Source organism: Lissotriton vulgaris, chromosome 4_1 (assembly GCF_964263255.1).
Source record: "Lissotriton vulgaris chromosome 4_1, aLisVul1.2, whole genome shotgun sequence".
Classification (NCBI taxonomy): domain Eukaryota; kingdom Metazoa; phylum Chordata; class Amphibia; order Caudata; family Salamandridae; genus Lissotriton; species Lissotriton vulgaris.
The window spans coordinates 497,276,505-497,420,683 of NC_141691.1; the positions used below are offsets into that span (position 1 = coordinate 497,276,505).

The 144,179-nt window shown below is 46.3% G+C and overlaps 1 pseudogene; it reads left to right on the forward strand.

The window, feature by feature from the left end:
- Positions 1 to 22,992: 22,992 nt before the first annotated feature.
- On the forward strand, positions 22,993 to 113,604 carry LOC147718886 (uncharacterized; annotated as a pseudogene).
- Positions 113,605 to 144,179: the final 30,575 nt, after the last annotated feature.

Here is a 144,179-nt window from a genome sequence, read left to right on the forward strand (position 1 = left end):
CCAGAATGCTCCTTGCTTCCTCAACAACTGCCAAGAGGGCGGTGTCTGTGCCCTGTCCTGGCCGAAAGCCGGTTTGAGAGTCTCTCAGAAAGCCATTGGATTCCAGAAAGACGGATAGTTTTCGATTAACCAGTCTTTCAGCGATCTTACCAAGACCCGGCAGCAGAGAGATGGGCCTGAAGTTAGCCAAATCTGACGAATCCAGGTTGGGTTTCTTCAGAAGAGCCTTTACAACCGCTCTTTTCCAGCTCGGCGGCACCACACCCTGGGTAAGTGATGCATTAATCAGGTTCGCTATGGGAGCTGCAACCACAGATGTTGCCTGTTTCAAAAATCTCATTGGAGCTGGATCCTCTGGTGAACCACTCTTCATGGATCTTAGCTCCTTTGCGACCTCAGCTATAGGGATTGGACCGAAGGTATCCAGGCGGGGACCTTCTCCTGCTATCTGATTGCCTATCTGTGCAACCTGTACGACTTGGGGCAGGGCAGCTATGATGTTTTCAATTTTTAGATGGAAAAATTCTGCTAGCTCTCTACACTTCTCAGGAGGATTATCCTGAGTTGGTGGGGGCTCTGGGATTTTGAGGAGTTCCTTTACCACCATAAAGGTCTCTCTCGAAGAATTAGAGGCACTCTTTATCCTGTCTTTAAAGAATTGCGCCTTAGCACTGCGAAGGGCGTTTTTATATGTTCTTATTGCAGTGCGATATTCATCCCGGCTTGCCACCTCCCAGTTTTTTCTCCAAGTTCTCTCCAGCCTCTTGCATCCTTTCCTAAGTATGCGTAAGTCCGGCGAATACCAAGGGGCGGAACCCAACCTTTTACCCCTCTTTGCTACTCTTTTTTTGGGGAGAATGACGTCCAGGGAGTTGGTTATCCACAGCTCAAAGTCTGTATCAGCTGTAACCGGATCCACTGCTACCGGGGGGCATGAGCTCTCAAGTCTCGCAATCCAGTTATCAACTGATAGCCTGGACCAGGCTCTCTCCAGAGTACAAACTCTCGGAGAGGGAGCCCCTCTCGGGTCAACCTGCAGACTGACCTGAACCAGAAAATGGTCAGTCCAAGGCAACGGACAGGCGGGCAGAGCTGTAAGATACGGAATATTTGAGAAAATAGGATCAAGAAGGCGACCCTTGGAGTGGGAGGGTCCCAGGTTTTTTAGGATAAGATTATAAGCTTTCAGATCACTCAGCAGATCCAACGCCACAGAATCCGTTGGATCGTTAAAATGGAGATTCAGATCTCCTAGCAACATAAAATTAGTTGTCGCGGAAGCCAGCTGCGTGACTGTTTCCATCAGAGAGCCAACAAAACTCCCTAGCACTCCCGGTGGGCGATAGATCAAGATGCCTGACACAGACACCGTAGGAGACACCTGTAAAGAGAACTGACAGCTCTCACAGTCCAGTACGTCACTGTTCTGCGCCTTACACACCAATGTGTCTCTGTATATAATGGCAATACCGCCACCCCGCCCCTTAGGTCTATCAAGATGGTATATCAGAAAACCAGGGGGAAGGGCTTGAACCATGTCTGCGCCTGAGCTGGCAACAATCCAAGTCTCCGTCAGGAACAGGATGTCCAGTTCATGATCTTGTATCAGGAAATTAATTTCCAAACCATGACATGGTAGAGATCTACAATTAAGCAGCACCATTAAAAGGGTGCTTTTGCCCTTATCTAGTTGCATAGTAAGGCAAGTCTTACAGGTGGTGTAGGGTGACGAATCCTTATAGATGTACTTACATGAAGGCTTTTTAGGGGCGCGCAGCGACATAATGTCCTCTCGGGAGTACGTTATCAGCGTCTCTGAAGGAAGAGCTAGAGGTTCAGGCCCTAGGCCCGTCTGGGCCCGGACGGGCACAGACGGGCTGGACTCTGGCGTGACTCCGGCGCGATTACGGCGCACCCGCTGCGTGTCACCGCTGCTCGTTTCCATGTAAGGATTAAGTAGGGAGCTTGTGTGTCCAGGCAAACACTAGACAACTAACTAGAAAGGCCAGTCACGTCCCAACCTCCACCCAAGATGGCCAACACGCTTTCCCCAAGACCATCAAGACCAGCAGCCTGCCAAACAGCGGTGCAATTCACCAAGTTAGAGTGCAGGTAGGCGCTCTAATAGCAGTGCGAAAATGGCGATTTAAGCAGCAAAAACGGCGCATTTAAAACTGGGGCAAATACAACTAAAATGCAAAACAGGGAAAAGCAATTAAAAAAAAGCGCGAACGCTTAGAATACAGTGGCTGTGATACTAATTAAAACGCTGGGCAGTGCAGGGCAGCGTCATGCAGGTAGCCTTGACCAAGGCCGATTCAAAGCACTCACTCGCCTTAAGTAGGGAGCTCGTGTGTCCAGGCAAACACTAGACAACTAACTAGAAAGGCCAGTCACGTCCCAACCTCCACCCAAGATGGCCGACACGCTTTCCCCAAGACCAGCAAGACCAGCAACCAGCTAATGGCCCGCCAAACAGCGGTGCAATTCACCAAGTTAGAGTGCAGGTAGGCGCTCTAATAGCAGGGCAAAAACTGCGATTTAAGCAGCAAAAACGGCGCATTTAAAACTGGGGCAAATACAACTAAAATACAAAACAGTGAAAAGTAATTTAAAAAAAGCGCAAACGCTTAGAATACAGTGGCTGTGATACTAATTAAAACGCTGGGCAGTGCAGGGCAGCGTCATGCAGGTAGCCTTGACCAAGGCCGATTCAAAGCACTCACTCGCCTTAAGTAGGGAGCTCGTGTGTCCAGGCAAACACTAGACAACTAACTAGAAAGGCCAGTCACGTCCCAACCTCCACCCAAGATGGCCGACACGCTTTCCCCAAGACCAGCAAGACCAGCAACCAAATAATGGCCTGCCAAACAGCTCCACATTGGTCAATAATGTATTCGTTAAATGCTTTTGTATTCAAAACATTTGGCTTTTTTCTTTGTATTATATTATACCGTGCTTGTAGTGAATAGAAAGGAAGGTTTGGTAGGAGGAATGGGAGTGGTTGGATGGGTGAGGGAAAGGGTAAAGGTGTTGTGACAGACACAATAGCAAGTATTTACAATAAAACCTTTACGGTCTCAGAAAGATCCACAAATTCTCTTCATTATCATAGCACATAGGACAAGTATAGTTCATTGATTAGGGTCCCACAAGTTTGATGATCTGTAGAAGTCTACGTTTCGGCCCCTTGGTTGTTACGGGCTGGTATAGCCTCATGTTGGGGTTTTCATCAGGACAGAAGGTGTTGAGGAGCACCGAGATAATGGATATGTTTGGTCATGAGCATAATGATGTGGTGGAATAGAGGATACATTGTAGGTAGCTCTATGATTGGGCCCTCCTATGGTGTCAGCGAAGACGTTCTGCACAATCTGAAAAGAGATAAGTAATCTCTTTAGGAAAATGTTAATTGGGAGTAGTTCTAAGTGGACTGTGGTGAGGGAGAAACTCACCCTGGGTACGTGGGTGCTGGTTCCCACAATGCGAAATAAAAAAGTCTGGGTCTATTAGTCACTGCGGACTAGGGTTGCAAATCTCCCTTGTGAGATCAGTGGCAGCAAGCGGAATATATCTATGGGCAAGAGAGAGAATGTGGTTGGAAGCGCATAGGTTGTGTCACGTAATCATGGCAGTCGTGACTGAACACACTACAGCTAATCTAAGATACTAATAAGTATGGATGGTGATGCCCAGATGGAGCTCATATTGCACGAACCACTGGAAAACCAAATGAATGGATCTAAAGGCGGTGCAAAAGGGGGGGAACAAAACGTTCTGAAACCCACTATTGGTAAAACTCAACTCCTCTTGGTTTGTCGGGTGTGTCTGTGACAAAACACTATTTGAATAAAAACGGCAAACAAATACCAGCACCAGTATCTGAAAACAAAACGTTGTCTTTTGGGTTCTCTGCTAGCCGGTTGATCACTCTGTGTGTGCTGTGGGGGATTGTCGTTTACGACGCAACTTTTAGCACGCAGTGCTATTACAACGCGGTTTTTAAATCACATTCTATTACAACGCATGACTCTGGGGGGCGCTCAAGGATAGGGAATACTTTTAATTTACTATCCAACACCTTCCCTAGTGTCAACGGGGACTGGTGTTGGAATAGTAAATTAAAATATTCACTATCCAACACCCCTTTGTATTATGCGTTGTAAAAGAATGCGTTATAAAAACCGCAATGTTACAGCATGCGTGCTAAAAGCATGCGTTGTAACAACGTACATCCGTGTGCTGTGCACTGCCAAATCAATCGGTAGTGTGTATATAAATCATGATGGCGAGTGTGCCCATTGCACGACAAAAAATGATTAGATAAATACATATAAACAGCACTAAGTGGTGGCACCAGCATTAAAAAGCAGCCGTTCGTATATGGTGCGAGCGCTGTGTTTGGAAATAAAAGCTTGCGTCTTGACATTGCTACTTTAGGTGGCGGCCCCGGCATTAAAAAGCAGCCGTTTGTATATGGTGCGAACGCTGTGTTTGGAAATAAAAGCTCGCGTCTAAGGGCATACAAACCACTGTTTACATATATTAAACCAAAACTTTGAGATGGCCAGGGCATCAAAATACAACCGTATTCTATGCGGGCAAAGGCTCGCATCTAGGGGCAGGAACATCGACTGAAGTTACATCAAAGACGGACGGCTCCTGGGGAGGAGGCCGGGCTCTTAAATGTAAATGTAAATGTATAGGCATTTATATAGCGCACTACTTACCCGTAGGGTCCCAAGGCGCTTCGACCGCTGCGAAACCCTTCCTGGCTTCCCTGAGAGATAGTCCCTTAATGGGTATCTCCAGGGTGAGACCAGGCATCCCCGGCGGTCTGGTGGGGCCGTTAGTGAAGATGAGGCAAGCTAATGCCCAGAGTTGCCGAGTGTGATCGCTGATCAGAGTGGGCACCGAGGCGAGAGAATTATCGAGTCCGCTGACCCTGGTCCAGAAACCTGCCGCGCCGGGAATCGAACCCTGGTCCCGGGCCGTCCTCTGCTCTCGGGTCTGCCGCCTCTAACCAGTGAGCCACACTACTTCTTACCTCGATGACAGCTGCCTGGAAACTATCAAGCCGGTTCAAAGGGGCCGCAGTAGCAATAAATGGAACGTTGCTGGGCGTGGCCACAGCACGCGGTGCAGCCGCAGCGTGCTTGCAGGGGGCTTGTCACTGGTGCAGCCAATGGAAGCCAAGTGTGGTTTCCATGGGGAGTTCTACTTAAGTCTGAATGGCATCTACGGCGATCTGGCTCGTTTTGCCGGTGAGATTTCTGGCGTTTAGCATTGCGGTTCAAAGTAATGCGATGGCAAGTTGACAAAACTTGTCATTGCCAAAGTATAAACAGAGCGTTAAATCAGAACGTTGACAACAAAGGCACAGGTTTCCATACCAGGGAATTGGAGCTGCCTAGTTATGTCGTCCGTGTGGACTTATAGTTGGGATATTATGACGTTCCCTCTAGTGTGTGAAAGAATACCGTCCTTCAGGGTGTGCATGTTTGCATGGCATGTAAAAAGCAGTTCGCATTAACAAGCACATAGTGAGCATGTTGACAAAGCTGATTACATTTGTTATATATGATGCCAGTAAGTAGGTCCGTGTACTATTGGATTATAGAAAGGTATGACTAAGCACAGGTATATTCACACCTTCTAGCGCCCTTAGTATTAGTAGAATGGTGCAACCTCAAATTGTTCTCAGGATTGCGGTATCTCAGGTAACAGCAGTAACCATACTGGGGGAGGTAGAGTATCAAGAATAAATTACATCCGTGATATACTGTTAAATTAGGCTCAAGATACGTTATCTCACAATTCTCATAACAGCGTGTAACCTTCATGCAGTCTCCTTAATGGAATACAGAGGAGGAAAAAAACTGCATATTTCATGGAAATACATCATAGTATGGTGAAATCAACCACATAGAGCAAGAATAGTAGATATGTAGTGTGTGTGCCTATTCTGTTTCTAAGTTCGCCATTTGAGCGTATGTGGCATCCATTTCATTAAGACCATTGTTTACAGTGTCCAATAAATACATCCATTTGCATTCTCTTGTATTCAAGATGGGGCTGATATCTCCTCCTCTGGGGCCAACGGATACCTTTTCCAACACGAGCCATTTTAAAGATTCCGGCATGTGGAAATTGGTATTAAAATGTTCAACCAAAGGTGCTCCGACGGTTTGGCACCGGATGCGACTACAATGTTGGAGGATCCGGTTTTTTACTTTCTGGATGGTCTGTCCTATGTACATCGATCCACATGGACATAGGATTGCATAAATCACTCCACTGGTGTTACAGTTCGTCTGTGACTTTAGATTGATAGTGTGATTATTGTAGATCAGGGTTTTGGTCTTGATGCACACAACACATGCCTTGCACTTGGTACATTTGTAGTGTCCCCCTATTTCAGGTAAGTGATCCCCGTTAAAACTCACCACATTGTGGAAAACCCCAGTGGCATTGTGGGACTCTTTAAATAGGTTGCACCTGGTTACCACCTGCTCAGACTTGGTGGTAATTGCGATTACCAAAATTGTGAATTTCAAGAAATCGAAAATTTCTATTTTTTCATGCATTTCATTTTGCGAATTCGCAATTTGAGAACTCCTTAATTGCGGTTTTTCGCAACTGGCGTGTCACAGATTGCGAGCTCGCAAATATATTTGCAGAATTATTGCCTCCCAAAATTGCTAATTGCAAATTTTGTGCTCAAGATTGCTCTCATACATATAGATTCTCTGCATTGCGATCGCATAGACCGTTTGTTTGCGATTTGCAGTGTTTGCAATCGTAAAACAGCTTCATACATATGGCCCCTAGTTATCTAGACTACTTTAATAGCATGTAAATGTAAATGTACAGGAATTTATATAGCGCAAATCACCAAGCGGTTTCTAAGCGCTTGCTTAGAGAACCCATCCTGGTATTGCCTTGTGAGATAACTCCGACGGGGTATCCGCAAGGTGAAAGCCAGGCATCCCGCCGCGAGGGGCCATTGTGGAGATCAAGCAAGCTATTGCCCAGAGTTGCAGAGTGTGAACCCGTGAATCGAGTAGGCACCGGAGCGAGAATTGTCAAGTCCATGGACATTTTAGGACTCAAGACCCCGCCGAGCCGGGAATTAAACTCCGGTGCCGGGCTGACCTCTGCTTCCAGGTCTGCCTCCTCTAACCAGTGAGCCACACTTCTCCACCTTCTGCAATGTAATGTGTGTGCCCCTGCACTTTCAAGCACTGGCAACTGAACAAAATAATCACAGCTGCTTAGAAGGCAAGTGTTTTTTTGTGGACGCCTATAACTTTTGCCCAACCAAAACATGTACACCACGTAGGTGGAGTAGAAGCTCCTATCCCAGTAGTGCACAATAAAGCCCTTTTTTAGTTGATTACTCCATGTCTGACGACATCAGCACCATCAAACCAGACCTAAAATGGGGATATGAATCAATCGTCCAGAATTTCAGAACTGATTTGAACTTGTTCTCTTTCAAATGCTATTTTGTGGTTGTTCCTCAGACACAGCCTTTGTGCAAAGTGATGGCTCTCACAACATTTAGAAATGGGGCTGACTCCAAGCAGAAATATCCAAACTACTGGCAAAATGAAATGAGAGATTTCAGCACCTGGCTGTCAATGGCCTTCCTGAAGCAGTCATTATTTAGAGAAAAAAGGGCAGGCCCTGTCTCCAGCATTGCTCACTTCGGTGTCTGGGTCTCCACCCTCTAGCCACAGGAATGCAGGCAGTTCGCTCTACAGTTAAGGGAAGCTGTCATCAACCTCCTTCTTCTGTTATTCTAAACTAGGGGCATCCAAAACGGATCCCACTGGCCCCAGCACTCATACTCATACAACAGAAAAATTTCAACAACCATACATTTGCTACACAGTCACTGAACATGCATGTACTCCACACAAACACAGAATTTGAGTGCAATGTTCTGTGTTTCAAGAACGTTACACTAGAGGAGACTGCAGTTTTTGCTTTGCTACATTTGTTTAGGATGTTTTCTATAGTCATATGTATATTTTGTTCAGAGGAGCCCTAAATAAAAAGGCTGAAACATATCGGCATTACATCAAATGAGGAGCTTGACGTGGAAAGATTAAGGAGCACATGGAGTTATCCTTTCTCACTGACATTGGGGCCTAAGAATTGTGGGGCAGAGTTATCAAAATGCCACACAATGCAGCACAGCTAGACACCTGCACTGCATTGCATGATAGGGAGAGGAGGGAAGGAATCCCTCATATTTAACATCAAAAAGTGCAATCCTCTCCTCCCCTTGTGCTGGTGAACAATGTGCTGCATAGAGTCAAAGCAGGCACTGTGTTGCAGGAAGAGACACCTTCTTGCACAAAAACAATCCTCTGAGGCTCAGAGGCACAATGCAGCACATTTAGGAAGAGGAAAAACAAGGAGAAATAAATATATTTCTCATTGTTATGTATTCCCTGTGAAGGCCTAGCAGTTTGACGCATTCTCAGGTCTACCACTAATGGTAAATCTGGAAATGCACCAAAATCCATGGGTAGATGGTTAGGAACACCCACGCTCCATCCATGGAACTCCTTCCTGGGGCAGAGTAATGCAAGGGAGCGGCATGTGCTGCCTTGTGTTACTCCAGATTTACCAAGCCACACCAGGCCACACAAGATGGCCTTGCATGGCTTTGCATATCTAATTCTAGCTTTTGAGAGCAGCAAGTGAAAAGCAAAACCTATGATAAATCTGGCCCAGTATTTGGCTGGACTATCTCACCAAAGAGCTACCTCAGAGTGGATGTACATTCTAATTTTGTGCTTCCACCCTGACTTAAAATGCTTACAACTGGCAGTGTTATGTTGTATTTGATGTCTGTACATATATATTGTGAACTTTGCACTTTGTAATGGGATGAGCAATAGTTGCTTAAGTGTAAAACATTGAGGCAATGAAAACATAATGTCTTCTATAAAATTAATGGTTGTTTTATGAGGAGAATGAAAAATGCATTTGAATATTTCCCCTAAAAGAAATGTTATTGTTTTTCCAGTAATAATACATGCATTACTGTGTTAAATCAAATGCTGTAAAACGGTATCTTTCCCTTAGGGAAGCACTATGTTGATCATAGTTACAAGCCTGGGTTCTGTAAGGGTATTTGGCGAGCTCTACACACTTGAGGAACATTCAGAAGCATACCGACTGCCATGTTTTGAACAGTTTCTAGTCTGTTGGTAAGTCTAAAGAGTAGACCAATGAAGGGAGCATTGCAGTTTTCCAAATTGTACAAATTCTCTACCTACAACATCCGTTTTTCTCTGGACCAAAGGCAAAAAAGGAGATTCCATAGTATTCAAAGATAAAATAGACTATGCAGACTGTATTTATCTGTTTAGCAAAATTTAGTCAGCTGTCAAATAACACTACTAAACTTTTAGCTGCCTCTGCTGGGACTAGAGTATCTCCTAGTTCTAGGAGTCACCAGCCTGCAGACTACACCAAAAGTGGTCTGTCACAGATAACTGCCTCTTTCTTGTCCCCATTCAACTTAAGGGAATTGTAGGACATTCAGAGAGTGTGTCTCGAGTGGTATTGTGGAAAGGGATCTACAACTGATTGAACGTTATCAGAAAAAGATAAAACAATGGGGCATATTTATAAGGGGATTGCATCACTAGAATGTCACCTTTACCGACGTTCCAGTGGTGAAATTCCATGCACCATATTTACAAAGCGGTAATAAGCCACTTTTTGTGAATATGGTACCCTTTCACATCGGTATCTGCGTGAAAAGTGCATGCAATGAGTGTTTCTGTGGGTGTTTTCACCACAACACCCATTTTGTTTTTACGCTGCCCCAGATCTACAAAGATGTGCAAGCCTGAGGTAGCACCAAAAACAAATGCCACGCAATAGCTTGCGTTAGAATGGTGAAATGCGCAGAAATTATTTTATTTTTCCCTGTTTTTGCTTTTCCTTTGTGTGCTGCATTCTGCAGCACACAGAGAATGAGCAAAGCACAATTGATGATTGTTTATGTGCAGGAGGGGTCCCTTCCTGCACAAAAACAATCATTAAATAATGATGATTCACTACTTCTATGTGGGCTGCTCAATGCAGCTCACATAGAAGTAGCAAATCACTGTTAATGAAGGTGTCACTCTCCGGACATAAACAATCATTCCCTGCAATACAGAACCCCTTGCACTATGGCACAAGGTTAACTAGGTTGGCACTAGGCATCTATTTGTAGTGCCAGCAATAGGGAAAACACAGGGGGTGACGTATTGTTGTAAATTCAGCGCACCCCTGCATTTTTTAAATGGAGGAGCGTGGCACTGCACAGCACAATTTGCCTCAGGTCCCTGTTACGCCATTTCCTTGTAAATATGCACCAATCTGAGTATTGTCAGCATATGAGATTAACGTAAAGATGAATGAACATATGAGTGGTGCCAAAGGGGATACATAAAGATTAAAAAAGCATTGGCTTTAGGAATGATCCCTGACTGAAAACTCTAGCCAGTAGCTGAGCAGTAGAGTAAAATTCACATAGCTTAACAGTCTGAGATCTAAAAGTTAAAATGGATTTTAGGCAGTCCACTAACGATCATGGAAATTGGATCAGATTCAAGCAATTCAAGAGTGTAGAGTGAGGCACAGTGTTGAAAGCAGTCAAAACAAATATGTGATTCATTTCAATGTGTGTGAGGAAAAGAGCATGTGATTGGTGTGGATGAAAAGTTAGATGAACAATGTGGTATGTCTGTGTTTTAGGCAGTAAACGATTATATAAATATGTAGCTTAAATTATATTTAAAAAACTGCCAACAGATAGTTTTGGCTTTTATAACAAGTTATATTCAAGAAGAATATGGTCATAAGTCTCTCTCATCTAGACCCGAAAAATACAAGGATGAGCTGTGCCGGGTGCCTCGTTTTATGGGATGTTCATCTTGACTTACAATGTTCTCCATTGAGCTTTCTGCTGTACCTTAGTGCCATGTCTGTGCTCTGTTAAATACCCAAAATAAAATACATAAGGACATACTTATTAAAAGGTCTCACAGTGCAGTGTAGCAGGCCACCTCACTGTGCTGCACTGCATGACAGGTAAAGGGCAGGAATATGCAGTGTTTAACAGCATACGGAGCATTCCTGTACTTTCTTTGCTCTGGCGCACAGTGTGCTGCCTAACACCAATGCAGGCCCCTTGCACCATGGTACAAGGGGGCCTGCTTTGTAAGCAGGATTGCTTTTGTGCACAATAACAATCCTCCACAAAAACAATCCTCTGGCATTTTCCTCTTTTGATGAGTGCGAGGATAAATAAAGATATTTCTTCTTGTTACACCTCCCATCGGGAGTGCTAGCATGTTCACACATTCCCAGGTCTACCAGTAATGGTAAATCTGGGACTGCGCCAAAATCCATGGGTTGATGCATGGGAACACCCATGTTCCATCCAATTTGAGCTGCCTTGCGTTACTCCAGATATATCAAGCCTCTCAGGGCCATGTAAGGGGGCCTTGTGTGGCTTGATAATCTAACTAAGAGCTGTGTGGCTCTTGCACCCCATTGCGTGGCGCAAGGGCGACACAACTCTTTGATACATTTTTTCCCATAATGCATACTATAACATAAAAGAACCAGAAAAGTTGAACTTTACTTTGTCCAGTGCACAGTTTACAGCCCTGCAGCTTTTGTGTCTAAAAGCTTTTATTCTTGACTGCTATTTTGGGGTAATCGATTTATCCCTTAGGGGGTTATCAGCACAAAAAGGGTATTATTGATTTTGAAAGTCCAGGTCTGATGCAACAATCGCAGACCAGTTTTATGGATAAATCGGCCAATACCTGTGACCGTTTTCATAATCCCGGGTCATACTGACACTCACACTTGCTCTCAGACTTTTTTTTTAAAACCAAGCTGCTGAAAAGTATCATTATTTTTTAAGTAAGTAAGTGTTTGATAATAACAGGAAATGTGTTTTATGCCAGGCTAAAAACACGCAGTGTTTGTTTTAATATAAACTGGGAATTCCGTCCACTTAGTTTCGAAAGAACATTTTTTTCACACCTTTTTGCAGCATATTAGACAAATTTGCTTACAAGAACTGAACTAACACGTTATATCCACATTTCATATATGAATAGACATGTTGAATTCGATAGAGAAGGCCAGATTTTGTAGAAGACGCTTTCACCGAAGGCTCATAATGAACCCTAGTTTAATCACTGTGACTGCAGAAGAAATAAAGATTAACACATTTGCTACATCTTCGACATAGTTCCACTAGTATTATTGAAGGATTATTTCTTTGCATGTGCAGTTTTACATTTACACACTAGATGGCAGTAACCCCATACCACTTGACTGTCCAATGCTTTCACTGAAGAGGTGAAAGTTGCCGCATTGTGAAAACAAATTGACCAAATCACAGAAAAGGACTTCATTAAAAATAGGAATACCTCCAGAAGTCGATCATTAACTATTTTAATAAAAGATAATTACGCCTGTTGCACCGTGGTTCAAACTAAAACTCTTTCTACGTGCAAACCTGTGTGGCGCAGACTTCCCTACTTTGGAGGAATGACATGGATACAGAACAAGAATGTGCGCACGTGCACCCAAACTCCCTTTTATTATGGTTACCTGAACTAGAGATAGGTGATACATGTGAATGACACGGGGACTGTGCTGTGACTTGTCTTATATGGATGGACCTGAAGGAGGGTCATCATCGCACGAGGTTATCGGCTGAGGTCCGCCAGGACATGCGGATATGGTTAGCATTCTTGGCGGACTTCAATGGCCGAGTCGTCTGGAACAAGCCAGCCGTGTCCTCAGAAGAGCTTGGGCTATGGACAGATTCAGCAGGAAGCATAGGTTTTGGCGCCATCTTCGGCACGAACTGGTCTGCTCAAAGATGGCCCCTATGGTGGCACGAGAATGGGCTAACGAGTAATATTGCTTTCCTTGAATTATTTCCCATTCTCGTGGCCCTGAGAACTTGGCCAGAAGGTTTCAGAGATCATTCTGTCATTTTTTGGTCCGACAATATGACCGTGGTAGAATGCATCAATAGTCAGTCAGCCCATTGTAAGTTGATTTTGAGGCTGCTCAAAGAAATTGTCCTACTATGTATGCAACTGAACGTGGTATTCAGAGCAAAACATGTCCCAGGGGTGATGAATCAGGCTGCTGACGCACTGTCTCGTTTTCACATGCAGGCTTTCTCGGGTTTCCTCCCTTCAGCGGACCCGGAGCCGGCACCCTTCCCCGAAGCTCTCTGGTCTCTCGGTGCCCCGAACTTCGTCACCTCGTGGGAGAGAGTCTAGCACCCAGGACAAGGAAGGCATATGAAGGGGCGTTCCAGGCCTATTTAGCCTTTTTAGGGGCAGAGAGAGGGGGTCTGTGGGGTCAGGAAGAGTGGGTAGTACTCTTTCTGATGTCTTTACATAGGACTGGGAAATCGGTGGCTACGGCCCAAAGGCATCGTGCCGCCATTTCCTTTGTTGCCAGGGCCCATGGCATCCTGGACCCAACAGCGTCTTTCACAGTACAGAAAGCGCTGCGTGGGTGGCAACGCCTAGAGGGTCGCAGAGTAGACGTGAGACGACCGATAGGTCTAGACAGGTTGTCCCAGTTACTGGACACACTCCCTAACACATGCTCGTCCCCTTTTGAGACCTGTTTGTTCCGGACTGCATTTACGCTGGCGTTTCACGGGGCTATGAGAGTTAGTGAGCTGGTTGCAAGGAACAAACAGGATGTGACGGGGGGCTTGTGCAGGGAACATGTTCAGATCAGGGGGGATGCGATGATTGTCTCCTTTCTCAGGTCTAAGACTGACCAAGATGGGAGAGGGGACTGCACGATCATTCGCAGGGACCCCGAGTCATCCATGTGTCCGGTACAGTGCTTAGAAGATTACCTAGCACAGAGAGTGGCATCATGGGGGGGGGACATTGTTGAGGCATGCAGACGCCACCCCGCTGACGAGGTTTCAGTTTCAACGGGTGCTTGCAATGGCCATTGCCGCAGCGGGCTTGGACCCGGGCGAATTTGGGACCCACTCCTTTCGTATAGGGGCTGCCACTGAAGCTACAGCCAGGGGTCTTAATGTAGAACAAGTGAAACGTGTGGGGCGCTGGTCCTCCAATTGTTATAAGAGGTACGTGCGATTGCACATGTTGTGAAGCTGTAATCATGTACTCACGCCTCTTGTCTTTTGTTTGTTTTCAGTTGCGCAAGCCTACGCGGCAGGGCAGACTGAGCAGTCGACCCAACACCAGGCCAGCGGTCGCACGTCACCGGCTGTGAGGAAGGAGGTGTGGGTCGTGGGCCACTCATACGTGAGACGGGCCGCAGACGTATTCAAAGCAGGTGACATGTTTCACATACCTGGGGAATACGGGTACAGAGTGTCCTTCTACGGAAGGGGCGGTCTCTGTATTGACCAGTTTCAGGAATTTTTTGAGGGCTTGTTAGAGCGGATGAGGTCACCGCCGTCCATAGTCATAGTGCATTTAGGGGGCAATGATTTAGTCACCACCGGTAGACGACTTCTCCTGGAGGCTATGCTTTCCACGGTAAGTTGGTTAGCGAGGAGAGTTCCGGGGTGCCTGATTGCGTGGTCTCATATGATCCCACGAAAAGTGTGGCGGGGGGCTATCTCGATCCCTGCTTTGAATCATTCGGTTAAAAAATTGAATAACAAAGTGAGTAGGTTGTTCCGTTCCAAGACATTGCATTCGATCTCGCATAATTGTATTAATGATGACAGTATGTATCTGGGGGATGGTGTGCATTTGTCAAGGGCGGGGAATGAGTTACTCATAGGAGACTTCCTAGCCTGGTTAAAAGCTTTACAACATGACCTTTAGGTAGGAGTTTTGTGGGGGGTCCGGATAGCCGGTCAACTATCCGGACCTGTGGCGGTAAGGTCATGATCGGTGAGCACTAATTGGTAGATCCCTATGAGTGGGCGTCACCCAACACGGATGGGAGCGCTCGGGAGAGGTGGCCATTGGCCCCTCAGTGGGGAGGCGGTCCCGTCTAAGGGCGGGACGCCGGAAGTAAAGGAAAGGCGGTCAAGGCCCCTTCCTTTGTAGGAGGGGTTACAGCCCCCTCCTGGGGAATTTCCCGGGGCCAGTGTCATCTGCGACGGCAGATGCGGTAAGTTGTGTGGGGTGGGGAGAGGTCAACGATACCTTCTAGATACCACACACAAGTGTTCGAACGACCTTTAAATGGCGTCGAGTCTTAAGTGCCCCCGTCAAGACAAGGGAAATTGTTAGTAGTTGCACGTGAGGTAAGCCTCTGTGCTGTCGCCCCTCCCAAGTGGGAGGGGTAAGTCTGGTTAGGGATCTTGACACCGGTTATGACCTTGCCCTTTGGACTTAAACGTTAGGATGTACAATTTCAGTGTTCTTAGAGAATGTTTTTGTAGGATGCTAGTTCGGCTAGGAGAACCTCTGTATTAGAGATTATGTTAAGGTTAGCCAAACTCGTAATGTGATAATGAAATTGTACATAACATGAAAACGTTTAATGTTTTAAATTTTTTGTTTTAATAAATACGGCCGGGATGGTCACTCCATCCCACATCCAAAAACTTTAAGAACTGTTTCCGGTTTCCCTCCTTTTGGGGATTGTGTTGAGAGGGGGTGGCGGGTATCTCAGCCATATGGAAAGGGGCGACCACTCGGTCCCCCCGAACGTATGGATGAGTGCCTCGATCCCCCCGGGAAGCCATTTTTGGGCGGGAGGCGCGTCTCGGCTGGTATGCCCGAAGCGGCGTAGCCGGGGCGCGCTTTTTCCCGCCCTAGAGTGGGCTGGCCTAGACACCGACGCAGCCAGCCACGCCCTCGGGGCAGGCAGGGGCGGGTTTTCGCCCGCCCTGAAGACGGATAAAAGAAGGCACAAGACCAGAAGACGTCCTCTTGTTCTTGTGCTCCGAAGCTGCACCTCCTCGCTACACGTGAGCTCGGGACGGAACGAAGAGCCAATTTTGACCCACCCACCAGCCCCTGAGGACAGCAAGTTGTTGTGCAATAAAGTGAATTTATAAGTTTGTTTTTCCATCTCGTTTACAGGCTGTGACAGTATCAGTTTGTGGTTAAATCATAATAAAGAATGGTGAATCTCGTCTAGGTTGTTACGATTAAAATGATTTGATGTAGTGTTACATTTCTAGCATGTTCTTTCGGTCGTAGCGACCAATGTTTTCATAGGTTTGAGTAAGAATTGTCGTATTTATTTTTGGTAGGCGGTAAGGTCATGATCGGTGAGCACTAATTGGTAGATCCCTATGAGTGGGCGTCACCCAACACGGATGGGAGCGCTCGGGAGAGGTGGCCATTGGCCCCTCAGTGGGGAGGCGGTCCCGTCTAAGGGCGGGACGCCGGAAGTAAAGGAAAGGCGGTCAAGGCCCCTTCCTTTGTAGGAGGGGTTACAGCCCCCTCCTGGGGAATTTCCCGGGGCCAGTGTCATCTGCGACGGCAGATGCGGTAAGTTGTGTGGGGTGGGGAGAGGTCAACGATACCTTCTAGATACCACACACAAGTGTTCGAACGACCTTTAAATGGCGTCGAGTCTTAAGTGCCCCCGTCAAGACAAGGGAAATTGTTAGTAGTTGCACGTGAGGTAAGCCTCTGTGCTGTCGCCCCTCCCAAGTGGGAGGGGTAAGTCTGGTTAGGGATCTTGACACCGGTTATGACCTTGCCGTTGGCCCTTAAACGTTAGGATGTACAATTTCAGTGATCTTAGAGAATGTTTTTGTAGGATGCTAGTTCGGCTAGGAGAACCTCTGTATTAGAGATTATGTTAAGGTTAGCCAAACTCGTAATGTGATAATGAAATTGTACATAACATGAAAACGTTTAATGTTTTAAAGGAGGGTCATCATCGCACGAGGTTATCGGCTGAGGTCCGCCAGGACATGCGGATATGGTTAGCATTCTTGGCGGACTTCAATGGCCGAGTCGTCTGGAACAAGCCAGCCGTGTCCTCAGAAGAGCTTGGGCTATGGACAGATTCAGCAGGAAGCATAGGTTTTGGCGCCATCTTCGGCACGAACTGGTCTGCTCAAAGATGGCCCCTATGGTGGCACGAGAATGGGCTAACGAGTAATATTGCTTTCCTTGAATTATTTCCCATTCTCGTGGCCCTGAGAACTTGGCCAGAAGGTTTCAGAGATCATTCTGTCATTTTTTGGTCCGACAATATGACCGTGGTAGAATGCATCAATAGTCAGTCAGCCCATTGTAAGTTGATTTTGAGGCTGCTCAAAGAAATTGTCCTACTATGTATGCAACTGAACGTGGTATTCAGAGCAAAACATGTCCCAGGGGTGATGAATCAGGCTGCTGACGCACTGTCTCGTTTTCACATGCAGGCTTTCTCGGGTTTCCTCCCTTCAGCGGACCCGGAGCCGGCACCCTTCCCCGAAGCTCTCTGGTCTCTCGGTGCCCCGAACTTCGTCACCTCGTGGGAGAGAGTCTAGCACCCAGGACAAGGAAGGCATATGAAGGGGCGTTCCAGGCCTATTTAGCCTTTTTAGGGGCAGAGAGAGGGGGTCTGTGGGGTCAGGAAGAGTGGGTAGTACTCTTTCTGATGTCTTTACATAGGACTGGGAAATCGGTGGCTACGGCCCAAAGGCATCGTGCCGCCATTTCCTTTGTTGCCAGGGCCCATGGCATCCTGGACCCAACAGCGTCTTTCACAGTACAGAAAGCGCTGCGTGGGTGGCAACGCCTAGAGGGTCGCAGAGTAGACGTGAGACGACCGATAGGTCTAGACAGGTTGTCCCAGTTACTGGACACACTCCCTAACACATGCTCGTCCCCTTTTGAGACCTGTTTGTTCCGGACTGCATTTACGCTGGCGTTTCACGGGGCTATGAGAGTTAGTGAGCTGGTTGCAAGGAACAAACAGGATGTGACGGGGGGCTTGTGCAGGGAACATGTTCAGATCAGGGGGGATGCGATGATTGTCTCCTTTCTCAGGTCTAAGACTGACCAAGATGGGAGAGGGGACTGCACGATCATTCGCAGGGACCCCGAGTCATCCATGTGTCCGGTACAGTGCTTAGAAGATTACCTAGCACAGAGAGTGGCATCATGGGGGGGGACATTGTTGAGGCATGCAGACGCCACCCCGCTGACGAGGTTTCAGTTTCAACGGGTGCTTGCAATGGCCATTGCCGCAGCGGGCTTGGACCCGGGCGAATTTGGGACCCACTCCTTTCGTATAGGGGCTGCCACTGAAGCTACAGCCAGGGGTCTTAATGTAGAACAAGTGAAACGTGTGGGGCGCTGGTCCTCCAATTGTTATAAGAGGTACGTGCGATTGCACATGTTGTGAAGCTGTAATCATGTACTCACGCCTCTTGTCTTTTGTTTGTTTTCAGTTGCGCAAGCCTACGCGGCAGGGCAGACTGAGCAGTCGACCCAACACCAGGCCAGCGGTCGCACGTCACCGGCTGTGAGGAAGGAGGTGTGGGTCGTGGGCCACTCATACGTGAGACGGGCCGCAGACGTATTCAAAGCAGGTGACATGTTTCACATACCTGGGGAATACGGGTACAGAGTGTCCTTCTACGGAAGGGGCGGTCTCTGTATTGACCAGTTTCAGGAATTTTTTGAGGGCTTGTTAGAGCGGATGAGGTCACCGCCGTCCATAGTCATAGTGCATTTAGGGGGCAATGATTTAGTCACCACCGGTAGACGACTTCTCCTGGAGGCTATGCTTTCCACGGTAAGTTGGTTAGCGAGGAGAGTTCCGGGGTGCCTGATTGCGTGGTCTCATATGATCCCACGAAAAGTGTGGCGGGGGGCTATCTCGATCCCTGCTTTGAATCATTCGGTTAAAAAATTGAATAACAAAGTGAGTAGGTTGTTCCGTTCCAAGACATTGCATTCGATCTCGCATAATTGTATTAATGATGACAGTATGTATCTGGGGGATGGTGTGCATTTGTCAAGGGCGGGGAATGAGTTACTCATAGGAGACTTCCTAGCCTGGTTAAAAGCTTTACAACATGACCTTTAGGTAGGAGTTTTGTGGGGGGTCCGGATAGCCGGTCAACTATCCGGACCTGTGGCGGTAAGGTCATGATCGGTGAGCACTAATTGGTAGATCCCTATGAGTGGGCGTCACCCAACACGGATGGGAGCGCTCGGGAGAGGTGGCCATTGGCCCCTCAGTGGGGAGGCGGTCCCGTCTAAGGGCGGGACGCCGGAAGTAAAGGAAAGGCGGTCAAGGCCCCTTCCTTTGTAGGAGGGGTTACAGCCCCCTCCTGGGGAATTTCCCGGGGCCAGTGTCATCTGCGACGGCAGATGCGGTAAGTTGTGTGGGGTGGGGAGAGGTCAACGATACCTTCTAGATACCACACACAAGTGTTCGAACGACCTTTAAATGGCGTCGAGTCTTAAGTGCCCCCGTCAAGACAAGGGAAATTGTTAGTAGTTGCACGTGAGGTAAGCCTCTGTGCTGTCGCCCCTCCCAAGTGGGAGGGGTAAGTCTGGTTAGGGATCTTGACACCGGTTATGACCTTGCCGTTGGCCCTTAAACGTTAGGATGTACAATTTCAGTGTTCTTAGAGAATGTTTTTGTAGGATGCTAGTTCGGCTAGGAGAACCTCTGTATTAGAGATTATGTTAAGGTTAGCCAAACTCGTAATGTGATAATGAAATTGTACATAACATGAAAACGTTTAATGTTTTAAATTTTTTGTTTTAATAAATACGGCCGGGATGGTCACTCCATCCCACATCCAAAAACTTTAAGAACTGTTTCCGGTTTCCCTCCTTTTGGGGATTGTGTTGAGAGGGGGTGGCGGGTATCTCAGCCATATGGAAAGGGGCGACCACTCGGTCCCCCCGAACGTATGGATGAGTGCCTCGATCCCCCCGGGAAGCCATTTTTGGGCGGGAGGCGCGTCTCGGCTGGTATGCCCGAAGCGGCGTAGCCGGGGCGCGCTTTTTCCCGCCCTAGAGTGGGCTGGCCTAGACACCGACGCAGCCAGCCACGCCCTCGGGGCAGGCAGGGGCGGGTTTTCGCCCGCCCTGAAGACGGATAAAAGAAGGCACAAGACCAGAAGACGTCCTCTTGTTCTTGTGCTCCGAAGCTGCACCTCCTCGCTACACGTGAGCTCGGGACGGAACGAAGAGCCAATTTTGACCCACCCACCAGCCCCTGAGGACAGCAAGTTGTTGTGCAATAAAGTGAATTTATAAGTTTGTTTTTCCATCTCGTTTACAGGCTGTGACAGTATCAGTTTGTGGTTAAATCATAATAAAGAATGGTGAATCTCGTCTAGGTTGTTACGATTAAAATGATTTGATGTAGTGTTACATTTCTAGCATGTTCTTTCGGTCGTAGCGACCAATGTTTTCATAGGTTTGAGTAAGAATTGTCGTATTTATTTTTGGTAGGCGGTAAGGTCATGATCGGTGAGCACTAATTGGTAGATCCCTATGAGTGGGCGTCACCCAACACGGATGGGAGCGCTCGGGAGAGGTGGCCATTGGCCCCTCAGTGGGGAGGCGGTCCCGTCTAAGGGCGGGACGCCGGAAGTAAAGGAAAGGCGGTCAAGGCCCCTTCCTTTGTAGGAGGGGTTACAGCCCCCTCCTGGGGAATTTCCCGGGGCCAGTGTCATCTGCGACGGCAGATGCGGTAAGTTGTGTGGGGTGGGGAGAGGTCAACGATACCTTCTAGATACCACACACAAGTGTTCGAACGACCTTTAAATGGCGTCGAGTCTTAAGTGCCCCCGTCAAGACAAGGGAAATTGTTAGTAGTTGCACGTGAGGTAAGCCTCTGTGCTGTCGCCCCTCCCAAGTGGGAGGGGTAAGTCTGGTTAGGGATCTTGACACCGGTTATGACCTTGCCGTTGGCCCTTAAACGTTAGGATGTACAATTTCAGTGTTCTTAGAGAATGTTTTTGTAGGATGCTAGTTCGGCTAGGAGAACCTCTGTATTAGAGATTATGTTAAGGTTAGCCAAACTCGTAATGTGATAATGAAATTGTACATAACATGAAAACGTTTAATGTTTTAAATTTTTTGTTTTAATAAATACGGCCGGGATGGTCACTCCATCCCACATCCAAAAACTTTAAGAACTGTTTCCGGTTTCCCTCCTTTTGGGGATTGTGTTGAGAGGGGGTGGCGGGTATCTCAGCCATAGGAGGAATGACATGGATACAGAACAAGAATGTGCGCACGTGCACCCAAACTCCCTTTTATTATGGTTACCTGAACTAGAGATAGGTGATACATGTGAATGACACGGGGACTGTGCTGTGACTTGTCTTATATGGATGGACCCTACATAATCCTCAGTTTACAGCTCGAGACACTTTCCAGATTCTGACCAAAAGAGAGCGCACGAGATAGAATAAGTATATTTAAAATGGATGCTGAGTTCGGGGACCCTGCTGACAGCCGCAGCTTGTAAAACTGCCCTGTGTGAGAGGTGCATCGTCCGAGCTTTGTGACTGTGGGCCAAGGGCGGCTGTGAGAATGAGGTGGATCATTACAGTTGTGTGAATGCTGATGAAGAACCACCCTGGGCAGGACTGCGAGCTATGGACCCGAGGGCCGCTCTATGGATGTGGTACATCCTCAGAAGTGAATAGGTGAGGTCTGAAGGCTGTCCAATGACAGAGGTACATTATCAGAGCACGGAAGTTATTGTGATTTGCTGATGAGGTGCATGCCAGAGCGGGAAGTGACAGTTAACAGAGAAAGAAAAAGAAAAAGAAAACATATTTGTATTTTTGATGTGGGAGTTAAAAAAAAAGTAAATATAAAAGATATGCCAATTTGAATTAAGTGCTTTTTTACAATATGATATTTAATTACAAAATAAACTGTTCTGACAAAGTAAAAATACTTCCAAACAGCACCATTAGAGGAAAAATAGCTCTGAGTGGCCCCTCCAATCTTGTTCTGAGCACAGCAACTCGCCAGAAAGGGAGTAGGTTTCTAATAAATACACAGCAGTACAAAATGGGGTGGTGATGGACGGAGCATCTGAACTAATCAAACACTCACACCCAGTCAACAGATCTGGGTTTAATCCATCACCGTTCTTTAGCCCACTTCGCCACCCCAGTTCAGACATGGCCATATGAAAATCAGTCTGACCCTGTGCCTCATTTTAATACTATGATTTCCCAAACAACCCTTATAAATTCGTACATCACCTATCTCTTTGACTATTCCCAAAACTCATTTTACTGCTATGATCTCACTTATCCACTTCTAGAGATTTTTCCATCCTCCATCTCACCTTATATTCATCCCAAACCTCATCTTACTGCTATGATCTCCCAAAAAACTCTTTCTAGGCTCTTCCCTCTTCTATCCCCCTACTATCATTTTCATCCAGCTAACAGACTCAAATTAACTAAATTTTCACTATACTAATCCACCATTAATCGTTTTTTGGTTTCCAGTGTAGCATGCTGCTCCCTGAAAAGCACTTCAATGACTTGTCAGGGGTAGTAAGCACTATATAAATACAATTACAATTACAAAAACAATTATCAACAGGTAAGTAAGCCTAGTTTTTCCGTACCTAATGCCACATATATCTTACCAACATGGTGCATATATCTTTAAGGGACATATAAGTGGAGTTAGGAATAGTAAATCTATACCCCCCAATATGCACTTACTTTTCAATATTTTGTCTCGATATTCTGTCCTCGATATTTTTGAACCATGATATTAGACATAATGTGTGACATAAATGAATGTGTAGGAGAGATGGGAGCAAGAGATTACCAGACCTTAAAGAGGTTCATGATTGCAGGGCAACTCAGAGAAGAGTGCTCTAACCCGCTTAAACAGTACTTATCTGATCTAACCCTGAGGGATGCAGAATAGCTTGCTATGTTGGGTGATAAGTACTTAGATAACAAGGTGACCAAGGGACTGGAGTAGCTTGGTTCGAAGCCAAAGGGAGAGATTAACACCAAACAAAATGGTTCCAGACGAGAAGGTAAGTGCCAGATTAGTTCCCAAGGCTCCTGAATGGGACAGTCTGTTTTTAGTCAGAAAGGGAATAGAGGAAAGGAGACCTCCCTACACCCCCGGAATAAGACCCCCCCCCCCTCCTCCCAATGTGGTAACCTGGGTTTAGGTGCCACAGGGAAGGGCATTACAGGGATGATTGTCCAATCAAGAACCCCGTTGCCAGCTGCAACTCTAGTATTCATGATGCTATCAGTAGAGATGGGCACCGGTGAAGGCCCGGTGCCACTCAACCTACTCACTTTGCACATCTGGGAAAGAGTTCCAGATATTTTTGAGCACATTCGCCCAGATATCTTGTTGTTTGTCACTAAATGTCAGATCAATGGGCGGAAGGTTTCTGTCCTGAGCAATACTAGTTCCTATTGGACTGTGGTTGAGAGGGATTATCTCAAGCCAAAAGATATTCTCCCCAGCAACATTGGTAATGGTCTAGTATCCAGTGGTCAAGATATGGAGGAACCACTTGCTAGAGATAATGTAGAGGTCAATGGCAAGATGGTCATTGTCAACACAGGAGTGCGAGTGGAGCAGGGTGCTGGGTGTCTGCTGGGCAATTACCTGATTTGACCTGAACTAGCAGCAGTATCAGAGGTCTGCATGGCCTAGACAACATTGCCTGTGTCGACCAGAGCACAAGCTGCATGCCAGTTGAAGGAGCAGGCTGGAGAAGCTACTCTGGAGGGGTTTTACAAGGCACAGGAAAAGTGTCAGATTCACATGGGTCTATGCAAGGTGGCCCTTGAGCAAGATACCACTAGAGCAGTTGGTAGAAATAGCGTGTTCTGGGAGGATGCTCTGCTGTATAGTGAGGCTGGTAGTCCTGCAAACAGTACTGTTGTTTTCCCATGAGGTACCTTTAGCAGGGCACATGGACAGAAAACCAAGAATTGGTTAGAGCATTTGGTCTACTGACCAGCGATGGGCCACAATATAGAGATGGTTTGCAGAATTTGCCAAGCTTCTCAAGTGAATGTCTACATGCCTGAGCAGGACACCGTTAGTACCACTACCAGTGGTCAGTGTGACCTTCAGGGAGTGAACATAGATATGGACATACTCAATTCGTATGAGAACCTTGCTGCTTTAACCTAAGTAGAAGAGAATCTGCACTATAAAGCATGTTGGGTTGCATGGCGGTCCAAAAGAGTATATACCATCAGTTTTTCTCAACTCTCTTCTAAAAACAAATTTAACGTAAGTTATTATTTACCTTTAATAATTCATATTCTCCATAAGGCTGACTAGATATTGTGTTTATTGTTTGCTATTTCGCTCTATTGTGGTTTATCTGAAATCCAAACTTCTTCCTCCTCCGAGAATAAGCCTTGAATCCAGTGCTTAATTGGTGCCGGTGCTTTCTGGTGCTTAGCACCTGCACTTAGTTCTCAGGGCCAGGTCTACACTCAATATTAACTCCCTTAAGTTCATGCAGGTCTTCTTGGTGAAATTGGACGCCGTCTGGATGCATGCTTTATTATGAGGCACATTGTGCCTCTCGGGCAGGGACTGCCCGAGAGCACACAGGGGAGCAGTGCCAGCCCATGCTCCTGCCAAAGGCAACATACATTGTTTTCTCCACTCCGCCTGTAATCACGTCCTGTCCCTCCTGCCTAAAAAAAGCAGCGCAGCCTCCAGGGAAGATCAGCTTTCTCGAAACTGCACCCCTCCCCCCACTCTCTAAATTCTGCTCGCCTCTCCGCTTCCGCTTCCTGCCCCTGCCATTGTTTTGACCTCACTTCAATAGCGGCAAACGGCGTGTATTTTCTTTTATGGAGGAAACATTTGAAAATATTAAAAATACAGTGTGCGCTGGCCTGCTCCTTTCACGATGCCACAGGACTGCCTTTACAAGCAACTGGAGCAACCACTGTAATAAGCAAAGGGTTGAGGAAGAGCAGTTGGCTTGGCTGCTTCTCTGGGTGGCTGAGGGGCCCCTGGGCTCTGTGTGTCTCACCACTGAGAGCAGCATGGCCCCACCACGCAGCACTCACCATCACTTATCGCAGGCATCCTCTGTTACTGATTGCTTCCGCTGCTCTTCCTGGCACTGGCCGGCCTCCGAGCTGAACATCCCCAAGCAAGGTGCTGCTTCCTTACCCTGCAGCCTGTGGTAAGAGAATCAGGTTCACGCTGGAGGCCTTTGAGGGCCGCTACCGATGGTGAGTGCTGAGGTTTCAGGGCAGAGAGGGTGAAGTATGTCGGGGTTCCCAAGGCCTACACGCTCCAGAGATTACCCAATTACACAAGAACTGTTGGCACGGAAACTGTAAAATGCAAAGAACAAGTTTATTAAAACCCCATGGGGTGGTGGTACACTCAAACAGCACCCTTCGGTAATGCAAGAGGTATCACACCGAACACCGGTGTGACCCCGTTTATATACAGTTTTGGGGCAATAAAAGTTTAGGCGGCACAAGTTAAGACACAGTTTTAGAGACATATATGGTCATGTTTTGGAATACTGCCAGCTCATTGGAGAGTTTCAAACCCACTGGTCAGTTAGCGGCACATTCCTGAAGGTTTACGGGTCAGTGAGAACTGCGCATGTGTGGCTTGACCAGTACTAAAAATAGCCTGTTGCTGGGCAGATGAGAGTGGTCAGTGGAACGGACAAAGGACTAAAGGGCACGTCGGCCACGAGGCCGCTCATGGTCTAAGATGGCCGCTGCAACATTCAAAATGGCGTTTATCGTATATAGCCAAGTTAAGGAGGACAACGTGTAGGTTCAGCTAATCGCTAATCCGAACGGGCCAATTACGACAGACGACCCTTTTAGCGTTTAGCTGAATCTACCTCATAATGAACATAGTCTGGATGTTCGTCCTCGATGTCTATTAACATAATTTGTGTCACCTCTTTGTGTAGCATCATTTTGTCATGGGCAAGAGCTCGCCTCGATGGTAAGCAAGCTGATAGACACATTGAACATAAGGCAGGGCCACATTGGATACACAAGCATATAAAGAACATTGCTCCCACAAGTATGCAGAGAATTGTCAACAGTTTCCAGCCCCAAGTTGCAATCATGGACCAGAACCATCCTGACAGTGTCCAAGTTCCATTGTCCGGGTGTATTTCGGCAGCTATTTTATGCAGCTTGGAAATCGCATCATACACAGATGGAGTATTATCAGGCACGTAAACACAACAGCTGCTTCCGATGATTCTACATGCCCCCCCACGATCAGCCAAGACAACGTCCAGCACCATCCGGTTTTGGAGGGTAACAATTCTGGAAATCTGCAGTTCTTCGGTAATATTCCCCAGGGCAATAGCAGTGTCATTCGCAACAGCCTCGACAACGCGAGTCAGCCGTCTGATTTTCCGGCTGTTCAATGCAGCCCCCACAAAGGAGAATAGTCCCAGATTGAAATCCACATACTGTTGTAATGCAGTATCCGTTTGATCAATGTCCTCTAGAGCAACAGTTCGCTTAACTCTGTTCAAAACAAAATCGTGGTACAGAGTGTAGTCGTTGTGGTACATCGGAGGGGCAATGAATACAGGAGGTAGCACAAATGATACATAACATGTGCCCAACCACCCCACTGGAAGCTGATGGTACCCCTTCGTTCCGCAGATGAAGTAGGTGTTTCGAGATGCAACAAATAAAATGCCATTCGGGCTATCAAACGTGAGAGTAATATTACATTCGCTTTTCCCCACTGCAATCGTGCCCTTGTTTCGGATACATAAATCGGCTTTTGTGGCAATGACATTTATGACATGAGCACTGGATACATTCACATTTCGCTGATTGCTATATATTCGTGGAGCAGATACATTATCAGGCCTGTATTCTTCCCACTCAAAACGTGTACCCTCAGCCCGGGGAAACCCATCCTTGTCATGGGAACATACTTTATTCAAACGGAAAAGCACTCCCCCTTTGGTTGGCCATCTCAAAGTAAAGAGGAGGGTGTACCAGGCATTGCATGACCCATTGTGCGAAAACGGGAGTGGAATAAGTGGGGTGCCCCCCCTCTTCTGGTGCCCAGGCAACATTCCACACACCCAGCAATTAGAGGTATTGGTCATATTATGCGTGTGGTGAAGAATCTGAATGAAGCTGTTATTTAAGTACGTTTGACGATGGCGTTCTTCATGGAATGGCAATGTAAAATGGAAATGTTCAGACGGTGCCGGGGTAGTCGGCAACAAATGTTCACGTACAGGCACCACAAGTTCGACTACCCAGGCTATAACAGCTATCACCACAATGGTTAGAACAAAGAGGAAGGCACCCAATATTTTCTTGTCACGAGATGCCGTTGATGCCATAGTTCAAGAAAGTTTGTGCAGAGTCTCAAGTAGCACGAATTGTTCACAAATTGTTCACAAATTGTCCCAGATACACGTGCGTGTATACCTAAAAAAAGAAAAATGCGGTGCTGAACTCCGAGGTAGCCGTTGTTTTTTTCTCCGGGCCAAGACGGGTGTCGCTACTCTGGCAGAACTGATCCCCCCCCCTTGGAATTCCCGGTTTCCGTTTCACAAACCTGGAGCGGTAACCAACCAGTCAAAAAAAAGGAACAAAAATCTTCTTATCGCGGGCGTAAATTGTAGCGCTCTCTTCCGGTAGCAGATTGGTCCGGGAAGGCTCCCTCCACTTCGGCCGACGTCACAGCTGGGCTCTTTTCTTTCTCCAAGATCTCCTTATAGTCAGTCAGCACAGCAGGAGTCACCAGGTCCGGAGAGACACGGCGACAATGGGTCGAATGCACCCACCGCTTCCTGTTTGTCACTCGTACTGCGGTGCGGGTCGCCAAGAGGACCTGCTCGGGGCCTTTCCACCTGGGCTCCAAACTGCTTGCTCTCTCAAACGAGCGGATCATCACGTGGTCCCCAGGACGAAGATCGTGGCCTTCTCCAGTGGAGTTATCAGGGAGCGCTTCTCGAACCTGTTGATGAATAGAGAGCAAATCATTTGTTAATCGTGCCAAATAATCATTCATCATAACACACGGCACATCATGTATTAATCGCGGCTTGGGCACCCCCCAGATATTCATAGGGCGGCCAAACACCACCTCATAGGGCGTAAGGCCAGTTCGTGAGTGGGGTACTGATCTAAGAGAGAGCAGTGCTAGCGGCAACGCATCTGGCCACTTCAACGATGTAGATGCCACAATCTTGGCCAGCTTAAGTTTCAACGTTGCATTGTACCGCTCGACCAAACCTGCTGACTGAGGGTGGAATACAGCGTGGAACTTTTGCTGAATCCCCAACCCCTTCAGTACATATTCCACAATCTTTCCAACAAAATGAGGCCCATTATCGCTCCACAGAAATTTACAGACTCCAAAGCGAGGAAAGAATTCCTTAAGCAACACCTTAGCTGTAGTCAAAGCCGTATTGTCTTTCGTGGGGTAGGCCTCAACCCATTTGCTAAAAGCACACACCACCACTAGGACGTACTTCAGGTTATTGCAGTGCTCGAGTTGGATGTAATCCATTTGAAGCACTTCAAACGGTGCTGAAGGTGGAACGAACCCTCCTTTCGGAGTATGGGTCCCCTTCCCAGGATTGTGTTGCAAACACACCAGGCAGGTCTGCACTACTCTCTTTGCAGTATTTGCAATCTCAGGGTGTTCCCAAACTCGTGTTAAAAGACGAGCGATTGCAAGAGCTCCGACATGGGCCAGTCCATGAGTCATCTGGACCATCGCCTGTAAGTAAGCCGCAGGCAATTTCCACTTCTCCATGTCTTTGCTTCTCCAACAACCTTCGTCATCTAGCACCCCATCTGCTGCCCAAGCCGCAAGTTCAGATTCTGTAGCTGATTTTTGAATATCCCGTATCTCTGCTCTAGCATCACTCCATCTCTCAGCCTGTGATTGTACCACGTACATAGGGGAGCTAGTTCGGGACATAGCCGTCTGCCTTGCTATGCTGTCTGCAAAGGCATTTCCTTGATCCACTTTATCCGTAATCTTCTTATGGGCACTACACTTCACTATCGCTACTTTTTTAGGACTAAGCAACGCATTCAGGAGATCACGCACTAGCTCTCCGTGCATAATGTGCTCCCCATGTGACGTCAAGAACCCGCGTTCCCTCCAGAGAAGTCCGAAGTCATGGGCCACTCCAAAGGCATACCGGCTGTCTGTGTATATGTTCACACATAGGCCAGCACTCAATTCGCAGGCTCTTGTTAAAGCTATCAGCTCTGCTGCCTGAGCCGATTTTTGTGGTATTCTAGCTGTTTCAACCACCGTCTTAAGAGTCGTGATCGCATATGCTGCGGAAGTCGTACCATCTGGTAGCCTCAAACACGATCCATCGACCCACAGTTCCCCATCCACATCAGGAAGTGGCACATCCTGTAAGTCAACACGACCCTTTGTCTGTTCCTCAGTCAGGAAAACACAGTCATGATGTGTTTCTTCCTGACCCTCCTCGGCCGGATAGGGCAATAAAGTCGCGGGGTTCAAAGTAGCGCATCTTTTCAATGTTATGTGTGGCGCTAAAAGTGTCAGCTCATATCCTGTAAGTCGTGCACTCGTGAGGTATTGGGTCTTTGTTTGGTTTAACAGAGCATCTACTGCGTGAGGAACTAACACCAACAGTTTGTGTGATAACACTATGCCCTCACTCTGTCGTATGGCTACTGCTGTTGCCGCTACCGCTCGAAAACACCCAGGCAACCCTCGTGCTACAGGATCCAAAATGGCAGAGAAGTATGCACATGGTCTCTGCTTATCCCCGTGCAACTGCACTAACACTGACAACGCGCACCCATCATTCTCGTGCACGTACAATGTGAAAAGTTTCGTGTAGTCTGGTGTTCCTAACACGGGTGCAGAACAAAGGGCCTGTCTCAACTGTTCAAAGGCTTTCTGACATTCGTCTGTCCACTCAAGAGGCATCGGTGTAGTTTTGGACAATAACGCTAACAAAGGTTTTATGATATGTGAAAACCCCATGATCCATTGTCTACAAAAAGATGTCAACCCTATGAAGGCACGCACATCTCTCTGCGTGTGGGGGACTGGTGTGTCTAAAATTGCCTGAATTCGATCAGATGTTAATGCCCGCCCCTCCTTAGACAACAGATGACCGAGGTAGGTCACCTGGGGTCTACAGTATTGAAGCTTTTTCTTGGAAACCTTGTGATTGTTTTGTGCCAAAAAGGAAAGCAACGCAAGCGTACTCTGTTCACATTGTGCATAGGAGTCGGCGGCGAGCAGAAGGTCATCCACGTACTGGATGAGCGCCACACCAGACTGTAATTTAAAGGAATCTAGTTGACATTTCAAAGCCTGGCTGTAGATGCTAGGGCTCTCAGTATATCCTTGGGGAACACGACAAAATCTATACGATTTATTATTGAGCGTAAAACCAAACAGATATCTGCTATCTGGGTGAACAGGGATAGAAAAGAACGCATTCTTTAGGTCAATAACGCTAAAAGTGGTGGCTGTCGGTGGAACCAAAGTAAGCAAAGTCGTGATATCAGACACCACTGGGTATTGGGGAATGACAATTTTATTTATTTCACGCAAATCAATAATAAATCGATAGATCTTGCCATCTGAGTCTCTCTTAGGAATCGGTAGAATAGGGCTGTTACAAACATTATAAGGGACCTCCTCCACCACCCCTGCAGAAATCAAATCCTGAACAATATGCGTCAGTGCAATTTCACCTTCCTTCGAGATCTTATATTGCGGCACTCGTGGTAGAGGGGCCCCCTCCTTAACAGTAATGTGTATTGGTGGAATGCGCATCTCTCCCACATCCGTATCTGATGTCGCCCACAACGTGTGCGGCAGAGAGGCCAAAGCGGGAATATCTAAAATGACACAAAATCTGTCAGGGTCAGGGCAATCATCAGGGTCAGGGTAGTTGTCATTCAGAATAACCTGCACTCCCTCTGGAGCGCAGCGTATTGTTGCTCGAAAATATTTAAGCAAGTCAATGCCCAAGATATTATCTGGGGTATGGGGCGATAACAAAAATTGGCCAAAACTAAAGTATTTGTCAATGCATAGTGCAAGGGGCTTGGACAATGGGCTGGGGGAGGGTGTGCCATCAAACCCTACACACGTAATCATTTCGCCAGACAGGGGAGCCCTCGGAACCAAGTTTTTCGACAGAGCGCTACGAGTAGCTCCTGTGTCGACTAGAAACTGATCAGTAGAACCCAAAATACCCGCTGTTACATATGGACCTTGCTGATCTACTGGCACTTCAACTGATTCCTTACCCCATCCTACGCAATCCTATGCATGCACATAATCCTGATGTTCCACATTCTCTCCTTCCAAAATTTGATATTGATTCCGTCTATCAAACGTATTTCGTTCGTCCTGGCCACGGCCCCTCTCCTCAACCTGCCTACGATCTCCTCCGCCACCTCTTGTTCCCGTATAACCTCCTCTTGACCTTCCACTGCCTCGACCACGCTGACTACGCTGTTCACGAAGTACCGGACAATCTTCAGCCCAATGCCCAAACTCCTTACAATAAGCACACTGATCCTCCGCAATGTCCGTACGACCATACGATGCATTACCTCCACCTCGTCTACCTCTCTCATTCCCTCTACCCTGTGTTCCCCGACCCTGCGCCAACATCACCTTCGTCTTCAATTCCTTCGTCTTTTTCTCTACACTTTCTTTAGCCTCCACTTCCTGCCGCTCATAATACTGAGCCATAGTTAACAAGGACGCAGGGGTCGCCGTGGCCCAGGAACTCTCACTCGACTTCAATCGCTTTGCAATCTCTGGTAGGAGATTAGCCACATACTTATCTACAAACAAATGCCGACCCGTATCGTCAGTTAAAGATTGACCACTGTAATCATGAAATGCCTCCTCGAAGCGTGTAAAGAAATCTGAGACCGTTTCATCGGGTTTCTGCTTGCACGACGTTAACATGGTCCAATCAATCTTTTTGGAGGGAACAAGCGTTTTTAATTTATGCAAGATAGCTGCCGGGAGATCTAGAATTAGCTGACAAGGCTTACATGCTGGTTCCCTATCTAAATCTGCAGCATTTATCTCTTTCCATGTCCCCCCCAAAATCGTTTCGTCATTAGTTTTACGAATTTGCCTCCACATATCAGGTGGTAAAATTAGCCCAAAAAACAAATCTATATCTACAAGAGTCATCACACAAGACGATATAGCCCCCTCCACCCCTTCATAAAATGCCGCCGGATTCTTCCGAAGATCAGGTAAAGAATTTTTCAAGGCCATCACATCTGCCCTGTTCCATGGCGTATATACCCAATTATACACAAAATACCCTTTCGCATCCTTCGACAACTTATCATCATCCGTACCTTCCCCTTTTGGTGGAACATACAAAGGCGCAGCTTCACGCATAGGCATAACATGCAACGCAGAATTCTTATCTGAACCACGAAGAGAACACTCCTTAGCCTCCCCGCTATTTCCCGGCTCGGACTCCTTTTGCCTCCGTTTTCGTTCCTGCCGCAATTGGGTTGTCTCATCCCGCAGCTTGATCAATTGCTTGAACAGGTCGTCAACATCTGTAAGATCAAAATCACCTTTAGCTAAATTCTCACGATACACCGACAACACTTTAGGCTCAAGCGTATCAGAAAGTTCACGATATGCGTTTACAACTTCATCCGCCAAACTGGACAGAAAATACATTAATTCAAGATCCGACCACCCTTTCTTCTCTGTTAACAACTGCTCCTGAGTAACACAATGCTTATTCACTTTACGAGCCCAACTACGTAAATGAGCGGACCTATCCGCAGTAAACCTGAGAGCAGATACACCCTTTTGGTTCGACTTATCCTGTCCATCATCCTCGGAATCCGCAGCCGGAGCCGTCGGCAGAACGTACGGAGGTGGTGACCGATCTAACAAAGAAAAATCATCCATTTCATTATTAAGGACAGGATAGAGTGGTCGACGAATAGGAAACTGACCAGTCGTTTGCAAATTACGCTCCCGTTCCTCCCTTTCTTTCTTCTCCTGAGCCTCCTTTTCCTCAAGCTGTAAAGCCTTATCCCGAGCAGCCTTGCGCTGCTCTTTGTCCGCCAAGGCAACCTCACGCTTCATTCGTTCACGCGCCGCTTTCTCCCACATTCACACGCAATCAAACATGTTTTGTCTAGACCTGCGTTGAAACATACATTGCTCTACAAATTGGATTTTACTCAAATCGTACGACCCGTGTAAGGGCCATTGCAATTCGGGATCGGCCTTAGTGTACTTATGCCATAATTTACTGTACATAATAGGTGGAAGGCCGAATTTGATATACATTTCCCTATTTGGAGTCCCCTCTGGGGGAGCCGGCTGTGATTCCGCTAACCTAATTGAGGCACCTTCTCCCAGACAACACATTCCTCGAAGTGTGCTAAAAACAGGCATGTTCGAAAAGTATCACGAAAGCGTGACACCAGACCATATGGCACTTACAGTTCTCCACACGATTGTGCCGTTCAAGGGAAAAAACAAAGTTAGAGAAACATCTCTACATGCCTGCCTATGTGAAGTGCACTACACATATAAGTTCAAAGATCACAAATTCACAATGTCAGCTAACTCAAATCAAAGTTCATAGAATTCGGCAAGCGTCCTCACCGATCACAAAGCACAGATTTTCAGTAAGCGTCCGAAGACTACCTTACCGAACACAAATCACTTCAGTAAGCGTCCGAAGACTACCTTACCGAACACAAAGCTTACCAAATTCCCAAAGATCCAGGTTCCAACTGCCAAGGTCTTGTAAGCCAAATCAGCCAAACGGCACTTTCTCAGCAATGCGGACACTTCAAAAACTCAGTCGGAGACCGGCGCCACCTGGAAGGTCAGATCGGAAGGAAAGGAAAAAACACTGTGGCAGCCAAGACTCGGGTCACTCGTGGCAGCGCGCGCCCATGGCGGATTTCCAAGCCTTCGTCACGACCTCTCCTTCGGGCATCCGAGTCGCCGATGAGTCCCTTTGTGGTCGCCAATTGAAGTATGTCGGGGTTCCCAAGGCCTACACGCTCCAGAGATTACCCAATTACACAAGAACTGTTGGCACGGAAACTGTAAAATGCAAAGAACAAGTTTATTAAAACCCCATGGGGGGGTGGTACACTCAAACAGCACCCTTCGGTAATGCAAGAGGTATCACACCGAACACCGGTGTGACCCCGTTTATATACAGTTTTGGGGCAATAAAAGTTTAGGCGGCACAAGTTAAGACACAGTTTTAGAGACATATATGGTCATGTTTTGGAATACTGCCAGCTCATTGGAGAGTTTCAAACCCACTGGTCAGTTAGCGGCACATTCCTGAAGGTTTACGGGTCAGTGAGAACTGCGCATGTGTGGCTTGACCAGTACTAAAAATAGCCTGTTGCTGGGCAGATGAGAGTGGTCAGTGGAACGGACAAAGGACTAAAGGGCACGTCGGCCACGAGGCCGCTCATGGTCTAAGATGGCCGCTGCAACATTCAAAATGGCGTTTATCGTATATAGCCAAGTTAAGGAGGACAACGTGTAGGTTCAGCTAATCGCTAATCCGAACGGGCCAATTACGACAAGGGCACAGCGAGGTGACAGGAAGCAGGGCATATCTGCACTATGAAGCAGGAGCGATCGGTTAGTCAAACTGATTCTACATAGAGTTTCTTAAATTATCCGTAAAACCAAGATGTTTAACCAATTTTTGAGTAGACTGTGCAATACCAAAATGGTGAAGTCTCCTATAAATTGTATGATTTATGTCCAACATTCAAACTTATTTTTCTTCATATTTGTCATACTGCTACTTTACAGAACACGTTTCTACTTCATTGGACATTAGATGTGCTCTCTGGGTGCTTTTGAAAAACATTATTCTAATCTTGTTGTTCTGAAAAGCGTAAGTTCATGGCTTCCGAATTGGAGCTGTCACTTCGTACTTCCATTGTGATGTTTACCGCTTCAGGTTTAGTATCTGACTTAAAGTAGAGAAGTAATAGCTGGAATTGTCTAGGAAAAAATAGAAGTACATACACAATTTTTTCTAAACGCTAAAGCTATGAGGCAGATACATGAAGGCACAATTCCAGGAATGCTAATTTAATGATATTTTTTAAAGACACTCTCTCTCTCTCTGATTCTACTTCTAATGGAGCCCATTCCCCAGCATGGTGACCATACACTAAGTTATTTGAGACAACCATCTCTCCCAATGTCCATAACCTGTGTTTCCAGGAGACCGGATCTGGTGTCCAGTGTCCGGGGGAGCTTCTACATTTTCATAGCTTCCAACTCTTTGCCTTAAACTGTGTGAAACTTTGACATCTTTCTTGGAACCCATCCTCTTCATTGCACTAGCACCCTTTCCTTCTGTGGCGGCCTTCTTCTCTTGAGTTCTGTATTCTCCCCGGCAGCATACCACTGGGGTTGACATGGGTGGACTAGCCGTACCAACATTACTATGATTGAGCACTTTGCTGTATGGGCATCGGATATATTCATGTATGCCTATTGAGTTTGCCAAAGTACCCGAGGAACTGAGGGCTGCTGCACGTGATCCCATAGTTTCACCTTTTTGAGTCTGAGCACGAAGTGTTCTGCCGTCCTATTGGCTTGAGGCCATCATGAGGGTATCCTTTTCTGCTGATTTCTATGCCATGTAAAAGTCATCACATTTGTGACCTCTGAAAGACAATTGTTAAATTGCATAGTGATTTGAATTCCTCTTGCTGAGATAATTGCATCTAGTATGGGAATCTTTCACTGCTCCGGTTGGTATTTTTGCTGTGATCATTGATATTTGTCTCCAATGCCCAAGGTGCAAAGAAGTGAAGGTAGTTATTTCCAATGAACCTCTTGGTTACTAACATCTGCAGTGGGTCTAGTTTGGAGTCACATATTTTACACTGACAGGGATGACATTCACCAAGCCTCTCCTCTTTCAGGTCCTCTGGATTTGAGAACCACATCTTCCATAATGTCTTCAGTTGATACCATGGCCAGAGCAGCCCAATGAAGCATGCCTGTAATATGTAGCTAGCTAGATGTTGTTCACTTCTAGGTTTGTGTATAATGACACCAGTGTACTGCTTTAATATTAGCCTTTACTGTTTAGGTCTGGTCATAAGTCTTGATTTTGGGTTCCCACAAATAGTGAAATATGCTTGTACATCTCCCATGAGCTTGAATCTAAGAACATTTGCCCATAAAGGTAAACTGTGGTATTCCAGTGCTGAGCATGCCCTTTTTGTTTGTATAACTCTTGCCAGCACATGAGATAGCCTCCTGAGGGTAAGCTGTGCCCACATAGTGTGGAGCTGAGATCACCACTGGTCCCTGTAGTCTACCGTTCTTCATAACCTTTGCGTGTCCACCTTAACGTAGCTCACAATTGGGCTGCCAATTTGAAGAAATGTCCTTTAACACCTGACCTCTTAAGTCTGCTGTTCTTTGATCCTGGGTTTGATGGCTCTCGGTGCATGGCCTTTCCATGTGAGGCTGATTTCTTGTAGTCCTTCCATGCTTTTCAGAGGTTTTCATCATGTTCTTCGCACGTGTTGGAAAAAACTGTTTTTCATCAGTGAACTTTTTAATAATAAGATGAAATACACATTGAATTGTCTCTTCAGTTATTTCGGCAGACGCTCCCACCGCTTAATTATTATATTAAAAATACCCTATGTGTCATTATTGTAAGTAAGTACGGATTATGTTCAAGCAGCTGTAGTTGAGCATTTCACTAATAGTTATGGAGCATCAAGAAGACTGAAGAACGTTTGATGTTGTTGCTGTTTAGTCTTTTTTTGCTCTAGCATTTTGTTTTTTTTAATTGCTCTACATCAACACAGACTCAGATAGTCCACATCAAGATGATTGGTGAACGCAAGGTGTCACATTCGACACTTTAAGGATATTAAGTCTCAGTTGTTCATTCAGTTCATCTTTCTGTCTCTTCTGCAAGTAGAACATCAGTGACAGGCCACTCTGTATCTTATAAAGAATCAACTATTTTATCTGAAGCCATTCTTTAAAAAATTATCTTTTTTTTCCAAGACCATGGCATAAACTTGTGAATTAACTTACATGCCGAGGTGCTGCTATCTAACCCATAGATAATGTATACTAATCCAATTTTCTCAAATATAACTAAAGCCGGTATCTCGCATTAAAGAACATGTATGAGAACAGTTGTCCAAACATCCTAGTATTGTACCACTTTCTTAAGGCGTACAATGTACTTCAATGGAATAGCAGCTGCAAAGCGTTTAGACTCCAACAATCTCTAGCATTTAAGGATGATTTTGTAGGTGATTTAAACCTAGTCAGCGTTAGCATGTTACCAATGGTCTGCATCTGAACTCTTAAGGGACGGAACACAGATGAGTAAGAAAGGCAATGCCGGCATGTGACAATAGCCGCTCACACTATGTATGCTGTAAAAGGCACTGTGTATAGGCCTGGGAGAATAGAGGGCATCCTTCTTTTAAAACACTTCTCCTAAAGTAGGCAACATTACACCCCTTGACTCAGCTGACACATGAGGGTTTGTCCCTTACCATTGCTGCATGCTTGATACTTTCCGGCTCCATGTCTCTTGCTGTTTGAGGTGATATTACCTAATTATTGTGTCCAGTGGGCACTGGACAATAGCACCGTGTTTTTCATCTTTAGGTGTTTAAACAATGGTGCCAGACATGCTGCACAGATGCTGAACAAGTTCTTAGAGTAGACGGCCAGGGAGTAGTGGGGATTAAAAACAACAGATCGGTTTGGTATGAGACAAACACAGAACATCTTGGGTAGCTTAGGAAAATGTCAGAATGTATGCAAGATCTGTGTGGTATTGAAATGGGCTAGTAACTCCTGGGCGATACTTGTTGCAGAGCAAGTCTAGCTTCCTAGTTGAATTTTCCTCTCTGTGTCCTCACCATCCCACAAGGCTGCTTGTGTATATGTTTTATTTACTTAATTGTTTAACACAGTTTAAACATTAGACCTGAACAGGTAACAGAGCCCTTTGCTCCACTGCCACCCTTTCACACTGCTAGCTGACTTTAAAGGAGGTATTCTTAAAATATTGCACGTGCCATCGAAATGTAAGAGTCTGTCTTGAGAAACCACTTCAACTTTTCCGACAATGTCAGGCGGTGCAGAATCTTTCTCGAGGTTAATCCCGTCAGCAGAAATGTTTAAAAGCTGAACTTCTGCAGGAGCTCATGCAGCAAAAATATTTTTAATGACCCAAAAAAGTTGGCTCTGCGTTTTTGCATCAATTGGCCTTATGATTGCAATGTGTGACTGGCCTAAAATTTGCACTCATAAACAGAAATTAATGTTATGATAGGAAACACACAAAAAACTTACAAAATGAAACCTGGCAAGCTGTAAGGAACGTTTTGTTTGTGACATGGTATTTGCACAAGTGCATCTGTAATTAACTGGACGCTAGAAAGGGCCAGTGTCCCATCTATGTCTAACAGTGGCCGAGAGGCATTTTCCATCCGCTTCTGTTTTTGTTGTGCAGTTCTGATACATTTTATGGTATTTGTTGTTTAGGGTGTGTGCCATTGTTATGGCCTAACAACGCTGTCCAGTGTGGTATTTGCAGAATAGTCCTGCCCGGAGATTTCAGTTGCTTCTTATATGATGGAGAGAGACAAGTGCATCTGAGAAGGGCTCTGGGCCGTCCAGTCAGAAGCTGGAAAGAGCGTGAGACCAAAACAGAGAATGCAGTGTAAAGCACATTGTGGTAGTGCTGGGGGACAGAAAGGAGCATTGCTGATTGCATGTCAGGGGAAAAGCATGTGGGATCATGGTCACATCTGCCCACTTTGGAATGTGGGAACCAGGTCCAGCTTCGAGTCTCTAGGTCAGCTCAACATCCTGTGATTCTGGGTAAATCACGTCATCCGCCCATGTCCATCAAGCAATTGAATGTGTTCTAGTGTAACGTAACTGGTGCTCATGTAAACCGTTATAATAATCTGCAAAAAATAAGGGTGAAGAGGAGATGGAGAGTAAAGGTGCAGTGAGTAGCCTGGGCCTCTCAAGCCATAATCCAGAGAAGAAAATCACCTCCCAAGTAGGCAGCAGTGACAGTTGAGGAGGTGAGTGGTGCAACTAGAGTAAGTGGTTGAAGCCACTGGTGGACGTGGGTGGAGCCTAGGGAAGTGGGTGTGGCCTCCTTAAAATATTTTGCGCACCTGTACTTTATATTTTACAAATTAAGCACTGCTTGAACCTCAACCTTAATTATGCTAAGAGAGTCAAATGCCCAAAGAGATTTACTAGATTATCCCATTACAATACAAGGGGAGCCTGAAATCTCTGTATAAACACCTGTTAATAATTTCCTTTTTACAGGCAAGTTGTGACTTCTCTCTTCATCGCAATTGACAAAGCTGCTCAACTGAATTACTTATTATAGTTGAGTTGTGTTGTCATAATGCCTGCTGTCAGAGTGAGTAACCTAAGTGAAAGACAGGTCTCAAAGAATAATTACAGCTGCAATTTACACAAGGAACGCGATAATTGACTTTTAGTTCCACTAGTCTTTTTTTAATGAACAGCGATCAGCAGAACGTTGTGATTTATGGCAAAATGGTTATTGCACTACAGTCATTGCTCGAAAGCTAGACTTTCTCTCTATGTTTCTACATATTCTTAGCTACAATTTTTTTTTATCTGGCTTACATTAAACTGACTGTAATATCTTCGCAACACATTTCTCACTGCTTTTTTCTGTGTGTTTAATTTTGCCCTCCAGAGTGTGCTTTATTCTTCAAAGATATGCTACGGCCTTCATTTGAAAGAGAATGAGTGGTTTGGAAGAAGGGTCATGGTGTGACCATGTATTATAAGGACAAAATACCCCCTGACAGATATTATGAGGATATTGCAAATAACCGCAGATTCCATGCCAGTATGCCATTGTCCTTGGGCCAGGGAACACTTTGTGAACTTTATCTTGCATAGTGTTCAGAGAAGATGTGTTTTTCCTAAAGCAGTTTTATAGAACTGTGGTGTCGAGGTTCAACACTTACTAGTTTTGTTGATTATATTACCCAACTGCTTGTGCAGCTTGCAGCTGTTTTGTATTTTGAAGAAATGTAAATAAGGGTTTTATTTCAATGTGCTGTTGAATTTCACAACTTGTTGGTAATAGGTGGAATGAAGGCAGACTGGGAGACGATTTACGTTCTGGAGTGATAACTTGTCCCACAGTTTTCAGCAAAGTGAGAAGGTATGAGTTTTTTTGTTGAAATGGGACACTATTGTGTTGCTAGGGGAAGCTTCTAAGCCGTCTTTTGTTTGGGAGAGTTTACCTTGATGTATAATGCTCCGGGAAGGAAGGTTTATATGCTTCAGTGAAATAATTCTGGCGACTTTAAGGAAAGGAACATGCTGGTTTTCGAACCAAAATATATCGGGCCTCATTTATGAGGCTGTGCGTCACTTTTTGTGACGCACCAGTGGCGTAAAAAATGTGCCTTGTTGCACCATATTTACAAAGTGACGCATCTAGGTAGATGCGTCACTCTGTAAACCCCTGCGCCACATTATACCTGCGCCAGGTATAATGTATGCAAGGGGGGCGTTTTGACGCAAGAAAGGGTCATGGAAGTGACGCAGTGAAATCTATAAGATTTCACTGCGCCATTTCTTGGCCGCTAATGCGTCAAAATCTTACGCCTGCTTCATGGCAGGCGTAAGACTGACGCAGACACTAAGAACATGGGACTTGCCCATGTGAAAGTACACATTTCTGGAGTTGCGTCACTTTTGTGACACACTCCAGCAATGGGCCACTTTTCGGCCTACAGATTCGTCAGAAATACTGACGTATCTGTAACTCCTTGCGCCATGATGCGCCATACAGTAAATATGACGCATCAATCATGTCGCAAGGAGTGTGCACTGAGAAGTGACGCATCGCTGCTTTCACGCAGCGATGCATCATTTCTCATAAATGAGGCCCATCATGTTTAGAATTCTGCCCTTAGATTGTGTGGTAAGACTGAATGACTTTGCTGAACAGTAACACACAAACTAAAGGTTGACTCCATTAGCGAATCACATAGCTAGAAAAGTGACCCACATTTGCAAATCAGGACCGTTTAATTATTTAATTAATTCATTAATGTATTTAATGTGCATTTTATACAGCACCCACATTACCCAAAGGTGCTAGAGCGCTTTACAATGAACAAGGATCCATGATGACAAAGGCATACAATTAAAAGTACTACAAAAGGCACAGATGAGATATTCCTGAGATGTATGTACATTTCTGGAGGTTGCAGCTTCTTTAAAGATGCCTCAATCGAGAAGAGTAGTTATAAACTTGTAAAGACAAGTTGTATAAGTGTTTTGCAAGGTATAGCAGATCAAGCGGTTGTGCTTTCTGTAGGCAATATTCTGGGTAATGTAATATTAAAAAAGCAGACCATAAAACAGACCCACAAACAGCACGCAAAGCAACCCAATCACTGATCTGTCAGACCAGTCCTTCAGGAACTGCCTGACTAACTTACAGGCTAGTCCACCCCTGCCTTCAAAGTTTGCAAATTCAAAGATCCTGTAAAGTCAGTGATCCAGTGTAATCAGAACTCCTACTTTGCCTAAGATACTACTTAGATAGGTGTATTAAATTGTGTTTGCAGAGATCCTTAATCTGAGGGGTGTGCCTCCTGTGGATTGTGCCTATTCACCCAGGGATGGGCACAGCAGTCACCATCGTTAAGCTGTAAGGTCATTAGAGGGTCTAAAAGAGAGGCATTGCACTAGTGCTTGTAAGTGGAAGTCCAGATGGCTGTCTTTGTTTACACTGGACTCAGTTCATTCAAGGTAAGTGATAGGAGGGGTAGAAGAGGAAGCCAATGAACCAAAATACAGTACTAGCGGCAGCGCCTGGACTCCTGGGGCTCTTTGAGGAATGGCCAACAGGGGAGGGTGTAAGGTGCAGGAGCTCAATTCTTTACCAAAAAGCAGAAGGACATCCTGCTGTGAGCCTTGGAGGGATGCAAAATGGGAGAGGTGAGGCATAAGAACCACATTACTTTTAAGGCTGAGCCTACCAGACAGGTCAAGCTGTCTGGTTGCTAAATACCTATTGTGGGCTGTTAGAAATTGGGTTGTTGGTTGAATGGGGTGTGAACCCTGGTCAAGCAATAGCCGCAATACCTTTCAGGGTGAACCACAAAGAGTCACTAAATTAACCTGTGTTTAACCCTTGGTAGCTTTTCACAAAAAACAGTCAGGATTAACTTCGAGACAATATGTAAAGTATGCAGCACACAAACGGTAAGCACAGTTTATCATGTACTGTGTATTCATTGTAACACTGTTTGTGTGCTGCATAAATGCTTTGCACATTTCCTTTACGTTAAGCTTCACTGCGTCTGTGCCAAATGACCAGAAGGTTAAGCACAAGTTGATATAGTGGCTTTTTGTGGTTCACTCTGACAAGGATTGTGGATGTTGCTTGAGTAGGGTTTCACCCCTTCAAAACACAACCCAATTTCTCACATTGGTGCTCCGGGGTGGGGTGCAGTATTTGTGTTTGTACATTTCCATACAGTTATTTGTGCAACATAGAAACTCCAGTATAAATAACTTGACACCAGATCTGATCTTTTGAAAATTTTCCTTGATTGGCCTCTTAGTTTTTTTTAAATCCACTCCCATTCTACCTGACTTTTTTGCATTTGTGACTGTACCTGCCAGAGGTGCAACTCGAGCCAAATTTCGGGGGATGGGGGGTCTAAGAAAAAATTTCGGGGGGCGGGCTGATTCTTCCAGCAATAGGAAGTGTGGAGATGCAGGGGCTCTAAGAAGGGATGAAAAAACGACAAAGCCTCATTAACATGAAAATGGTCTTTTAAAGACTTGTGAAGTACTCGGGTGCGGCTGTGTGTGTGCCCGGGAAGCTGTCTTAGCCCGGGCTGCCACACACGATGGGGGGTGCTAAAGCCCTTTGAGCCCAATGGGCGTGGCGGGCCTGCTACCTGCAAACATGGAGTTGGAGCTCAACAGCTTGGAGAGCTACACTGTGGCTGAGCTCAGATGATTCTGCAGCAAGAGGGGTCTTCCACCAAGGGCTCCAAGAAACAGGAGCACCAGAAGGCTGTCAGGGCCTGGTAGGAGGTCTACCGGTTACATACCACAGAAGAGGAGGAGGTGGACATTGAGGTGGAAGAAGATTTGGACATTGAGGGGAAGCAGGAAGAGGGGTTGGATGGGGAAGAAGCCCCCTGATCATGGCTCCAGAGGAGAGATGAGGACCCACTGGAGTCAGCTCCCCTGCTAGATGCAGGGCCAGCAGCAACGTCTCAGCCCACACCCTGTCCCCAGAAGAGCTAGCGGCAGGAAAGCAGAAAAAGAGCTCAAGTTGCAGCTGGCTAAGTTAACCTAGGAGGCAGTCAAGGAGGAGGCTACCGCAAAAAAAGGCCCTTTAGGAAAGCAAATAGGCCCCGGAGGGTGGCATAGATTAGTGGTTTGAAGCCTATGTGATTGTCCTGGAGATGCACAGTTTCCCTGAAGAGGATTGAGGAGCAGTCTAAAGAGGCACATACCAAGGGAAGGATGCACTCTGGCCCTAGGAAAGGGGTCAGGATTAGATACCCCCCATAAAGGGTATCCTTATCAGAAAATGCAGGCTTACCCCAGAGCAGTATAGATAGATGTTTAGGGGCAGCCAGAAGTTGCCCCAACAGTTCTGGGTGGATTTGTGGATCATGTTTACCCTACTGTTGTACTAAAAGTATTATGTGTTGTAATGGTTTGCATTGTAATGGAATGTGTTGTAATGGTTGTTCTTAACCCTTTCCATGCTCATGACGAGCTCAGCTCGTCATGATGCACGGTTGAGTTGTGCTGATGACGAGCTGAGCTCGTCATGAACAATGGACCTAACGATAAGTCAGCATAGGAGGGGAAAACACCTAGCAGCCAAGGTGTTAAAAATGCTTTGTAATGGGATGTGTTGTTAAAACATGTGATGTAATGGTAGTTGCGATGTAAAAACTGTGTTGTAAAAGCATGTGTTGTAATTGTTTGCGTTTTAACGTCATAAATTCAGCAGGAATGACCTGCGTAACACTGGGGGGGAAGGTCCCAGTTAGCATGAGTAATAGAAGCAAGGCTACCTTAGTGTCCCTGGTGCTTAAATACCACATGACTCAAATACCTCCAAGTACAGGCAGTGGGTCACCACCAATGGGCAGAGGGTAGAGCTCTGAGCAACACCGGAGCCAGAACGACTACTGTAAAGTATTATCTTGTGTCCTCAAAGCAAGTCATACCCACTACATTCCACCAGATAAAAGTCACAGACAACTGTGAGAACTTTCTGCCCAAACTTCCAGACCAGGTCCTCCCTGGACTGGAAACAAGCATCCTTGGACTGTTTTTATGGTATCACCCCTTATCAGCCCGGCTAGCTTGAATCCGGTGGCACAGCGAGCAAGGGATACACTTAGGGAGAACATAGCATACACAAATCATTTAATTTTTTTATTTTATTTTGTGATGTTGCAAAAGTAATTGTTTCCCTTTCTGTGGTGTTATGCATTTTGCTCTTTCTATAATTACGTCTGAAAATAGTGAATACTACTAAGAATTAAATGTTTAAAATATATAATACATTTATCATTGGCATACAAAATTATGGTTCTTATTTCCTATTTTATACTTACATATACGTTCTTTCTGTAAATTGCAATCTTTACTTTCAGGTTTTCTATTGGGGTGTTCTAATGTGAGTCAGGTGGCTCCTTTTCTGTTGGGGAAAAAAATAATTTCATTTTATTTAAAGGCTTGTTTGTTGTTAGGTATTGGGGGCTGATGGAGTTTAATTTTACTTTTACCGCTTTAGGCTGAGTTGGTATTTAGTAATTTTTAAATGTACTTACTTTTTGTGTGTTTTTTTCTAGGTATGTGACTGGATTTGTTTTTATGTAGATTAGTAGTTTCTTGATTTTGGAGTAATTTATTTGCAGTATCTAAAGTTAAACACATAAAAGCAGTAGAGTATTTGTTTAGTTATTTCTTATTTTACTTTTTTAATTAATTAATTTACAAGTTGGTAAAAATAAATGTTGTACTTACACTGGTAGGTAGTTGTATGTAGTTTTTCACTTTTGTTTTCACGTTGTTTTTGGAAAGTCAAGTGGTTTTCTGGCAGCTTTTGTTGTATCTGGAGTAGTAAGTAGTGACATTTGTGTGGCTTTTACATTGTTAACACAATTGGTTGTATAATTGTATTGGTTAATTTGGTTTACTGTTTGTTTTTATTTGTTAGTGTTCTTTTAGTTTTAAGTTTTTTTCAGTTATTGCCTTTTATGGTGAACACTAATAAGTGTTTATTTTATAACATTGAATATATGTTTGGTTATTTCTATTTTAAATGTATTATGTATGTATATATTCATAATTAATTTTGTTTGATGAATTGAGGTGTATATTTTTGGGGTAGTAGTTTATGTATATTTTAGTAAAGTAAAATTGTCATAATGTTGTAGAATATTTAAATATTTTTGTAATGTTTATTTAAAATTGCTGTTTAACGTAAAATGTTATTTTATGTAAAGATGATAAAATTATCTATTTGTGGTGATATTAATATTGTAAATTATGTGTGTTGTGATATTTTAGACTACTTATATGTTTTTTAAAGGTATTGATATTATTGTTTCCAATATTTGTGTTATCAATATAAGTGAAAATAGATATTTTTAACTGGGATATTTTGGTTATCGATATTATGTGTTTTTATTAGTTAAGTATAGAAAAGTGATATTTAAGTGAACGATATTTCTTTTCTGATATTTTTGTGAATTGATATTATTAGCATCAGTATTATGTCGTTGATCCCCTGAATGTGAATCTGAGTAAGAGTGGCACAAGTTTGTTCTGTTAGAGCTCTCCGAGATGTGTAGGGAAGGGGGTGGGAAAAGGTTAAAGACGATGCCTCACTGTTCCCTTGCATGCATCAGAACGTTCATATCCCTGAAAGTAATCCTGACTTTGAATTTGAGTGAGTGGTGGCATGTGTTTTGTTTATGTTGGAGCTCTCTGAGTTGTGTTATGTGGGTGGTGGGGAAGGGTTCAGGACTATGCCAGTTTTAACAAGGTTTATGCCAAAGTTCCACAAGTATTCACGTCTATATCTCAAATGGGTGATCTCCGTCTCATTACATCACGAGAAGGCAGACAGGATTATAACCTAGCTTCATGAGCAGCATGGTGTTCCCTCAGATGCCTACAAGGGGATCTCTATTGGGAGGTTTATACCAGGGATCAGTCCTGTACTGCTAGGTTTCCTTATGAGTAGCAAGGGGAAGGGTGTGCCAATTAGGGTCCTAACTTATGGATGTGATCTTGGCACATTCTGTATGTCTCTGGCTCCATGGGGATCAGTGATTCATATGTTTTCAGATTTATGCTAGAGCTTTACCTTCGGCCACGATGCCTCAACTGCTCACATAGGTCTCCCAGAAGGCAGTGTTTCAGTGTGTGTTCTGGCCTTTTCCTGCAGGTCTCACTCATGAGTTACAAGGTGTCATGGAGTGCCAATTAGACTTCTTAACATATGAGGGAGCCGTATGCCTTCCTCATGGGTCACAAGCATTCACGGAGCGCCAATTAGATTCCCAACGTATAAGCCTCCCCTTGGCCCAGCCCATGCCCCTCAGGCCCCAAGGACAGCAGTGATTCAGCTAGTTTAAGGAAAGAGAAGTCGGACATGTTTTCCAAAGTATCCCCCCAAAAGGGATCAGAGAATATTGGTTAGACTCCTCAAAATGAATGCTAATCTCAGCTCCAAATGGTTAAGCGACTAAAAATCATACTATCGTAGAAGTGCACCGTAACAAATCATATTATGGACCTTTATGGCAGCTAAACCCCTGAAAAGAGAAATGCAGCACTGATTGAGGATGTAACCAATCCAAGACCCCACTATTGGTATGAACCCTGTTAGCACTTTACCTTGCGCTAATTTTCGGGCCCATAGCACGCTATATGATGAACTGAAGTTCACAACTGAGGCTAAACAACGAATCAATGCATGCAATAAATGTGAAGCACACCTAAAACCACAATAAAGACAGCGAATGATGAAGTTTCCAAACATAAATGTTTATTAAAGGTTTACAGAAGACAAATCCATCAAGTTAGTATCAATCAAATATCAATATATGCATCCATCAATTAATATGAAACTCAAATCAAAGCAATGTTATAAAAGAGAAAATACGAACTAGCATAGAGTCACCTCAAAGGGAAAGGTTTAGAAAGTCAATTATCCCATAAAGAGAGTATTCTGGATTTCCTACTCTGCTCTAAGCTGCATTGAAAAACAAACACCCCATTTATGAACTGCAATCTAATCTACCTGAACTTAAAACACACAATTCTAACATTTTCTACACCCACACACAGTTCTTATGAAACGATCCAGTCAGGTTTGAGGAAAATAATGCAATTGTGGCTCATTAGCTTCTCAGGAAATTCTACAATGCAGCTTTTTTCAGCGATCTTAAAAAGAGAACAGCCTGAACTTTGCAGGTGTCTCTTAGACTATGCAACCAGTTATAACTTTCTATGACTATCACAGTAAAAAAAAATTACTTCATATGGGAAAGAAAGTAAAAGAAGATCATGTTTGTTAATTAGGACTTCAGCTTCACCTAGCAATAAAATGTACATATGCCACAACGCATTATTGCAGACTAAGAAGCCATTCTAAAATGCAGGCCTACATTAGCTATGGTCAATTTAAGTGTGAATAATACACGGTTAATTTAATTTGTGTGTTTACATGTTATTGTCGATCTAATACAAAACCATTTAATATAAAAACTCTTTTCAACCCACCATAGGCCAGTCTTTGTGAAAATCAGCCAGGTCCTGAAAGTGAACATAACATTTAGAACAGTACACATATCTTCAGCTAAGAGAACAAGGAGTAAAGACAAATAAACGAGATTAATGATGGAATGAGCATATAAAATATGTATTGTCCTAATTCTCCAGGAGCAAAAGTTAGGGCAATAATATAGGCATCTATATATGTTTGTTTGTTTGTTCTTTTGTATTCTATAGCATTCAACTCACTTCCAACAGTATCCTGGGGCTGAAGCCGGAGCTGTATGGGCCGAGCCAGGTCTTCAGTTTCTTGTAGTCCTTCTATGGTTTAAAAAAGAGTTGTGGCCACCTAAGGCCTGAGTACCCCTGTGCGAACACTGTGACCTGGTGGGTGCGCTCTCAGGCAGCTCTGCATGATGTAGAGAATGCTGCTTCGCCCTATCCAAATCAACCCAATAACAGGTGGCCTGACGATCTCCCAGTGCTCACATGAGAAATCTACAAGTGCAGTACCAGGTCCCAAGTACTTGGTTGTCTAACTAGGAGTGCATTCCCTTAGCAGGAGTTTGAGCTAAGATGCTCCTAAGGTGCTCCTAATTAGGACCCTGAGAAATTAGGTGCACCTGAGGTAGATTTACAATTTTATGCCACCCGTCTAAGGGTGAGGGGGGCAGCTTTGTCATCGACTCCACAAAGAAGAGGCAGTAAGGAGGAGCTTGCGGATCCGGGGGGATAAAGCAGAGATGTAGCAGATGAGAGCTTGGCATGCTCCAGTGAAGCACTGTCCCTGGAACATGATGAGTGTCGAGAGGGAGTAGATAGTATAAGAGCAAGTAACACTCATCCATGTGGCATGCAGAACATGTAGGGGCTGCCACATGTTCAGCAGGTCGAAGCAGAATGTCTCTGCTGAAATTGTGCAGAGTCAGCAAGTGCTCATGGCCCATGATGCAGTGAGGAATCTTTTCTCTGCAACTTGAAGAAATGCGTTGAACTAAGTAAACTGCCCTGTGAGCAGGTATGAATCCATGCACATGTATCTCTTCGGAACTAACTAGGCCTTCCATGAGTGGCAGCAACAGCTCTCTCTGGGTATTCACTGCAAGTGCGCAACCCGGAAAACCAGGAAAGAAGAAACCTAATTGATAGTAGCATCTCCATATGCCTTCCTCTCCCCAAGGATTGCAGTCAGAAGGAACAGCGAGTTCTGTGGAAATGCAAGTTTATTCAGTGAAACTGGAGGGGCACGGGTGGATTAATTCTTCTCGGTTCAGGAGCATTACAGGAGGTTATTGGACCTCCCGACTCCCCAGACTAGTTCAGAGCAAGCAGCTATTCCTCCTTCTCTGTCAATGCACATCTTCAGCTGAGGCATAGTAGGTTCCGGATCTCCATGGTCCATTTGCTAGGACAGTCGCCATTCCAGTCATTTCTCCAACAGGTGTGTGTCCAATTCTCTTTGGTTCAGGACCAGAGGACCGCTTCAGTACAGCAACGCTTCAGTCGCACAGCTTCTCTCAGCATTGCCTTGTCTGGAGAGAAAGGGTTTCTGCATCCATGGAGGGGACAGCAGATGCAGCGCTTTCAGCCTGTCCGAAGCCAGGCGTATGATAGAAATAGGTGACATCTATAAATACCACGTAGTCATTTCCCCAAATAATCAAATCTTCTATAACTGTTTTCATGACCTGTGGAGTCACTGGTTCAGACCTCAGTTTTGAAAATCACTGCTTTTGTTGTTTCCTGTCAGTTTTTTCTGCAAAAATACAAAATAACTGGGTTTTGTTAGTACGTCCTGCAGAATTTTAATTTGTTGACAAACTGCAGAAAGAATGGATCATTAGAGGCCAGTTATTCTGAAGGGATATATATATTTTTTTACTGTGTGATTTTCGAAGTGGTGGGTATCTTTCAGTTTACAACTGGCCACCAATATGTGGCGCATTGGGCGTTTCTGGGCTCTTCTTTTGTTGAGATGAACTAACGCGGACTTGTGAAACACAGGGCGGAGGGGGCGCCCCGGCACCTGTCTGCCAGCTGTGAAAAGACCTTAGGAGAAAATTAACATTCCAGAGACGAACGCTCTCCTGCTCGTCGCTTTTCACATAAAAGCATTTATATTTAGAACTCGAGCATCAGATTGTGAGGTGAATACAAATGTTTCGAAGCATTTCTTTTGTCTCACAGAGCTAACACGCCCCTGTGAAACAGAGGACAGTAACGGGTGTGGCTCTCTGGTTTACCCAATATGTAGCATCGTCTTTCCTTAGCCTGTGAAATACATCAGGGATGTAGCTATATACACGCTTTTTATGTATGTTTAGTGCTTTAAATGGAAATATAAAAGTGCTGGTTCTCTCTATACAGTGTACCTGTTTGCTTATGAAAGGTGCTGGTTCTTTCCCAATAACTGTATTGAAGCCCTGCTGGTAAGTGCACGTTCTCTCCTTTTCAAATGAAATAAGTCATGGTACACAGTATCTGCCCCTTTATAGCACTCTATACATTTATACTCTCTTCTCTCTTTCATCTGTACTTTTCTCACCTCGTCTGTTTCCTGTCTCTTTTTCTATTTTTTCACCTTCTTTCTTTCATTATACTGTTTGTCTCTTGTTTTATTTTCTCTTTTCTTTCCTCTTTTGTAATACCCTACTTTATATTTCTCCTTTTCTCGCTCTATTGCTGCCTGCCCCTATCTTCCTTTTTTGTAATTCCCTACTTTATATTTTTTATTTTCTCGCTTCATTGCTGCCTGCCCCTAGCTTCCTTTTTTCCTTTTTTGTAATGCCCTACTTTATATTTCTCCTTTTCTCGCTTCATTGCTGCCTGCCCCTAGCTTCCTTTTTCCTTTTTTGTAATGCCCTACTTTATATTTCTCCTTTTCTCGCTCTATTGCTGCCTACCCCTAGCTTCCTTTCTGGTAATGCCCTGCTTTATATTTCTTTTTTTTCTCGCTCTGTTAGCGTTAACAAAGCTAATAGCTCTATCTACACACTTATAAGGCCCCAAAGGCGAGACCTATTGGGTATGCCAATGCTTGTTTACCTATTGGCTCCACCACTACTTTTTGGCGATGCAGCATCGGAAAAACATTGCTTGACAAAACTGTAAACCATTGATCAAAACAGAAAAATAGAAAAAGTAAACGGCACACTTACTGACAGCCATGTCATTTTGCAAGAATGCATGTGTGATAATGTATGGGACGGCACCCACTAATGTTCGTGCTTACCACATTACACAGGTTCCATTTACTTTTATTTACCAATTCAAGATGGAACAGTTAATACAAAAAATTAGATTGGAGTGGCGTAAAAGCATTTTTTGTAAGGCATAGGGGTCAGTGGGTATTTTGTTTTGCTGACACTGCCTCCCTCCCTCCCCCCTTTTTTTTTTTTCTAAAGAACCGTTGGGGGGAAACATTTTAATTAAAAATGACTGCAGTAGGAACGGAGGGGTGGAAGTGGAGATCAGGTGGGGAAAAAAAGTATAGTTGAGGAGAGGGATAAAATAAAAGCAAAGTAAAAGGAGAGAGAGCACCACAGGTGAAAAGGAGCAAATCACATCACAGAAAGAGCAACATGAAGCACAAAATCACATGAGTGAGAGAGCTGGAAAACATATGCTCTCTCCTTGAGTACTTAACCAAGAAGAAAAAAGTTGTTGTCTAAAAGGGAGCAGTGGAAGGCTGCAAGTCAACCAATCAAAAGGATGCTAAAAAGGCTATGTTTAGAGGGAGGGCAAACATAAGAAGAGGAAGGTAAGCCATTGAATAAGAAGCAAGCAAATGAGAAAATCAATAAAGTCAAACAAGGTTCACATGAATGGGTTTAACTGACTGTGAATTCCTCCAAGACAGTCAGACAATAGAGGAATTAGGTGTGCCATAATGGGCCAGCTTCTAGCAGAATGGGGGCAGAGTTGAGCAAACCCTCACTTGCAAATGAATAGGGAGTGTTCTGCCTTCACAATGTAGGGGGGGGGCTGTAAGCCCAGTGTAGGTTTCTGGGAAGTCTACAAAAGTTATTTGTGTACAAGACAGTGTGCACTGTCTGGTAGACAGGACCTAAAAAATAAACCCTCGTTGCTTATAGGCAAGCAGTTGCAAAACTGTATACTGATCAATGCATAATCATTGATCAATTATCAAAAACAAACAATATCTTTAGTACATTGACTGATGCAAAACTATACCTATTAATTCATCATGGAAACAACGTTAGGAGGGAATATGGCCCTCATAAAGTACTGACCTTTATGAAGTAACCCCACCAGGATACAGATGGTGGTCCTTTGCATGCATCAGAGCACTCAAATCCCTGAGAGTAACCCTGAGTTTGAATCTGAATGAATGGTATCATGGGTTTTGTTTTTGTTTAAACTTTCTGAGTTGTGTAATGTAGGTGGTAGGGAGATGTTCAGGACTATTCCAGGTTAATCGAGATTTTTGTAGGGGTTCCACAAGTGTTTAGGTCTGTACGTCTAGTGGGTGGTCTCTGTCTCACTGTATCATGAAAGGGTTGACAGGATTATAGCACAGCTTCGTGGGCACCATAGGGCTCCCTCAGATGCCTACAATGCCCATTCCATAGTGATCTTTTTGCCAAGGCTTCATTTGTGTTCTGAATTATGTCAGGGCTCTATCATAGGCCGCAAAAGTTTGCCTCCACTGCCTGAAAAGAGCTTCTAGGTAGCCAATATCTCAGTGTATGGTCAGTCCTGTTCTGCTAGGCTTCCCTTATGAGTAGCAAGTGGTCAGGTGATGCAGATTAGGGTCCTAACGTATGGGCCTCATCTCAGCACATTCTATGTGTCTCTGGCCCCAAGGTCATCAGTGATTCATATGTTTCAAGATTATGCTAGGGCTACACCTCGGGCCGCAAAGCCTTAGTTGACTCAACTGCTCAGATAGGTCTCCGAGTACCCAGGGCCTTAATGCGGGTTCAGCCCCATTCCCATAGGTCTCCTTAATGAGCAGCAACTAGCAAGGTGTCATGGAGTGCCAACTAGATTTCTAAACATATGAGGAGGCCATCCGTTTCCACATGGGTCTTGATGGTTTACTGAGGGTTTACTGAGCACAGATTAGACTTCTAACTTTTAATCATCATCTTTGCCCAGTCCATGCACCTTAGGCCTATGGGCAGTGGTGATTCAGCTTAAGGGAAGAGAGATCAGTCCTGTTTTCCAAAGCCTCCCCACAATGGAGCGTCAATCAGGCTCCCTAAAATCAACACTAATCTCAGTTCCATGAGCTTAAGTGACAACAGTTAATACTATTGTACGATGTTCCAGGAGGAGTGCGCCCTAACATATTATATGATGATCATTTATGGCGGCCAAACGTCGGAAAAGCGAGATGCAGTAGCGATTGGGCATTTAAAAAAATCCAAGGCCCCACCACAGGTATGAACCCTGCTAGCTCTAACTAAGTTTGCAACTTAGGCTGGTCAACCAATCAATACATTGGAAATAATGTGATGCACATTAGGCTCCATACTACACAGCGAATACTGAAGTCGCAAATCATAAAGATTTATTAAAGGTACACATTTTACAGAAGACAAAATCATCAACTTAATATCAATCAATAATTGATATATGAATGCATCAATGAATTAATATGAAGTTCAACTCAAAGTTATAAAAGAAAGAAGACAAACTAGCATGGAGTTGCCTCAAGGAGAAAGGTTTAGAAAGCCAATCATCGACAAAGAGAGTACCCTGAATCACCCATGCTGCTCTAAGCTACATTGAAAAACACACAAACCATTTCTGAACTGCAATCTGCTCTGCTCTAACTTAAATCACACAATTCTAACATTCAATCAATCAATCAGGGGAATTGAAAGTGCGCTACTCACCTATGAGGATCTCAAGGCACTGGGGAGGGGAGGGAAGCAGCTTCGTTCAGTGAAAGAACCAGGTCTTGAGTGTCTTCCTGAAGATGATCAGGAAGGGGGTGCGTCTGATGCCAATCAGGCACTCGTTCCAGATCTTGGCCGTGATGGAGGAGAAGGTTAAAGAACAGAGTTGTGCCCAGTGATATAAAGCTAAAACAACACAGTATCACACAGGTACAATTGTTTTTATCCAAACGGTTGATTTTTCAACATTAGAGGCCAAGTAGTTGTATTAAAACCATGTTCTTTACATCCCAACAGAATAATACAAAGCCCTGAAGATGGTTTGGACACTTATGGTCCAAACTTGAAACGCGTCGGCTATCCCAGCAAGAGCGAACTATAACAACTAGAGTGTTTTCAGGAGAATAGTGATGCATATCTTTATTTGCTCTTTGAATGTAGTAATTGCATTCTTGTTTATATAAAGAAAAGTCGATGAATGATTTTCACACATTGCTTAATTTTGGATGTTAGTAATTGCATTCTAATTGACCTCCCACATTGCTTGATTCTGCAATTCAATGTTGGATGTAATGTTTATGCTTATTGTTTGATAATTTTGTGTATATGTGAATTTGTGTTCTAGTCAATTATTTATTTAAGGTAATTCGTTGTTATTTGTTTGTGTAGAGTTATCTTTCCCTGCTATTTAAAAAAGTTCATTAAAAAAATACGAGTGAAAGGTATAAATAAACATACCGGACCGGATTTAAATAAGTGTGTGTTTGGTCCACAATTTTGAAAAATTTATTTTGGAGAGGGGGCAATTCTTTGTGACTAAAAGTGATGGAGGAGAAGGCCTTTCCACCTGTTCTGGCTTTGCTAATTCGTGGGGTTTCGGCAAGGGCGAGGTATGCAGATCAGAGGTTTCTCTTCGGTACGTGGAAGGAGATTCACTCGTTGAGGTAATGGTGTCTGGTGTTGTGGAGGCAGTTATTGGCGTCAGTGAGTATCTTGAGAGCAACTCTCTTCTCAACGGGTAGCTAGTGGAGGTTACGCAGGTGTTGGGTGATGTGTTTGTGTCAGTGGATGCCGAGGAGGAGTCTGGCTGCGGTGTTTTGTATGGTCTGGAGTTTGTGGAACAGTGACTTGTTGATCCTATAAAAGGCGTTTCCGTAGTCCAGTCTGCTGGTTATGAGTGCGTGGGTGACAGTTTTCCTTGATTCAGGGGGATCCATTTGAAAGTCTTTAAGAGGATGCAGAGGGTGTTTAAAGAGTTGGAGGCAACGGCTTTGACCTGTTGGGTCATGAAGAGGGAGGAAGGGTGAGGAGTCGAATGCGACACAGAGGTTTTGGGTGGGTCCGCGGGGGTGGGCTGGCTGCTGAGGGAAAACCCTCATGAAACGATCCAATCAGGTTTGAGTAAAATGATACAATCACAGGCAATTAGCTTCTCATGTTCTTCCATAAGTCAGCTTTTTTCACAGTCCTTAGGGTGGTCTCCCCCCAAACCTTTTACCTCTCCTCCTTCATTTTGCTGAAACTACTTTTGTTGGCCTTAGGACTCTGTGCACTTTACCACAAGTTCTAAAGTGCTTGTGCTCACTCCCATAAAATATGGTTAAATTGGCTTATACCCAATTGGCATGTTATAATTTACATATCAGTCCCGTGTAGAATGGTATATCATATACCCGGGCCTGTAAATTAAACACTACTACTAGGCTTACAGCACTTATTGTGCTACCCACTGAGGTAGCACCTTAAACATGTCCCAGCCCTGCCAGTGGCTCCTGAATGCAGTTCTAAAATGCCATGTCAACTTAGCAAAACAAAACCTTTGACAAGCTTTAAACTCCTCTTTTATTGCACATACGTCACCCCTAAGGTAGGCCCTAGGTAGCCTATGCGGCAGGATGCCTTGCAATTGAAAGGTTCTTTTTTTTTTTTTGTATGTTCTTATATAGCACTCAATCACCTGGGGAGGTTTCTCAGTGCTTGCCTTGGGAACCCGTCCTGGCTTTTCCCTGTGAGATAGCCCCTACAGGGCATCCCCAAGGTGAAAGCCAGGCATCCCACCACAGGGGGCAGTTGTGGAGATTAAGCCAGCTTAATGCCCAGTGTGAACCCATGGTTAGGTCAGGCACCGAAGCGAGAATTGTCAAGTCCGTGGACATTTGAGCTCAAGACCCTGCCGAGTCAGGAATTGAACCCTGGTCCCGGGTCTGACCTCTGCTTCAGGGTCTGCCCGCTCTAACCAGTGAGCCACACTTCTCCACAGGTTGCACGTGTACTTTTTAGATTTACATGCCCTTGCACTGAAAAATACCTAAATTCATTTTTTACTACTATGAGACATAACCCTCTCATAGGATAACACTGGGATCCCTTACTAAGTTTAATTAGCTGTCATTTCCAAGTGAAAGCATGTAGATATGTCATGTTTGGTGTCTTTGGAATTGAAATGAAAAACCCTATTTATTGATAAACTCATGTATTTGATCACAATTTTGAACATGCTACTTTTAGAAAGTCCCATAAAAAGTTCTCCCAATTATAGGACCTAATGGAACTCCACTGTATGATTTGTATTAACAATCTGCTGGTGTAATTGTATATATTGTACACATGTATACAAGTTTTATGGTGATACTGTTTTTTGACACATATTGCTTTATGTATGCACTTTTATAAGTATCACAGGTTTCGTATGTCAGATGTGTATTTGACCAAGACATGAACAAAATGTTTGTTACAAAGTCTTTGAATACGATAAAAAATGTGATTGATACAGTGAAGGTGTAAGAACTTAAAGTCTAATACATTTGTCTGCAAAAATAAAGAGCAGCTTGGAAAATTGACAGCCAGGTTCCCTTTTCTGTTCTACACTTTTAGAAAGGTGGCATTTTTCTGCACTTATCCATTTTGTGTATGCAGCCTCTCTTGGTTCACATGAATGGGTTTAACTGACTGTGAATTCCTCCAAGACAGTCAGACAATAGAGGAATTAGGTGTGCCATTATGGGCCAGCTTCTAGCAGAATGGGGGCAGAGCTGAGCAAACCCTCACTTGCAAATGAATAGGGAGTGTTCTGCCTTCACACAAAGGACCTATCACTTCCAAATTGGTACCGGAAATTCCATGCACTTCAAAGCCTCAGTCTATCAGCTTCTCCTACCCTTCAGAAAGAGGGCACCGGGATATCAAAATAGGGACTCACACACCAACTCTTAAGTACACTTCTGGACCTGTGGAAAATCTGTGGGGATGAAGGACTGCTGTGTAGCCGAAAGGAGTACCACTCTGCTAGACTGCTGCTCTGAAGGACTGCTGTCCTGCTGTGCTAACCAGATGCCCCTCTGCCTGGGTGAGAAGGACTGGACATACATCTATGGAACCCAGAACCCCAGAGTGACTCCATGGGCTAGTTCCCTGTCCTCCTGATCCGAAGCCTCAGAGAGACAACAAACTTTCAACAACCTTCCACCTGGACTCTGCCATCTGTGAGTCCACACTGTCAAGTTGTGCTACTCCAGTCCTGGACCCTTTGAAGTAGGTTTTAGGTGCTCTGCCAGCCTCTGTGGGTCCAGCAGATGCAATGCATCCTCTCTGCCTCTTGGCACAAACCCAAGCAGAATTGATGCAATGTAGATCGGGATTGTCACGAAGATCTACATCTCCTCCTCAGTCTTCTCAGGACCGCCAATGAGTGATGAATCCTCGGAGCAGGCCCTCTCACCCCTGGTCTACGGCAGCCTCAACTATGACACAGGACTCTGCATATTTTTACATAAACGAGGGGTGGAGGGTCTAAGGGAGTTTTGAGACCTGCCCAGGCTATCATCCCCTAATTAAAATAATGAAACTACAAAGAAACCTTGGGGTCTAAGCATCAAAGAGACAGTCATGTACTCCAAAACCTATAGAATTCAAAAGTCACCAAAGTACTGAGTAGAATAACCAATAGGTCTTATACAGAGTTAATAATCCAATGCATCCAACCACCAGCAAACGTAGGTGAGACCCAAGATCCAGAGATGGATTCCCATCAAAATCTTGTTAGTGATCTTATTTTCTCATCTGGTCATCCAAAGGTTGTAGTGTCTCTAGATCATTGAGACTGCTTCCAGGTCCACCTGATAGGACTGGGGTCAAGCCCACAATCACTTGTAGACCATGCGTGGGATCACTAAATGGGACCAAGTGCAGTGCAAAGAGTGAATGTGTACAGAAAGTGAAGATTAAAATAGGATAGAGAACAAACAGTAAAGTAAATTTAATAGCTGTAAGCCTCTTTCTGTTTAAAAACCAGAACAGCGCAAAAACGCAGTGTAAACAAATAACTGCTTAGGCAGACCCTCCAGGATATCGCGATTTCGCGATTTCGCGATTTGCCGCGAAATCGGCACTTTTTTTAAAAATGCCGCGATTTTTACAAAAATGCCCGCGAAATTGGCATTTTTGTAGAAATCGCGGCATTTTTCGCTATATCCTGGGGGGTCTGCTTTATGTGGCTATCGCCTGTGCCTCTGTCTCCGATGCTGCACCAAAGCTCCTCAGATACTCAGCAGCATTGAAGCGTCACAGCGGGATGGCAAACCTCACACCTCCAGCCCTTGATGACCTGTTAAGAGGTGCTTCGAAGGTGACTTAGAGGTAGGGGCTGCAGGTTCAGGAGCTGCGACATCTATTCACATGCAAACAGCCCTGAATCTGTCATGTCTCTGCTATTTAGAGGGGGGCTCACACATTCCATTTCTACCTAGGGCCCCAAACATCCGAGACTCGGCCAGATTACCCCCCTGATTACACCGAGGCAGCACGTGGTTCTCTTCACAGAGCGTAATTACTGTCACTAAATTGTAAGCAAACCTCGGTTCTTCAAACATGCAGTCTATAATTTAAGAAAATACAGAAATGGCACAATCGCACCCACACTGATTAACAGAGTATGGAGGACAATCAGTTCAATCAGTTCTCTTAGAGTATCTCCTGTAAGTACTGTACATCACAGTGGGGGATGGCATTTTGGACAGAGAGCCTGTCTTCTCGTTGTCTTGTGCAGGAGGGGGCGAGGAGCCCAAGATGATACTAGAATACTGCATGCCCACCCCTGTGCCCACCCTGGTGGATCCTGTTCCCTCTCCTGTGATGGCTCCTGCCCTCCCCTCAGTGATGGCTCCTGTCCCCCCATGTGGTGGCTCCAGTCCACCCCCCGCCTGTGATGGCTCCTGTCCCCCCATGTTGTGGCTCCAGTCCACCTACATCTGTGATGTCTCTTGTCCCCCCCTGTGGTGGATCCTGTCTCCGCCCTGGGTGGCTTCTGTCCCAGTCCTGGAACGGCCCCTGCAGCGAGGGTGAAGTTCTTGATGCGCCTCTTCTCAAAAGGGCTCAGCTCAAAATTAATATGGAAAGGTCGGCGAGTAAGTAAGTGAAGGGATGGGTGAATGGCTGGATGAATTAGTGAAAGGGTGAATGGATGAATGAAAGATTGAATGAATGGATAATGAGAGAGGATGGATGGATTGATGAGAGGGGAAGGATGGAGAGAAAATGTAAATAGCTGGATGTATGGGTGGAAGGGTAGCTGGATGATGGATGAGGGGAAAGATGGATGAGGGGAAGGATGATGGATGAGGAGATGGATGGATGGATGGAGGGGAAGGATGGATGGATGAGGGGAAGGATGGATGGATGAAGGGGAAGGATGGATGGATGAGTAGAAGGATGGATGGATGGATGGGTGAGGGGAAGGATGGATGATGGATGAAAGGAAGGATGGATAAGGGGAAGGATGGATGGATGAGGGGAAGGATGGATGAGAGGAAGGATGGATGGGTGAGGGGATGGATAGAGGGGAATGATGGATGGATGGGTGGGTGAAAGGATGGATGGATGATGAGGGGATGGATGGATGGATGGTTGATGAGGGGGTGGGTGAAAGGATGGATGATGAGGGGAAGGGTGGATGGATGGATGATGAGGGAATGGATGGATGATGAGGGGGCGGGTGAAAGGATGGATGGATGATGAGGGGAAGGATGGATGGATGATGAGGGGAAGGATGGATGGATGAAGAGTGGGTGGGTAGATGGATGGATGGATGATGAGGGAAAAGGATGGATGGATGGATGATGAGGGAAAAGGATGGATGGGTGATGAGGAGAAGGATGGATGATGAGGGGAAGGACAGATGGATGGATGGATGGATGGATGGATGGATGATGGGTGGGTGAAAGGATGGATGGAAGGAAGGATGGCTAAGTGAAAGGGTCGATGGAGAGAGAAAGGGTGGATGGATGGATGACTAAAATAGTGGATGGGTGGAAGGATTAGTAAGTGAAAGGATGGCTGGATTGGTGAAAGGGTAAATGGCTGAATGGATGAGTGAATGGATGGATGGGATGAAGAGTGGATGGATAAGTGTACAGATGGATAGGGTGAAAGGGTGGATGGATAATGGAGATGAGGGAAGGGTTTGGATGAGGGGATGGATGAAGGGATGGATGAGTGAAATGATAGATGGAAGGATACATGACGGATAGGTTTGCAAACGGTTGAATATGTATGGAAATGGCTGGGCTTACTTATATACTATTGCGCGACCTCTGATGTGTCTGTAAAACGTACCTATTGTCCTGAAGTTTTGTCCTGAATTTTGAGCTCCTGTCCTGAATTTGTGTCCTGAATTTTGACCCTTTGTCCTGAATTTTTACACTCACCGTCCTGAATTTGCACCAATGCCAGTTGGTCACCCTATTCGCTGGCTTGGAGACGGAGCGCCGTGCAGAGATGTCTGTCCCTCAAGATAAACAGACAGAACCACTCAGCCGAGAGAGCTGAGGCGCACACGGGACGGGGTATCTGCAGAGGCGCGCTTGACAAGGGATGAAGTCAGAGGGTTGAGCTCACCTATTGCAGACCATTTCCCCCTGGGAGTGAGCCATGGGAAAAATCCTAGAGGCGAGAAATTTAACACGGGCGTCAAGTGGCCCCATGTCATGGGTGTCAACTTCAACCAGTCCCCGCTTTTAAATCGGAGACAATTTGCATGCTGACATTTTGCAACAAAACTACAAGTACCAACATGCAGTTCGCTACTGTTTAACAAGTGACCACTTGGCGGTTTTAACTGCTCTTTCTCCAGTGGTTAGGTCTGTCGAACAGGCATCCGGTGGGATATGAGGTCGTGTTCAAAATACACTGTACTATTTAACGTGCTTACTAATAAAAGGGGCGATAGGTATAGCCATCATTAGTGCAGCAGGTACAGTGGCACCAAGCTCTAAGGCTATTTCAAGACACAAACTGGCCTGCAATGGTACGCCTCTTCTGGCGCAGGGCTTTGCAACGTGACGCATCTGGGAGATGCGTCACGTAGTAAATACCCCGCACCACGGTGCATCTTTTGCGCCGCCGCTGCGTCACAAAAGTGACGCAACGGCGGCGTAAAAGCAGCGCAAGGGGGTTGTAAATCTGCCCCAAAGTGTCTACATTGTAAAGAAACCAAATATACATAGCTTCATGTTGTTAAATAACTAAAAAAACTAAGATATCTGTGTTTGTTGTAGGAAAAATGGCCACATAAAATGCTGCAAAATTGCCGCTAAATTTCCATATTTGTGCAGCTAAATTTCCATTTTTGTGCCGCTAAATTTGCTAATCCATGCCGCTATATCCTGGGGGGGTCTGTTTAGGGGCCGACATGTTTCTGCCAATCAGAGGGATAACTCCCTAGGCTTTCTTCAGGGCCTCTGTTCTTAGAAAATCTTTTGCTACTGCTAGTGCGAACCACAATCAAAATCATAAAGGAAGCAAATAAAGTGACAACATAAAGGATATGTATTCCTATTCCTCCATGTCAGCTGATGTATCAATCACCTAAAAAAAGGGGGAAGCACAGTGGTATAAGTACATTGGATATTAATCAATATAGATCAGTAATTCTGAAAAGGACCGCCAAAGTTCCTTACTCACCCATACTGACAGGGGATATTACCTCACCTCGCCTGGACCAAGCTCAGGGTAAGGGAGGCCATGCTCTAAAGAGGTAAGAAAAAAAGGGGAGAACACTCACATTAAGAGGAAAAGAAAAAGAACTATTCCTTTCTATCTATAGTGAGTCCCTTATAACTGTCTGAGCTCTAAAGCTCATTCTCTCAGACAGTCTGCAACTAAGCTCACCCACTGGCTCTCTGACTAGGTAGTATCAAAGAGGAAACCAAGCTCTCTCACTTAAGGATCTCTCCACCACAAGTTAAAAGAGTGTTAAATAACACGATAGTGATAACTGCAGATATAGCTTTCACTTATAACTCCGTCGTTGCCTCGGACAATATCTGAGGTTGGGGGAGGCAACGGTCGAAGAGCAAAAGCGGCTTTTATTGGTTATGGTTCACATTGTTTTCACCTATCCAACCGATAGGGTAGCATCACGTGCAAGAGCGTTGGCCAATAAATGTGCTTGTTAGACGAATCACCAGCCCTTAAATCTCTGCTATGGGTTTGCATTAGTTGGTAATTATTATTAAATATTCTTCTTTGGGACAAAGTGTCGTTATAACATTTATCGCTGAATGAGACGGCAGCCAGCATAAGAAGTTCATCGCGGCCTCGCGTAGTCTCGCTGTTTGGTTTGGGGCTTGTTCTCGCGAGACCGCATAAGAACTACAAAACATAGGCGCGGCAATGGGAGTTGTAGTTCGCCGTGTTTCGTAACTAGAGTCCAATCATTAGAATGATTTTAAATGAACGGAAGAATTTGCATCGCATGCCTGTGTGTCAATCAGGCTTTATTTTACTTAGTGGGAGTTCCATGACTTCAAGGCACGAACCGGCAAGAGTGTTCTTACCGATATTATGTGATCTCGTTAGTTCTATGGGGAGCTAGTCTCCCAACCACATACAGAACTACAAAACCACGTCAGAAGGATGGGAATTGTAGTTATTTACTTGAGAGGACAGGGGTTCAATCCTTCCCTCCGCCATTTAGAGAGGTAAATACAGCAGGATTGAGGGGTGATGTAATCATCCTTTCTATATATGATTTTAGCTTTACATATTTAATGCAAAGTAGTGTGTTGGATATAATCATAATTGATGGTAATTGTGTCTAGATTATAACTACATTTCTGGACTCTCAGCAGTGGCTGTAAATACTGTTAAGCATTAAGTAGGCTTTTTTGAGGAACTGAACTTGTCACTGGGTTACAGCATATGGACAATATAAAGGTGTCTAACTAGTATCCAGCATGGTAATGTCAGGAGGTAGTATCAATCCCTACCCAATTACCGTACAGGGTAGAGAACCTGCTAGCACTGGGTGGTTATAGATAGTATAACGCCTACACTTGGTACTAAGGGCATAGGTATGCCAGAGGCCTACCAGGGGCTGCAGCATGTATAAAGCCACCCTTGGGAAGCCTTCCAAAATGACACCACAGGACTGTTACTGCCGCCTGGGTAAGGTGGTGCCTGCACCACTTACTAAGGTATAGGTTATTTGGTTTTGTGTGAGAGGGTGCCTATGCATGAGCAGGAGACCCCTCTGCAGCCTTCGGAACCTATTTTCTGGGTCTGTTCTGTTATGCAGCCAGACCATATACTCTTACGTGCATTATAACCTTGTGGTAAATGCTAATTTTGGGATGGCTGCACGGAAACATATTGTGTTTGGTGTCAAACATGTTGGAATACTACCCCCTGCCAGTTGTGGCTGCAGGGGGTAGAATTCCATCTTTATAGAGGGAGAGATATGTACACACCGGTAAACACGGTACCAGTTTAAAAGAGCCATGCCATCACAAAATGGATGCTGCAGCCACAGACATGAGTCTGGCCTCCTGCTGCTGACCAAAACTCGGGCAGAGGAGGCCTGGACAATGGGTTTCCTATCACAGGCCTTAGTGGATTGGGGCTGGATGGGTGCACTCTGAGAGTGCTTTGAAGTCTGCACTGGGGGCACATTTGGTGTCCCTGCGCATAGCCCAGTTCAAACCAGTTGCAGGGGCTACCAGCCCCTGCTCTGGTGTAAAACTGGACAAAGGAAATGGGTGTAGCCACCCCTCTTTCCAACCCCTCCCATAAGTGGGGCCCTAGAGTTAGTCCAACCCCTTTCTTAGGTATAAGTTAGGAACCCCTGGCAACAGGACTTTAGATATCCCTGGACGAAACTCCGCAACTGAATACTGGAACTTCAACGCTCTACTCAAGATTAGAGGACTGAAGAATCTCCCTTGGAGTCAAGGGGCTCCCCTGCTTGGCAGGCACCAACAAAGCATTTGGTGGTAATCATCTCCGAAGCTATCCGACGGACTCCGAAGTACCTGCAGCCCAGGAAGAGAATTTACAGACTTCTCAGAGGCCGACCCGAGTCCCCAGCAAAGCTGAGACCCGCAGCCCTTGTGAGTGACGTGGAACCAGAACTCCTGGGCACTGTGCACATTTGCAAGTGCATCAGATTCTGAACTTTCTTTGAGGCTGTGCATTGGGTTACTTGTAGCCCAAGCCCCGAGCACCTTTTGCACTGAAGATTGCTGGCCTACACTCCACAAGTGTTCTGTGAGCCAGTTCTGTGTGCTACCCCTCGAAGCCTCTTCGCTATCCCTGGTCCGTCGACTGGTGGATCCCTACGAAGGCAACTCTGATTTTCCTTGGGCTTCCCTGGTTGCTAAAGACGTGGTGAGTCCCTCGGACCTTGCTGGTCTGCACCGAAGCATCTTTCTCCTTTCTGCGTGGGTTGCTGCTGCCAAGGTTTGTTGGGTCCAATCTGGGCACCGACACCGCAGCACTCGACATCCTTTGTGGGACAACTCAATTCCAGATCTTGGTTGTCGTTAACGCCTCCTGGTCCTCGTGACTGAAGAGTCAAGCTTCACCTCTTTCACCTGAAACACCCAACATCGGAGGGCATTCGACTATTGTGCCCCCTGGTCACTGGCTAGTGACCCAGACTCTGTCTCCTTTGCTTTCAGGTTCTTCTCATCTTCGATCCAGGCTTGGATCCATCCGGACACATTCTCCTTCGACGGCAGTGGCACTTTGCAGTAGATCGCCATTGACATCAAAAAGCGATTCCTGACTCCAAAAGACACCTATGCACCCGGCTTCCTTGGGTGAGGTAACTCGAGTACTCCTGTGCTCCCGTGGGTGCTGGCCCTAGACCCCTTAAGTCTAAAGGGGTTTGCTGAGAGTCCTCCTCCAAGTTTCCCCATGCCTAATGCCATGGGCATTGCGGCAAAAAATCTGGTTGTCTGGTTTAATGACAATCTGACCTTCTCTACCCAGGTCAAAAAGCTGACAGGGACCTGCTTTGGTACACTAAAAGCCTTGAGGAAGTTATTGCCTCTTCTTCCTAGACCTACCAAAGAAACGGTTGTCCGTGCATTGATTTTGTCTCGGTTGGATTATGCCAATGCACTCTATGTGGGCTTTTCTTGCTACCTTCTTAACAAATTGCAGGTCATACAGAACTCGGCTGCTAGACTCCTGCTGGGTATATCTCACAGATTTAGTCTGATTGCCCATTTGCATTCTCTGCATTAGCTACCAGTGGATTTGCGAATGCAATTCAAAACCCTGGTTATTGCCTAGAGGGACTTATATGGCTGGGATCCTTCCGACCTCCAGAAGAGGTTTGTTTTTTACAATCCTATGAGAAAGTTGCGGTCATCCTTTCAGCTCCTGATGCAGACCCCTAGTTTCAAATGCCATGGGCTAGGTGGGAGTTCCTTTGTGCGCAATGCTGCTTTGGCTTGGAATGCTCTCCCCCTGACCTTACGCAGTATTCAAGACTCAGTGATTTTTAAAAAAAAGTTAAAAACTCTCCTCTTTGGATAGTGCCTCGGTTAGTGGTTCCTCTTCCTGATGGCACGCCGGTACACTCTTCGGAGTATCTGTGCATGATATAAAAATGGATTTAATATAAAAAGTGACCTTAAACTTTAAATTTCCAACCGCGACTTTCCCCATTGAAGTTAACGGCTATTCGCGGCTGTGTTCACACACTACACGCTTCCCCAGTGGGTCCCCTGTGTCACTACCTTGGGTGGTTCCTGATGGCCCCAGCACTTCTACAGGCTTTAGGCCTTGTGTCTTGTCAAGTCATGGTTCTAATACCACTTTATTGATATATTGTTTGGTACGCCCCTAGGGCTCAACGTATATTGTGCAAATTTACTGTGTGTTATTAAGTGTAACTTGTGTGTTTTGACCTCTAGCCTCATAAAAAGACTAGTAGAGTGTGTTTAGAATAAATACATATATTTAATATATACCTGGTGTGGTTCTCCTTTCATTTGGTCATTCACGAGATTATAGACTGGTAAAACAAACTGCTTTACATTCCTTCAAGACTTATCCTGAAGGCTGCTCTCCACAGCTACCACTAGGATAGCTTTCAATAAAGGTTGTCTTTAACCTATGACCTCTAAGGGGCTGTGTGGACTGGTGCAAGGTGCCCAATATAACTAGTAGACAGTTTATTTCAGACCAACTTCTCACACCACGTATTAAACTACACTTCTAACCTTCTAATAAAACAAGTTTGTACATTACCTAACAATGACCTAAATAGAAATCGACACATATATATTAACGAAAGGAAAATATTTTCTGCACATCCATCATTCAAATTCTTTAAAAATACTGCATCTACATATATGAATTCTTCATTACACTACAAAAACGAATCCTGTGTTAACAGTGATCTTTCTGTCAGTAGAAACATTTTGCGGAAATATATGAAAACCTTGTATGCAACTTTTATTGGTTATGAAAAACGTTCATGGAAAGATCAAGAAAAACATATTTTATGCATGTTTAAGCAATTCTAGTCGTCAGCTTTCAGTCAGTGTTACTTTAGCCATTTGAGGCCTAGTATGTATAAATGTGATTGCTTTCTACATTTTCCACATTTTAAACGTGCTGTTTTTCATTAAGCCTTGCACAATAATACTGCACATTTATTATAAAGTTTATTATTTAGCATTTTATAAAAAAACGATATATAATGTGTGTTCAAGTCTCTATGGGTCAGGACCAGAGGAGTGCTTTCGTACAGGAATACTTCTCTCGCACAGCTGCTCTCAGCATTGCCTTGGCTGAAGAGAAAGGATTTTAGAATCCATAGAGGGGACAGCATTAGGAGTCCTTACAGCCAGTGTGAATCCAGGCCTATAAACACCACACAGTCTTTTTCCCAAATAATTAAATCATTGGTTACTGTTTCTATGGCCTGTGGTGCCAGTAGTTCAGAAAATCATTGCTTTTACAGCTGCTTTTGCAGGTAACGATCAGTTATTTGTTATGCAAAAATAACTGGGTTTTGTTCTTGTATGTGCAATAGAGTTTAAACTCGTTGACAAACTCTGGACTGAAGGGAGCATTTACTCCGTAGGCAGGGCATTTTTATTTTACCGTGTCTTGTTCTAAAGTGGTAGGTATCGTTCAATTCTGAATGGGGCCACCAATATGTGGCGCATTGGGCGTTTCTAGGCTCTTCTTTTGTTGAGATGAACTAACGCGGACTTGTGAAACACAGGGCGGAGGGCGCGCCCTGGCACCTGTCTGTGTTCCTTGAAAAGACTTTGGAGAAAATTAACATTCCAGAGCGACGGTTTTCCAGTCCCACTTGTCGCTTTTCACATCAAAGCATTTACATTTAGAACTCGAGCATCAGATTGTGAGGTGAATACAAATGTCTCGAAGCAAGTCTTTTGTCTCACAGAGCTAACACGCACCTGTGAAACAGAGGACAGTAACGGGCGTTGCGCCCTGGTTCACCCAATATGTAGCATCGTCTTTCCCTAGTCTGTGAAGTACGCCATGATGTAGCCTTAGCCATGCATCACATATTTACTGCATTTTATTTTGTATTTTATACAGCGCAGCTATTCCTGAATAATGGGTATCGGTGCGCTTTACGGAACAAATACAAATAACTATTTATCTTTACAGTACATAGTTACCAATGAATAAATGTCTGCTCCAATTAATTTGGATTCAGTAATCTTTCATTGGCATAATTTGTGGGCTATGAAGGGTTGCCAGAGTTGCACTGCAGTAGTTTGTGTGATTGTTTCCAGTCTCTATTACAAGGGAATAGCCTGGTGCTCAGCTGCCTTTTCTGGTAGCAAGCAAAGTGTCTTACATTTCACACTTGTGGTATTCGCAATGATATTCGTTTTTTGCTTAATTCCAAATTCTCGACATTTCGTTAATTATGCGAGCAGAAAGAAAATTCTGCACACCCCTAGCTAAGAAATCAGGAATCCAGTGTAGTCGGCGATCACGTGAAGCTGGCGATCCACTACATCTTGTGATCCTAAGAAATTTGTGATCTTTTCTGTAAACTGCAATCCTGTACACTTGGCGAGCCTGTAGGCAAACCTATATAGCCAGTTATCCTGTATAATGTAGTGCTCTTGTGAAGCAAGTGATCCTGTCAGTCAGTGATCCTGTACAATCTGTAATCCTCTGTGCAGTCAGTAATCCTGTGAATGTTGGGATTCTGTAGCCAGCATGCTCCAGGCGAAGCTTAGCTTGGCCACGTTTTGTAATGGTAGGTTGTCACTTGTGCTACAGCGCACTGCTTTGAAATGCATCACCTCTGTGTACCAGTCAACACGGAATGGCACTGAACTCATCACACTTGGGATTACAAAAGATGTACTTTTAAAACAATTACGCATAGCTTTACCTTTTGGTTTGTGTGTGTAGTGGAAATTTATGAGGCTTATTTAAACCAAACTTCAGTGCATCCTACTTGACGACTAGAACGGAGGGAAGACTGTCAAAGGAGGATTCCCTTTTAATATTTATAAGAAATGTGGTTTTCAATAACCAAGTAATTGACTCAGAGGTCAAGGAGTTATGTGTTCATCTCCCATCGAGGGACGTAAAAGCCTCGTTGTACAAGGACTCACCTATGGAGAGATTTGCACCAACTGCTTTTCAAGTAAGTGGAGAGATCTGGCTGATAGCTGTAGTCAAGTTCTGTCTTTAAACAGTGTAAATCTTTGGAAAGATGAATTGTCGCTGATTCTCTAATCTTAAGGTTACATATTTAGGGGCAGATTTACATGGACTGCAGCATCCCTGCATATTAGCAGGGATGCGCCAGTACCGATGCGACATGCAATTCTACCCTTGTGCCACCACGGATGTGTTGCATTTACAATGCGGCGCACCGTGGTGGCACAAGGGTAGAATTATGCGTGTCGCACCAGATGGCGTAAGGGCGGCCCGTTGCTGGAGTCGTGTCGCAAGCAGACGCAACTCCAGCAATGTTCATGGACCGCCTATACCTAGTGTGCTGTGCCACTCCATATGCCTGCTTCAAGAAGGCCTAAGGTTTTGTCGCAGTGGCCTCTGAAAAATGACTCATTGAAATCTTGTAGATTTCACTGCATCACTTTTATGAGGCTTTTTCCGACGGAACGCCCACCCTGCATACATTAAACCTGAGTCAGGTTTAATGTGGCGCAGGGCTTTACAACGTGACGCATCTCCCTAGATGTGTCACGTTGTCAATGTCTTGCAACGTGGTGCATGGTTTAAGCCGCGGCTGCGTCACAGAAGTGACGCAACGGCTGCGTAAATGTGTTGCATGGGGCTTGGAAATCTGCTCTGATTTTATTGCCAGCCAGTGAGGTGCTTTTGAGGTGTGCAGCAGGGCGACCATTCGAACAGCAACTTTCTCTTTCTCAAGTGTTGCGCAGTAAAAAATATTACTATGATCAATGAATAACTTCCGCCTCTCTTCGAAGTTTGGAAACTGGGAAAAGTTCAAGGCTCTTTTCAAGTGCATGTGTTGCAGATACCTTCCTTATTCAGGTTAATTAGAAACGAAAAAGTAGATTTTAGAAGGTGTAACATGGGGAGAATCAGAGTTAAATAAACAGACAAATCCAAAAATAACAATTATTAGTCTCACTCCTTGCATAAAACCTTTTTTCTATGACTTTGCTCATCATTTTCTTCCCAAAATAATAAAAATCTTAAATGCACGAGATTAGGTCAAATTGTGTTCATTCAGACACACTCCTAGAAGTAAGTTTATTCACATTGGAAATTGTAGTTGACCAATTGCTAATGGTTTCACTTGAGCCAAGTTGTAAGCACTACATATGCTCAGAAGAAAAAAAAGCATTGTAGCTCTGTTGATAAACGGAAAATATCATCCAAAACCCACAGACACCAGCAGACCCCAGTCACCATTCCATGTGTAAAGCACTTTAAAAGAGGACTCAGGGGCCTAAAACATAGTTACATAATGCCCCTGGAATTGGAAAATCTGATGGAGCTGGGGCTGATGACCTGACCAAGGACACTGCACTACTCTCCCTCTGACCAAAGCAGGGTTCTGAGAGACTCAACGTTAGTCCCACTCTACTGGAGAGGTGTGCATGCAATACAGTACCAGTCAGGCCCTGCTCTGCAATGATCAGAGCGCACCCATCAAGAGGAGAGCGCAATGGCTGGTCTACATTTTTTGCAAAGACGCTGGCATCAAGGAGAGCCAGCTTTGCCTCACCAGAGCTGTGCATGGACACAAAAAAGGACACGCTGTATTTGATCTCTTGCCCTGTGGGTTCTGCTGACCTCACTGTCATAATATTAGAAAAAATGCAGGAACTCAGCCTTGCACTGGATTGTAAAGTCTGGTTTTCCCTGGTTCTGATGACAATCATCCTAGTGGAGAGGAGTTATAAGAGGACCCAAGTGTCAAGGGTTCTCTTTCGTCTCTTAATGACACACTGGGGTTGATTACCATGGAAAATGTGCTGCTGCTCTGTCTGCAATGGTTGTCTAGCCTGCTCTAGATGTGCAGCTGCCCAAAGACAGATGGATTTCTTGAGCCAGCAGATTTCTTCATGTACCCGTGTCCTCAAACTGCGAGAAATCAGGAGAACAAAGAGTTCACACTGCATCGTATGCCATCCACACTCACAGTCCTTTTGTCAGTCATGCTGTGGCAACCGGCTGTATAACTTTTCTGCTTATACCCTTGCCACTAGGTGAGTGCACACAGAGAATTTGATAAGTCTACCCTCAGCCCACTGGGATGCCTACTGCCAAGCGCGAATTGTAAAGGAGCGCGCACTTAGGACCCGGGCCCCCGGGTCCCGCCGCCCAGCCACGTAGGTATAGGTAGGGGACGGACGGCTCGCCCAACTGGCGTCCGGCCGTCAAGTGCTTCCGCCTCAGGGGGGGAGTGACGCACATCCGGTGCAGCAAGGGGCGGAGACCTTTAGCCTTTTTAGGGTAAAGTGCCCATGGCGGGCGGCCCCGGAGTGCGGGCAAGAGTCCGGAATGTCGTCGAGGTTGGTCGGCGCAAGGGAGAATTTGCCAAGTAGCGCTCAGTGAAGGGCCGCTTGTATCACTGGTCTCCAGTGAGGTGAGGTATCACAGGGATGGAGAGCAGCTACCGGACAAGGTGAGGTGGCGAAGAGGTAAATGGGCCAGGTTGTGCTCAGTGAAGGGCCGCTGGTACCACATTCCACATCTAAGGGTCTCCGTAAGGTTATGTATCACAAGGATGAGTGCAGTCATCAGAGGTTCACATACCTAGATTAGAGGATTTTGATCTTTCATTCAGGGCGCAGTTGCAGTCAGAATCTGCTTGGTTAGGGGGATTGTTCCCATTTGCCAGAATCGCCTGGTCGGCCGTGATATCATGCGCAAAGGGGTGCTCAGTGAAGGGCCACTTAAGTCAAGTCCCACACAGCACGATCTCTGAGGACGCAATGTATCACCACGATGGAGTGCATTTATCTGACTGGGGCACGGATACATGGATCAAAGGACGTTGAGCCATTTCATACGGAGCGCAGGTGGGGAGGCTGTCAGACCCGAAGGCCTTGGCCACCCTTGTGGCGGTAAAGAGACCTGCGAACAGTGACATTGACTTACAGAATGGAGGGGAGTCCGCCTTGCGTACTCCTGAGGCCAGCACTGAGGGGAGAGACGGTAAGCTCTCCCGGGGAAAAGTGACCACCGGCTGGGGAGGCTAGGGCGACAGATTACGAGCCTCCTGGGTCCCTGGGCAGCCTGGTGGTCGGGGGTGGGCCCCGGTAATGGCAGACAAGGATCAGAGGTGGGGGCCCACCGCTCAAGGGCGCAGGCGCGCTGCGCCTGCGTGGTAACCTCATTTTGAGGGATGCAACCCTGGAGGCCCCTTGGTGCTGGGGAGATAATAGTCTTGCAAATCATGAATGTCAATATTAAAAGTGTGATGTAATTTTGAAATATGCAGTTGATTTGCCTTGTCATGTTTATGAAATGTTGATATTAAACATGGCCGTTTTTTAACCCACACAAATCTCCTTGGTTGATTTAACTGTGGGGTACTGTATGCCAGGGGAGGCGGGGCTATGCTGGGGGATCCGGGTCCTATTCCCAGTAGAAGGATCCACAGAGACAATCAGACTATGTTCCAGAGAAATATCCAAGTTGTTTCCCGATCTATAATGCAGCATTCTGTTTAGGTCCCTGTTTGCCCTCAGAATCATGCTTGAAGGGGCACATTGCTTCTACCTCTCATTCTGCCTTTGGACCCTCTTGTTAGCTACTATTATTTACATCTTGAAACATTTTTTATTTGTTCAGTAAAGTTTGCCTTTCCTACCTGCAGCTGCATATCTTGCCCACTGCTCGCCGTTTGTGTGCCTTCTTTGCTGCTTAGGTACCAGGTTGCTCCTCTCACCATTACAGTTCTACAACGATTCTGCCACTGCTGCTGTCTCCAAATTGTACAACTTACTGCAGATCTGCCCCATATCTAAGAAATACTACAAGTTCCAACCTGCAACAACTGTGATCACTGTAGTGCCTGAAGGCTGGAACATCAAGTGCATTCCTGGGGAGGAGAACAGGTACTTGCTGCTCTGTGGTGGGCTTTTTAAAGCTCACAGCACTGTTACAGAAACCTTTGCCAACTCACAGGAGAAGGCAATAAAGACTTCGTACACAAAACCGCTCTTCCATCGGACAGCTTCATAGCAGTTAAATATTCCATTGCATGATCAAACTGGACAAATGCAAGTTCATCTTGGTCTCTGAATCTCTAAAGCATGGGTACTCACAAACTTTATCTTGGGGGCCAAATTTACAGTGTGGTTTGTGGCTGAAGGACGCACCGGTGGGGGAGGGGTCAGTGGGGGAGGGGGGCCGGGCTAGAGCAAAAAAAAACCTGTGACCATGAGGTTGAACACAGGTACCTGCAGCGGACGCCTCTGTCCACTGAGCCACCAGACCTGGCATATTTTGTCTGTCTGCCCTCTGTCTGTCTGTCTGTCAACCTCTGTCTCCCTCCCTCTCTCTTATCTCCCTCCTCTGTCTATCTCCCTCCCTCCCTCTGTCTATCTCCCTCTCACTGTCTCCCCCCTCTGTCTCCCTCCCTCTGTCTCCATCCCTCTGTCTCCCTCCCTCTCTCTATCTCCCTCTCTCTGTCTCCCTCCCAACTGTCTGTCTCCCTCTCTCTCCGTCTCCCTCCCTCGCTCTATCTCCCTCTCTCTGTCTCCCTCCCAAATGTCTTTCTCCGTCTCCCTCCCTCTGTCTGTCTCTGTCTCCCTCCCTCTGTCTCTCCCTCCCTCTGTCTCTCCCTCCCTCTGTCTCCCTCCCTCTGTCTCTCTCCCTCTGTCTCCCTCCCTCTGTCTCCATCTCTCTGTCTCCCTCCCTCTCTCTGTCTGTCTCTCTCCCTCCCTCTGTCTCCCTCCCTCCCTATGTCTCCCTCCCTCCCCCTGTCTCCCTCCCTCCATCTGTCTCTCTCTCTCCCTCCCTCTGTCTCCCCCCCTCTCTCTGTCTTCCTCCCTCTCTGTCTCCCTCTCTCTCCGTCTCCCTCCCTTTCTCTATCTCCCTCTCTCTGTCTCCCTCCCAACTGTCTGTCTCCGTCTCCCTTCCTCTGTCTTTCTCTGTCTCCCTCTGTCTCCCTCCCTCTGTCTGTCTCTGTATCCCTCTGTCTCCCTCCCTCTGTATCTTTCCCTCTGTCTCCCTCCCTCTGTCTCCCTCTCTCTGTCTCCCTCCCTCTCTCTGTCTGTCTCTCTCCCTCCCTCTGTCTCCCTCCCTCCCTTTGTCTCCCTCCCTCCCCCTGTCTCCCTCCCACGGTCTGTCTCTCTCTCTCCCTCCCTCTGTCTCCCTCCTTCTCTCTGTCTTCCTCCCTCTCTGTCTCCCTCTCTCTCCGTCTCCCTCCCTCTCTCTATCTCCCTCTCTCTGTCTCCCTCCCAACTGTCTGTCTCGGTCTCCCTCCCTCTGTCTGTCTCTGTCTCCCTCCCTCTGTCTCTCCCTCCCTCTGTCTCCCTCCCTCTGTCTCCCTCCTTCAGTATGCACTTCGTATCCTGGGGTCTGCAGGGTGTACACTGCCTCCTGTGCAGTGTACCATTCGATGTGTCCCCTGATCTGAGCATTCATTGTGTGCTCGGACCTCTGAAGCATAGGTTGTATATCTCGTGCCGCAAACACTGTTCATGGTGCTGTGTCATTACTGTGAGGCAGGCTTGTTATGAATCCCACACTGTGGCATGTGTTTCATTCTCTGGACTTGGATTCTGAATGTGCCTCTGTGTGTCATGGTCTTCGTGTGTTGTCATCTGAACATCTGGCGGCACAGTATGTGTTAGCTGTCCCTTGCTCTCAGTCTGTGCTGTGTGCAACGCGATTGTGCTGCATATTGTTCACTGAATATATACTCTGTGCTATACATTGCATGTTGTGTACTCGGCCTACCTATGGATTTTCTCTATTTGCCACATAATCAAACATGTTGCATAATTTACAGGTTTCAACATAAGTTGAACATTGACAACGTCTATATGCCTGGCCTTGGCAAATTGACTAATTTTATTTGCAATCGTATCTAGTGTGTTGACGAGAAACTCTGCTCTATGGGGTCCGGCGATTCCCTTATCCTTCTGTCTCCCTCCCTGCTGTCTTCTGTCACCTCGCCCCGAGCGTGTGACAGCCTGGGCTGAGACAGCTTTCAGGCACACACAGCGGCACCCGAGTACTTCACAGGTCTTTAAAAAGACAATTTACATGTTAATGAGGCCTTGTTCTATTTCACCTCTTCTTAGGCCCCTGCAGCTGCACTGTGACTATTGCTGGAATCACCCTGGAATCGCCGGACCCCCTTAGAGATGAGTTTCTCGGCAACCGGCGGTGTTTGCTGACACTCAAAAAAACAAAACAAAAACACATGTACAATGCAGCAAGGTCCGCGGGCCGCCACGGTAGGCTTGCCGGGCTGCCACCAGCCCGCGGGCCGTACTATGAGTACCCCTGCTCTAAAGTATACGTACTGCAATTGCTCCAAATGTGTCAGCCACATGAATAGCTGCATCTATAATTTGGGACCACATACCAACCACTGTCAAATCTGAAACTAAAAAATCTGGAAGATGGCACCAGACCGGACTAGTTGAATATTGGCCAAGACACCACACTGGGACCTCACACCTGCACCAAATTGTTTTTATCAAAATTCTCTTGTTTTAAAAATAATATATTTTTCTAAAAATCTTTTTATCCGAAGGTATGAGCTATCAATGTACTTTTGTAATGGTTTTAATTAACCTAAAACAATAAAATTACTTACTTACACTGTCAAATCCCAGATTCATTGCATAACACCCTATTATTTCACTCCCTTCTTTTTCTTGCTAAGCTAAATTTAGATTAGCCAAGCAAAGGCATTTCCCGGGGTGGTCGAAAGTAATGAGAGAGCAAGTAATTAAAGGGCCCTTCCCCCATAAGGTCTTGTGAGCTACACACAGAGATTTAAATTGTATTCTTTCAGAAAATTGGCAGGCAGTGTAAGATCTTCAAAGCCAGCTTAGCCTAGTGAGTTTTAGGAATACTGAGTAGCAACTGAGCAGCACAGTTCTGACCGACTGGAAGTTTCCTTATCGTTGATTTAGGCGCTCCCAGATAAAGGGAGTTCTCGTAGTCCAAACGAGAGAGGACTAAGGCCTGGACCATAATTCTCCTTGCCCTCTTGGGAAGGAGAGGTAGAACTTTCTGAAGCAGTCTAAGGTTGCCATAGCAGGCTCCTGCCATCTGCACTGCTTGGTGGTCAAATTTAAAGGACTTGCCCAGCCAAACACCTAAGCTTTTAATTTTGGTATTGGGAGTCGGGGCAGGGTCAATACAAATTGACCATACATGTTTGAGATCCATATTAGGCGAATGGGCCAAGAGCATTAATTCCGTTTTTTTTCCCATTGAGCCTAAGATAGGAGTGTTCCCTTGATAACGCCACTTTCTTTAAACAGGATTCCAGGTCAGATGGAGAGTTCTGAAGGTGGTTAAGAGAAGCCACCAGCTGTGTATCGTCAGCATATGTGACCAATTTATTCCTGTATGGCAATTTTTTTTATCTGCAAGCGGTCTCGTGTACACATTAAAAAATGTGGGCCTCAAGGACGAGCCCTGGGGCACTCCACAGCTGAGCGATAAGCTCCTTGATGTGATATCTCCTGCCAATACCTAGAATGTTCTGCCATCTAAGTAGGGCCTTAGCCATGTAATAGCGCCACCTGAGACTCCGGCACTACTAAGTCTTTTGAAATAATATCAAATTGACTGTGTTGAATGCAGAACTTAAATCAAGGAGGATGATGGCTACTGCTCCTCCTTGATCAAGAATTGTCTTAGATTCTTCGACTATGGCAAGAAGAGCAGTTTCTGTTCCATGGTGAGGGCAAAAACCGGTCTGGCAATAGTCAAAAGATTTTGGGTTTCAAAAACTTTTGAGAGGATTGTACTAACATACTTCTCTAAGATCTTGAGGATCCCTGGAAGCAGGGAGATGGGACGATAGTTACACAGGGCACCTGGATTTAGGCATGGCTTTTTGAGTAGAGCCTTCACCATGGCGTCCTTCCAGGAAGCTGGAACTTGTCCGGACGAGATAGATAGATTTATCACCACTAGTATGATTGGGAGTACTATTTCTTTGGCTTTGCGTAAGAAGTGAGCCAGATTGCGTAAGAGGGGAGCCAGATTTTATTTGGGAAAACATTTCCAATAAAGGATTCAGATCATAATTGGAAGTTTCCTCCAGTAAATGCTCAGTGGGAGTAGGGGGCTTATCCATTACAAGAAGATCATTGGGACATGGGTAGCCAGGAAAAGCATTCTATATATCATTAATTTTTCCACAGAAAAATTCAGCGAGCTCATTACAACGAGCTGAGGGGACATCGTGTAGGGTACCTGCAGAAGGGAGCTCTAGGAGGTTCTTCGCAAGGCGGAAGATTTCCAGAGGTGTGTTAGCTCCTAAATTAATTTGTTTTTCCTCATAATAGAATGCTTGTGATTTTTTATTTCAGTTTGGTAGAGTTTTATAGACTCTCTGTATTTCTGCTTACTCAATTCATTGTAGTCTTTCCTCCATTTTCACTCCAGTCTTTTATAAGCTTGTTTAAGTGATCGAAAATTAGGCAAGTAGCCCAGTGGCATCTCCTGGTCACCCCTGAGTGACATATACACTTCCCCTCTACTATCAAGTACTCCTTTTCAGGAATCCACGTTTGGTTTCTTATGGACACTTTCTCCTCTTCCAGCAGAAGCACTTTCTTGAAGTCCTCCATTGGGTTTGACAGTGGTTTCTGATGCCACTTCACACCTATGCATCAGGCTTCCCTGGGATAGGTAACTTGGGTTCCACGGTATCCACAGGTGGGATAGCTCTCCAACCTTTTGTCTTCCACTGGGTTTCTTCAGGGTCTGCTGGGAAAGGTCCCTAACCCTTAAAAATCCAACTGGGACTTGCACATAGACCTGTATGGAGAACACAGTGGTGTTTATACAGTGCACACACTCTCCCTGGGGTCCCTATCTACTTACCTCGGGTGGTTCTGTGGGTCCCCAGCAATTCTACGTCACCTCAACATCGTCGTCACTCGAGTCGTAGTTCTTATACCAGTTTATTAGTGTATGGTTTGCCCCCCCTGAGCCCACCGGGTATTTCGTGCTATTTACTGTATTACTTTGCTAAAGTATTGTGTGCATTGTCTTTATCTTTGTGTTGGAGATATTGGAACATACTAGAGAGTATTATATAATAAATACATCTTTTTATAAGTACTTTGGGGCAGATTTATGTTATTTGGCGCATCCCCAGGGATGCGCCAGTTAATGTGCGCCACAGTGCGCCACAGCTAGCCACCCATGGTGCGCCGCATTAACAATGCGGCACACCATGGTGCAAAAACGGCACAGAGGCGTCACACATCTGTGCCGGAAAGGTGGCGCATTGCTGGAGTTGCGTCGCAAGCGCGACGCAGCTCCAGCAAGGCTCGGGGGTGCCCCATCTTCACAATGCTGCGTCAAGACCTATGCCTGCTTCAAGCAGGCGCAGGGTTTTGACGCAGCATTGGCCTGAAAGTGACTGAGTGAAATCTCAGAGATTTCACTCAGTCACTTTCAGGAGGCGTTCCTGCGCAGGAACGCCCCCCACCCCCCTCTGCGCAGGAACATCTCCTTATGGCGCAGGGCTTCACAACGTGACGCATCTCCTAGATGTGTCACGTTGTAAACAGGGCGCATTGTTTGCACCGCCGTTGCATCAAATAAAGTGACGCAATTGCGGCACAAAGAGGCACAAGGGTATCATAAATCTGCCCCTTGGTGTGTTTTTTTTCTTCATTTAATCTAATTGTTTTCTAGTAAAACTAGCTGCTTTCCACTCCTTCAAGACTATGCCTGAAGGCTGCTCTCCACAGCTACCACTTGGATAGCTTCATAAGGTTGTCTAAGACCTCTTAGATCACTATAAGGGTTGTCTGGACTGGTGCAAGGTGCCCACTTACATTAGTGATAACAGACTTCAAGAGGTAGCCCATCAACCCTAAAGAGACCAGGGTAATAATCTGTATCAAACAACAATGTCTCAAGGGTGTCGTTTACAAGGGGCAATTATGCATATATGTGTGTCGACACAATTATTCAAACACGATTTAAACGTTACATGGAAAACAAACCAGGGAAACAATTTTTTATAATTGCAGACTGTATTTCATATAGTAGACACATTGGACATATTATCTTCATATGTTCAAGCACATGAGTCAGTAGCACTGGGTTACATTAAATGGCATGTAACCAACAAAATACTGTGCATAAGTGCTCGTGAAGTGTAATGGTGGCGCAAGTGACACATGACGTGGTATAAACAGTGAGGGAGATAGGCACAACAACAAGTGAGATAAAACAACGATTTACATGTTCAGGATACCATAACAATGAATTACAAGAGCAATTGAATTAGATATATAGGGTATCCGTGGGTATGGGCACCAAGAGTTTCACTGTGGGAGTCGACAGTGTTTCGGCCTGCAAAAAGTCTTAGGCCATCATCAGGACCAGGTTACATTGGTTCAAATGGCAGTGTGATGGTACCCGGGAATCAATGATCCAGGTAAGTTTGCAGTCCTTGCAGAGCTTGGGACCTAGAGAATGCTAATGAAGAGCTTCAATCAGGAGGAGATTTGTAACTCGAAAAGGAGGACGTCGGGCAGCCTTTGGGTCTATCAAGCTGTCTGGAAAAAATCAGGAAACACCGGCAGAAGTCAGGCTGTGTACACAGGCTGACTTCTGCCGGCGTTTCCTGATTTATTAAATATTGCATTTTAGTTCTGTACCGGGTTGTGGGTTTATAGGAGAATAGGGTGGGAAGTAATTTAATTATAATAAATAAACAAATAATTTTAAATAATTAATATTTTTATATAATAATTTATATTGTTAATTGTGTTAATTAATTCGTTATTAATTTGTTATTAATTCGTTATTAATTATTCATTGGTAAATATGTTAATTGTGTCATTTTTTAGGAGCAAGTTGCCGATTTATATTGGAGTAGGACAGGAAGTAATTTAATTGTAATTAATTAATTAATAATTGTATTAGTTAATATTTATGTATTTACTATTTTATTTTGTTAATTGTGTTAAATAATTTGTTATGAATTAGTTAACAATTAGATATAAATTATTCATTTGTAAATATGTTAATTGTTTACATTTTTCAGGAGCAGGTTGTGGGTTTATTAGGGAGTAGGGTGGGAAATAATTTAATCAAAATTAATTAATTAAAAATGTTATTGATTAATATTTGTGTATTTAATATTTTATATTGTTAATTGTGTTAAATAATTTGTTCTTAATCAATTAATAATAATTAATTGGTAAATATATAAATTGTGTCATTAATTTAGGAGCGGGTTGTGGATTTATTGGGAAGTAGTGTGGGAAGTAATTATTATTTAATATATTTTTAAATATTGTTTATATAATTGTTGTATTTCTATCTAGGACCCTAATTCGATATTCCCGATTCATGCCCTTATGTGATTATAATTAATAATATCCTTATAAGAATCATATCCATATTCAGTAATAGCCCATGCAGTCCAAAGTACAGCACGGCTACTCCCATCGACTCCTAGAAAGCACAACACGTTCTTTAAACAAACCAAGCTTCCAGCAGCCCGGGAAATCCCCCTGCTTTTGTTTTGATTTGAACAAGAACTCCTGGAGTCCAGAAAGAACTGTTAGTTCTTAGTGACGTCTTATGTCCAACATTACGTCAAACTCAGCACCTTTCAGGTATAAATATACCAACAGTTACCTTAAGCAAAAACACGGTGGTTTGGAGCAGAGCGGCTATCTACTTGCCCGAGAGCCCAGCTGATGCGAGAGCCCACGGAAGCCGCCCCTCCGTTTGACGCACTGAGAGAGACGCTGTCTTTTTCTCCAGCTGAGAAAATCCAGCGCCGGTGTTTCCAGCCACCCTTGCGGGTTGCTGGGAGATCGAGTCCTGGAGAAAGAGATACCAGACCTCCCACATTCTATTACCAATTTACGGAGCTGACTAAACCCTTAAGAGAATTCTTGATTCAGATTCTTGGCAAAAACAATTTTAACCACCTTAACTTAAACTGCTACTTACTTACTCCTTCACAAGCATTAGGCTTAGGTCAGGTACACCGGGGTAGGCGTAGTTAACAGCACCAGTTGAGTACGTTAGTCAATGTTTTTATGTATGTATATATTTTATCCATTTTAAAGTACCATATGGCTTAGAAACCTTATCAATGATTTTACAGTATTATTTCATAATACTACTTTTACTGTACGCACTTTACTTCATGATAAGTATTGCAATTGTGGCAATTCATTTCTCTTGCATGAGAAAGAAGACTGCTCAATAAATACCACCTTTTATTGAAAACGCCCGTCTCTCTATTTCTCTGCACTCTGGTGAATCTAAGTATGCACGGTTGACTGAGTGAAATAGCTGCCTATTGTTTTCATACGACTCTAGAGATACACTCTTTTCTGAAGGAGCAAAGTTGTCATGTTTGTATAGTTGTCAGAAGCTAATCCCTTCTTGTCTAAATCCGGAGAGTTAACTCTTTCCTGAACATTCGAGAAAGTTTCTAGTGACCTCTGAGCTAGCTGGCAAAACTAATTAAGTCTAATATAGTCAGTAGAGACCTAGTCGACCTCAGTCCTACGTTTACACTGCTGTTTATATTATTCCAATGCGCAGAGCCTATTGGGAATATAGGAACTACACTACATGGCGCCCAACGTTTGGTAAGGCGATAATCTAACGCAAGATACTAGAGTTATGTTATGTTATGTTATGTTATTTATTCTTTTGTATAGCGCACGGCTACTCAAAAAGAGTGTCCCGGCGCTTTATTGGAGAAGGAAGGCTGCAACACAATAACATAACACCGATAAAAGAAAGGACAGAATGCAAAACAAGAACATACAGAGAAAACAGGCTACTGGGTAAACAACCAGGTTTTAATGCCTTTTCTAAAAGCAAGGAGGCTGGTAGCTCCCCGCAGAGCAAGCGGCAGAGAGTTCCACAACTGTGGCGCCAGCAATCCAAAAGAGCGGCCTCCCAGGCGAGCTCTCTTCACACGCGGGACAACCGCCAAAAACAGAGATTCCGACCTCAAAGACCTGGTCGGTTGATAGAAAACCAGCCTCTTTTGAAGGTATTTTGCTCCCACCGCGTGGAGAGCTTTATAGGCCAGAGTCAGAGCCTTGAAGGCGATCCGTTTCCGGATAGGAAGCCAGTGCAAGGTTTTCAACAGGCCCGATGCACTGGCCCGTCTATTTAATCCAAAGATAGCTCTCGCGGCAGCGTTCTGCACCACTTGGAGCCGCTGCAGCAAGTACTCTGGTAGGCCCAGGTAACTCAGTCGTGCTTTTTCACACAGAACCCTTTTCCCGTAAAAACTCCAAAAGACGTCTAGAGTGGGTGAAAGGTTAATATCCGCTGGAACTTAGTAGGAAGAGATTCCTATGTATTAGTTTTTGGTTTAGTCAACGTTGAAGGATACAGTGTTCCAAAATATTGTGCACCTAATCTTTGTTTCCTTGAAACTCGCTCTGCAACAAAAAACTTTCAGTCAATAAAAATTTCAGAAAGTGACGAAGAAAAGGAAAGAGCTAGAATAGCAACTCAACTCATAGAGGATGACACACCATCCAAGAAAATGACCCGAGTGCTATACTCATTCCGGTCAACGTAAGGAGAACTATAACTCTTAAACTTATAGAAAATGGACTGACATCACGTGGTGGTACAGTCATATTCGTGGTAGAGGCCCATGAATATCGGCAGACAGAGGTATTCTATTCATGGCTACGCTTTCCAGCAGCAAACGCTGTAACAAAAGAATTCCACTATTACAAAATAAAGGAACCTCCGGATATATACACTCCTTTCGAAGACGTTGAAATCCCTCTAAATTACCAAGAGCACCTGCTCTGGTTTAATGGCGCCCTATAACTTCAAAATCACATCACCAGGCACGGTCCACTAGGTAGACCAGGAGCAACGTGGCCGGTTCTAGCCAGCTACACACCACATACAGACATTGATAAAATGTCAGACCGAGAACTTTTAGCTCAGCTAAAACTATTAATTAAAATACATAGACAATTGGTCCAATATGTCATGCAGACTTCAACAGTCCAACCCTCAATTAATATTCCACAGCTGACCCCTAATCAGGGGAACACAAACAAAATTACACCACAGAACATACAATCATGTCTTGGTAAAGTACCTACAAAACGGGAACAAATTCCATTCTGGTTAGCACAAAAAATTACTCAAATAGAGGCAGAATTTCCAGATACTACTCCTACTGAGAAACACAGAATTCTGACTATCTGTCTTCCAATGGGGATCGAACCACATGTGGAAGACTGTGACACTTGGGGCATGGTCTTTGCTTCCATCTACACAAAAACACATGGTGTTCCATCCATGGCGGTTATACCAGATGCACTAAGACAGATTCAAAATCAATACGGTCCAGAACCTGCTTTAACTCTGGGTATGAAACTACTGAAAGACTTCAAGCAGGTCTCGGCTATATTATTACCCAACATAAAAGGAGAAGCAGCATCTGTGGGGATCCGCCAGAAATTGAAGGAAACAGATATAGCAGACCAACCATTTGAACTTGCCATAATCATAGAAAAATCCTATGAAGAACTAGGAAGAGATAGTTTGGGTGGGAAACCGGTAAAACCGCAACTAACTGAAAATCCTGAAAAAACATTTATTAAAAATAATTTAAATACTCCAAAAAAAGGGTTGGGAGGGTAATAAACAATCCACTCCCAGGGAAAAATGATTCCAGTCCAGAGGAAGGTCTCCTCAACAGAGAGAAAATTCTCCAGACCGAGGAAACAAGTCTCCCCAAAGGGAGCCCTCTGAGAAAAGATACAACGTTAGAAATAGGGATAATTTGAAAAAACCTGATAGATATCAAGATGTTGATACACGTCCCTCTCGATCTTTTCAGACTTCCTCACAGAAATCGGAAAGAAGAGGACGGTCAGAACACAGAAAAGAGCACTTCAAGTCCAAAGACAAGGAACCTGCTCATCAAAGTAAAAAACTACAATATCCAAGAAAGAAGGTAGCTAGTATTAAAATTAAACATGCCGAGGATACTGAGGACACAACTGAAAAATTGAGAGTGAGCCCAGACAATGCTAGACAGCGCAGCAGAATTGACCATAGCTCGCAAGATCCTGATGAATCTTCTGGAGACAGTGGACACGAATTAATACATTCAGGTGGAAACTGCAGACACGCGAGTTAGCGTGCCCCATAAACTATATGAAATAACATTACATATAGAGGGAGATAAAACTAGGAAAATAGAAGGTCTCTTTTGGGAGAATCTATCTAAAGGCAATGACATCCTGTTAGCTGAAAAAGACTGGCCACCAGAGTTTGTCAGGGAGTGCCCTCATGGCGAAGAAATGATTATGCCTGCCTTCTCAAATCATATTCCGATTCATAAAAAATACACATTGGCAAGAAAATGGGCAGGGCTCAAGCTCCTGCTTTATACAAAAATCATGCAGGATGGGATGAGGATTCGCCTCACCACAAAATCCAGTTAAAAAATCAGCCCACTGCACAAAGGCAGTACCCAGTTAAAGAAGAAGCTAAAAAGCAAGTCAGGGAGATCTTAGATCAACTTGAACATCAAGGGGTGATTGAAACATGCACCTCACAAATGAACAATCCTTTGTTTCCTGTCTCCAAGCCAGACGATTCATATCATCTAGTTTTGGACTACAGACACCTTAACTCCTGTTGTAAAACATTTGCAGTACAAAACTAACATAGTGCCGCACTAATGAATAACATTGTGCGCCAAAAATATAAAACAACATTAGATATCTTTAATGGATTCTTCTGTCAAAACATTGCACCTGAAAGCAGGTATTTGACCGCTTTCTCAATAATGGGGTCACAAAAACACTTCTGTCGACTCCCACAGGGATTCAAGAATAGCCCAGGATTATTCTCAGCAAGTGTAACAGAGTTACTACAAATATATGATGATGAGGCATTACCCTATGTCGATGATATCTATCTCACAGATGATGACCTGGAGACTCACTTAAAAAGAGTGAACACTATAATACTTGGGTTCGCATCAGAGGGTTACAAATTCAACCATAAAAAGTCACGAATTGCCCATCTAACTGTCCTGTTTTTAGGATATGAATTATCAAGTGAAGGCAAGAGCCTAGCTGACAATTTCTTAGAGAAATGTGCTGTACTCCAAGCACCAAAAACGCTGAAGAATTTACAATCAATACTAGGTTTCCTAAATTTCGGAAGAACACACATTCTAAATTATGCAGAGAGGGTTAAACCTTTCTATGAATTGATAAAACCAGATTTCAAACCAATCATTTGGACTCAGAAACACACAAGGATTTTGAGATCATTGCAAACAGACATGTTAGCTAAAACAAAATTACAAACTCGCGAAAACATATGCAATCTTGTAATCCGAGTCATCCCAGGAAGATGCGGAGTCACGTACCTGACCTCTAATGAGGGAGAAACTGTACCAATAGCTTACAAATCTCATTTCTACACACAAGCTGAAATGAAATTCAGTTCCACTGAAAAAAATCTGACTGCGGTTCAAACTGCCGTAGCAAAAGAAAGAGCCCTAGCACAAGGTAAACAAATAATAATCGTTACACCGGTACCTGCCTTAGAAGCAGTAACAAAAGCAAGCATAACAAATGCTAAAGCATTACATCCGAGATGGATACAATGGGTTAATTCTCTTGCTGCAACAGACGTAGTATACGAACTTGATCCTAATTTAAAAACACAAGAATTTCTCCAATATGAATATGAATGTCCTCTGCCGACTGAAATCCTGCCTCTGGAACATTACGGTGTATAATATATACAGACGGATCAGCACAACCCACAGATGGGGGTAAACAAGCATATAGTGCTGCATGCGCGATCGTTAAAGGTCCTTGGCACGAAGGGAAATTTAGACCAATGGTCACTAAAACTCAATCTTTAGGAGATTGTACAGCTCAGCGAGCTGAACTTCTAGCATTTAAGATGGCGCTTGAAAATACCGATCGCGAATTCCCAACACTAATAGTGTGCGATTCATATTACTGCGTTCAGTCTTATAATGAATACTTGCAGAACTGGGTTCAAAATGGCTTCAAAGATGCAAAAGGTGGCACAATCAAGCATAAAACGCTTTGGGAACATGTAGTTCTTTTACAGAAAGAACTACAAAAGACTCACATGATACATACACTGAGTCATCAACGTGCTGGCATTCACGTTGCTGGGAATTCATTGGCTGATAAGCCGCGAAGGCAGCTGTGCAAACGGCTCCCGTAGCTGCTATCACCCGGTCAAAAACAAAAATAGACAGCAATATAATGCAAGCTGTCAGTGCTTCAGTAAAAGAAGATAGAATAACACTCTCGAAAGGCTTTCCAGTAAAGTACTCATACATAACTGATGCGAATAATGTTCCTTTTGCTCGAATCCCTGGAGTGGGGGATAGGGCAATTCCAAACATTGAACAAAGGTTAGGACTAATTCTAGCGGCACACGAAGGGCTCGCTTCTGCACATGCTGGGGTTTCCGCCACAATATCGTTATTAAAACAAAGATATTGGTGGCCGTGCATGAGAAAAACAAACTAGGAACTATGTTCTAGAATGTGAAATTTGCCAAAGAATGAAAGTATCAACATTGAGATGACCAGCACAGACGCCCCTTCTAATCTCAGATAAACCATTAGCATGTGTTTACCTGGACCACTGTGGTCCCTTACAAAGGGATGGGAACTATAAATATATCATGGTCGCAGTGGATTCCTGCACGAGATTAATTTGGATGTGGCCCCAGCGCTCGGCTGACGCCAGAACTGTTATAAAAGATTTCCGAGTCTTTATCGGCACATACGCAATTGGCATGCTACATTCTGATCAGGGTCCTGCGTTTAGCTCTCGTGCTTACAAAGAGGCCATGAACAGCATGGGCATTGCATTGCGGTACTCTTCTCCCTTCCATCCTGAGGGAAATGCGGTAGTGGAAAGAAAAAACTGGGACATAAAGCAATCTATAACAGCGGGGGTATTAGGTTCGGGTGATGGGTGGGTCAAACATTTAACAAGTGTCTAACGTAGTCTTAATAATCTACCAAGAAATTCTCTAAAAGATCTCACTCCATACGAACTATTGTTCGGTACTAAAATGCACATTCAGGATCTTGATTGTCACACTTCAGTGGAAGAAGAAAAATCCTTTGATATCAAAGACGGTTTGGCTGTTTTACAGGATTTAAATGAAACAAGAAAAAGCCTGAGTAACATAAAGTTGAAACCACAGCCGACAGCCACTGAAGAAAAACCACCTGTCCCAGCAAGACCTGTCTGGATTCCAAAGATTGGGGATCTGGTCAGAGAGAAGATCGCGGTGAAGAAGGAATTTGGGCCTTCTTACAGAAAAGCAGTACCTGTCTTAGCTGTCAGCGCAACAAGATCAGTTGTACTACCGCCCCTTGCTGGTAAAAAGGAGAACAGAGTTGTATCCATCTACCTGGTAAAACCACAATCATGTGGCCAATAATAAGTAGTAGGCCCAGTGGACTCCCAAGAAATAGCAGAATACCGAAATTTGCTACGATCCAAGAGGCTCAAACTGAGAGACTAATCACATTTGATAAACCTGCAGTGAATAACAAAGGACTACGCAATAATGCCATGGAACTTGTGCCTCTTGAAACCCAAATTGCAACAGTTCATCAAGAAACACCAGTCTACAATGATGTAGCCTCTGACTATGCTAATGAAACAAAGAAAATGCAAAAGCAAATGAAAATCCGGAAATAATTCCAACAATTGACAGAACTGCATCTGGCTACTTCATAAACTTCGACGACTTTTCTGAAGATCCAAGCGAGCATGAAGAAACACCTGCAACAAAAACTTTCAAAGACAAAGTCATTGAATTTTTTCACCAACTAAAAGAAACATATCTGATTTCACCGTGGATTGAATTTTGGATTGTGTTAGGTGTACTTACTCTCCTGCTTTGGCCTATCATGGTTCTATGTTTGGGAAAATTCACTGATGGAAAATATAGTACAATGGACACAGCAAGTCAGAACAACAACTTGGTCCTAAAGCCTCACACATCCTCCCACATCGAGAAAAGAGAACTGTCATCAGTAAACATCTCAGCCAATCCAATACCCGCTGGGTAGCATGGGACAGAACTGATTATGACATTTTTGGCCCGGTTGAGCTCTTGAAATATCAACACCAGTTCAAGGTTTCATTAAGTGACTTTGTGACACCAAGTACCTTCTCTGATGATTGGGACTTTGAAAACATTAATAATATGATGTCAGATTTAGTAATGTCATCCAAATTTACAGAGCATGATTACTTACAGGGTTCATCAAATTATGAAGAGTTATACTGTTATAATCATTTTGGTGATCACTATTTGCATAAAACTGCTCAGCCTAGAAATGTTTTATCTTATAACCAATGGGAACATTGTCCAACTCCGCCAAAAGGCAGCTCAAAACCATTTTATGAGGAATTCCAGTACTTCTCAGGGTTTAACAACAGTGATCCAGAAACGTTTTATTTTAAAATGTTAATTAGGACAGGAATGAAAACAATGTTGACAAATACTAAATTGATTTATTCTGAAAAATTTCATGACAAAATCTCTACATTTGGTTTTGAATTTTGGAAAAACAACATTGAAACAAAAACGATCTGGGGTACCAAAGATTGGCAAGTACAAGGCCTATAAGCATTGTTTAGGGCCTGCATGATCCCAGAACAAATATTCTTGAATGACACAATTCAACAAACTACTTGTCTTGGCCTAGCTAAGATAAAAGACTTAAATACACCGTCTATTCCGAAACCCATAACTGATAGTGATAGCACTACAGATGTGAAGATAGACGTATCCCATATTTTACACCAAAACAGAACACATCCTGAATGGAAAAAGTGGTTGCCCTGGCCAACAGACACAAATAACTGTCAAGATAGATTCCTGAACAAAACACAGGGGTTCAAAATGACCAGGCCAGACCCAAGATACTCCCAGAGACAACATCCAGGTATAGTTACAACATACAGTGTAGGGAAAATATGCCTTGAGTGGCTACAGAATTCCACACTGGCTGAAATTAAGCAACACTTGACTTTACTTAAAGACGGTGCTGACTTGTGTGATTTCATACTGGGACCAAGCAAACAGCGTCAAAAACGTTTCATAGCGGCCGGTATATACGCTGCATACAACGAAGCTTGGAAAGTAATGCAAATTGAAACAGCAGAAAAAATACGAGAAATTGATCGTATAAATTTGGAAAAATCACTTTCTGTAGTGGACAATGGGTTAACGACTCTGTCCTCCAGAATATATTCACTGGACAGCATTGTATCATCTGCTATTGATATAATAGAGCAGGACTTACTAATGTTACAACATGGTCAGTCTCAATTACGTTCTATTGTACAGCTTGGTTGGACGTTGTAAAATCTGCGTTCAGGCTACATACCATGGCGTTTAATCAACACAACGTCATTATTCTGTATCTTTAACCTTACTGATAAACAAATCAGTTTGGCACAAAAAGGAGCAGACTATACGATTCTGATCATTGAAAAACTTGAGAGATTACCATTGACAATGCCAGAGAGACCTGTCATTGAATGGATAATACACGGAACAATTACAATTCTGATAACAACTTTCCAGTTTAAATACTGCCAAGAGTATATACCTGCGGGCCAGTATGAAAGGTTGGGTAAAGAATACATCAAATCAACCTGGGGTTTACCTTATACACACAGATGTTATAGTGAAGGGAAAAATGAGGTATTCCTTAGTGGTAACAATTGTAAAAAATCACTAAGCGGTACACTTCTGTGTCAAGGTATTAACTTGCATGGAGCCTGCGAAGGGTCTTCAAATAACCTTTCATGTCACCTGCATGGCACGCCTGCAAAACAGATAGAGCCATTTTTTAGACAAATTTCTAACAGCAGTTACGTTTTAATAAGTGACCACAGCTGTTGTGGAATGGTGCCAGGGAAAGCCTATCTCGTGACCGTAACTTCCAGGGTCATTTGTTGTATGCAAGTATTGTATCCACACAGCAATCCAGGTATGGGGGCTACAATATGGCCTTCCTTGAACATCTCTTCTATTCGAATTGATACTTTAAGCAGAATGAAGTCTATTCTTTTACAGACAACTGTGCCTTTAACTTCATCCAAAGAAACGTATGATCTGCAAGTGGCAAGGACATCGGCAGAGATACATTCCCTTTTATTGACAAATTGCCCCGTGCATTTCGTAGAAATGTTAAGCCAAATCTTGAACATGTCTGATAGCAGTGGCATTGCACATGTATTTAAGACAGTTTTTTCGGGACTGTTAGCACCCTTTGAACAAGTTCAGGGCATCTTCCCGAATTTTGTCCACTCTGTCTTTGCGGCCTACCCTTAATCTTGGGACTCGTGGCAGGAATTTTATTTTTGTTCCTTCTGCTCCGATATGGCAAGCCAATCCACAGACAAGACTCCAGCAACGATGGAAGAAACGATCCTAGCAATTCGATACCGATACCGTATCACTAAGGTCCTCGGATTGGCCCGGCTAAGAGATCTGAGTACAACCTGGTTTCTCTCATTCAGACCGATTTGGCAGGATTGCATCTTACCTGTGCTTCGATGTCTGCTATGCTGAGATGAATGCGTGTTGGACGTCTGTCTTACACTACCATCAGCAGTACCAATGGATATCGATACTTTGCTAGGTCCTGTAATGACTCATGCATCGTGTTGTCCCCAGCGGCTACCTATTCTGATGACGGAATTAGTTGAGACTTCACCACTATGAGTAGATGCCGGTGAGGTACGAGAGGAAAGCAGCACCAAACAGGCACAACCTTCTGTGAGCATTGCTGATCCAAACATCGATGATAGCAATCACGCTCCAAACTGCACAGTTACAGCTTTTTCGAACTTGGTCGTACTTTCACCTGATGTTGTAGACCAATTTTTTGCGAGTCTGTCTGATATGATGTTCTCTCCAGTCAACGAGAATAACTCTTAAAAAACAATGAGCACACAGCATTCCCTGAACTCTGAATTCGGCCTTCAGTTTTGATAAACAAAGCTACCGAAAATATTTGGAACTATTTTTTCCCCTGAAAGCAAAATTATTTTTTTCCATTTTCCAAAATATTTAGCTTTTTTTGGCACACAGTACTCTGCTTAAAGTAGAACTATTCTTAGAGAACAGAGCTTCTATTTTTAGGATACTAGAGACAATATTTTACTTCAGCCTCTAGCACATATACAGCATTTTGTATAAATACGTGATGGAATGGTCTCAACCTTCTTTTCTGTATTCAGAGCCATTTCATGTCTAATTTTTGCAATTCATTCAGCTGATATATATATGCATTTAACTGAATGATGACACTGCTTGAAAAGCGTACAGTACCAACACTGATTTTCGTGTATTTAGCATATACCATTTCAAATGCGAAATATGTATTTTGGGGTGGGTTGGAAAACAAACATGTATCGTTATATGTTTACTATTGCTTAGTTTTTTAGTAATGATGGACATTAATCCGTGGAGTGGGTGTTGTATTTCTATCTAGGATCCTAATTCGATATTCCCGATTCATGCCCTTATGTGGTTATAATTAATAATATCCTTATAAAGGCATAAGAATCATATCCATATTCAGTAATAGCCCATGCAGTCCAAAGCACAGCACGGCTACTCCCATCGACTCCTAGAAAGCACAACGCGTTCTTTAAACAAACCAAGCCTCTAGCAGCCCGGGAAATACCCCCTGCTTTTGTTTTGATTTGAACAAGAACTCCTGGAGTACAGAAAGAACTCTTAGTTCTTAGTGACGTCTTATGTCCAACCTTACGTCAAACTCGGCACCTTTCAGGTATAAATATACCAACAGTTGCTTTAAGCAAACACACAGTGGTTTGGAGCAGAGCAGCTATCTACGTGCCCGAGAGCCCAGCTGATGCGAGAGCCCTCGGAAGCTGCCCCTCCCGTTTGACGCACTTAGAGAGACGCTGTCTTTTTCTCCAGCCGAGAAAATCCAGCTCCGGTGTTTCCAGCCACCCTTGCGGGTTGCTGGGAGATCGAGTCCTGAAGAAAGAGATACCAGACCTCCCACATTCTATTACCAAGGTACGGAGCTGACTAAACCCTTAAGAGAATTCTTGATTCAGATTCTTGGCAAAACAATCTTAACCAACTTAACTTAAACTGCTACTTACTTACTCCTTCCCGAGTATTAGGCTTAGGTCAGGTACACCGGGGTAGGCGTAGTTAGAAGCACCAGTTGAGTACGTTAGTCAATGTTTTTATGTATGTATATATTTTGTCCATTTTAAAGTACCCTATGGCTAAGAAACCATATCAATGCTTTTACAGTATTATTTCTTAATACTACTTTTACTGTATGCACTTTACTTTATGATAAGTATTGCAATTGTGGAAATTCATTTCTCTTGCATGAGAAAGAAGACTGTTCAATAAATACCACCTTTTATTGAAAACGCACGTCTCTCTATTTCTCTGCACTCTGGTGAAACTAAGTATGCACGGTTGACTGAGTGAAATAGCTGCCTAATGTTTTCACACAACTCTAGAGATACACTCTTTTCTCAGGGAGCAAAGTTGTCATGTTTGTATGGTTGTTAGAGGCTAATCCCTTCTTGTCTAAACCTGGAGAGTTAACTCTTTCCTGAACATTCGAGAAAGTTTCCAGTGACCTCTGAGCTAGCTGGTAAAACTAATTAAGTCTAATATAGTCAGTAGAGACCTAGTCGACCTCAGTCCTACGTCTACACTGCTGTTTATATTATTCCAATGCGCAGAGCCTATTGGGAACATAGGAACTACCCTACATAATATTTAGTTATTGCTTTTTTGAAGTCTTAATAGTGTGAATGAATGTATTACCCATTGTTTTTAATTTGATTGTTCATTGTTATTAGTTAACTATTTAACTGTTAGGCAATTATGTTAATTGTGTCATGTTTTACAATATTGGTGGTGTCATTTATAGGGGATTTGGTGGGAAGTAAATTATTTTTTACTATTTTAGTACTTGTTAATTAATGTTTATAAGTGTGCTGGAGTGGGAATAGTAAGTTATTCCACTCAACTATCCAACACTTTCCCTACTGTTACAATTGTTTGAGTGGGAATAGTAATTTTATCCCCTCCGCTATCCAACACTTTCCCTACTGTTGCACTCTGTTGAGTTGGAATAGTAAATTATTACCCTCCGCTAGCCAACACTTTCAGTACTGTTGCACTCGTTGGAGTGGGAATAGTAATAATAATGTTATCCCCTACGCTATCCAACATTTTCCCTACATTTGCACTCTGTTGAGTTGGAATAGTACATTTTTACCCTCCGCTATCCAAAACCTTCAGTACTATTGCACTTGCTGGAGTGGGAAAAGTAAAATATTCCCCTCCGCTATCCAACACTTTCCCTACTGTTGCACTCTCTGGAGTGGGAATAGTAATTTTATCCCCTCTACTATCCAACACTTTCCCTACTGTTGCACTCCCTGGAGTGGGAATAGTAATTTTATCCCCTATGCTATCCAACACTTTCCCTACTGTAGCCCTCCGTGGAGTGGGAATAGTAAATTATTCCCCTCAGCTATCCAACACTTTCCCTACTGTTGCACTTGCTGGAGTGGGATAAATAAATGATTCCCCTCCTCTATACAACACTTTCCCTACTGTTGCACTTGCTGGAGTGGGAATAGTAAACTATTCCCCTCCACTATCGAACACTTTCCCTACTGTTGCACTTGTTGGAGTGGGAATAGTAAATTATTCCCCTCTGCTATCCAACACTTTCCCTGCTGTTCCACTCTTTAGATTGGGAATAGTAATTGTATCCCCGCCGCTATCCAACACTTTCCCTACTCTTACACTCCCTCGAGTGGGAATAGTAATTTTATCCCCTCTGTAATCCAACACTTTCCAATTGTTGCGCTTCCTGGAGTCGGAATAGTAATTTTATCCCCTCCGCAATGCAAGACTTTCCCTACTGTTGCACTTGCTGGAGTGGGAATAGTAATTTTATTCCCTCTGCTATCCAACACTTTCCCTACTGTTGCAGTTGCTGGAGTGGGAATAGTAATGTTATCCCCTCTGCTATCCAACACTTTCCCTATTGTTGCACTTCGTGGAGTGGGAACAGTACATTTTTCCCCTCTGCTATCCAACACTTTCCCTACTTTTTTATTCCCTGGAGTGGGAAGAATATTTTTGTCCTCTACGCTATCTAACATTTTCCCTACTGTAGGTAATGTAGGGTAAAATGTTGTTTTAAAATTAAATAATTTTTTAAATTATATATATATATATATATATATATATATATATATATATATATATATATATATATATATATATATATATATATATATATATATATATATATATATATATAAATAAATAAATTCCACAAAAGAGTTATACCTAGAAGAGCCGCCATGTAAGCAAATGACCCCACTATTCAGATGAAGGCTGCAGACAGGCAGAGTGCATTCAAAGAATCAATTTATTGCTGCCATACGCGTTTCAGGATAATGAATCCCTTCCTCAGAGGCATACTCGCTGCTGCGACAAACGAATAATGTCCGCACCATTTTCTTCTCCATTTAAAGATCCTGCCCAAGTAGGCGTGGCCAACCAAATGGCCTTCTGGGACCCTTAGTGCGGAATAAGTCCGTTCGTTTCAGCCCTGTAATATTACTGTTCTAAAACCCCCAGTGGGCTGACGTTCAGTTTTCAATGCTGCAAGCTGCATTATTCATGTCACACATCTCCTGGAACTTACTCCTGTGTAGATTGGAGGCATCGATCAATGACTCCACAAGCCCTCTCCTGAGGTGGCAGCTCTTTTGCAGCCGGGTCGGCCTCTAAACATTTCCATAAAAGGGTTACACTAGAAGAACCGCCAAGTAAGCAAATGACCCCACAATTCAGATGAAGGATGCAGACAGGCAGAGTGAATTCAAAGCATGGGGGTTTTAGGACAGTTATATTACAGGGCTGAAACAAACGGAGTACTCTGCACTACGGGTCCCAGAAGGTCTTTTTATTGGCCACGCGAACAAGCCGTAATGGAGAAACGCGTCGCTTTTTCACTTGCCAAATAAATATTGAACACGAAATCCTGGATGTCAGAGCATTTCCTTTGATTGAAGGTTTTGGTGGAGAGAAGATTAAGGATCGCCAGTATCCTAACTCTGGACTGCCTATGACATCCCGGGATCTCTAATACCGGAACTTGTGGATTTGATATAATAATTTGTATATATGTTTGATTGTTTTTTATATTACCTGTATTATTTATAATTTTTCACATGTTTTAATAATTCTAACTATGTTTTATTAATTATATTTCTTATTTAATGTATTTTATATTATTTTTAAGACATTTAAAAAAAACGACATTTTTAACAACGATATTTTAAACAACAATATTTTGGATTTGATATTTTTGTACTTACCTTTGTGGAGATAGGATGTCGATATTCTTGACATTGATATTCTGTATACGGTATTTGTGTACCTCAATATTCCTGTCGTTGATATTCTGTCACTGATCCTCGTTTAAGACCAGGTCTGCAAGGCTACCCACTATACCACTCTTCACTATATCACTATACCTCTGCATGTTGTTCCCTGGTTCCACCAACCAAACTATTTGGAGGGAGGTATGCTTTACAGATTCCTGGAGATGCCCTATCCAGTTGATCCTTACCCACTTTCTCAAAAAATTGTGGGGAAATCTGATGATAATGCTCCACTTTTTGTAGAGCCCTTCAATGGTCAATGCAGCACCGGCTGAATGTGCAAGCCCTTATTCTCCCCATTTAACATCACTCGCCATACATTATTAACACCACACAATGCTTAAAATGAGCTTAGTGTCCTGATATAAGGATTCAGCATGGTTCACCATGGACCTAATAGATGCAGAATGACCCATGAAAATAACATCCAGTGTGGTTCGCTACACACTGATATTAGCAGAGCCTAAAAAGAGCTAATGAATAAACAGACGCACACTCCTTAAGTATCCACAACCTGCCCACAGCTAACAAGCATTAGAAATGCAATAGGTCTCGCAGCATTAGAGTTAGTGCTTTTAGAATTGTTAATGGGTTTTTTTTGTAAATCTTTAGCATGAGGTTGAGGGTGAGTGAGGGTGAGTGAGGGTGAGTGAGGGTGAGTGAGGGAGGGTGAGTGAGGGTGAGGGTGAGTGAGGGTGAGGGTGAGGGTGAGTGAGGGTGGGTGAGTGTGAGTGAGGGTGAGTGGGGGTGAGTGTGAGTGGGGGTGAGTGTGGGTGAGTGTGGGTGAGGGTGAGGGATTGAGGGTGAGGGGTTGAGGGTGAGTGAGGGTGAGGGGTTGAGGGTGAGTGAGGGTGAGGGGTTGAGGGTGAATGAGGGTGAGGGAGGGTGAGGGGTTGAGGGGTTGAGGGTGAGTGGGGGTGAGTGAGGGTGAGGGGTTGAAGGTGAGTGAGGGTGAAGGTGAGTGAGGGTGAAGGTGAGTGTGGGTGGGTGTGGGTGAGTGTGGGTGAGTGTGGGTGGGTGTGGGTGAGTGTGGGTGGGTGTGGGTGAGTGAGGGTGAGTGAGGGTGAGGGATTGAGGGTGAGGGATTGAGGGTGAGGGATTGAGGGTGAGGGATTGAGGGTGAGGGATTGAGGGTGAGGGATTGAGGGTGGGTGAGGGGTTGAGGGTGAGTGAGGGTGAGTGAGGGTGAGGGGTTGAGGGTGAGGGGGTAGGTATTTTGGGATGCGAGGTGACACCGCCACGAGACCTTGTCATAAATGCATAAAAACATATCCCTATAAAAAGAAAACAAAACACGAGATAAACAACATCCCTTAAGGAAAGTTACGTGCTGTGAGCCGCGGGGAGGGCTGTCGGAAACACCTACGGAACTGACATTTTAGAAACGCGTGGGCTGCAGGAAGGTCCCCCGGCACCTTGCAGAACAGAGCCTGCTTGTGATTGTGAACAGTGTGTGGTCGAATCTGCCCTCCAGCGGAAGGAACGCATCACATTGTAAATGCACGCAGCAGGGGGCGTCATGATTACCAGAGTGGGCACAAGTTGGTTGTGGGGGTCGAGTGCGGGGGGATGGCGGTTGGGCGGTACGGATAGAGGACTGGCATTTCTCATAGGGCTGCAGTGGGTCGGAAGGAAATGGAGGGGGGGGGGGTGCTGGCCCAGTGGTTAGTGGAGTTGGGAGTGTGCCGTGGGACGGTGGGGGCTTGCAGTGGGTGTTTGGCGCCCCCTCCCCCTGGGTGGGGGAAGGATGGGTTTGGACCGGCAAAGCGGGCCCTAGTGTGCTAATTGCTGCGGTGTTGACGGTGCAAGTAATACCTGGAAAGACAGCCCCTGCTGCCCCCCTCCGGTGCGAGAAAGGCTGAGCAGACGGTCTGTATCCCAACTTGAAAGAAAGCGAGCCCCAGTCTGCGTTCCCGCCCAAAGTCATTGAACACGAGGAGAGTGGGAGGGTGTAAAGGACTTTACAGGAGACGCCGGAAAGTTGCCTGGAGGCTGCGGCTGCCCTTGATTCTAAGTCACTCACATGCGCTTGCACCACCCTGTTGTCCTTATGCTCTCCGCATGCCAGTCAGCCCAAATGCCACCAGTCATGCGCTCCACCATTTCTTCATCATGCTGGCTGGAGAGGAACGTTAGAGCTGTAGGTTGACTTGCGCCCGATCGGCTGGCAAATTTCGGACCACGGGAGATTTTGACGGCGCCTGCCTTTTGTCAAGGGCAGTTGAGTTTGGGGGGGGGGGGGGTTATTGGTGTCCTTTGGGTTAATCTAGTTGCGGGGGCAGGAGACCAGTCTCCCGCCAGCGATACTTTGTAGGCCGGGTTCAAAACTGGTGTGGCAGAGGGGCGTGTCTTGGGGATTTCTCGGCAGGCGGTGTGCAGAGCATGAAGCATCGCAAGTTATGCCAGGATCGGAGCCCGCGGGGTGCCAGGTGGCTGTGCTCTGGGGTGGGGGGGGGGGGGGATACGGGCTTCGTTCCCGACCGTGCAGGCATGGCATGTATGAGGCCCGTCCCCCACACCCGAGCAGGGCTTCGTCATAAACAAACGTGCAACTTTAGCCCACGCAGCTTGTTTGTTTTACGTTCACACAAATGCAAAGCATGACTTTGTCCTAAAAATTAATAAGAGATATAATCGCAAACCAAATTTCTAGCCAATTGCATAATGTCTTGTGATTTTGAACAATATTCACAACATTTTATGAGAAAATTCTGTGATTCGACTGCTGGGAGGCAAGTTCTATTTCGACTATCCATTCCATAAAGTGTGACAGTCCATCTGGGCCATTTAATGCCATATTTCTCCCAAGGGAACGTACCTGAATCGAGATGAAGATTGTCACCACTTCTGCCACCAACATGAAGTCAGACTCCCTAAGAAACAGGAAGAAGAAAGTAGTCGCAAACGTGATTCTGACGATCCATTAGAAAAGGCTTGTAGTAGGAGCAATGAGGGGGAGGAGAAATGCGCTGGGGTCAGGCGGGGGAGGGCGGGTTTGGAATGACGAGCTCGCGAGGCGGTGTTGGCGGGGAGGGGGCGGAGCGGGGGAGAGGGTGTGGATACTTTGTAGGCCGGGTTCAAAACTGGTGTGGCAGAGGGGCGTGTCTTGGGGATTTCTCGGCAGGCGGTGTGCAGAGCATGAAGCATCGCAAGTTATGCCAGGATCGGAGCCCGCGGGGTGCCAGGTGGCTGTGCTCTGGGGTGGGGGGGGGGGGGGATACGGGCTTCGTTCCCGACCGTGCAGGCATGGCATGTATGAGGCCCGTCCCCCACACCCGAGCAGGGCTTCGTCATAAACAAACGTGCAACTTTAGCCCACGCAGCTTGTTTGTTTTACGTTCACACAAATGCAAAGCATGACTTTGTCCTAAAAATTAATAAGAGATATAATCGCAAACCAAATTTCTAGCCAATTGCATAATGTCTTGTGATTTTGAACAATATTCACAAAATTTTATGAGAAAATTCTGTGATTCGACTGCTGGGAGGCAAGTTCTATTTCGACTATCCATTCCATAAAGTGTGACAGTCCATCTGGGCCATTTAATGCCATATTTCTCCCAAGCGAACGTACCTGAATCGAGATGAAGATTGTCACCACTTCTGCCACCAACATGAAGTCAGACTCCCCAAGAAACAGGAAGAAGAAAGTAGTCGCAAACGTGATTCTGATGATCCATTAGAAAAGGCTTGTAGTAGGAGCAATGAGGGGGAGGAGAAATGCGCTGGGGTCAGGCGGGGGAGGGCGGGTTTGGAATGACGAGCTCGCGAGGCGGTGTTGGCGGGGAGGGGGCGGAGCGGGGGAGAGGGTGTGTGTGAAACGAGACGGAGGGGAGAGAGGGGAGGGGGAGGAGAAATGCGGCAGGCAGGCAGGGGAGGAGAGGAGGGGGGAGGAGAGTAGGGGGGCACGGCCTAGCGGCCGTAGCCCACGCAGCTTGTTTGTTTTACGTTCACACAAATGCAAAGCATGACTTTGTCCTAAAAATTAATAAGAGATATAATCGCAAACCAAATTTCTAGCCAATTGCATAATGTCTTGTGATTTTGAACAATATTAACAAAATTTTATGAGAAAATTCTGTGATTCGACTGCTGGGAGGCAAGTTCTATTTCGACTATCCATTCCATAAAGTGTGACAGTCCATCTGGGCCATTTAATGCCATATTTCTCCCAAGCGAACGTACCTGAATCGAGATGAAGATTGTCACCACTTCTGCCACCAACATGAAGTCAGACTCCCCAAGAAACAGGAAGAAGAAAGTAGTCGCAAACGTGATTCTGATGATCCATTAGAAAAGGCTTGTAGTAGGAGCAATGAGGGGGAGGAGAAATGCGCTGGGGTCAGGCGGGGGAGGGCGGGTTTGGAATGACGAGCTCGCGAGGCGGTGTTGGCGGGGAGGGGGCGGAGCGGGGGAGAGGGTGTGTGTGAAACGAGACGGAGGGGAGAGAGGGGAGGGGGAGGAGAAATGCGGCAGGCAGGCAGGGGAGGAGAGGAGGGGGGAGGAGAGTAGGGGGGCACGGCCTAGCGGCCGTGCAATCAAGTAGTGAGGGGGCGGAGCTGGGGGAGGCTGTGAGAGAGAGTAGGCGGCTGGGGGCATGTGCACGCGCATTTAAGCTCAATGCGCATGCGCATTGAGCTTAAATTTCGCGTGCACTGCAAGGAATCGCCACGATTCCTTGCAAGTTAGATAAAGAGTAGATGAGCCCCTATAGTCTCGCTTGCTCGATGCGCATGCGCATCGACAGGCGAGACCTAAAAATGTTAATCAAATCCACCATACTGTGGCATGCAAATGGGGGCAATATACACATAGAAAATATATAATACTGAATATAGAAATACATATGCAAAAATAAATTAAAAAAACAATATCTAAGGAACCCTTATACAAACGCATCGCCCATCATATAACAAGGCCTTCGAAGATAAATATAATTTTACTCCAATATTTGTGGCCTATATATTAAATGGACCTCTAACAATATAATGTGCTTAGATGAGTGAAAATATTCACAATCACAGAGGACAAATACTGTTACACAGGAGCAAATACAACAAAGAGACAAGCCATTGAGTGGTCTGCTGCCATTTAGTCTACAGTTGCCAGGTCCCTTAAGACCAGACGAGCAATCAGGAACATTCACAAATGAAGCTGCTTCGTGGACTTCAGATTTACCCCTTCCTCAAACTTCTTCACAACCCTCCAAAGACTACTCAACCAACTGCTCTTCAGCCACCACTCTGCGGCACAGGTCTTCATTCCCATAACTCCTACCACCAAACCACACCAAGCAGCTTAACATAATCTGGGATTGCAGTTTTTAACATAATATATAACCCATAATGCGCACAAAAGAACTTGGGGGTCTATTAGGATGACGGACGGACGAAAACCTAGTGGTGCTGGGACTGGCTGCCAGTGGTGCGGCTGTCCCGCACTGGCAATTAGGATGCCACTGCCATGGTGGCAGTGGCATCCCCCATCCTCAACATTGTGGTGGGCGGTGCTCACAGCACCGCCCGCCACAATGCTGTGGATGCATCTTGTGCATTTGCATGCACAACGTGGCAGGCACTGCGCGGTGCCGGCCACGTTGTGCATGCAAATCAGGGGGTACCATGGATACCCCCATGTGCACCCCCCACCCACACAACCCCCTGAGGGCCCACATTGAGGAACCGCATGCCTTTCCATGGCAGCGCCGCCATTAAAAGGCACTTCTCCGCCTGTATTGTAATATGGATTGCAGACACCTCCACCATATTCAGCCCCTGACGTTCTTTCCGTCCACCATGGTCCCCCTACCATCGTAATATGGCGGGGAGGAAATGGGAGGCGGGCGGTAGGTAATGGCGGCGGATCCGCCCGCTATTAAAATAGATCCCTTGGTGTGAGATGAGATGTTAATATTAGCTTTAGCTTCCACTGTTTTAAGAGAAGACAAGTTAAGATAGCTGACCACGTCATATCACCTGTATCACAACTTTTAGCCATGCCGCTTAGAAGCCACACTTCTCTACAACATGGCTAAATGATACTGACAAAGCCAGTAGCTCTCACATAGGAGAGACCTATTGCTCTGCCAATTCTTGTTGTTATGTACCAATCCAAGATGGATCATTATATAAAATAATGAAAGTGAAGTAGCATAAAAGACTTGTGAAGTGTGGCTCAATGATTAGAGCGGCAGACCCTGATGCAGAGGTCTAGCCCGGGACCAGGGTTCAATTCCCTACCTCGGCGGGTCTTGGGCTCAAAATTCCATGGACCTGATAATTCTCGCCTCGGTGCCTATTCCAATCATGATGTCCCACTCTGCAACTTTGGGTAATAGCTTGAATCTCCACATTTCCCCCACAACGCTAAGGTTGCCTGGCCTCCACCTTTACAATTTACATTTCTTTTATAAGAAAGAGGGTTTGCAGCCATTTTGCTGGCAAGCTGTCCAAATAAAATGCAAATGAATAAAGGACTGTAGAGGGAATGGAGGAACAGGAAGGGGGAGATGGAGGATGCAACAGGGATTGAGCCTAGGGATAAATTAAAACATACCTGGTTTGGAGGATGAAGGAAGAAGCAGCACATGAGGAAGGGAGCGACACAGGCGTTGGAGAAAAGCATGAGGTAAAAAGCAACAGACAGCACAGGGCAGGTATATAGGAGCAGGAAAATCATTCAAGGGAGAGGCCTGGAAAACATCGCTTAACCAAAAAGAAAAAAGTTCAAGACAATTCAATAATAATTTCTACTCAATGAGCAATGTATACCACAATGTAAGTTCATTTGTGATGCAATGTAACTTCATCCACACAAAAACATCATGTCAGGATGTCACTCAATATTTCAAAAAGATATACCTTTTTCTTATTATTACTCCCAAATTCTTATTTTTCCAGAATATCAAAAATCGTTCCAATACTTTAATTGCCAGCCTTTGCGCATTGTCCAAAAAAGGACCTCTACAAGGTATTCTTAGTAATAGCATGACCTTTAATCCCAAAATCATAATATAACACCAGTCCAAATCTTGTCAAAAGTTATTTGATTTGTAGTAATGAACTTGCATATGCACTGCTTGGTACCATCATCTAAATGTAGGTGCAGTCCTGTATTTCACAGTTTTCGTCACCTTGACATCAGCCAATTCATGAGCCTGCATGAACGCGTATATTGTCTCCCCCTTCTGGAGTCAGAATAGCATATATGAAGCAACTGGCATTAGGTAGAGGGATAAAACAAAAACAAAGCTGGGTGGGAGGAGGAAGGAAATTGCAGCACAGGAGTGAGAGAGCTACACAAGGCTGGGGAGAAAAGTACACAAGAGAAAAAGCAACACAGAGCACAGGGCAGCTATATATCAGGTGTAAAATCACGTGAACTCTAAGTTAGTGCTTAATCAAAACATAACTTCAAAACATAACTTTTCCCTAAAACTGAGCTGTGGAAGGAAACAAGTCAGCCAGGCAAAATGATTCTTTTCCCCATGTATTCTTCACAATATCTCTCCCACTCTTTGTCTTCTTCTCAATCTCTGTACTTCTATCTTCCAGGTCATCAATGAACTTCCTTTCAATCAGACTTAACAGACAAGTTACATTTTGTCTATGGGCACAAGTGGTGCCAAACTTAAATTGGGATCTGAAGATGCCCAATACACTATTCATGTGGTTTGCATTAGAATAGGGATTCAAATGTTTATACACTTTCTTTTCTTCCAGGACCAAATCAGAAATCGAAAAAATGAAATTCAAAGTACCCTTCACGATACACCAAACTAAGGATTATACTACATGAAATATCATAGGTAAGAAGAATGTGGTGGTAGGTCATACCTTCTGCCATGGATGCAGGTAAGTGAGTGCATAGATAGCAGTCGTTAGTTTGAATTAAACTAGTGTAGCAGTGTAACAGTTTGAAAAAGACATTTGAGGAAAAACTTCCCTCTGACGCCTTCTTACGCAAAACTTTCAGATCAACGCTATGCTGCACTAGCAGGCGTGAAGCTGTGGGAAAGGGCTTCGGGTTAGACTTATAAGACTAGTTTCTGCAGAGGAACTTAAAACTATTAGCAGACTAATCATGAAAATAGTAATGATAATCAGCATTATAGCCACCAATATTGATTTTTCTAAAGGGTCAAAATTGTTTCTCTATAGACAGGCCCTACAAAAAGTACAGCTGAAAACAAAAGAAGAATTACTACTTGCTGTTTCTACTTATGCAAACTTGCAAACTGTGTCGTTTCTGGCGAATGTTTTGTTGACATGGATTTGTCCTTGCCAGTCATCCATAACCCTACTTATCTTCTTCTAAAATGTTATCCATACTCTTCCACAGGAACCTTGGCCCTAGGGAGTTTCAGAAGTAACCTATGTTACATAAGTAGCCTTATGTATAGTGGTTCTGCAGGCACTGTACCTTGACCATCAAAGTCATAAAAGATTGGATTAAGTTCACTTGAAGCAAAGTACGTCCACTCGGGAGCAGAGTACCTTCAACTAGGCACCCTTGTTCTCTTTGATCTTTTAACTGTTAATATTCAATGTCACTCTGACATGCTTGTTCTCTACCCTCCCCTGTCACCACTGGTCACATTGCTTGCTCATTCCCCTAGATCAGTACTGTCATAAACTGTTTCACTGGGTTGGTTCATTGTTGTTACTCTTGGCTCAAGTACCATGAACTCAGCACTTGTATTGGCTTGTACATGAAATACTTATTGGCTTAAAGGCACTTGTTTTCATTGAGACACCTGGGTTTACTCTTCTCCCCCACTCTACTACTTCAAGGTAGTCAGAAGCTTGATTCTGCAAATCAGTGATTGTTGTCACCACTTCTTCATCACTGTGTCTTACTCTTTGAGTTTGGAATGCATGCACCCAGTGAGGCAGATCGCCACATTTGACTGTGGTGTTGGCTACACCAACAGGGTTCCAGGCTTGACTCTCTGGTGTGTTTCTAGAGCAAACCCCAATCTCTAGGACTAAGGTCACGGCATTGCTACTGGTTTGGAAGGGCAGTTGCTGCTTTGACTTAGTGAGAGACAGACTGCACACCATCAGCCAGCCCTTTGCAGTAGTTGAGAATCATAGCATCTGAAATATTCACAAGTGCATCGCAGACACTGCAGGCGGCTTCATGCCTTTCCTCATGAGGATTTCATGATGCGACAATCCTGCTCTCTGATCAGGGATACTTCAGAGACTCATCAACTCCAGAGGTAAAGCTTCAGACCACTGAAGGGATGTATACGCACACAAATTGGGAATACAGGTTTGAGTGTACCATTAATTTGTTTGATTGTATATGATTGAAAGGACCTCCTGATAGCCATATAGGGAGATCAGGAGGTTATTTCAATTGCATGCAGTTAGATTAGAGCACCAAGGTTAGCAGGCTAGTGTCCCTGACCTCACTACTTAAGCCCATGCCCCCCGCGAAGCGCGGTCGAAAGCACTAACAGGCAGGTTACTTGCCAACAGTCCTCTTCGAGAAGTGCGTGGAAAAGCCTTGGGTAATTGAAAAAGGAATTATTTTATCTGCGCCGCATTGTTTGTTTTTAAAACTGCACTTACCTCTGACCTATTTCTTCACTTCCCCGGTCCACCGCTGTGAATTCAGTTTGTGTGGAGGGAAGCTCTTTCTGTCTCTCACCGGCAGCGCTACACTTCCGGCTTCGCAGAGCACCAAGGTTAGCAGGCTATTGTCCCTGACCTCACTACTTAAGCCCATGTCCCCCTTGACGCTCGCTGGAAAAAACTAACAGGCAGATTACTTGCCAACAGTCCTCTTCGAGAAGCGCGTGGAAAAGGCTTGGGTAATTGGAAAAGGAAATATTTTATCTGCGCCGCATTTTTTGTTTTTAAAGCTGCACTTACCTCTGACCTATTTCTTCACTTCCCCGGTCCACCGCTGTGAATTCAGTTTGTGTGGAGGGAAGCTCTTTTTGTCTCTCACCGGCAGCGCTACACTTCCGGTTTCGCAGAGCACTAAGGTTAGCAGGCTAGTGTCCCTGATCTCACTACTTAAGCCCAAGCCTCCCGCGACGAGCAGCTGACACGTGCAGCTGGCGCGCCGGCGGCGTGACAAAGGCGCGCTAAAGGCAAACCTGTCTGCACCCGTCCGCGCCCGACCAGGACCAGGGGCCACAAACCCTGGCGGTTTGTCAAATGGTATTCTTGCTTACAGTGCCCAGAAATTGCGCTGCTTGATAGGAGTTACCGGCATCAATTGCCAACACTCACTAGACCTGGCCAATAGCCCCTCTGGATGCGCCCATTGTAATTTCAAGTTTCATCAAGACAGCGGCCATCCCTTAAAATTTTTATTTACTGAACTGTCGCTCTCTCCCTAAACATTCAGTCGAACTTGCTCTCTTATTAGAAGACCTCAAACCCGATGTCTTATTTCTCACTGAGACCTGGCTACAGGATGAAGCAGACCCAGCTGTCACTCAAACTCTGCCACCTGGTTACCTGATACAAAGAGTGGATCACAAAAACGGCAGAGGAGGAGGGCTAGCGATAATTTTCAGAGATCATTTCTGCTGCCGGACTTCAATCGAAGGGCTGCCAGACTGTGAAAATTTGAACTTCTCTTTAGAATTTTAGCCTACTAGCTCCTTCTCCGGCTTATTGTTTTACCGCCCCCAGGACCCATAGGACAATTTCTCAGTACACTCCTGAGTCTTGTCGCTAACCTAGCACTTTCCCCAGCCAACTACACGATTCTGGGGGATCTTAATATCTATCTGGATGACCCCTTCGACAACATGGCCAAAGACCTTCTATCTGGCCTATCAGCACTTCAAAGTATCCAGAAAGGCTTCACACCCACTCATATAAAAGGTCATCTTTTGGATCCGGTGCTTAGCAACACACCGAATCTTCTGGTTGATTTTCCTATTCCCCACCCCTGGACCGATCATTCACTGATTCCTTTAACCTGGGAAACTCTCGCCTTCATCCCCTTTGAGAGAGCCACTAGGGTACAAGAAAGGAAATGTTCAAATCTTTCTGCTAGTCATTGGCCTAATCTCCTGGAGAATACCACACCGCCCACTAGCTCCGACCCAGAAAGGGCAAATAACAACTTCAACTTCTGGATTCAAAGCTCTCTGGACACGTTAGCCCCCAAAAGATCTCTAATTAAAAAATCCATCCCAAAAACAGCACCCTGGTTCTCTGATACATTAAGGGAGCTCAAACAATCTTGTAGGAAATTAGAAAGGAGCAGGAGAGTGAAACCAATAGAAGAGAGGAAAACAGCCTACAGAAAGGCAATCAGGAAGTACAGGTCAGAAATTAAAATGGTCCAGTCCTCCTTCTACGTGGAGAAGATCAGTGCAGCCGCAGACTCTCCAAAAGAGATTTTTCGGATCTCCAAATCCCTGGTCACCATACCCCAAAAAACCCCAACCCAAAAGATGCTCCCGCTCGATGCAACAATCTGGCAGAATATTTCTACCAAAAAATCCACCTGATTGGCCAATCCTTTCCCCCCTCTGAGACCGATGCTATTGAACCCAACACCACAAGTTCTTCCCCCAACCCACAATGCACTCTAGCAGAGTTCCCTTTATTAGATGAGGTCTCCCTAAAAAAACATATTCCAAAAGTGACCTTGGGCTCTCCTTCAGACCCGGCCCCCCCACGACACCTCTCCTTAGTTGCTGATGCTATATGCCCAGTATCCTTGGATATTTTAAATGCCTCCATCTCCTCGAGCACGGTTCCCCTGCCTGAAAGTTGCACAGGTAAGGGCCCTCCTGAAAAAACCTAGTCTGGACCCCTCTAACCTGGTCAACTATCGTCCCATCTCTCTCCTCCCCTGGTTAAGCAAGCTGATTGAGAGACATATAAATTCTGTACTAGGACAGTATTTGGAATCCAACAACCTGTTACATGTCTCAAAAACAGGATTTCACCCTCGATTAGGTACAGAGACAGCCCTGCTGGCAGTAACCGAAGAGGCCCGGAGGCTTCTAGACCAGGGCGGCTCAGCAGCTAATGTCCTTTTAGATCTCAGTGCTGCTTTCGACACTGTTGATCATAATATCCTGCTGAAACGACTAAAAAGTCTGGGAGTGACCCATTCAGCACTCTCCTGGCTACAGTCCTTCCTCAAAGACTGGTTCTTTCAGGTCTTCGAGGGCACCGCCTCCTCCAACTGTTGGCCGCTCAACTGTGGGGTTCCTCAGGGCTCTTCCCTGAGCCTCACACTTTTTAACACCTATATGGCTCCTTTAGCAGAGGTGATTAAGCATGGGCGGAAAATCCGTTCCGCTCGCGGATTTTGCGGATTTTCTGTAAATTCGCAATCCGCGAACGCTCGCGAATTTACCGAAAATCCGCAAATTCGCACGCAGCGGATTTTGTTTTCTTGGTGATACAATTTTGCGGCGTGCGGCGTTCACTTACCGTCATTCAGCGTTTGCCGAGTTGTTTTTCTCGATATTTTGCGAGTACTGCGCCATTTTGGATCTTGCTGCGGGATCCCGTGGGAGTTTGGCGACGCATCGCGAGAGTTCGCAATTGCGAACATGTAGGTGCGGCGGGCAGCAATAATCTCGCATTCGCGAAATTACAAAATTTGCAATTCTGCACAAGAAATCCACTAGCAAGCAGCATAGACCTTCTGAAAATGATGATTTTGATCAGAATAACTCCTCAGGTTGACATTTGCCCGCACTTTTTTGGATTTGAGGCCTTTTGACTTTCTTTGGATCACTTTTGGATTAGAAATCAACTTTCACAAGTAAGTTTGTTTGGGGAATTACAGTTGCTGTTCTGCAGAAAAACGAGTTTTGCAAAACTGAAAGAACTCAGCAGGTGCAAAAGTTCACTCATCATTAGTAACCATTCCCTGTAGTACTTCCAGAGGGGCCCCTCCAGAGTTCAGTTGCCTATGTTTGTTTGGGGAATTACAGTTGCTGTTCTGCAGAAAAACGAGTTTTGCTAAACTGAAAGCACTCAGCAGGTGCAAAAGTTCAAACTCATCATTAGTAATAGTAACCATTCCCTGTAGTGCTTCCTGACTGGGGCCCCTTCAGAGTTCAGTTGCTAGTTGCAACAATTCTATGACCCTGCTCTGACCCTCACAGCAGGCTCATAGAATAGCTACAAGTAGGCCACAAAGGTCCTGGAAAAAAAATTGCACTGCAACAGAAAGCAAATTACAGATAAGGAAGCAGGTGCCAGACTGGAATTTTAAAACAGTGACACATTAATAAATCAACCCCAAATTAATTCATGTCAGTTGAAGCAGGGCAGGTGTGCTTGCTTTTCCCCCCATAATCTACAGTGATGATGAACCAGAGGGTGGCATTGATGTACCAGAGGGTGGCATGGGTGAAACAGAGGGTGGCAGTGGTGAAACAGAGGGTGCTGGGAACCTGTGATGATGAACCAGACGTAGAAACAACATAGTCGCGACCGTTGCGAGCCGACAAGTAAGTTCGCAATTGCGAACTGGTACAAAACCCTCGCGAACTGGCAGAAACTCTTGCGAACACAAAAAAAAATCCGCAAATTCGCGAGAATTCGCGGATTTTGCGGTTTGCGAGTCCGCAAATGCGCAAATTCGCGAACGCCAGATTCGCAAAATTCGCCTATGCTTAGAGGTGATCCTCCCCTTCAGTATACAGATTATAACATATGCAGATGACACCCAACTGGTGGTATCTTTGAACCATCCAGAGGGTTCGTCCAGGTCTCTAGGCAGTTGTCTGGAAGCAGTAGCCGAGTGGATGAATCTATTTAATCTTAAACTAAACGGCGACAAGACTGAGCTGATGTTTTTGGGAAAACCGTCATCACCCCTATCGGCCAATCTATGGCCAACCTCAGCCCTATGCCTCCACCAAAGCAGCAGATTAAAAGCCTTGGCATGTGGCTGGACAGCTCTCTCTGCTTTGGCTTTCAGGCTGTCAAGCTTGCCACTGCTTGCTTTGGTTTTCTGAGGATGTTAAGAAAGGCTCTTTCCCTGCTTCCCTTCAAGGCGAGAAGGATTATGCTGCAAGCTCTCATACTCTCCCGCCTTGACTACGGGAATGCGCTGTACCTAGGTGCCCCACAGGCAACCTTGCAAAAACTTCAAGTAATCCAGAACTGCGCGGCCTGCCTACTGCTCCAAATTCCCCGGACAATCAGCAAAATCTGCTCTGAGAACTCTGCACTGGCTCCCCATCCAGGCCAGGATTCAGTTCAAGACCATGTGCCTGGCTCACAGAACCATATGGAAATCGGATCCGGCCATCTTACATTCCTTGGTCACCCCCTACCATCCCTCCAGAAATCTTTGGTCCAGCTCAGCCTTCCTTGCCACGTCCAGGAAAGTCCGTCGCTCCAAGTGGGGTGGAGGCACTTTCTCCCTGAATGCCTCAAACCTCTGGAACTCTCTCCCCTCCATTCTGCGTGGTGAACCAAACATACTGGCATTTCGCAAGCTTCTTAAAACTCACCTATTCAGTAATGTGCCCTAAATTGTCTGCGTCTCTGTGCAGTCCATAAGCGCTACGAGGCCTCAGGGTAGCTACGCGCTATATAAATATAATTTCATTCATTCATTTATTCATTTAACTGAGATCCATATTTGCAATGGATTGTGATACGTTTTAGTTGTAGTGTGCATCTTTCTCCAGCTGGGTGGAGGCGAATCCGACTAAGAGAACTGACAGTCTTACTGTAGCCAAACTATTAATGCATGAATTAACCCCTTGTTTTGTGTTCCCAGTTTCTCTTGAATCAGACCGTGGAACTCATTTCAATAATGACAACCTGAAACTGCTGTCCTCTTCCCTACATTTAATTGTTGACAAGTCATGCATCGATAGCAAAGTTCTCAGTCATCACCCAGAAACATAGGTTAAACCAGTTCTGCTTAAACAAGTGCATCATTGCGTGCCTCCAAAGATATGAGGGATAATGAAAATGTCATACCATGGGTCACCATAAACAAAATAAGGGGAGTGAAGAGGTGCTGTAAAGCATGGGCTAACCCTCCTCTGACACAGAACTTTACACTAAATATAGAGCTCAACCCGACTGGATCAATATAATAACCCTCTCGTTGTCCTAAAGAGGAAAGAATACTTTTGCTTTAACCCGTTGCCTGCTGATGACGGAACCGCTCCGTCATCAGCTGCGGTGGCGCTGTGCTGATGACGGAGCGGTTCCGTCATGGCCCGCTCGGAGCGCCTGCGCGGCGCGAATTCCGCACCTGCGCTGAGCGTTCCATTGAGCGGGGCGGGCCATGACGAAACCGCTCCGTCATAAGCACAGCGCCACCGACGCTGGTGACGGAGCGGTTCAGTCACCAGCATGCGGCCGCCGCGCGGCCGCCCCACCCCCTTAGCACTGCGGCGGAATAGCCGCCGCAGTGAAGGGGTTAAAGAACTCTCACCCACCAAGGGTACCCATTGGTGACATGCTGTATCATAAAGTTCCTTCCTGTTCCGTTGCGGAATGGGGTTTACTACAATCAATAAGATGCACAGGACCATTTTGTTGGAAAAGGAATAGGGCTGTGAGTGTGGTTAGGGTTATTCTTTAAAAAGACCTGCCTGGTAACCCAAACATTTTAATTTTGGCACCAGCCAGTCGGATTATAAAATGGGGGAAGTTAGGAAGTCAGTGGTCTCTAGTTACCCCTACTGCCTCTTATGATCAATGTTAGAAATGGGATCTCTGGTTGGCTGAGGCTTGCGCCAAAGCCAGGCAGAGACCACCACTCTAGTCAGGACAAGGGTGTTACACGCCAAAGATAACCCCTGCTCCTCCCCTTGGTAGCTTGGCACGAGCAGTCAGGTGTATCCTGGTAGCCATGTGTAAAGCATTTCCGCAGGCACACAGCAACAACATCCCAGGCACACTACAAAAGGAACTCTACACAATGTTATATAAAAAATAGCCTTTGTATTCTCATAACACATTAGAATAGTAAACACATAATATACATGGTGCCAACTGGCACTGGGTCATATCTACACGGGATTATTTAAACCTGACAGGGCCCACTGGACCACTGTCAGAACCAGTACAAACTGAACTTAGTAAAAATAAAACAGATCATAAACGTACAACCAGTAACCACTGGTAATCACTGTACTTAGCATCAGCCTGTAACATAAACTACATTATGCACAGTATCACATCAGGTGCGAATTACATTCTGCGCCAACCTCACCAGCATAAACACATTATGCAATCTTCTCATAACTCTAAACACATTAGACCCTAACCTCCTAAGCATAACTCACATTAGGAAATAAACCTCACTAGCATAAACCATATTATGCGAACCAACCTCATAATCACTAGAGCCACATTTAGAGATATAAAACATGGTGCTCTTTTACTTTGGAGAAACACCGTATGGGAAGAATTGTGTAATCACCACTGACCTGTACTCGATCTTTGGGTCTCCCTGCCTCGGTCCGACGCAGTGTTTACCGTTGCGCGGAGGGCGGGGGAGACAGAGACAGGTACTTCCGGGAGGGCAGCGGTCTAGTTGTGGGGAGGGCTCTGCTTAAAAACAGCTTGGCAGAGCGGCCGCGCTGTGGACAGGGGACAGTGGCAGGGTTCCAGGTCCGCTCGTGGTGCAGTCCGTGAACAGTACGATTTTTAATTGTGTTTTAACTTACTGCTCTGGCTCTTTTACTTTGGAGAAACACCGTATGGGAAGAATTGTGTAATCACCACTGACCTCTACTCGATCTTTGGGTCTCCCTGGCTCAGTCCGACGTGGTGTTTACAGTTGCGCGGAGGGCGGGGGATACAGAGACAGGTACTTCCGGGAGGGCAGCGGTCTAGTTGTGGGGAGGGCTCTGCTTAAATACAGCATGACCCCGTGACCGCGCAGCAGACACGCGCAGCGGGCGCGACGCTGGCGCACCAGAGGCGCGCCTAAGGCAAGCCCGTCTGCGCCTGTCCGCGGCCGACCGGGGCTAGGGGCTAGGGGCCAGAACCCCTGCCGGATTCGGCCTGAGACGCCATTATGGCCCGGGGAGGCTCTGCGCTCTTTGCCCAACCTTGGATAAAAAATGTAAGCATAGCATTAATGGTGAGGGGGAGAGTTGGCAATGCAGCCACTGCTCTTTTGGGGCAGAAGCACAAGCAGAGATTAGAGAAGGCGGCTATGCACTCAAGCTAGCGCTTTTCAATTGTAGATCCTTAAGGAAGCATAGATATTAAATATGTGACCTACTTTTGGAAGATCAAATTGATGTTCTGTTTCTCACGGAGACATGGCTGGATGCTGACTCTGCGCCTGAAATCTTGGAGGCACTCCATAATGGCTATGTGATCGTGAGAATAGACAGAGTAGCAGGACGGGGAGGAGGCATCGCAATTATTTACAAACATGCCATCCGATGCTCGCTGGTACCTGCTAACATAGTAGATGGGGAGGCAGGCCTGTTTACTATCAGTTTGGCCACTAACTACGCTGTGAAGGGGCTACTGATATACAGACCCCCTGGACCACATCTGCGTTTTACGCCCAGCCTGGTTGACTACCTCATTCAACCAGCCATACGGTTTGAAAAACTATTGGTGCTGCGAGATATGAATTTGCATCTTGACGATGCACTCAGCTCTGGGGCACAAGAGTTACGCCAGGAACTTGAAGTACTACAGGTATCTGAACTCCCCACCCATAAACAAGGGCATTTACTTGACCCTATATTTGCCAACTAGGAGGCGCTGGAAACAGAGCTTCCACTTCTGGTGCTTTGGTCTGATAATTTTCTGATCCCGTTTAGGATCAAGCTGCCCATTTTAAAAACTCAGGAGGGAGCCTAGCTCGGAATAAAAAGAAGAAAGGGGGTTGGTTTTTCACAGGGTGCTTTTGACCTGGCCTTCTTGAGGGAGGGTCCTCCCTCGGGCAGGATGTAAATGGGGTCTGCAAATCTTTCGAGAGACGTATTATTGCTGCTCTTGACTGTACCGCACCTTGGTCTTCTAAAATGTCCACGAATAGACGTAAAATGGCGCCTTGGTTTAGCAAAGAGTTACGTTGCACTAAAACTACTTGTAAACAGTTGGAAAGGCGATGGAGAAAGGCTTTCTCTGCTCGCCTGAAAGTAGACTACAAACTTAGCCTTAAGAACTACCACTCACTCATTAGAAAGGTAAAGGCAGCCTATTTTAATGATAGAATACAAACAGCAGAGAACTGCACTAAAGAGATGTTTAATATCTTTACAGAGATTTCTTCCTTGGCATCCGCTGCAGCACCTTGCGCTGGCTCTGAGGAGTCATGCAATCGCATAGCGGAATATTTTGCGGATAAGGTGGACAGGATTTACTCTTGCTTTCCTAATTCTGCTTGTGATGGAAAAAGAGTGGAAATGGAAGTAGTGGATGTGTCTGAAATGCAGTGTCTCCTTGAATTTGATGTACCGCCTGAGGACATCCTTAAGAAAATTGCCATTGGTATTAAATCAGGCTCACCTAGGGACCCGGCTACCCCTAAGGTGTTGAGGAGTAGTATGGATGCACTAGAACCTTTTCTGAGACACCTTTTAGAACTGTCTTTTATTTCAGGGGTAGTCCCAGAAATGTGGAAGGAGGCTGTGGTACTTCCCCTACAGAAAAAGCCTCATATTAGTGCTGACCAGCTTAACAATCTGCGCCCCATCTCTCTGCTCCCGTATTTTGCAAAGGTTGCGGAAAAGATTGTGAATTTTCAGCTTACTGCCCACATTTGCACCAATAACCTTCTTCACCACTCCCAGTCCGGCTTCGCATTCCACGGAATCGGCCCTGCTGTACTTCACTGAGACCATCCGGAAGTATGTGGACGAAGGACAGACTGCGGCCTTGATTATTTTAGACTTAAGTGCCGCATTCGACACTGTCGCCCACCATACTTTGCTCTATGATCTGGAGAGTGGGGGGTGTAGCTAGCAGAGCATTAAAATGGATGGAGTCCTTTTTATCCGAGCGCAGCTTTCGAGTTATGCAGGGTAACCATTACTCTAGAAACATCAAGCTGGCCAAGGGGGTGCCTCAGGGCTCTGTGTTGAGCCCTACACTGTTCAATCTTTATGTCACCCCCCTGGCTAAAATCTCGGATAAATATGAAATTAGCGCCTTGTCCTATGCTGATGATACCCAGCTAGTAGTCTCTCTGACCCAAGCTCAGGCAGATGCTGCCTCCAACATCGTATCTTGCCTCCAAGAACTGGCTGACTGGATGGCAAATATTTGCTTAAGGTTGAACAGCTGCAAGACCGAGGTGTTGGTGATTGGGAAGGCTCCTTCTGTTTGGTCTTCGGCATGGTGGCCCCAGTCTCTGGGCTCGACTCCCATACCTTGTGAGCCGCGTAAGAATCTTGGGGTCCGGGTGGGTAATAAGCTGTCTTTCGACTACCACACCAGGTGGGTGGCAGGAGCATGTTTTGGTATATTGAAGAGACTGCGGAAAACCCATGACACCCTTCCCACTGCATCTAGAAAGATCCTGGTCCACGCCATGGTAACATCTCGCCTGGACTATGGCAATCTTTTATAATTTTGGCGCAACCGCAAGATGCCTGCAGCGCCTACAGTGCATTCAGAATGCAGCGGCAAGACTAGTTCTCAGGCTCTCTAAAAGGGCCTCAGCGACTGGTGCACTGGCTTCTCTGCACTGGCTCCCCATTAGGGAGAGGGTTAAGTTCAAGGCCTTGTGCGTGAGTCATCGGATCTTACAAAGAAAGGGTCCTTCATATCTTCACACTTTTCTAATACCCTATGTACTGCCCAGACTTTTAAGGTCCGGCGGGAAAGGTACTGTACAGGTCCCCAAAATTAAGAGAGCCAGTATGGGTGGGCGATCGTTTCGATACTTGGTTGCCCAATTGTGGAACTCGCTCCCGCAGACACTCCGTTTGGAGCACTCCGAAACGATCTTCCGGAAAGGTCTGAAGACCTACCTTTTTCCTGCGTCCTAATCCTGTGTGATAGGTGCTACTGTTCTTTACTGCCACTGCAGCGTGGGGACACACTGGCTCAGTGTAACCAGGCGCTTTATAAATGTATCTATTATTATTATTATTATTATTATTATTATTATTATTATTATTATTATTATTATTATTATTATTATTATTATTATTATGCTACATGAATCACATTTCCTAGAACCACATAACTCACATTTAGCACATAGTATCCTAAAAAGACCATAGTAGAGGCAGTAATCACATTAGGGCCTGTCGCCCTATTTACCTCCTAGTCCGACTGGCCAACTGGCCATCTCAAAGGGGCTCAAATTCCCAGTGTCCAGAATGTCAGGGCGCGCTGCCAAGGCAGCGGCAGTCAAGGGTGCGCACTCTTTGCAGGCTTAAACGTTGCAGCTGGCACTAAGTGCTGCACAGCTGTGAAGGGATGGGGCAAAGGAGTGCATCTCACTCCTAACTTTAAAAAGACATGCCCCCAAAGCACTGAGGCCCAAACGATGCAGCTGGCACTAATTTCTGTGCAGCTTGGATCACCAAATGAGGCCTGGACACTCACTGTGCCCTCTCATGCAAATGTGCGCAACGTTGCAGCTGCCCTGCTGGTGCAGCGCAGCTGGTGAAATAAGGATGGGTACTGGCACCACTGTGCCGCGTAGCCCCTCTGGGTCCCCACGGGACCTCCTAAAACGAATGGGGCATGTTGCAGCTGCCCGCTGTCAGGTGGGGCAGCTGAGGGAAAATGGCCCAAAATCGAGGAATGTACTGGCAAGCACTAGCCCCTCTGGGCCCTTTAATAATGATTATGCCCCTCGTTGGAGCACAAGGGCTCTAAAACAAATATGACCCCCAAAGAACTTGCCCCCAAACGTCAGAGCGCACTGGCTGTGAAAATAGGAGATGCCCCTCTCGTGGGAGCTTTAGCGAAATATAGCTGTGTCCCCTGCCCAGCCCTCACTCACCTTTTTCAGAGGAGTACTCCCGAATTCACCCTGCGTGGAGGGGCAGGTCCCAACAATGTGCCTCATGCCCCCTCCGCACCAGCTCCAATTGCGGTCCTCCTCTTGCGGTGGCCTGCTAGGGTTGCTGCATGCTCCTGCCGCACTTCTCTTATCAAGGTCCAGCATGAGATGGGCTCCCGCCTGGATTCCTTGGTTTCTTCACCCGGGCCCCCTCCTGGGACCTGGGACTCAACACTTTCCACCGCTGGGCTTCCCTTCCTCATGGGAGCCCCGCTCGGCACTCGCGTCTCCTTAGGCGGAAGTCCCTCACTGGCTGCCTGACTTCCTTTTGCGATCGGGCCGGCGGCGGTGATAATTTTCCAGCAGTAGAACGTGCGGTGGGCACCCGCGTTTAAAGGTAAATATACAGCGGAGAATGAGGGCTCCCGCGAATACAACGAAAACCGCGGGATGGGCACCCGTGGTAAAAATAACATGAGCGCGGGAAGGGCACTCGCTCTCCAAACTTCAAGGCCGTGAAGAAATCCTAATGCGGGGTGGGCACCCGCGATTAAAGAAAAACACGGGGTGGGCACCCGCAAAGTAATAAAAGCAAAATGCGGGTCGGGCACTCGGGTCGGGCACTCGCCGCTGTAGGCTTCATAGGGGAATCCCTACGTTAGGGATTCCCTCTTAAAGGGGCTGCAGCTCAGTACTGCGTAGCCCCTAAGCTCTCCTCCTCTGGGGGAAAGTAAATCAAAGCGCCCTTCAGGTTTAGGAGCCACAGCTCCACGGTCAAAACGTCCAGGAGAGTTTCAGGGACAGAGCCTTAGCAGCAGCAACCCCCTCCCCCCTCTCGCAGGATCAGGAACAGAACACTCTCATGGGGTCACAGCCCCTATATTTATATGCCCTTTTCCTTTGTGTCACAGCACAGGGCTTGAGGGATACCAGTCAGAAGTGGTTTAGGGGAGCTTTGGAGCAGTTTGTTTTGCTCAGCTCCTCTCTCCTTTGTCAGGTGGGGGCTCAGGGATCAGACGCGCCACAGGGGGCAGAGCCGGCATTGTGGAGGGAAGTAACAGCCCTATTCAGGTCCCATCTGCAACTCCTCCCTCCCATCTGCATGCAGATCACTCTATTCACCACTGGGTGAACTCCCCCTGTCCCCTGGAGCCACCCACATCTCTCAGCTCCTGTCAATCACAAGCCAGACATGCAATTCACATCAGGCAGGCAGACAGACAGTACACAGAAATGCCAACTTCTAAAAGTGGCATTTCTCCACCAGTCACCATAAATCTGTGCAAACCATTGCACAGCATTTATACTCACGAGTTGATACATACTAAACTCACCCCTGCACTCCTCTCATACCAGGAATTACCATGGACACACATATCCCCAAAGCATTCCTATGGGAGGGAAGGCCAATCTCACCACACGCACTCAGAGAGCGCACAGACTTTACACTGGGCCAGAGTGCTAAAGTGCGCAGAGGCCAAAAATCACTACCACCATGTCAGAGCTTTAAGGCAAAACGTTCAGGGGTGAGCCTGCCAAAAGGGCCAAGTCCAACATTCAACATGTTTCTGCCACTAAATGTTCCCAAATGCTCATGGCTTTCGTCAGGACCAATTATACTACCACAATCCACACCTATTCCATAATGCTGACGTAACTGGTGAACTTACCATACATAAATCAAGCATTCCTAAACAACCTACTTGGGGGCATATTTACAAGGGCTTTATATCCGCTTTTTTGGCTTAAAAAGCCAAAAAAGCGGAGATAAAAATATCGCCCTAGTTACAAGAGGGTGCTAACATGCATATTCGAATGTTAGCACCCTTTTGCACTACGCCTACCTTTGCATCTCTAATGAGATGCAAAGTGGGCGTTCCTGACATACACTACATGTCAGGACATCAATAGAGCGGCTTCGCGCTATCAGCAAGGATGCCCTAGCATTTTAGCAGACGATTCTCCAAAAACTAACGTCTGCTAAATTCTTGACTTATTCACCCCTAACATAGGGGGTGGATTGTGCTGATACGACCCTGTGGGTTGTATCAGCAAGGTTATCGCCTTTTTGCAGGGAACATCGCTGGAAAACCAGCGATGTTCCCTGCAAAAGGGAGATAACCTCGCTATCTCTGGAATTTTTAACGCCCTGGAGTAATGCGTTGTTAATTTCGCGCTACCAGGCCGATAAAAAGCAGAGATAGCCGGCGATAATCTAATTAACGCTAAGCACGGCCAGCGATAATTATCGCTGGCCGTTGCTAATATGCCCCTTGGTTAACCCGCGTAGCTAGGGGGGGTGGGGGGGGGGGCGGTCCGCCCCAGGCTGCACGATTTTTGAGGCGGCCGCACTGCACTGTCTGGAGGCCCGTTGCGGCCGCGGCGGCCATTAGAAGTTCTGAGTCTGACCGTCGTGACCTGCTTCGGTAACTGCAGGCTGCTCACAGTGCACTGCACACCAACGCGGGACTTACTTTTGCCAATTTAATTCAGTCCCGCGTTTGCACTGTGCCTGCCTGCAGCCTGCTGCAGTTACCGTCCGCAGGTCAGGAATGCAGGCTGCAGCGCGGCCCAAATCCCACTCCCGCCGCATTAGTGATGTCAGACGTACTGCTAGCTCCGACCGTTGTTGCCCCCCCCTCGCGATCAGAACGTAGTAGTGACGCGTTACGCGCTCACCGCTACGCTCTCGTCGTGTGGAGGGCGAGGAGTAAATTCTTGGAAGTATAAGGGACATTGTTCGGTGGCCTCCTAGGCTGCAAGGCACTGCCATTCAGGGGGCAGGCGGCAGCTTTTTTTTCCCGAGCGCGCCCGTTGGCAGAGCAGTGCTTATACCTCACTTCCGAGCTGGAGTTGACTCGCACTCAGACTTTTGCTGGACAAGACAATGAGGTAGGAATCGGGTTTGTTTTAATTTGGAGTTGTGTATGGCCCACCCACACTCGCAACATTCACCTGACAACACATTATCATGTTGGTTAAAAGGGGAGCACTTGTCCGCCCCTGTCAGTTCATGAATATAATCTGTTCATTTGTTGGCCAGGGGGCAGGGGCACCGTATCCAGTGAAATTCTTGCCTTCGAGCATCTAAAAAAAGTTTTTGAAAATAATGGAATGCATTGGACCATCATTAATTCATTCAGATATTCTTATTTTGTCTGGCCTGGTTATGTTGCACCTTGAGAGTTTCAAATAGCTTTTACATATTACATTACATCGGAGGCCTCCTGGAAAAATTGAGTTCTAACTGTGCACCAGCAGGAGTTCTCTTTATACAACAGCAAATGGAGAATCATGGAGCATTGATTCATTTTTCTCTTTTATTTTATTATATGGAAACTTTTGTGTCTTGAACTGCAACATCGGGTTTAAGGTCTAGTTTATTGTTAATTTAGGCAGCAATCGCTGCATTTTGTGCTTTTTACAATTGTTGTGATTATCACTATTCATTTGCATTGACTGAGAAGTGCTTGGTATCATTTTCACGTAGTAGGCATGGTTAGTGAGCACAGTATGATTCAATGCAGAATCACACGTATTTCTTATATTTCTTGGCACAACTTTCGTTTACGTGTTTGTAGATGAACTACGCCATGTGTTTAAAAGGATTGTTTCCACCTGTGTTACCACAAGTTTGTTATCAGTTTGCTTGGTGGATAACTTTGTTTTAGGAATGGCTAAGCTGCCAACATTGGCACATGGTGTGAATATGCTGGTGTCCACATTGGATCTTATCTCTAAACATATGGTAAGTCGAGCGTTTGCTTATGTTTGGTTTACTTTTGGTTTTCATGGTTGCTTTTACTCAGGCCATCACTCAGCACAGGCCCATTGATTGGCAGAGCAGATCGCCGGCGATGTTCCCAGGCCCCTGTTAGCGCACTTTAGTTCAATTACTTCTTAGAGTTTATTGTTGTTCAAATAGGTGTAATTTCTGATATTTATATGTTTCCCTATATGTTTCATTGCTTGATTATTGCTCGTGAGAAATTGTCACTCATAGTGGCTGAAATGTCACTCATAATTATACTGAAATTATAAAAATGTCACACCTAGCAATCTGAAACTTTGGCAGCTATGACTGACTGACTGGAGGCCGAGGCCCGTTGCGGCCGCGGCGGGCTCTAGCACTGACAATTTCTTATTTCTAGGGATTGCATTTGCATTGCAATTTGCATGGCATATCAATAAAGTTATAAATAGTGTAACTGAAATCGGTTCGGCGTTCGTTCGAAAATCAGTGTCAACTCTTCACCAATTTGTATGTGTGACGACCGTTGTTGGGGCCCCCCCTCCCAGCCTCGCTCACACTAGTCCTCCAGGGCCGTCAATCCAGTGGTAGCGCACGCGAGCGCAACCAATGACTGCTCTCTAAGGACATTTTTGGTCAGCCCTCGCCGCCGGCGCAGCACCATAGCAGTGTGACGCGTTACGCGCTTACAGTCCCCTACGCTCGGCCCTCGTCGTGTCGAGCCGAACTGGAGTCGGAGTGCGTGGAGACCACCACCATTCTTCTTGCCCAGCCAGCCTGCTGCTTTCTTTTGTCTGTGTGGTGAGCGGCACGCACGCAACTATAAAATAATTCAAGTGAAGGTGAGCTGGTGACCGTGAATTGTGCATGGTGCAGCTTGTGCTCCACCATGCTAGAGCTACATCTCTAATGCTTGTGATAATGTTATTGCTCAACTTAGGCCCAAGCAGGCAAATGGAGCGGCTGGCGATGATTCCAGTGATCAATTCCATTCATCTTGGGATCCAAGCCGGCTGGCCGCTGCCTGTCGTTGGCAAGTACTTATGGAATAAATTTTGAAACTTACCTCCTGTCTGGGAGTTTCATTTAGTTGCACAGATAATAGCATTTAGGGAATATTCTCCACTTCCAGCTAATCTAGTCTCACTTGGACCCACTCTTCGTTCTGTAAACCCTGTTATCCATTGCCATACTGATTGGAAATAGATGGAAATAGTAGATGATAGAAAACATCCCCTTTAGTAAATTACACGGCTGCTGTTTTTCCGTGATGCAGTTGAATTGCTGAGCTGCATTGTCCTGGTATTTTCACTCCTGGAATTCTATAGAAACCCCACCACTTTAATATATTAGCAGCTTGCCAGTGGTTGCAATTAACATCCTGTGATTCTGGGCAAATCATTTGATCTCACAGTGCCTATAAAAAACAAAACAACCATTGGCATAGCCAATTGGTCACATATTTCGTCAGAGCTATTGGCTTTGCCAATGACCGTGTCATGTATGTGCATGTAACTTGCATGATCGAGGTAACTGTTAGCAGCAATACTACGCGTCTCTCGGAGACTCGGACATCTTTCAAGTGCTCACCGTCCTTTTTCCCCAGCAAAGGAGGGGGCGGCAATCTGAGGGGTAGCCCCGGGCGCCACAAGCTCTAGCTACGCCCCTGCCTTGGTGTCCAAAAATGGATATATATTAAGGCACTTAATAGTGCTTCATAGTTACACAGAGGTGAGGCGTGCCTGTTGTCACACAGACGCCAAGGTCCCCGTCTGGCCAACTCGTCTAAATTACCTTTGTCTGATGCAAGCCATGTACTTATGGAGGGCTATTAAGTGCCTTAATATAGACTAAATTACGGACAACAAATAGGTGGCTCAGGTGTGCTTGACATATCCTACCCACTCCCAATTGAAAGTTATCACTTATTAAATGATCCATTGATGTAAGATGCGTTAAAATTACAAATTTTTACTAACACTATAATAAACTAATATAAAGACTAATACAAAGGTATAACATTTTCCAAAGCGTTCCCTAAGAGGAGTCAAAAAGATTCTCTACAGATTATGACTACCGCAAAAAATTATTGACTGGTAAGTGGACCAGTTAGAACTACTGATCGAATGACATGGAACTAGACTTGTATCCAGTTTGTGAGCTTGTGATGGGTGATGATCGTGATTCAATTAAGAGAATTGTGTGTAGGGTGTTAAAGCCCATGCTACTGAAAAAGTAAGGAAATGCCAAATAATATTTTCAAGGGTATTACAAGTTCTATTTGGAAAAGGCAAGTAATCAAACAACAGCATTTTGTACATTTGCTTTTTTGTTCTTTCATTGTCATTGTTACTTTTATTACGTTTTTAGTTTCTTAGCTGTTCATCATGTTTTTATTGTACAATGTTTTGAACTGAGTTTTGAGAGATGTGAGAAGGAGTATCCTTGCAGAATGTGTTTGAGAAGGGCATGTGCAGGGTTAGTAAAGCACAGTCAGACAGCCAGTCTCAGTCTCAGAGATGTCCTATGTTCCAGGCCACAGGATAGCTCCCCTGATTGCTGTTTCCCACCTCCTGCCACCCGCTTCCTGCCACCCACCTCCCCAGCATCCCTCTTAGGGCCTACTTAATAGAGGCTGCAGCATGAATCAATTGAGCAGGTCCACACCAGCTCTCCCGGCTGATGGTATTGCAGTTGTGCTTACCAGTCTCTGCCTCCACCCGCCTCCCGCTGACTGCTGCTAGGCTGCTCCTGCTTTGAAAAAGCCCAATCAGCACAGCCCTAGTTTCCAAGCCCCACAGCAGCTACCCTGATCACTGTTTTCCTGCCTCCCACTTACCACCACCTGCCTCCCCAGTACTCCTACGAGGACCTACTTGATGGGGGTCGAAGCAAGGCCAAGCAGTGCACACATGCAGCGGATGCCCCACTGGCACACCGAAACCGTGCCAAAGGTATGCCCTCCTGCCCCTTCCATACCCAGCGCTAGGAACCCTGGCCTTTGACTACCTTCCACTACTCTGTCCTCGGCCCGAGACCCCATGACAACAACTGCTGCAGCACCTCGCCCTGATCTACACAATGACCCTTTGCCTGCCACCACTGCTGCTTCACTTGTAACACAGGACTGCCAGCCCGATCAGAAACCCTTGCCACACCCACCAAGAAGCCAACAAACACCCTGGACTGCCCCAGTGCATCTTGCTCAACACCCAGTACCTCAGCAAACAAGCCACAGGAACTCTGGGACACCATCGCCACCCTCACCGCCGATTACTGAACTCTGCACCACTCTATTCTATGCCCCTCAATGCTACTGCACTCTGTGCCACTCGACACCACTGCAATCTATAACACTGCACTTTATGACACTCTACTCTGCACCACTCTATGCCACTGAACTTTACTATGCACCACTGTACTCCAGGCCACTGAGCTCTACCCCAGTGCACTCTATGACACTCTACTCTGTACCACTCTACTTTAAGCCAATACAGTCTAAGTCACTGCACTTTATGCCATTGTCACCGCACTCTGCACCACTGTACTCTACGCCACTGCACTCTGCACCACTCTACTGTACGGCACTATAGTCCACACCATTGCACTCAAAACCACTCTGCACCACTCTATGCCACTGCAGTCTATGCCACTATGCACCACTCAAGTCTACGCCACTGCCCTGTACGCCATCACGCTCTATGCCATCATACTCTAGCATCATCACACTGTACTCTATACCACTGCACTCCTCGCCACTCTACTCTATTTTGTACCACTCTACTCTGTGCCACTGCACTCTACACCACTCTACCCCACTGCATTCTACCCCAAAATACTATACACCACTCTACTCTACTATGCAACACCCTCCTCTACATCACTGCACTCTAAGTCAGTACACTCTACTATAAGCCACTGCACGTTGTGCCACTGCACTCCATGCCACTCCACTCTACTCTGTGCCACTCCACACCACAAGCCACTCCACTCTATGCCACTTTATGCCACTCTGCTGTATGCCACACCACTCCACACAGTGCTACTCTATGCCACTGTACCACACTCCAGTCCACACAGTGTCACTTTACTCTACACCACTCTTCTCTACTGGGCTTCACTCAACCCCACTCTACACTACACAACACTACTCTCCACCACTCTACTTTACCCCACTCTATTCTACACCACTCTACTTTATGCCCTTCCAAGTCACTCTACTCCACTCTAGTCTATGCCACTCCACACAACTCTAGGCCACTCCAATCTATGCCACTCTTCTCAACTCTATGCCAATCCCCTCTATGCTACTGCTTTCTACACCACTCTAGGCCAGTCTACTCCACTCTACTCTATGTGGTCCACTCGACTTTTGCCACCTTTCTCCATGCCACTCCACTCTACTCCACTTCACTTTGTACCTTATGCCACTCCAAGCCTCTCTACGCCACTCCATTCAATGCCTCTCCAGTCTACGCCACACCACGCCACTATACTCTACTCTGTGCCTCTGCACAACATGGCTCAAGGACAAGGGCAAAGCTAACAACTCTTGTGTAGGCCAAACCTATTGGCTTTGCAAATGCTTGTTGGTTTTCCGTCCCATTTTTCATTTAAAAACACGTCTACAATTCCTATACTATCATCTGGCCCTGTAAATGCAGACCAAATCAGTCTGTTGCCAGCAAATTAATACGCCCATGTGCTGGTGGATACATTAATCCTTCCTGTAAAGCAAATAGGTAATGCAGCAAAACAACCATAAGAAAAGACAGACTGGGAAGCTGCAGAGCATATAGAAGAAAGCAGTCTGCATGGCAAGCGAACATAACAGGAGCTGACAGTGCGCAAAGAAAAAGCTCGTGGGAAGGACAGATGACCAGAAAAAGATCCCAAACGCATTTCAATTCCAGGTGTCAAAATATTCAGCCAACGTGGCCTGGCAGCTGCAGGGAGGGACATGTCGCTCTGCACTGAAGGCTGCGAGTCAGGACGGCTGGGCCCAAGAGTTGGTTCTGGCCCGCCTTCGGGCCCTGGCTGTTTATTTATTCTTCAAGCACGTGGTGTCAAGAGCGGCACCTCCACTTTCACCAGTCTGGTGCGAGATTGAAACACAAACTCGTAGACCTGGCCAACGCCTGCAAAGGTGCTGCTCTGGGAACCTGCTGAAAAGTATTCTTCAGCCCTGACCCCGAGGCAATATCCCTTCAGAGCTTCCGTCATACCTCACTGGATACTCCTGCTTGCCAGGTGCTGACATTAATCACGGCCCACAACAGCGATAACTTCTCTAGTCCAAATGCGTTTGATGCTAAATGAATAAGTAATTACGTAAGTAAAACAATAGTAATGAAATGGGACAGCATATGGATTTATTTTTAGTTTCGTTATTAGGATTCGCTCACAATATCTGAAAACGGTGCTCTGATATTAAGCATTCATGGCATCTATAATACTGGCTGTCGTTTGTAGTAATATGTTACTGCATTGTTGCACGTTCAAAGTAATTCTGATTTGATTAAAAAAATGAATTATTTGGTCTCAAATACAGACCAGGGGAGTAGCCAGAAAATGTTACACCCTACACAGTTTGAACCATATCTGAAATAGCACTGAGTAAGCAAGTGATGCGAGCAAGCTTGGCACTCATTCTGGAACGGGTCACGATTTTTATTTTATTTTTTCCATTTCTCAATTCTTCTTTTTGCCTTTTTTTCACCTACCTATCTGTCTTTCCTACCTACCCTTCATCTATTCAACTGTCATCCTTACGTTTTCCAATCATCTCTTCTGCCTTTCTTCTCTCTATCCAACCTGCTCTCCATCTTTCTCCATACCAAACTCTCTCTTTCTCATCCACCCATCTTTCTCTCGATTCTTTTCTCCTAAACCTCTCTTCGCCTCTCATACAGATGTTCTGCTCCCTATAATTTCATCTCTGCATTCATCCCCAACTTCATGTATCATTTTCACGATCCATCCATTCCTTCTTCTCTCCATCTATTCCTCCAACTTCCTTTCCATTTATTAATTATCCATCTTTCGATTCATCCAACTTGCAATCGACCCATCTATCCACCTACCCATTTATCTAATCTCTCACTCCATCCATCCACACTTCCCTTCATCCAACCTTCTCTCTGTTCCATCTCCATCCCTCCCTCTATGCTCTTTTGTTCCATTTGTCCCCAAGCCTCATAGCTCCTTGATACTATTCTCTTGAAGTGCAAGACCACTGACTCATTGTCAGTGAAATTGTGCTCCACCATCAAGTGAGGCCTTCCCCAGAGCCCCTGCACTCTCGAATGCTGGTGTTCGTGGCCCTCCTCCACACACAGATTTTACCTGCGCCTCATCCCTGGTGGTCCAGTAGACCTCTGTCTCCTTTCTCTCGCTCCGCTCTCTCCCTAGGTTTTCACTTGTTTTTCACTGATTTCAGTCTCCCCCTTTTACTCTCCTTCTGTGTCTTTCCTCCGTTTTCTCTAGTTTTTTACCGATTTAAATCTCCCCCTTTCACTCCCCGTCTGTGTCTCTCCTCCGTTTTCAGTCAACAACAACTTTATTGTATGATTACTTAAAATCCTTTACAAAAGCGGAAGAGAATGCAAGTTAGAAAAGGTTAGAATAAAATACATAAAATCTAAATAAAATGCAAAGCTACTATAAGGTAACTGTACATAAGTAACTTTGTACAAAAAAGGTCAGTTTAGAAACAACACAGGAATAATTTGACATGCGGGGTATGCAAAACTGCGGAGGGCATCCTGTAGCTAGTAAAAGTTAATATAGACAGTAATAGTATTAAAAGTGTGATGCTAAGCAGTTGCCAGTGGTCCTTGAAAAATAATTTATTAAACTGTCACTTCTCTGGCCGATCGTAAGAACATTCAAGCAGCCGCAAAAAACTTCCCAATTAGTGCCAGCTTCATCGGGACTATGGTGATGCAAATGTGCCTTAATGCCTCCTTACATGTTCTTACGCCATAATGTACGAACATGGTTCTTAAATACAAGCGCCTTGGGGACAGCAAACCTGGGCAACAGCAAATTACATGTTCTGCGGATTCTGCGTGGTGTTGGAATAGACTACAACCGGACCCACTTAACTACCAGTTTTCCCAGTGGGCTCTATAGTGTTGTATTGGCAAAGTTAAGAGCCTCACACTCATGATATTTTGTAAGGCTTGCACTCCAAGACCTGCTTTTAAATAGGGCTGGCATACAGTAGTTTCATGTGAATTAATAAGACCTTCTGCACCCAGAACAGGTCTGATCCGTTCAAGGTCTTGTTGCCTCAAGATGTTCTTGCTACACTTTTTTAGCAGGTTCTTTAGACTACACTGTGTTAATAATATGTCTGTTGAGAGTTCAATTGATAGTCCCAGTGTTTTTTTGGCCATCAAGAGATACCTCGCCCAGCGACTATTGTTATCTGTATAAACCACCTGTAGCGCTGCCCTGATTGTGCCAGGACATGCATTAATCACGTTATGTTGAAATTTGACTATGTCTTTTTTGCATTCAATGTCCATTGCTATGATGGTGAACTCTAGTCAGATCAAAGAGCGCCTAGTCGTGTATGGGAGCTTGAAGACTTTTCTATATGCCTTTGTGTATAGGCCCTCCAATTTTTTGGTCAACAAACCAGGGAAGACAAGGTGGCCATAGCAGAGTGTAGACAATAGCTTGCCTTGCATTACTCGTCGGATACCTTCCGCCTAGTGACTTACAAGCTTGTGTGTAATTTGCACAAGCTGTATGTTAGATTAGCTGCTTTTGCCTCCAGTGCTTTAACCTGCAGTACTGGTCTGCAGGTATCTGCAAATTGTACTTCCAGGTAGGTGTACTTATGGGTTGTTGTTATCCTTAGAGGGCCCTGCTGCCATACCAATGTTAGTTTTTTAGGTCTCGACTATTCTATCTCGTTAGGGATTGAATAGGCGAGATTATAGTAAGCGGTTCAAAAAGTCTACCTAGCCAGCGGATCGTGTACAGTTCATGTGAGGCAGGCGTGTGAGGCAGGCGCGTGCACATCAAACACCATCGTCCTCGGCATCAGACTTCAAAGGAAGCTGCTCGCACCCCACCATTTGTCTGAGCCTCGCCATCAGACTTTAAAGGAATCCGCTCCCAAGCCGCTCCCCCGCCACAACCCCTCAATCAGACTTCAAAGGAATGCGCTCCCGCTCCCCCGCCCCCCCACCGCAGCAGTGTTGAGAGCTGTTTTTTTTTTGCATCCATTTCGCGGGGAAGCCGTGTTTTGTTCGGCGTTCTCTGCACCTTTCTCGTTTTTTTTTCTGGACGAAAGTGAAAGCCTACCGTGCTTGTTTATAGTATCCTTGCTCCTCAAATGCTGGTGCTGTGTTGCCATCTCTCTAGGGACACTCAGCTTGAAAACACTCGACTTGCTAGCTGCAATGCTACATCCGCTATGCTTTGCCTCTAGACACGTTGATCCCTTGCAGACTGTGCTGACTCTGCCCCTCCTGATTCTGAAACTGACCAACGCAGTCACCATGCACTCTTCTCTCTGTCTTATGATGTCTGCTCTGCCACAACATTTACTTCGGACCCTCACCCTCACACCTCCTCACCCTCACACACCCTCACACCCTCTCACCCTCACACACCCTCACACATCCTCACTCGCCCTTCCACCCTCACACACCCTCACTCACCCTCACCCCCTCACCCTCACAACCCTCTCACCCTCACTCACCCTCACTACCTCACACCCCCACACACCCTCACCCTCACACCCCCTCACACTCACACCCCCTCATGCTCACACACCTCCTCACCCTCACACCCCCTCACTCTCACACCCAGTCACCCTCACACCCCCTCACTCTCACATCCCCTCACCCTCACATCCCCTCACCCTCATATCCCCTCACACTCCCTCACACCCTCACCCTCACACACCCTCACCCTTACAACGCTCACCCTCACACCCCCTCACCCTCACTCACCCACTCACCTACTTTCACTCTCACCCACCCTCTAATCCTCACACACTCTTTCACCCTCACACACCCTCTCACCCTCACTCACCCTCTCACTCTCACTCACCCTCACACCCCCAAACATCCTCACCCTCACACCCCCTCACCCTCACACCTCCTCACCCACACACACCCTTACACCCTCTCACCCTCTGACCCTCACACACCCTCACTCACCCTCACACCCTCACCCACCCTCACACACCCTCACTCACCCTCACCCCCTCACCCTCACAGCCCTCTCACCCTCACTCACCCTCTCACCCTCACGAAAGCTCTCACCCTCATACACCCTCTCACACCCCCTCACCCTCACATCCCCTCACACTCACATCCCCCACCCGCACATCCCCTCACCCTCCCTCACATCCTCACATCCTCACCCTCACACCCCTCAACCTCACACCCCTCACCCTCATACCCCCTCAACCTCACACACCTCCTCACTCACTCTCTCACCCACCCTCACCCACCCTCTCACCCTCACACACCCTTTCACCCTCACACCCCCTCTCTCCAACATTCACCCACCCTCACACACCCTCACCCTCACATACCCTCTTACCCTCACACCCCCTCATCCTCACACCCCCTCAACCTTACACCCCCTCACCCTCACACCCCCTCACCCTCACACCCCCTCACACCCCCACACCCCCTCACCCTCACCCTCACACCCTCACCCTCACACACACCCTCACACCCCCTCACTCTCACACCCCCTCACCCTCAGAGCCCCTCACCCTTACCCTCACACACCCTCACCCTCACTCACCCTCACCCTCACACCCCCTCACCTTCACACCCACACCCCCTCACCCTCACACACCCTCTCACCCTCACACACCCTCTCACCCTCACACACCCTCTCACCCTCACACCCCCTCACCCTCACACACCCCCACTCTTACACCCATCACCCTCACCCTCACACCCTCACCATCACACCCCCTCACACACCCTCTCACCCTCACACACCCTCACCCTCACACCCCTCACCCTCACACCCCCTCACCCTTAGACCCCCTCACCATCATCCCTCTCACCCTCACCCTCCCTTACCCTCACACCCCCTCACCCTCACACCCTCTCACACTCACACCCTCACCCTCACACCCTGACCCTCACACCCCCTCACCCTAACACCTCCACACCCTCACAACCCCACACCCTCCCCCTCACACACCCTCGCACCCCCTCACCCTCACACCTACACCCTCACACCCCTCACCCTCACACATCCCCTCACCCACACACACCCTCACATTCACACCCCCTCACCCCTCACCCTCACACCTCCTCACCCTCATACCCCCTCACACCCACTCACCCTCACACCCCCTCACCCTCACACACCATCACCATCACTCCCTCACACACCCTCACACTCCCTCACACCCCTCACCCTCATACACCCTCACCCTCACACACCCTCACACCCTCTCACCCTCACACACCCTCACTAATCCGCACAGCCTCACCCACCCTCACACACCCTCACTCAACCTCAAACCCTCACCCTCACACCATCACCCCCCTCACCCTCACAACCCTGTCACCCTCACTAACCCTCTCACCTTCACCCCTCACATCCCCACACAACCTAACCCCCTCACCCTCACACCCCCTCACCCTCACACACACCCTCACCCTCACACCCCCTCACCCTCACACCCTCACCCTCACCCACCCTCTAACCCTCACCCACCCTCTCACCCTCACACCCCCTCACCCTCACACCCCCTCACCCTCACACACCCCCTCACCCTCACACCCCCTCACTCTCACACCCCCTCACCCTCACACCTTATCACCCTCACCCTCACCCTCACACACCCTCACCCTCACACACCCTCTCACCCTCATACACCTTCTAACCCTCATGCACCCTCTAACCCTCACACCCCCTCACCCACCCTCACACCCCCTCACCCTCACACCCCCTCACACACACCCTCACTCACCCACCCTCTCACCCTCACCCACCCTCTCACCCTCAGACACCCTTTCGCCCTCACACACCCTCTCATCCTCTCACCCTCACACACCCTCTCACCCACCCTCACTCACCCTCACCCTTACACCCCTCACCCTCACACACACCCTCACCCTCACACCCCTCACCCTCACACCCCCACACACCCCCACACCCCTCACCCTCACCCCTCACCCTCACATACCCCCTTACCCCCTCATTCTCATACCCCCTCACCCTCATACTCCCTTGCCTTACCCTCACACCTCTCACCCTCACACCCCTCACCCTCACACACACTCACTCTCACTCACTCTCTCACCCTCACACACCTCTCACCCCCTCTTACCCTCACACACCCTCTCACCCTCACAACCCCTCACCCTCACACCCCCTCACTCTCACACCCCCACACCCTCACCCTCACAGCCCCACACCCTCACCCTCACACACACTCTCAGCCTCACCCACCCTCTCACCCTCACTGTTGGACAGGCCACGTGCAGGGCTTGCTCCCTCCCCGCACGACCAGGCCCGACCCGGGCTCTTCAGGTGTCACACACAACCACCACCCGTTTCCAGTCTCATATGGGACCCCTGCCCCTGGACATCTCCCCGTCATGGGCCCATCTCCTACCGGCCCTCTCGCCCGGCCCGGGCGCCATCTTGCACACAGCACCACGAGGCCGCGTGGCCTCCGATCGACCCTAACCCTGGGCCTGGCCAGGCCCCGACATCCCGGCACCACCATCCACCCAGGAGGTGAGCGGACTACTTGGCAGGTCAATGGGAGGAAGTGGTGTCGATGACTCTCCCCCGCCAGGTGCCGATCACCCCCGCTCCCCGAAGCGCTGGCTCCACCCCCCTGCTGGGTGTCTGGACTCCCTCATCCTGGACCCCCCGACCTCCAAGTGCGAGGGTCCGGACATCAAAGGGGGCCAGACCTATAACTGGGGCAGCTCCAGAGCAGGAAGGCAGTTGTATCCTGGAGTCGAGAGACGCAGTGAAGAACTCATCCTTGACGGACTACTGGCGCTGCCGTAGCCCTGCCTTGTGAACTATCGACCTGCCTGCTGGCGCTGCCGCAACCTTCGGAAACCTTCATCGTCGTCGGGACCTGCTGGCGTGGCCGCGGACCATTTGTAACTACCACCTTCATCGGGACCTGCTGGCTCCGCCGCGGACCGTCGCTACCTTCAACCATCGGGACCTGCTGGCTCCGCCGCGGCCCTGTCTTCTAGAACGCCGAGCTCGAGGATTGTGAGCTATTTCATCTACCAGATTGGTAACGAGACTGTCCCGCTACCCTTTTCCCAACCAAAGAGACTAGCCTAGAGGGGACCCCTGAGTCCAGACCTCCTTGTACCATTTCACCGTACTTGAACAATTGCTTATAAAGTAATGTTGAACCTTATCCTTGTGTGGTGTACATCTGTGGGGGGGAAGTTACTTGTCTGTACGATCGCTGGAGACAGCTCTCCCCGGAGGCCTCTCCCCTTGTCCTCGGCCGACCCTCCCGGTCCGTCTAACATTGGTGGCCAGCGGCGCGATCCGAATCAACGCGTAATCGTACAGAGAGTAGCTCACCCCACGACAAAACCACAATGCCAACCAAAGACAGCGGATCCACGAGAAGTTCCAGATGGAGAAATTGGAAGAATACAACCATCGTGAGCTGAAACAATTCTGCTTTGAACTAGGTATCGCTACCACCGGTCTGAGTACTAAAGACGATTTCAAGCACACCATTGAATCATGGGCAGAAACCGGGGACGTCAGACCCCCGGACCAAAATGTCGCAGCAGCAGAAAAAAACACAGCGGCTCCCGAGGAGCAAAGAACGGGTCTCTCGCAAGAGGAGATCCAAGAACGAGAAAGAAACCGACTACACGACCTAGAAATGGCCCGGCTCAAAATGGATGGCGAACTCAAATAAGCCGAACAAAAACTGAACCTGGAACACCTGCGGCTCCGAGAAGAACGGGAAGAGAAACAGAGACAAAGAGAGCTCGAAGAGAAGAGACTGGCGTATGAACACGAGCGCAAGCTAGCTGAAATAGACTTACGCAAGCAGAACAAAGAACTAGGGGTGCCCGAGCAACCGCGCATCCCGGGGGCAACAGAAAAAAAGGTACACATCCCCAAGGATGTCGTTCGAGAATATTTCCGAGATGACGACATACAGCAGTGGTTCAAGGCCTATGAGATCGCTATGACCTCCCACCGGATCGATCGCAGCGACTGGGGAGCCGGTCTATGGGGGAGGTTCGTCAATGAAGGCCGCGATGCCCTGCTGCAGCTTCCCGACCATCTGATGACCTCCTATGACCACATGAAAGCTACCCTCCTCACCCGCTATGGGCTCACACCCGAAATGTACCGCCAGAGGTTCCGAGACTGCACCCGGATCCTGGGTACAACTTGGGTGGAATATGTGAACTATTTCAGCCGAGCCTTCGAGGGTTGGATCAAGGGAAGCAACGTGACGACCTACGAGCAACTATTCAATCTCATGGTATGGGAGCACCTATCAAACAACTGCTTCGTCGAGCTCAGGCAGCACCTCCTCGACAGTAAATTGACTGATCCGCGGCAGCTCGCCGCCGAGGCTGACCGGTGGGAAATTACCCGAGTGGGCCGAATTGGGTCACATGAACAGATCCGGAACAACCACGGTCAGCACCGTCCCCGAGGAGGAGGAGGGGGCCAGGGACGAGGAAGAGACAACGCCCCGGCCGCTCCCGCTACCAGCAACCCACCCCCGGCCAACCGGGGCAACACCCCGGCGCGGCCGGGATACAGAGCCAATGTCACATGTCACCGATGCCAGCGAATCGGCCACTACGCAAACGACCCGAATTGTCCACAAAGCCAGACTCCGAGACCCCGCCAGATGGCTGCCGCCGCCCTGGGGGAAGAGCAAATCTCCGAAGAACACGAGGAATGTGAGCAAGAACACCAAGAATGGGAACCAGCCGCCATGGTTCTAGCATGCCTAGGGGGAAAAGACATGGTCCCGCGGGTCCCCCTACCCGCCAACACCCGGAAGTACAGTCAGTGGGTGAACATTAATGGACGCCGGGCCGAAGCCCTGCGTGACACCGGGGCCAGTGTAACGGCCGTCCGCTGTCACCTGGTGACCCCAGAACAGATCCTGCCGAACGTTCTCTGCCCTGTCCGGTCAGCCGACAATTCGGAGAGTCTATGTCGGATGGCCTGCGTCCCCTTCGAGTGGGGAGGAGTCTCCGGCATGTTGAAAGTGACGGTCCGAGATGATGCCCCCGTAGACTGTCTCCTGGGAAATGATCTGGAGAGTTCCCCGTGGGCCGCCGTAGAGAGGAGAGAGCACCTGGGGATGTTGGGCATCCCGGACTGGGCGTGCGTAGCCACCCGGTCCATGGCTGCCCATACCACCCCCCGTCCCGAAGAACATGAATGGCCGGCACCTCCGCCCCCGGTCGCTCCAGTAGAAGACGCCGACCGTGCCGTCCCCCCAGAGCAAAGTCCCGAGGGGCTCATCCATCCTCAGGACCTTCCCGGCCTGGCTCAGTGGCGTCAGGAGGGGGGGCCCACCCAGGAACAGTTTCGCCACGAGTAGAAGACCTGTCCCTCCCTCGAGGGGCTCCGCCAGCAAGCCCTCGCCCAGAGTGCAGGGGATACTTCCGGAACCCATTGGGTCTATTGGGACAATGACCTGTTGTACAGCGAACAGAGAATCGCAGAGTTAGGGGCCAGTCGAGTGCTAGTGGTGCCCCTACGCTTTAGAGACTTCTTGCTAAACCTGGCCCACGATGTCCCCCTGGCTGGCCACCTGGGCCAGGACAAAACCTACAGCCGCCTGGTGACCCATTTTTTTGGGCCCAAGATGAGGAACGACGTACTCCAGCACTGCCAGTCTTGCCCCACGTGCCAGGCCAGCGGGAAGAGCGGCCGCAAGCTTAAAGCCCCTCTGCAACCTTTCCCGGTGGTCACCACCCCGTTCGAGAGGGTGGGGATAGACATTGTGGGGCCCCTGGACCCCCGTACAGCTCAAGGGCATCGGTTCATCCTGGTACTGGTGGACCACGCCACTCGCTACCCCGAGGCTGTTCCCCTACGAACTGTGACCGCCCCGGTAGTCGGCCGGGCCTTGATTGGGATCTTCTCCCGGGTGGGCTTCCCCCGAGAAGTCGTCAGCGACCGAGGCACAAACTTCATTTCAAAATACATGAAGTCCCTCTGGCAACAGTGTGGGGTCACCTACCGATTCACGACCCCCTATCACCCTCAAGGAAATGGACTGGTTGAGCGGTTCAACCGCACGCTCAAAGGGATGATTGGGGGGTTGGAAGAGCCCCTCCGTCGCCAGTGGGATGTGCTACTGCCGTGCCTCCTCTTTGCCTACCGAGAAGTGCCCCAGAAATCCCTCGGCTTCAGCCCTTTCGAACTCTTGTATGGACACCCTGTGCGCGGGCCGCTCAGCCTAGTCAAAGAAGGCTGGGAAATGCCCCCTCTAAAGAACCCTCCAGATGTTTTCAAGTATCTCCTAACCCTCCGCAACCAGACCAGACGGTTCCGAGAGATGGCAAAAGCAAGCTTGGAGGCCAGTCAGGAAGACATGAAACGTTGGTACGATCAAAATGCCTCCTCCATCGAATTTGAACCCGGCCAACAAGTGTGGGTAATAACTCCCACCGAACCATGCGCCCTGCAAGACAAATGGGCAGGGCCCTTCAAAGTAGTCGAGCGCAAGAGCCCTGTCACTTATCTCATCGATATGGAATCTTCACGGAACCCTCTCCGGGTCCTCCACGCCAATAGACTGAAACCCCACTTTGTGCGCTCAGAGCTCAGCCTCCTGATGGCAACAGACAGCGGGGCCGAGGAAGACTCCGAACCCCTTCCTGACCTCCTACGGAATCGAGAGAAGGATGGCTCCGTAGACGGGGTCCGACTCTCGGAGGCCCTCACCCCGGAACAGCGCCAAGGCTGCCGAGACCTCCTGCTGCAGTTCGCCACCCTGTTTTTCCTCACCCCAGGGGTCACCCCCTGGTGCTTACACGACGTGGACACTGGAGGGAGTCCCCCTGTCCGCCACCGGGCCTACCGCGTACCAGATCGGGTACGGGCCTGCATCCAAGAGGAGGTGGGCAAGATGCTCACACTCGGGGTCATCGAGCCCTCAGACAGCCCCTGGGCAAGCCCAGTGGTACTGGTCCCCAAAGCGGCCGCCCCCGGCACCACGCCTGAGCTCCGGTTCTGCGTCGACTACCGGGGCCTGAATGCGGTCACCAGAACAGACGCACACCCCATTCCCCGAGCAGATGAACTAATCGACCGCCTGGGGGCTGCCCGCTACCTCAGCATCTTCGACCTGACAGCGGGCTACTGGCAGATCGGTCTCACACCCCGGGCCCAAGAACGATCTGCCTTCTACACCCCTGATGGGCACTACCACTTCAAGGTCATGCCCTTCGGCATGAAGAATGCCCCAGCAACATTTCAGCGGCTCGTAAACCAGGTCCTGGCGGGACTCGAAGAATTCAGCGCCGCCTACCTGGACGATATCGCTGTGTACAGCCGCCACTGGTCCGACCACCTCCACCACCTCCGAAAGGTGCTACAGGCCCTCCAGCGGGCTGGCCTCACGATCAAGGCCAGCAAATGCCAAATTGGCCAGGGGTCCATGACCTATCTCGGGCACCAGGTGGGAAGCGGTCTGGTGGCCCCTCTGCAACTCAAGATCGCTGCCATCCAGGCTTGGCAGCCTCCCATCACCCAGACCGAGGTCCGCGCCTTCTTGGGACTTACAGGCTACTACCGGCGGTTCGTGAGGGACTATGGCAGCATTGTGGGGCCCCTAACGGAACTCACCTCAAAAAACCAACTAAAGGAGGTCAACTGGACCCCCGACTGTCAAACCGCCTTTGAGAGGCTGAAGGCCGCCATGTGCTCCGCCCCTGTGCTCCAGGCCCCCGACTACAGCCAGGAATTCATCGTTCAAACGGTCGCCTCCGACCATGGCATTGGGGCAGTCCTTTCCCAGCTGAACCCCGAAGGACTTGACCAGCCGGTGGCTTTCATCAGCAGACGGCTCCTGGCCCGAGAACAACGCTGGAGCACCATCGAGAGGGAGGCCTTCGCCGTGGTGTGGGCCCTCAAAAAGCTCCGGCCCTATCTCTTCGGCACCCACTTCCGGGTACAGACCGATCATCGGCCCCTGCAGTGGCTAATGCAGATGCGGGGGGAAAACCCGAAACTCTTGCGCTGGTCCATTTCCCTGCAGGGGATGGACTTCACTGTGGAACATCGACCCGGGCAAGACCACGCCAACGCAGATGGCCTGTCCCGCTTTTTCCGCCTCGACGAAGAGAGTCCCCAAGAGGATGGGTGACTCTCCCCGCCTTCAGCTGGGGGGGACGCATGTTGGACAGGCCACGTGCAGGGCTTGCTCCCTCCCCGCACGACCAGGCCCGACCCGGGCTCTTCAGGTGTCACACACAACCACCACCCGTTTCCAGTCTCATATGGGACCCCTGCCCCTGGACATCTCCCCGTCATGGGCCCATCTCCTACCGGCCCTCTCGCCCGGCCCGGGCGCCATCTTGCACACAGCACCACGAGGCCGCGTGGCCTCCGATCGACCCTAACCCTGGGCCTGGCCAGGCCCCGACATCCCGGCACCACCATCCACCCAGGAGGTGAGCGGACTACTTGGCAGGTCAATGGGAGGAAGAGGTGTCGATGGCTCTCCCCCGCCAGGTGCCGATCACCCCCGCTCCCCGAAGCGCTGGCTCCACCCCCCTGCTGGGTGTCTGGACTCCCTCATCCTGGACCCCCCGACCTCCAAGTGCGAGGGTCCGGACATCAAAGGGGGCCAGACCTATAACTGGGGCAGCTCCAGAGCAGGAAGGCAGTTGTATCCTGGAGTCGAGAGACGCAGTGAAGAACTCATCCTTGACGGACTACTGGCGCTGCCGTAGCCCTGCCTTGTGAACTATCGACCTGCCTGCTGGCGCTGCCGCAACCTTCGGAAACCTTCATCGTCGTCGGGACCTGCTGGCGTGGCCGCGGACCGTTTGTAACTACCACCTTCATCGGGACCTGCTGGCTCCGCCGCGGACCGTCGCTACCTTCAACCATCGGGACCTGCTGGCTCCGCCGCGGCCCGGTCTTCTAGAACGCCGAGCTCGAGGATTGTGAGCTATTTCATCTACCAGATTGGTAACGAGACTGTCCCGCTACCCTTTTCCCAACCAAAGAGACTAGCCTAGAGGGGACCCCTGAGTCCAGACCTCCTTGTACCATTTCACCGTACTTGAAGAATTGCTTATAAAGTAACGTTGAACCTTATCCTTGTGTGGTGTACATCTGTGGGGGGGAAGTTACTTGTCTGTACGATCGCTGGAGACGGCTCTCCCCGGAGGCCTCTCCCCTTGTCCTCGGCGACCCTCCCGGTCCGTCTAACACTCACCCATCCGCTCACCCTCACACACCCCCTCCCCCTCACACCCCATCCCCATCACACCCCCTCACCCTCACCCCCTCACCCTCACCCCCTCACCCTCACACCCCCTCAGTGTCACACAACCTCACCCCCTCACCCTCACACACACCCTCTCACCCTCACACCCCCCACACCCCCGCACCTTCACACACCCTCACCCCAGTCACCCTCACCCCAGTCACCCTCACCCCATCACCCTCAGACCCCCTCACCCTCACACCCTCTCACCCTCACACCCTCACCCTCACACCCTCACCCTCACAACCACACATCCTCACAACCCCACACCTCACCCTCACACACCCTCACACCCCCTCACCCTCACACCCCCACACCCTTGCACACCCTCACCCCTCCTCACCCTCACACCCTCAAACACCCTTACACCCCCTCATCCTCACACCCCCTCATCCTCACACCCCCTCACCTTCACACACCCTCACCCACCCTCACCCTCACACACCCTCACACCCCCTAACCCTCACACCCTCACACTCCCTCACAGCCCCTCACCCTCACACCCCCTCACCCTCACACCCCCTCACACACTCTCGCTCACCCTCACACACCCTCACCCTCACACTCCCTCACTCCCCCTCACACCCCCTCCCCCTCACACCCCCTTACACACTCCCACTCACCATCATACCCTCACACACCCTCACACACCCTCACACCCTCACACACCCTCACCCTCCCTCACCCTCACACCCTCACACTCACACCCCCTCACCCTCACACACCATCACTCACACCCCCTCACACCCCCTCACCCTCACACCCTCACACCCCCTCACCCTCACACCCTTTCCCCCTCACACCCTCACCCTCACACCCGCTCACCCGCACACCCCCTCACCCTCACTCACCCTCACTCACCCTCACACACACTCACACACCCTCATCAGCATACATAACAAAACATAGCATAGCACAACAAAACACAGCATAGCATAACAAAAAAGCATAGGGATGCAAAACATAGCATAGCATAACAAAACAAAGCATAGGATAGTAAAACAAAACATAGCATAACAAAACAAAACTTAGCCTAGCAAAACGTAACAATGCATAGCATAGCATAATAAAACATAGCATAGCATAACAAAACATAGCATAACAAAACAAAGCATAGCATAACATGACAAAGCATAGCAAACAAAACAGCATAGTATAACAAAACATAGCATAGCATAACAAAACACAACAAAACATAGCAGAACAAAACATAGCATAACATAACAAAACATAGCATAACATAACATAAAACAATGCATAGCATAACAAAACATAGCATAACAAAACATAGCAAAACACAACAAAACATAGCATAGCATAACAAAACACAACAAAACATAGCATACATAACAAAACATAGCATAGCATAACAAAACACAACAAAACATAGCATAGCATAACAAAATACAACATAGCATAGCATAACAAAACTAAGCTTAGCATAGCATAACAAAACATAGCATAGCATAACAAAACACAACAAAACCTTGCATAGCATAACAAAACAAAGCATAGGATAGCAAAACTAAACATAGAATAGCATAACAAAACAAAGCATAGGATAGCAAAAAAAATATAGCATAGCATTACAAAACATAGCATAACATAACAAAACATAGCATAACATACCAACACATAGCATAACAAAACACAACAACACATAGCATAAGAAAACAGCAAAACACAACAAAACATAGCATAGCTTCACAAAATGCAACAAAACATAGCATAGCAAAACAAAACATATAATAGCATAGCAAAACATAGCATACCAAACACAACAACACATAGCATAGCATAGTATAACAAAACATAGCATAGCAAAACAAAGCATAGCATAATAAAACACAACAAAACACAGCAAATCCTAACAAAACATAGCATAGCATAACAAAGCATAGCATAGAAAAACATAGCATAGCATAACAAAACATAGCATAGCATAACAAAACACAGCATAGCATAACAATTCAAAGCATAGGAAAGCAAAACATAGCATAGCATAACACAACAAAACATAGGATAGAAAAAAAAACATAGCATAGGATACAGCATCACTCCGCACCACCACAGCATCACTTAGGGGCTCCACAACATCACTATGCGCTACTACAGCATCACTGAACGCCACAGCATCACTCGTTCGCCATTACAACATCACTCAGCGCCACCACAGCATCAATCTGTGCCACCATTGAGCAACACCTGGTTCAAATATGTTCTCTCAATGTTTCAAGCTTTATTACAAATGTAACAAGAAGATGATAATATTTCACTTCTGTTCTTGGATTTTCGTCACAATAAAATACTATGGGCCCGATTCACAGAACTAACTTAAGACAAAATCCTAATCTTACTACTTTTGGTACTCACAGAAGTTAGGATTTTGTCTTAAGTTTGTCTTAAGACAGACTTAAGACAGACTTAAGTTAGGATTTTGTCTTAAGTCTGTCTTAAGTCTGTCTTAAGACAAACTTAAGACAAAATACTAACTTCTGTGAATACCAAAAGTAGTAAGTTTAGGATTTTGTCTTAAGTTAGTTCTGTGAATCGGGCCCACTGAACATAATCTTCACAAAAGTTATTTACAAAACTTTAAGCTATTGCGATTACAAATTACAAGAACTTTTATTTAAGTATTAATTATTGAAAAAAAATTGAAAGCCATTGTTATTTGTAATATCAATACATGTAAGTCACGTAAATACAACACAAATTGCATTACAAATGCTATAGGTGTCACATTTGCGAAAGTTATAACTATTGGCATTGTAAATGACAAAGCTATTAATTTTGCTATTTTCAAAACCAAAACATAAATAAAAAATGTGTCATTTACAATACCAATAGCTCAAACTTTCCTAATGCGAGACCTATTGCATTGCAAACGCTTGTTTAACTTGTGGCCAAAGATCAACACTTTTGTCTTAGATGCATTAGCTATAAGGTTGTTTTCCATGTTGTAATTATGTAGCATCTCTAATGCCCTTTTCATGCCTATTCTTGTGTGATCCAATAAGACAAGATCGTCCGCATACTGCATAATTGGCCGTTTGAGGTGGCCCAATTTTGAAGGAAATATGTTAGTTTTTTGCAGTGCTTCTCCCAGGTCTCAGTGTATAGGTTAAACAGGGTGGGGGCGATCACTCAAACCTGCTTTAGCCCCCTGTTCATGAAGATCTCTTCAGTTGCACGAGCTAGTGAGCTTAACTCGCACCCAGTTGCCAAAGTAGAGTGATAAGATGGCCTCAAGGAGTTTCCTCAGTATACCCCACTTAGCCAATTTTGACCACAGTTATTTCGATCAACCCCATCAAAGGCGGCACTGTAGTCCACAAAACATACATATAATGGTGGGGGGAAGGCCCCAGTTGCCTTGGTTATAGATATGAAAGTGCGATGGCATTGTCCATGGTCGAGTTCGGTCGAATGCCAGACTGGTATTGCGGAATTACATGATTTTTTGTGGTCCATGACTCTAGCTCTTTCAAGAACATTTTATTGAATGCCTTTCCTTCCACGTCCAGTAGCGCAATCAATCTTTAGTTCCCTGGGTCGGAGGCATCGCCCTTTTTGTGAATGGGTTGTAGGATGGAGCCTTTCAATGAATCCGGAACTGCAGAAATGTTATAGCAATGATTGAATAAGCCCTGAATGTGGGGTGCCCAGTATTCACAATCTTCCCTGAAAATATACATAGGCAGCCCATTGGGCCCTGGCACCCCATTCTTCCTGATACCCTGAAGGATAGTCAGTATTTCCCTTTCTGGTAAGGATCCGCCGCATTGCTCTCTTCATATTGGTTGTCTTCTACCTTGCCAATGATTGCCATGGGTGTGTTTTTGATCAACGTATAGGCTGGTAGCATGAGCATCCCATTTGTTAGCAGGTACAGCATTATGGGTATGGAGGCTGCCATTTAGACCATAGACATGTCTCCAGAATTCTTTACTTCTGTTGGGTGCTAGCAATGCAAAGATATTTCTCAATTTTTCCTCTGTGCTAGTTTGTTTCGATTGCCAGGCAATTTTTTATACGCTTTTTTTACTGTCTTCAATAGTCTTTCCGTCTGAGTGGACTTTTCCCTCCTGTGCTTTGACTCTGCCAAATGCAAAACAACAGTTGATGGACAGAATGCAGAACAATGTCATACATTCACCCCAGTACAGAGATCTGGGCCTAAATCCATCGTTTTTTCCACTGCACACTACCCCAGTTCAGACATGGCCATATGCAAATCAGCCTTGACCCTGTGCCACATTGCTCTCTTCATATTGGTTGTCTTCTACCTTGCCAATGATTGCCATGGGTGTTTTTTGATCAACGTATAGGCTGGTAGCATGAGCAGCCCATTTGTTAGCAGGTACAGCATTATGGGTCTGGAGGCTGCTATTTAGACCATAGACATGTCTCCGGAATTCTTTACTTCTGTTGGGTGCTAGTAATGCATAGATATTTCTCAATTTTTCCTCTGTGCTAGTTCGTTTCGATTGCCAGGCAATTTTTTTATGCGTTTTTCTTACTGTCTTCAATAGTCTTTCCGTCTGAGTGAACTTTTCCCTCCTGTGCTTTGACTCTGCCAAACACAAAACAACAGTTGATGGACAGAATGCAGAACAATGTCATACATTCACCCCAGTACAGAGATCTGGGCCTAAATCCATTGTTTTTTTGCACTCCACACTACCCCAATTCAGACATGGCCATATGCAAATCAGCCTTGACCCTGTGCCTCATGGGAATAGTCCAGCCCGAACTGCCAAGCCATGTCTTTCCTGGACCGGAATCAAGCATCCTAGGACCGGTCTCTGGCTATCAGCCATCTTCAGCCAGTATAGCTTGACTCCAGTGGTGTGGAGAGCATGGGACTCACGTCTGAGCATACCCATCCCACTCGGGGTGACAAATGCAAAACAACAGTTGATGGACAGAATGCAGAACAATGTCATACATTCACCCCAGTACAGAGATCTGGGCCTAAATCCATCGTTTTTTTGCACTCCACACGACCCCAGTTCAGACATGGCCATATTCAAATCAGCCTTGACCCTATGCCTCATGGGAACAGTCCAGCCCGAACTGCCAAGCCATGTCTTTCCTGGACCGGAATCAAGCATCCTAGGACCGGTTTCTGGCTATCAGCCGTCTTCAGCCAGGATAGCTTGACTCCAGTGGTGTGGAGAGCATGGGACTCACGTCTGAGCATACCCATCCCACTCGGGGTGACAAATGCAAAACAACAGTTGATGGACAGAATGCAGAACAATGTCATACATTCACCCCAGTACAGAGATCTGGGCCTAAATCCATCGTTTTTTTGCACTCCACACGACCCCAGTTCAGACATGGCCATATTCAAATCAGCCTTGACCCTATCCCTCATGGGAACAGTCCAGCCCGAACTGCCAAGCCATGTCTTTCCTGGACCGGAATCAAGCATCCTAGGTCCGGTTTCTGGCTATCAGCCGTCTTCAGCCAGGATAGCTTGACTCCAGTGGTGTGGAGAGCATGAGACTCACGTCTGAGCATACCCATCCCACTCGGGGTGACAAATGCAAAACAACAGTTGATGGACAGAATGCAGAACAATGTCATACATTCACCCCAGTACAGAGATCTGGGCCTGTATCCATCGTTTTTTTGCACTCCACACTACCCCAGTTCAGACATGGCCATATGCAAATCAGCCTTGACCCTGTGCCTCATGGGAACAGTGCAGCCCGAACTGCCAAGCTATGTCTTTCCTGGACCGGAATCAAGCATCCTAGAATCAGTTTCTGGCTATCAGCCTGCTTCAGCAAGGATAGC